The sequence below is a fragment of the Neopsephotus bourkii genome, unplaced genomic scaffold (assembly GCF_033783945.1).
Source record: "Neopsephotus bourkii isolate Nb327-2 ecotype Australia unplaced genomic scaffold, CSIRO-AGI_Nbou_v1 NB_1474, whole genome shotgun sequence".
Classification (NCBI taxonomy): domain Eukaryota; kingdom Metazoa; phylum Chordata; class Aves; order Psittaciformes; family Psittacidae; genus Neopsephotus; species Neopsephotus bourkii.
In genome coordinates this window covers 549,155-691,767 of record NW_026901950.1, presented here as the reverse complement: position 1 = coordinate 691,767, position 142,613 = coordinate 549,155, and the positions used below count along the sequence as shown (strand labels likewise).

Here is a 142,613-nt window from a genome sequence, read left to right as displayed (position 1 = left end):
ACTTAAAAAAATAATGCATAGTGACAGTCAGATAACTAAACTGTGCATCCCACAAGTCCACAGAAATGTGTATCAGGGAGAAAAGCTGAGAACTTCTTAAGAAGGTGCCATTCTTAGATGGTAACTTACCTATCTATATGTGTTTGTAAAGCACATAGAACTGCTTCCAGGAAAGTTGATATCTTTTCTTGTGCACCAAACTTGAGTAAGAGTGAACAATAAGAAATGTCCAGGTAGGATTTTTCTTTGGGTGTTAAAGAAAAGTTTAAGACTGGACTTATCAGAAAACTGATTACTTTGTCTTAGGAAACTGCCTGTCCACAAATGAAGGTGTCAATGAAAAAGACCTTATATTGTGGTTTACCTGCAGTAGGACCTTGGGAAGGGCATGTAAGATTATTGCCATTTGAGGTAAAGGGTAAAGGTGGTGAGCTGTTTATGACAAGCTGGTCCTTCTAGGTAAAAGCACAACAGCAGACTTGGGCTGCAGACATGTTTTCTTCAGTTATAGAATGGCAGTGCTAGGTTTTACTGCTGTATGAGTAAGAATGAAGTCAACAGAAGGCAATTAATTTTATAGGAAACAAAAAGAAGCCCAATTGAAAACTGCCTGAAAGGACTACCAATTTATACTTATTGCTCAGGAGTATGCAGTAGTGTACAACAGAAGAAAGTTGAAAACTAGAATTAAGTTTGAGTTTGATTTCACTGTAGTCAATGATTATAAACATGGAACAAAAAAAGCTTGTTCTCATAGGTGAGGTTTTCACAATTAATAGGGGTCAGAGAAGATGATCATATTTTTATGTATCATACTGAAATTAGATTGTAAATCATTTAGTAAATACTTAGCTATGTAGTTTTTAAAATACCAACATATTTGCACTGTGGCAGCATTTTTAAGAGAACGTCAATGTAAAACTTGCAGAGTGCACTTACTAGGATTTCTTCAATAGTTTTTTGTCTCCTTAGATTAAGATTTTAAAAAGCTTAGATTGTATTTTGGATATTAAATCCTCACTAGGTATTGAAGTGGGATTACTAGTTGTCTTACTTTTGTTCTATGGCTTCTCAGCTGTAAATACAAAATTCCCCTATGAGGAAAATGTCTTTCTTAGGTTTTATTTGAAAAAGGAAGCTTGCTCATGATCAGGAGTTGCACTAAAGGGGTGCACAGGGAACAAGCAATAGTGTATCTGGTAGAGTGAAGTGCCTACTTGTTTCCTCATGGGCAGTGCCCCGGCCCTCTCACGGTCCCCCACCTCCCACTCTCCAGCCACCCTGCTACACCCTCTCCATTGAAGCGCCCCCGTCTCTCCCCGGACGGATTTTGTGGGAGCGACGGGGAGGCGGGGAAGGGGAGGGACCGCCAAGGGGGAGGGGGATTGCCCCGATCAGTGAGGAGGCAGCCGACCCGTGACCCCCAGTGCTCCCGCCTGCGTGGAAGTAGCGGTCGTTGTTGTGGCTCTCTTCGCCCCACGAAGGGGATCCCCCTCGTTAATGTGGCCGTGGCGCGGGGGCAGCACTTGGGGATCGCAACAAGGTCCTGGGGTAGCTCAGCGGACCGTCAGTGACAGGCCGGCACCGCCAGGGCCTGATGCGGGGTCGGTCTGGTGGCGGGAGGAGGTCCCGGTGTGAGGACCTGGCTATGGCAGAGGCAGCCCCGTGTTGGAACCGGCTGTGGAGCCTGGGAACGGGAACGGCCCCTGGCTGGGAGGCCCGAGGAGACGGTGGGGCCCGTGTGGAGCTGGACAGGGGCAGCATCCCAGGGCTGTACGGTACCTCTGACCTTCCTGGTACAGAGAAGTCGGTCCTGGAAGCTCCCAGGCACCACTGGTTCAGCCCTGGGCAGGAGGACTTGCTCCTCCTCACTGACAAATCATGCGCTCGCTGTCAGGTTGCTGACTTTGTATATGGCCGGGTCTCAAGGGAGAAAGACCTCGATGGGGGCCTGCAGACTCACAAGGAGTTTGTCAATGTTTCCAAGGGCCAGGTGGTGAAGGGAGATCTTACTTGAGCATTTGAAATGGATGAACAAGCTGAATACTGTAAGGTAGTACGTGTCATACTCTTGGCTTTGCAAAAGCTTGGAGACTTCCCAAAGGTTTTACACAAGGGTCACACAGACATGGTGGGCTGGTCTGGGACTGGGAGGTTTTTGTAGAATGCAGTGCTGCTGTCAGCAAAAAGGTTGTTTCTTCATTAGGAAATTGGTAGAACAGAGTAGTAACTCTGTGGTACAATCTGAAAGCTTAGCCATGCAGCTGGCTGAAGAGAGTTCTGAGTGTTCCGTGCAACACACATCTTCTCTGTGGCAGTATCTGCAGGCACAGAACGAAGGTTAGCCAGCACACAAGAGTTTCCCATCTCAGCTCTGTTCTTAAGGAACATTTTACACACTTCATAATTAACCAAACCATACAAGCAATTGCTAAATTTAACAAAGTTACATGAGTTTTTGCTCTTCAGCCAAATCTGGGATGTTTATCAACTGGTTTCTTTCTTTTTACTTTACAGATATACCAAAAGGAGAGCAGTAGGTTTCAGACAAAGGATGATAGACACAGCTATTCAGATACATCGGATGTTCAGCAGATACTCAGAGCAGATGTTCAGAGACATCATGACTGTTGTGGCTGACAGTTGTGTGAATCCTGACATAAAGAGGCTGTACACAGTGACCCTTGCAGAAGCAGCCATGAAGGATATTTACTACTTTGTCAAACCATACAAGAGCACAAAGCAGCAGGATCGTTTTCTGGCAAAATCAGAAGTGTTCTGCTCAGAGGTGTTGTCCTGAGGTGTAATTTTTCCTTGAGCAGGCACGGAGGGATCAACAGGGTCCCATCTTCTAAAGCCTGCAGAAGGAGTACTGAGCCAGTAGCAGTTGAATGCCAGGTACGAGCAGTTTCTGAAAATCTTGTCGTTTGTTTCCTGAGAATTCAGGAATGAGGAAAGAAGGAAAGAAAAGGAAGGAAAGAAAATGAGACATTGGCTGAGCCCGCAGCTATCTCTGCATGTGGGGATGTTCACTCCTTCTGTCTTACCCTCTGAACTCCATACAGGGCTCAAGATAGGCTCATAGACACTCTCTATGCACAGGAGACAGCAACCATCCACCAGGCCGGGACACAGTGTACCCACTTCCCCTGGCCAGCCCTCCCAAAAGCGCACTCGCTGTGTGCCCCCAGCCTGCTGGGGACCCCTCGGGGCTTCACCTGGGCCGCCCTACTTTGATGTACACCCAGTTCCCTCTGGATGCAATATCAACTGCCCCCTTCCTGCAGGATACCGGGAGTCCCAACACCCTCCCCACTCTTTCTGGGGGGTGTCTTACCTGCACAGGGTACCCCCTAACTACCTCAAGGCCTCCAGGCTGGGTTGGGGTTGGGGGATGATATGAGCGGGTGGGAGCTCTGGGATGGCAGCACCATTCTCTAAACTAATCTCCTGTGATTAACAACACAAATAGTCTGTTTCAGCAAAAGCTTGCTTTATCTTTGTGTTTGCATTGTATCCTGCTTAAGCACAATCCCATAGGTGGATGGGAAGAACGTTAAGTTTCTGAAACTGTGTCGTGGTTTAAACCAAGTGGTTTAAACAGCTTTTCACTCACTCGCCCCACTTCTTGCCCTCCCCCTACTCCTGGAGGGATGGAGAGGAGAACCGAAAAGAATGCAGCTCCCACGGGTTGAGATAAGAACAGTTTAGTAACTAAGGTATAACACAAATCACTACTGCTACCACCAATAATAGTAATGATAAAGGAAATAACAAGGGAAGAGAATACAACACCTCATCACCAGGCGACTGATAACTCGCCCCCCCCAGCCCGACCAAGCACCGACCGATACCTCCTCCAACCCTGCAGTCCCCTCGCCCTTCCGGGTCACTCTCCCAGTTACATCCTGGGCATGACGTGCTGTGGTATGGAATACCTCTTTGGTCAGTTTGGGTCAGGTGTCCTGTCCCTGCTTCCTCCCAGCTCCCCTCCTCCCTGGCAGAGCATGAGGCTCACAAAGTCCTTGGCCAAACCAAAACATCACTGTTTTCAGCTCTGTTCCCAGCCCAAAAGTCAAAACACAGCACTGCACCAGCTACCAAGAAAGAGAAAAATGACTGCTACTGCTGAACCCAGGACAAACTGAAACAAACAGGAGCAAGGGACTTTTACAGCCTGACATAGGACATATGGCAGCACGCCTGATTGAACCAACATCTAATCTGGAAGTGACAGAACAAGTTATATGATAAGGGCTTAAGGCACATGCACAGGGTTAAGTAGGTCAAAAGTCCATATCAAAGACTACTGGCCCTTATCAATTTGCTCTTAAAATACCCTCCTGGATATGTGCAGAAGAAAGAATGAAGATTGCATTAGCCATCAGGAGGTGGGATTCATCTTCCTGAAAGTCCTATGAATATGTAAAAGGCTTGACTATAAGAAACTTTGACTGTACTCACAAATGTGCATGCAGGACACGAAGGCATGCACCCAGCGCTGTAAATAAACCTTTGTTCCACTGACTTTGTCTGCAGTTAAATTTTTATAAAGGTGAGCTTGTTTCTCACATCTCTTTTTTGTATCTCAGCTGGGTGCTGGCAGAGGGAGGGTGTCCCCCTTGTCGTCCCTGGTTCTGGGGGCTGGTGATGGAGATGGTGGTGGTGCCCCTGCTCTGCAGGTTGGGTTGATTTTTATTTTTTATTATGTAATAATTACTACCTTGCGTGTTTTTGATTTTTCAATAAAGCCCTTAGTCCAGCCCTGTGGCTCTGGGGTGGGCGACAGGAGACCTGTGTCACCATGGGGGTCCTAGGGCCCATGGGCATCTGCCCAAAAATGATTTGGGGAGATGCTGTCAAGGTGACCTGGGTGAGACCCTGGTGATAATGTTGCCATCCCAGCACTGTGCCCAGAGCCACCCTGCACATCATTTCTGTTGTGTCTTGTGTGGGAGACCAGGACATGGTTCCTGCTCAGCATCAAGAAGCAGTGGCAGCTTTGGCTTTCCCACCACCCTGGTTGTTCTCTAGGGAGATGATGCTGCAGGAAAGCCTTGCAGACCACCCTGCCCTTCTCAGCTGGGCCACAGGGCCATGGCATGGGGCTCCTGCTGCTGAGTGTCCAGTGGCCATAGAGATTCGCGGGGGAGCTCCTACTGTTCCTGCTGCGGTCCCCACCTGGCGGGACACAACGGGGCTGTGGAAGCTGCAGGCAGTGTGCGGGCAGCAACCCATGGGTGGTACAGGGGTATGGGTGGGGTAAGGACACGGGTGGCACAGGGACACTGGTTGTCAGGGATGCTGGAGGAAAAGGGATACGGGTGGAACAGGGGCACGGGCTCCAGCACGCGGCAGGTTCTGTCCGCCCCCGCTCCCCGCTCGTAGCATCTGCACTGCATCCCGGACCGGTGGCCGTCGCCCCAGAGCCCGCCGGCGATGGCGGTGTCGGGCCCCCGTGCGGTCCCACGGCGCTGCCCATGCCGTTCCGCGTGACGCTGACCTGCCTGGTGCTGCAGGGAACGCTGCCGGCACCTAGTGTGCAATGCGGCCCCGCTCTCCAGTGCGGCTCCCGTACGGCGAAACGGCCCCTAACGGCAACTGGGCCGCAGACGCCGTCCGTGCTGACACCGCCTCATCGCGCCGCTACTGCCTGGGGCGAGCGCGGGAGAGGACGGGGTGGGATCCGCTTACAAAGTCCAGAGTGGATGGGGCTCTTTCCCCTCCCCAGATCCACACTGTTTTTCACTTGTAGCTCATCCCCACCCGGTCGGGGTTTACCAGCTCTGAGGAGCTGGGGTGCTGTCTTCCCGGGTCCTGCTCCGTGGGAGCGGAGCAGAGGCTGCTGGAGCCAGGGGTCACCTGAGAGCCGCCCTGTCAGCCCACGAGGTCCCTACTACTCCCAGGAGGGCTTTGCTTATGGGTTTTCTTACTCCCTGAGTTTTTTACTCCTGAGCCATGTGAGTGTGTGTGTCTGGTGGAGTCCAAGTTAAAGAAAAAACCATAAATATTTAAATGCTTTCTAACGAAATAGAACTTTATATTTAAGCTAAATTGCTGTTGAATTCCTTCAAGTTTGGTTCAGTGAGGTCACAGACCCCAGAGCACTGTTGGTAGTGGTCAGCTTTGCTGGCCTATGCCTGGTGCTGCCCATGGGACCTGGCTGTGCTGCAGAAAGACAGCTCCATCCCGTGGGTTCCAGCGTGTTCCCTAGCCTGTTCTAGCATCTCCTTATTTCAAAAATGTGATGTACACGGATGTGACTAAACCTGCTTTGTTGTTTGGTTGGTTTTGGTTTGCTTTGGGCTGCTACAATGGCAAGTGGCTTTTGGGGCTACCAGCAGCAAAACGTCATCAGTTCTGATGTTTGTTGAGGATTTTTACCATTCTAGTGTTCTACTGTTGTTCTACTATTGTTTTACTGTTGTTGTACTATCATTTTACTGTGAATATGCTTTTTTCCCTCCTTGCTTTTTATGTCCCCAGTGAAACTGATGTGGCCTATGGTGTACAAGGGGGTTGTACAAGGGGGTTAGACAAAATGTACAGAGGCGGGTTGTACAAGGGGGTACTGCTTAAGTTATAGCTGGCTTGACAAGCTTAGCAGATGCCTTATCGGGCAATACCAGGATAGAACCTCCTAATGAGGAGAATAGAGGGGGGTTGTACAAGGGGATACTGCCTAAGTTACAGCTTGTTTGACAAGCTCAGCAGATGCCTTATCAGGCAGTACCAGGATAGAACCTCCTAATGAAGAGAATAGCTCATTAAACCAGTTGGACATAGACCAGACCCATCCAGCTCCTAAAGAGCAGGCGTGAGGACCAGAGGTAAAAAGTTCAAGCCTGAGGCAGACTCGTTTACTTCATCTTGAAGACCCCTACCCACAAGAGGAAGACTACTTACTTCATCTGAAGACCCCTGCCCAAGGCCACCAGGAGGCACTGCGCATGCGTGGAGCGCCTTTTAGCTCATTATAATACGAAGCGGGGATAGAATACGAATATGTATAGGCATATTGTGCAGCCTAACACATATGTACAACTTTACAGGATAAATGTAGAAGGGAAACGGCACTGAGGTGTGCATGCCTTTTGGAGGACCAATCCCCTGTGCATCTTCAGTTGAATAAAGCATACCTACTTTACAACTTTAACCAAGTTGTGGAGTCTATTCTGCTATCACCCAGTTAAAAATAAAAAAAATGTGTCCACATCTGCCTTGCCTGTGCTTGATTTCTGGGCCAGAGAGCAGGGTGCTGCTTCCCAGTACCTTCTGCTTGGGGGGTACTTGCTCCCTTTTGTTCAACCAAAGCTATGTGGTTAAACAATGGTTATTATTATTTCACCTTTTTTTCCCCTTCAATTTTCCTCAGCTACAAGCAGTGACAATTTCAGGACAAGACTGCACAAACATATTGGAAAAGACAGCAGAGAGAGAGGAACTGTGCTCAGGTTCATTCCTTCAATAATACTGAAGAAATGGTACCTCCAGTCCTGTTTGGATTCTGCTCTGTTAATGGCGATTGCTCCTTCTTACACGGAACCACCAAAAGCTTTGTCTTGGAAGCTAATTTTATTATTACAATTGTACTAAATTAAAAACTGCTTTACAGACAGTGCATTGCTGGAAACCACTTAATACACGTGTTTCTTCCTGTTTCCCCATTCGTCACCTTCTGATGTGAGAAATGAAATGGAGCTTGTAGATCACACTGCCAGCAATGGGTTAAATCAGTGAGATCAACCTGTAACTCAGTACAACACACTACTAGGTATTTCCACCAGCTGCACTATAGTTACTAGGTATCAAGAAGCTTCATTTCAGAGGAAAAATTGTGGAGGAGTAATGACCCATCTCATAATCAAGTTTATGAGCTGATTCATGTTTTGGCATCTGAATGCAGGACCTGATTTTGGAGAGCTTCAATGAACAAGCGAGATAGGTTTTTATACCTCCACAGGATGAAGTGCTTCCGATAACAATTCAAACGTTTTTCTTCATTACATCTTTTTCCTGCCTTATTCATTTTTCTGACAAATATTTCCAAAGCTGACTTCACCACTTTATTAGGAAGACCAGCGCTGTACTTACAGAGCACAGACAGCTGGTGTGCTGTTATGGCAGCCTCTGTCAGTTTCTACCGAGTAATTTGTGGATTTGTCTTTTCAGTTCCTCATCCCTTATGCTGCATGGATGGAGGACCATGGCCAAGGCTGTCCTTGTCTCAAAAACTGCATGGTACAAAGAGTGAAACCTGCAGGCTCCAGCTCCCCCAGCTACTGCCTCATGCAAGGGGCAAACCCCATTATCTCTCTCAACTGCTCAGGCTGGCAGAAAGGGGAAACCAAAGCTTGGTCTTGCAGGCGGCCTCTCTGTGCCCTCAGAACTGGAACAGTACACGGTCATTCTCTTCTCTGAGATGAATACCACGTTTTTTCCTTACTAAAGCTAGACAGGTTGCAGATCAAGTATACTAAACAAATACATCAACTTTGTATCAATCACATCAAATTGCTGAATTATCAGATGCTACATAATGAGGAAAATATTTGGATTGGAACATTATAAAAAACCTGAAATAGGAAAAAGTATGACAGAGCCGTGATAGCTTAACATTGCCATTTCCTCTGAATGAATTTAGACTCACAACTGTGAGTCAGCCTTTTTACATTCAGTAATGTGCTAGCATCACTATCACTGTCCTCCACCTCCACAAAACCTTTTTAGGAATCAGCAAAGTTAAAAATAGTGTAAGGGAAAGATTTGGGTATTTCTGCATTGTAAATCAAACTAAGCTTTTCGTAAAAGTTAGCAGGAAAGAAAAAAACCCCAGCTTTTAAAGGATGTTGGTTTGTTATCACAGCCAACAGCTTTACCAAGTGTCCCAAGCTTAGACAATATTGCAGCCATAGTGAGGACTTCCCTTTCCTGCTCAGTTACAATTCGGAAATACATAGCCTTTACGAAGAATAACAGTGGTCTTTCACAAAACTGTGTCAGAGCTCTTCCTAAACACTGTTTCTCTAACCCTTCATTTATTCTGCCTCTAAGGTATGTAATTATCATCACGCATTTTTATTTACAGGACACATTTTCCATTTGTGAGGACTGCCTGTCTCACAAATCTGAGCACAGTGTGCTTTACATTGCATGTAGATAAGGTGCATCCTTAAAAACATCATTTTACAGTTGAAAACTGAGACAAATTAAGTAATCCACAAGTAAAAGACTGGCACCTTCTGGCATTCAGTCCTGTATCTCAGCCCTCTTCTGACATCCAAAATTACAAAAAATAGTATACCTTAACAGGTGTTGACTTCAAAAACCACTAAATTCTTTTATCCAATATTGATGAGTTCTACCACATTGGATCTGGTTCTTGATTTATTTGAGAATTTTCTTCTCTTTCTGTAATATTTATTGGAAAAACAGCAATGAATGAAAAAAAAAAAAAAAGGAAACCCTACCAATTCTGTTGTTATTGTTGTACTTCAGTAAAAACTTATTAAAATATGAAAAGCATTAACTTATCCTTTAAAAAAAAGGATGCAAATTTGTTCAAAATTACTTAAAAATATTTATCAATAATTACTGAAGACAAACACTTGCCTCTTACAGATAATTCTATTTGGCTTGGGTCAGCTGGTTCTTAAATGAAAAAAATATATAGTCAAATGAATACAAATATAGTTTAAAGAACATGAATAAAATATCTTAATAAAATCAGGGAAATTAAGTTTTTTTTCTAAAAAAACCCACCACACCTCATTTTTTGTCTTATGATCAGACTCAAATATTTTTGTCTGACATAAATGTGTGTAACTTTCTATAGAGTCTCAGCAAAATATAAAAAGATATCCGAACATTTATGACATTATTTACTACATAAACCTAACACTTTCTGAGTATGGTTCACTGCAGCAGTCACATCACCAAGTTCCAGCAGAACATAATCTGCACTTGCACAGAATATACCAGGTTTGGAACAGCCCTATTCAAACAGCTTAAATATAAAATGTATTTTTTTTTTTAAACAATGAAGTTATCATTTCTGGTTAGTATGCTTTCAATGTACATGGTATTCTGGGAGAGAGTGGGAAGATGCAGAACAGAGACCAAAAAGGATGTTTTAATTCCATAATGACTTTTCTGTTGTTTATGTTGATAGATTATAAATGGACAAGTGCTGGGAAAGCCATTTAACCTTTTCATCACTGTGTATGAATTCAGGACAGACAGACTACAGCAAGTTTACTGACCATCAGCAGCTGTTTTCCTCCCTCCCATCACCTCCAAATGTGAAGAGGGGAGCTAGTAATTTCCTTTATAATTCTTTTCATCATACAAGTGTCCCTTACTCTTAAAATGTTTACTGAATGTTTTCTCTCAGTTTCCCAGCTTCTTTGAGTAACCCTTTGTTCAGTCAATTGCAATAGTCTTATAGCTACACAGAATTGCACTACACCAGGTTGCAATACACATTCTTAAAAGGTCTGTGAACATCTAGAAACTACTGAGTCAAAAGGAAGTTGCTCAACCACACTTACTCTAGCCATTCATAGCATAAAGCTAAGTTCTCCATCAAGGATAGGATAGGTGATGTGCATGCAGTTTAGACACAGTCTAGCAGGGGTTACAGAGCTGGACAGTGGGCAGAAATTCCAACAAGACCCCATTTGAGGTTCTTACATGTTACACAGGAAAACTTCACTTGGCTGGACATGTGTCTGGCACAGACACACATACACTTTGAGTTAAGCAGACATCAATACATGGATACTGAATTTGCTTTATAAATTGCCCCTGCTAATCTTTCTTTTCAGCCAACACATCACCTGCAACAATCAAATCAAGGATCACACCAATGATACAGCTTGAAGGAAGCAATGGCTCTTTCTAGTAAGTAATTAATATTTAATAGCTATAAAAGTCACTGTTGCACACAATCTGTCAAAATTACATGGCTCATCATGAATACCACATAGCCAAGACTAATGTCATCTGCCAGTAAGATCAAGAACTCCATACCCTACCCCTCTTGCAAGGACATGCATCATGCCCTGCATCACCTGGTAGTACTGGCACTGATGGTGCTGTTGGTGCTTCTGCTGTAGCTTTTTCTGTCAGGCCTAAGATTAGCCATGATCACTGTTTAACTTCACAATGAAAATGGTCCACATGCACTAACATGGCATTACCCAAAAACCAGACCCTGGGAGGTACTGGTTGGGTATCGGCACCCTACTGGGAGTGACTGGAACCATGCTGGGAGCAACTGGTATCATGCTGGGAGCCAACCTGGAGCTATTGGGAACAACTGGGTTCACACTGGGAGTGGCTGGGACTGTCTAGGAGCACACTGGGGAGAACTGGGATGTACTGGGAGCAACTGGAACTATTCTGAGAGTACCTGGGTCCATGCTGGCAGCAACTGGGAATGACCAGGAGGAACTCAGAGTGACTGGAGGTGACTCCACAGGCCACACTGGGGGTAACTGGGATCATACTGGGGGTAACTGGGATTAACTGGGACCACACTGGGGTCAATTGGGAGTGACTGGGACAATGCAGGGGACAACTGGGACCATGCTGGGATCTTGATGGACATTACTGGGATCATACAATCGGGACCACCCTTGCTTTGTGTGAGACACTGAACTGAAATCAGACTTCACCATCCATTGTCACAAAGATTTTTATGAGAAGCTGAGATGGAAGTCCACCATCCATTGTCTGAGAGGTACGTGGGAAGAGGTGAGATAAGACTCCTCTGTCCATTATCTCAGTATCTCAAGGATTGGTGTGAGCAGTTGCTGCCCATTACCTCAAGAATTGCTACAGACAGTAACAGCAGAAGAGCTGGCTGCAAGGCCAGTGAAACTGGTCTATCAGGAATGTGCAGCATGTGACATTAAGAACAGAGGTACCCCTCCTTCCCCCCCTCCCCCCAATGCATTATAAAAGGGGGAAAAGGTAATCGCTGGATGGGACACTCCTCCAATGCAGACTATGGACCCTGAAGGACTCTAACCACTGAGGACAACGACTACAGACCCCTAGGACACTGCTGGATCCATGGTGGTGACTATCTCTCTCTGCACTCTGAATGCTTGCTTCATTTCTATATTTTTTCTAATCTGCCCTATCACTATTTTTTTTTTAATAATAATTGCCTTTTTATAATAAACAAACAGATTGATTATGGTATTTGACCTTGCTTGTGTCTTAATATCACTTTGGGAATCATGAACAAAATAGGTTCACACTGGGTTTTCTTCAGTTGGACCCTGACACTTTGCCACATAAAACTCCATCTGTGTACTGTCTCCCTGTGCAGTGCTCCTGGTGTCCTTGAAACCACCTCCCAAAGCGCATGTGCCCAGCCCCTTACTCCCACACCTAAGGTGCCATACAGAAAACTGGTGCTGGGTATCACCTACAAATGTTGAGCTACATAACAGTGTCACAATCATGGTAATCCACCATTGTTTTGCAAATGGAAAACGCCATCTGCATACAGCTGCTCTGGGGAGTGCTCTCAGACACCCCAGAAACCAGCTCCCAATGTGCAAACGTCCAGACGCTGCTCCTAAGCCTAACATGTCCAGATAAAAAGCTGGTGCTGGGCACCACTTACATATGGCTTGCTCTGGAACAGTCTTACGAACATGGCAATCCACCCTTGCTTAGCCAACAAAACCAGCACCTGTGTACTTCCCCTCCGGGGACTGCTCTCAGAAAGCAGATCCCAAAATGCGAAAGTTCAGCCTGCTCTCCTAATCTAAGGTGCCTGAAGAGAAAGCTGGTGCTGGGCATCACCTGCAAATGGTTAGATCTAGCACAGTACCACCAGCATGGCGATCCACCATTGCTTACCCTAAAACTAAAAACCTAAAACTCCATCTCAGTCCTCCTGGAAACCAACTCACAAATTGCAGATCTCCAGTCCCTGCTGCCACATTTCAGATGCCCAGCAGAAAGCTGGTGCTGGTCATGACCATTGTGACCTCTGGAACTGTACCAACAACATGGATATCCATCCTTACTTACCCAACTAAAACTCCATCTGCACACTGCCTCTCTGGGCAACGATCTCAGGTGCCCCTGAAACCAGCTCCCGAAGTGCAAGTTTCCAGGCCCTGATCCCACACCTAATGTGTCCAGGCAGAAATCTGGTGCTGGGCATCACCTACACATGGTTAGCTCCAGAACAGTGCTATCAACATGGCAAGCCACCATTTAGCCACTCAAAACTCCATCTGTGTACTGCTTCTTTGGGCAGGTCTCTCAGGCGTCCTGCAGCACAGCTCCCAAAGTGCAAATGTCCAGTCCCTGCTCCCTCATCTAAGGTGCCTGGACAGAAAGCTGATGCTGGGCATCACCTATGCATGGTGACCTCAGGAACAGTGACACCAATATAGATGTCCACCCTTGCTTGTTGGGAGCACCAAGTCTCATGTGAAACGGTTGTGGGACCTGGAAGGGTTTAGTCTGGAACAGAAGGCTCAAGGGGGACCTTATCACTCTACAACTACCTGGCAGGAGGATGGAGCCAGGAGGTGGATGGTCTCTGCTCCCAAGGAACAAGTGATAGGACAAGAGGTAACAGCCTCAAGCTGCACCAGGGGAGGTTTAGATTGGAGATTAGGAACAATTTCTTGCCCAGAGAGTGTTCAGGCATTGGAACAGGCTGCCCAGGGCAGTGGTGGAGTCACCGTCCCTGAAGTGTTCAGAAAAAGTGTAGACGAGCCCCTCAGTGCCATGGTTCAGTGGTGGCCTTGGCAGTGCTGGGGAACGGTTGGACTTGAAGATCTTAAAGGTCTTTTCCAGTCTAGTTGATGCTATGATTTGCAGCCACCCTTTTTATACTGGAAAATGGTGGTAAGGTCTCTGCTAAGCCTTCTTTTCTCAAGGCTGAAACAGACCAGCTCTCTCAGCCTTTCCTCGTACAGCTTCCCAGTTCTTGGATCACCTTTGAGGCTCTTCTCTGAGCTGTCTCCAGCGTGTCCACATCATTTCTTTATAGCTGGGGCCAAAACACACCAAAATATTTCAAGTATGGACTGACAAGCACAGAGCAGAGTGGAATAACAATAACTTTATCTCTGCAGTGATGGCCCTGTTGATGTAACCCAGGATCCTGTTGGCTATCTTTGCTGAAGAAGCACACAGGGTTCTACAATAGATGGGAACATAGCTGAGAGTTGATTCCCTCTCATCACTGAGAGACATAACAAAGTATGTTTTTGTAACATACAACATAGTGTATTCGGTAGAGTATATGTTTATGTTCATTGTGACTGTCAGAAGGAGGAGGAAAACATAGGTGTGCAGCTGTTCTATGACCTTCAGACTTGGCTGCACTGGCGCACCTGGCTAATGCTCTGTGTGGACAACAGAGAGATCATGAGAAGCTGCACGGCGTCACAAGTAAACAATGACAGATCTGTCATAAAGCCAGTTATTTTTCTAAGGGTATAAAAGTAGGACCCTCTTGTGGCTGAATCTGAAGCATCACCTGTGGGTAGGAATGCTTCCAATTACCTGAGATTCCCAGCATCAGCTGCAATGGGTCTTCCCAGTTTCAAGTGTGGGCCTGGATGATGGTTCAGTGGTAACTGGTCATGTATTTCTTCTTGATCTCTGTTCTGTCTATGCAGTAATGATTTGATGCATTACTAATTTTCCTCTATACTTTACTTATATGTGTATATATACATATATATGATTTACTTTATTGTACTTATTTACTATATACATAGATATATACCTGATTCACTTTAGTGTGCTTGTTTGCTTTAGTGTGCTTGTTTATTAAACTGTGCATATTATACAGCTAGCATGTGGTCATTTTGTGGCATACCTTGCCTGTCAGCAAAACAGGGTCCATGGTGACCAGAAAAACCCCTGGGCATCCTGGAAGGCAGGTGAATGTGTGGGTTCTAAGAACCCCCACGAAAGCCCGCTAGGAATTAAGGAAGCTGGCAAAGCTCTGCTGGGCTCCAGCAATGCTGGTGGAAGACTGTCAGGAGTTCTGGAAGGCAGCAAGGTCCTTGGTGGCCGTTGGAAGCCCCCACAAAGCCCACTGGGAATTCTGGAAGTAGCAACCACCTGGTGGTCTCCGGCAATACCTGTAGAAGCCTGGCAGCTATTCTGGAAAGCAGAAGGACCCTAGCAGTTTCCAGACATTCCCCCAGAAGCCAGACATCTGTGCCAGAAGGTGCCAGAGACCCTGGCAGTCCCTTGTAAAGCCTGCAGAATCCTGCCATGCATGCTGGGAAGAGGCAGGACCCATGGTGGGTTCTGCAGAGCCCCGTGAAACCACTGATAATTCCAGAAGGCAGCAAAGGTCCTGGCAGGCTCTGGCAACAGCAGTGGAAACCCACCAGGTATTCCACAATGCTGAGCTGTTGTTAGAGCTTCCAGACTAATGATGTCACTGTTGCCTGTGCAGACATAAGGGCAGAAGGGCCCTGGCTTATACTGGTCGTTGTGGTGTTATGGGTAGCTGCTTAGGTGACAGCCCAGGAGCAGGCACCTGGAATCTGGAGCTGCCTGGAGACCATGGTGGTACTCCAGGGACAGAATGCTCCTGGGATTGCATGGGGGAAGAAGAAGTCAGTGAAGATGAGGTTTGGGGCCTAAAGCATACAGTATGTGCAGATACCCTCTGGGCACCTTCCAGTTCCTCACCACCTTTCCAGAGCAGAAATTCCCACAGAGGGACCCATTGGTCCAGATGTGACCACACCAATGTTTGAATGGAGGCAGATGAAAACTCAAGATGTCTGGGTTAGCCACACTCCTCCTAATGCAGCCCCACATGAAGGTGACCTTGTTCACTGTGAGCTTGCATCACTGTGTTAATGATAACTTTCTTCTCCAAGTGATGATAAAGTAATGAGGAGAGGTGCTATGCTGGACCTTGTTCTCATTAACAGGGAGGTGCTGATGGGGAATGGGAAGCTTGAGGGCAGCCATACAGGTTTAGACTGAACTTTGATCTAGACTGTTGCTGTGCTTGGAGGATTCTGTCCTTGAACACTAGCTCTGCCATCACACCTTGGCAATTGATTCCATCACTTTCACAGCTCTGTTTCCAACAGTGACAGCTCCAGCTCATCCTGGCTGATGGGATTCCTGCACATTTGGACTGAAACACTCCAGCTGTGGAATCAGGCAAGTCTGGCATATGAAAACCTGGTACCAAGCATACATGACCCCTTGTGTGAAAATGCTTTGCTTCACAGAAGAGACCTCTCATAGCAATAAACTACTTTTCATTCTTTGCACATTTCCCAGAGTTTATCTTAGGGCAAGAGTCTTTTTTTCTCTTGTGATAATCCTGCTTATATATAATTTTCTCATCTTACACTATTTCTCTTGAGGCTTGGTCCTATTGCATCTGACCCTTGTGCAACACTGGGTCAAATGTTGCCTGTCCAATAGCAGCTTTTCAGTAAAAGTTCATATGTGCAGGTGTGGTGCCCAGAGGCTAGGCCTTCCCTCCAAGGGTGATGCCAATAAAATGTCCAAGGAGTTGGTCTTTTAAAGAGTCTTTTCTCCTTGTATTCTCCCTGTGTTTTGAGCTAAGCTTACTGTTCTATAGGGTTGCTTTGCACCAAATATTCTGGTGTTAAAGGCTCTCGGTGTCCACTAACACTGGAGATGGTTGTTTCACATATGGCAGGATTTATGGCATACAGTGGACTTCCCGGAAATTAATTTGGAGGGATCAGGAGAGGATGGGGACTCACCACATTTTATGGGGTGGGAGTTAACTGAGACACACAAGGTGAAATACCCTTAAGTGGTGAAGTCCCCCTAAACCAAAACACTAAATTGAGGTATGCGTAAACAAGAACTCTGCAGTGCAAGGGGAGTCAGTGGGGACCCAGCAGGCACAGGGAAGGAAGACTGAGATGTGGGAGCTGCCTAACAAGCCTCACCAGCGCCAACTACAGGGGGACAATCAATTCCCTGGTCCTGCTGACCACACTATTGCTGGTACAGGCCAGTATGCTCTTGGCTTTCTTGGCTGCCTTAGGTAGAATATTAAGGGAGACCATGCCAGGAGTTTGCTGACACTGAGGGAAATGACATATAGCATCTGCTTTTAATTTCCTCATACACAACTGCAAGCTATCAGGCTGGTCAGGCACGATTTACCCTTGGTAGCCTATGATCTTCCTTTTTAGTTGACTAGTGATCACTCAAGAAGACTCTAACTGGTGGCACACTCCTCATCAAAGTGATCTTATACAGCTAGTTGCACTTTTGGACTCTTTCAAAGGTAGGTGCAATATTTGCTTGTTCTCTCTCCCAGGAGACCTCTGCCAATCTGGTCACTTTTCAAAAGGAATATCCCAAAGAAATATTGATCTTCCCCTGTAACTTCATTACCACTACTCTGCCAGTTGTATGATGTATTTAACTTCTCTAATTTTTATGTATTTCCACCATTCCTGATACCATGACCATTTCTAATGTCCTCTTTTCAGATGCAGCATGCCAGGCAAAGACTCTTTTATTTTCCAATTTTCTTCTTCCCTTACTGTTTATTCATTCAGATTACTCTCACCTTTCCAGTTGCTGCTTTCAATTTTAGGGTGTAAAAGCTTGCCTGTCTTTCAGTAGTCTAATTATCTCTTCTAGACAACTCTTTAATTATGTCTATATCCACCTTTTTGTATTTACCCACCTTTCTTGTAGAAAGGCAACTTCTTTAGAGGGAGCTTGCACTGAGCATAAGGTTAGAGTGTGTTCAAAACTTTCATTGTTTATGAAACTTTATCATGCTTTAAGTTTTTTTCTTACAAATTGGAACAATCCTTCTGGGCCTGAGTGCAGGCAGTTCTCTAAGGAGAGCAGCTGGGAGATGGTGCAATGGAGCTGTAACGTCCACCCGCAGACTGCAGTGAAGAAGTCTGATGTAAGGAAAAGTCATGAAAGTCCAATGTGGACAATGAGAAAAATGGCGGGGATGGGGAGGTAAGGAGCAAGGTGGTCCATACAGTGTCAGACCTCAAGGGACTGCTTTTCTACGGTTCCAGACCTCTGGAGGAGACACTGCATCATTATTACTTGGACAATGCTCCTATTGCCTTTTCTCTAAACTAAACAGTAATTCCTTGAAAATAAAAATATTTTTTATTAGGTGCACTTTGAATTCTTCCTCCTAAACTAGACTGTGGAACAGCTCCAGCTACCTGTACAAATCTTGAAGTTTGGAAGAAAATTACAAAACGATAAATAGCTTGTAAGGGCATCTGGGGCTCATTACATCAACTTCAGATACTGAGAGAAGACTGAATAAACCACTCAAGAAGTCAAAGTCAGAAGCAAAGCTAAAAGCACCTTGAAGCATTAATGGGCCCCACTGAGCCCATTACTTACAAAGTGTTCCAGGGACTTGTTAAAGAAGATAATTGGAGGCTGTGATTGCAAGTGGGCAAAGGCACTGGGCAGGTCACTGTAATGCTGCAAAATCCCTTTGGTTTGTTTATGAAGGAGAAAGGCCAAGCCCTCCCACCCAGGTCCTGGGGACGCAGAGCCTGAGACCTTGAAAATAAAATGTTACGTCACCATCCTTGGTAGCAGATGTAACTGCTATAGCCAAGAGGACAAAGACTTGACAGAGCCCTTGGCCATCTCTACTACATTTCTCCTACACTGCTCCATGCCTGCATTTCTGTCCTTTCAGGTTGGTGACATTCTTCTTCCTTTCCCACCTAGCTATCACTGTGGTATTTCTGTACCCTCACTGATGTCTCTTTACTCTCACTGGCTGTTCCCTTGAAGCACAAAGTCATGGGCTGATTCATAGTCCCTCAGAGTTGATAGTGGAATAGACTCCACAACTTGGTTAAAGCTGTAAAGTAGGTATGCTTTATTCAGCTGAAGATGCACGGGGGATTGGTCCTCCAAAAGGCATGCGTGCCTCAGTGTCGTTTCCCTTCTACATTTATCCTGTAAAGTCATACATATGTATTAGGCTGCACAATATGCCTATACATATTCATATTCTATCCCCGCTTCGTATTATAATGAGCTAAAAGGCGCTCCACGCATGTGCAGTGCCTCCTGGTGGTCTTGGGCAGGGGTCTTCAGATGAAGTAAGTAGTCTTCCTCTTGTGGGTAGGGGTCTTCAAGATGAAGTAAATGAGTCTTCCTCAGGTTTGAACTTTTTACCTCTGGTCCTCACGCATGCTCTTTAGGAGCTGGATGGGTCTGGTCTATGTCCAATTGATTTATTGTGCTATTCTCTCCATTAGGAGGTTCTGTCCTGGTACTGCCTGATAAGGCATCTGCTAAGCTTGTCAAGCAAGCTATAACTTAAGCAGTACCCCCTTGTACAACACCCCTCTGTACATTTTGTCTAACCCCCTTGTATAACCCCCCTGTACACAATAGGCCACATTAGTTTCAAGAGTGAGCTATTGTAGCACAAGGGTATGCTCTGAATGATATTTTCTTTCTCACCTACAGTTTGAACCTTCTAAGATTTTTCTTGTGGAGGTTTTCTTCTTTTCCCACTACCAAAAAAGGTCCACCCTTCAAGTAGGTGCACACTCCTGTTCTAGTGCCCTAAGCCACTACTTCAACAGCCTAAAGAAGCCCAACCTTTCAACCTTTCAAGGTCAGGAGCACAATCTCATCAACCACGTTCTTCATGGCCTGCAGGTGGCTCTGGAGCTTGGACATGACAAAGTGGAAGCGGAAGCGTGCCAGAGCCACCAGGGCATTACTGTCAGCCATTGTCATGTCATCTGTCACACCCTGCAAAAGCATCACAGGATTAACAATCCCAAGAAACAGGGTGAGGCACTCAGACCGGCTGAATGACCCCATCTCCTCTGCAAGACCCCTCAGGGTAGCTGTGCTATATGCTTGGGTGGGCAGCAGCTCTGTGGCCAGATGAGGGAGGCTTTTCCCAGTGCCTCTCCCCACTCTCCAGGGAGATGCCAGGAAAAACCTGTCCCAAACTCAAGACCCTACTGCGGCCTCTCCATGGGGCTGGTGAGATCACATAGCTTTTCCTTAAGGCAGAATAAATAAGCCTTGAACTTGAACCCAGCTCGTGCTCAGTCAGGAAGATCCCCAAGTCACCTTCTCTGCACAGCTCATCCCCACTTGAAACTCCCTGTAGTGCTGAGTCAGAAAGAGCCTCTCTTTTGGGACCTCTGCTGGGTCTGAACAATGAAGAACATCTCTGTGCCACTCTGTATCTCCCAAAAGACAGGGACCAAGGCAGTTTGCTTTGGTGGCCTTGAAAGAAAGCAAGGTCACCTGAGCTGTTTGCATGTCTCTGGACGCCTCTGCCATCAGGTGGTTCACGACACGACTTTGCAGGCAGCCACTGTCTCCCTTAAAGATGTTCTCCAGCTCCCAGTATGTCTCCACTTGCTTTGCCCTTATTCACAGGGAGCCATGAGAGAGACCTACTGCCCCTCAAATCATCTGAGTGACATGGGCACAAGGTACGAGCTGCAGGCATCAGTCAGGAAAGCCATGTTGAACAGCAGGATCTTCCATGGAGCATCCAAGACTACCAGGGAGCCAGACAGTGAGATTGCCTCCACTGTGATGGAGGAGAGAGGAGGAGCACTCTCATTGCCAGCTAGGCAATTGATTTAATTTTTCTCATAGGTGCGTGACACTAAAAGTTATAGATTATAAGATCATGAAATAAAGTTTAAATCCCAGAGTATATTGTCCTATATATTTGAGAGATCCAAATGGACCATGACAAAGGGGAAGCTGTAGGAATGAGACCATGCCCTGAGGTGAGGAAGTCATGAGTACCCTGCACCTTGGGGTACAGTGCTGGTTCTTGCACAGGCAGCAGCTACAAGGCTGCGCCAGTTCCCAAACCAAAGCTAAGGAGGGCCCTTGGGCCCTTGGGCAAAGGCACTGGAGAGATGCTGGAGTTTATGGCAGAGGCTTTATATTGCCCAGGAGAGTGCTGCCAGCACCTCCATAAAGGAGCAGGGAGCAGTGGCATTAGTCCAACTTGAGCAGCAGATTGGTGCTTGGTGACAAAGTGATTGTAGGAGGGCAGAGGTGTCGTCAGGTGAGATGTCCTGCTGTAGAGAAGCCAGGGAATAGTTGAGTCGGAGCCCTCAACTACCACACATCCCCTCATGTCCCCTCTCACATCATAGTGTTGCAGCCATTTTAGCAGAGAAGTCCCAATGGCCATAAAGGTAGTGATGGCTTCAGTGACAGTCCGCCTCCAACCTCCTGCACTACCACCATGGCCTGGAAACCCAGGCATGAGCAGAGAGCTGGAAGGAAAGAAACTGGTCTGTTGGCTGCACGGCTTTCCACCAGGGAGTGGTGATGACTTTTCCCATCCTCTCCTAGCATTTCCAGCCTGTACTGGGCTGTACAGGCAAGAGGGCAATCAGTGGGATGAGAGGAGGGAATCTTCCCCTCACTGTGACACTAGGAAGACCATTTTGGGGGACTAGGTCCATTCTGGGCTCCCCAGTGCCAGAATGGCAGCAAAGCACTGAAGTGAGTCTAGCACAGGGGCAAGTGGGCTTGGCAGTGGATGGACATGGGCTCTGTGAGGTGAGACCAGGAGGCTTCGGGGTAGGCAGCCCCAACCAGAGCCAGCCGGGTCCCGTTGTCTCTGAGCTGCCCCCAGCGGCCCCACAGAAGGCAGGCAGGGGATGGAGCCAGAGCCCTTTCCAAGGCAGCAGGATAAGAGGTGACAGGGACACAGTCCCCACCACCCTGCTGGGGCCTTCAGAAGGCATCAGCTCCCAACCTCCTACAAGCCCCTCACCTCTGAGTGCTTTCATCCTTCTCATGGCAGCAGGAATCCCTGTGTTATAAACTCTTTTTTTATTATTATTTTATTTTCTTGTAAAGGCTAATGTTAGACTCAGCAATGAAGCAGCTATTTATTTAAAGTTGCTGCAAAAACGGGTGTCCTGGTAAGTAGGCACATGCTGGTTCCAAGGCTTCTCCCTTTTATTACCTACATCCCACCACAAAGTCCCTCCCTTGTTTCCCTGTGGCGAGGTACTCCATGGTTTACAGCCTACCCGAAGCGCCTCAGTTACCAGCGCGAAGTCCGACCTGATTACAGATAGCATTACTCAATACTTGGGAGCTCACTGCCCCGCCTGCCAGCCTCCTTTGGGGGTACGGCTCCTGGACATTGTAACCCCTAACCCAGCGCCTGACGACGTTTTCCCATCTTAACCGCCATCTTGTGGCCCACTGCAAAACCAGGTTTTTTTTGCACCCGAATGGATGCCACTAAACTGATGGCTCTAAACTGAAAGAGAGGAGATTTACATTAGGTGTTAAGATGAAGTTCTTCCGTGTGAAGGTGGTGAGGTGCTGGCACAGGTTGCCCAGAGAAGCTGTGGCTGCCCCATCACTGGCAGTGTTCAAACAAGGTTGAACGGGGCTTGCAGGAACCTGGTCTGGTGGAGGGTGTCTCTGTCCATGGCAGGGGTTGGAAATGGATGAGTCTTAAGGTCCCTTCCAACCCAAACCATTCTACCGTTCTATGATAGAAGGTTGGTGACTCCTGTGGTGCAGGCACCTCCTGCAAGGGAGCATTGCTGACTATGGCTGTGGGTGAATTACAAGTTCTTCTAATTCCACACAGGGCAAACCAAAGAAGCAACACTTCTGATGTGGTTTTCTACCTAAGCCCTCCTGGGAAGCCCCAGCAGCTTTGGTGGTGGATGCTCTAATGGAGTGTTTATCCTTTCAGGAGCTGACATGTCCTGGGTTTAGCTTAAACTACGACACATGGGTGTCTGCAGCAGAACTGAAGATGTTGAGGTGAGATATGTTCCCTCAACTGGAATTGGGTCTGTGCATAAGTGTCAGCTGATCTCGTGCAATCTGTGCCCTTTTTCCTGACAGCTGGAGCTCCTGTACTTCCATCTGGCCTTTGCCTTTCTCTCGGTCTGGGAAAGAAGGGACTAGAACCTCTAATAGAAAATTTTATCAAATACTTTGGGATAAAATGGACTGTATTTGTACTTCACATGGTATCCTGGAACAGAAAAACAGTCATTCGCTTTCCCCAAGCATGCTGTTAAAATATAGGGCTGTGCTTTTAGAACAAGAGGATGTAGAGTTGAAAGTAACTATCCTTCTGAAGCCAGCAGTGTTTTTGACAACTGATACAGAAGCAGAAGCACTCATTCCCAACTGTTTATAGACTATTGAGTAGGAGTATTCCAGTCATACTGACCTGCAAGATACATCCCTGAAGGATGTGGACTGTGAACTGTTTGTGGTTGGTAGCAGTTTATGAAAAATGGAAACTGGAAAGCAGGATACACTATGGTAACCAAACATGAGATAATAGAGGCTAAAGTCCTGCCCCCTTCACCCTCACCCCCAACACATCAGCAGAGGAAGCTGATCTGATCAAGCTACTGAGAGTTCTGGAATTGTCAGAATGTCAAAATCTGCTTTTGAAATTATTCATGCCCATGGGGACATATGGAAAGAAAGGGTATTTTTAACCTCTCATGGGTCCCCTATAAAATATACCTGTTAAAAGAAGTCCAGTTACCTTGAAAGGTAGCAATAATACATTGCAAGGCATCTCAATTTGATAACACTCTAGTGAATATTGGTAATTGCATTGCTAATAAAGCAGCCAAAGAAGCTGTGGGTGGGGACCCTTTATTAATAAGTATTGCCTCATAAGTATCAGTGCGTGGAAAATGAAATTCCAAATTATCAGAGGATGAGAAATTATCTAGTCTATCAGGTGCCAAGAAAAATGTTGAAGGATGATGGGTTACACCAAACACACAAGTAATAATGCGCTAGCCTCTTATGAGAACCAGGCAACTCATGGGAAAATAGAATGAATGATTGAGGCGTTAAAGCTCCCAGTTCTGGGTATGCAAGTATCTGGAATTATAAAAGTGCTATACGGAAGTGTGAACCTTGTTTACGAAATAAGTCTTACCATGCTAAGAAAATCCCACCTGGAACAACAAAAGCAATTGTCCAGGAGACTATTGGCAAGTGGACTTTACAGAATTGCCATGACATAATAGGCTCAGGTATATATATATATTGGTTCTAATACGTTTTCTGGTGGGCTGGGGGCTTTCCCTTCTTGCACCAATATGACTTGTGAAGTAGTGCTGCAAAATGGGATGACCCTTGATTTATTATTCACCTCTCAGGGCAGTGTTTGCAGAGTTATCAATACAAGTTGTTGCACATACATAGACCAGAGCGGCAGTATATTCACAGGCCGCTGAACATGATACTTCCTGGGGATTTGAAGAATTATGGCATGGACTGACTTCTTGGCTACCAAGCTGGATATGGTTAAAAAGCTTGTTTGTGATAATTATAGCAATAATTTGTGTACGTATCCTAGCACGTATCATGATTCAAATTTGTAGCTGCTGGTCACAATGGTGTATTAGAATCAAACATGGGTAAAGAGTATAGAATGAGACTTACAGGATATATGTGTATTCTAAAAGTCTCCAAGAGGGGAAATGTAGGCTTAAATTATACGTTTAAATTAATGATAGTGTGTGTGACTTTAAACTAGCATAGTAAAATAGAGAAAACTGTTCTAACTTGCTAGCATGTAGGGAGAATGTCCGGCTGATGAGGGACAGCCTGATCACAGGTCTAATAACAACTAAGGATACAATAAATAAGACCAAGGATGCTAGCCTTCAATATAACAGAGACTGGAACAGAACAGAAGCAAGGACGTATCAACTGCTAACTCAGCACTAAGGCCTTGCAAGCATGTGCAAGCACTGATGTCTCTCACTGCGAGGAAGATTGTTGGCAACCACCAGAGACCCCCACTCACAAAGAAAGCTCATGTGTAGTTAAAATGCAAATATTATAATTAGTTCCTGGAATTCTGAGGAATATGTAAATAATTTCTAGAAAAGCTGTGAATGTGCATGAGTATGCATGGCTCCTCACTGCTGGCAAGTAACGGATGTGTTCACCTTTGTGAAATGATTTTTGTGTGTGCCCAGCACTGCAGTAAAGAATGCCTGCTTTCTGAAACTCCAAGTTGAGCCTTAGAGAGTTTCTCTGACCAATTTTGTGTGGTAACTGGACTGTCATCATTGCCCCAAGAGATACCGCTGTCTTTGTAAGTCTGCTGGCTCCTTGTGGCTGCCATGTGGCCCTGGAGGAAAGCTATGACTGAGACTTGCTTTTTTCATGCATTCTCAGAGATTCATGTCCTGGTCTGTCCTGAGCAGTGTAGAAGACCTGTCTCCAAAGTAGAATGTGCAGGAAGATCCATCAGGGGGAGGGTGGAAGCACCTGCTGACATGGCTACAGGGCAACCTGCAGGCAGGGAATGGTGGGGGGCAACCAGCAATCCTTGGGACAACTCTTGGGGCTCCCAGAGCCAGGGTTTTGTGAGGTCCCCCTTTTAATTTCCCAATAGTGAGGCAGGAGGAGTGGATGGAACAATTTGGTCTAGTACCTTCCCAGCAAGCAGCCTGTCCATTTGTTGATTAACCAGTAATTTCCATAGAAAGGGTGCAGGGAGGCTGGCTGCGTGGCCTGTCTGAAACCGCATTCCTCACCCCATGAATGTCCCCATTCTAGATGTTGCAACTCTCTGTTGAGGGTCCTTTTTTTGTCAGAGTGATCAGTGTCGATGTGGAATTTTGGAGCATTTTGCCCCTTGTAATTCTGACCTCCCCTTGACATTTGGAGCACCCTCACCTGTCCTTCTTTTTGACAGACCCAGGAAGTCTGTCCAGTTCTGCAGCTGTTGGGGTATTCCTGTTATGGGCTCCATCATCCAACACTAAGGTTAGGCTCTTTTGTCCCCCAGGCACTGCATTTTGCAACACTCTGTTTTTCCCTCCTCACTTTTTTTTTTTTTGTTGCTACCATGGATATATGGAAGTAGTCCTTCTTTAAAGGAAATAAATGTTAAAAACACCAGAAGAAAAGGGATGAAGATGAAGGATTACCCAATGCTGAGTTGTTAGAAGGTGAACGAAGACCAAAAGAAGCAGTTACAGCAGAAGACATTGAAATGGACTCTGCTCATTCTCCCAAGCAGAGCTGATGCCACCCACCACTGTGAGAGAAGAATTTATGGAAGCAGATTCTCTTACTTTCAAACTGATGTCTGAAAAGGAAAAAAAAAAAAAAAAAGGATAAGCCAAAATGAAAAATTGATGAGACAAAGTGAAAAGGAAGAATGGCTATTCCTCCCAAGAAAGACAGTATAATAAAACCAGCTAGAGCATAAAAAGGGAAGAAGGAGTTGACAAAGACAACGTGTTAAAACATCTTTCTCTTAAAGGGATGAGAATATTTTTATACTCTCCTGCAAAGAGTATTTGCCAGTTTGGGAAGCTCAGAAGTGGAGGACCTTCTGAGCCTCAATGTAATGTTGCAGTGTTACTCAATTTCACGACAGGAAGAAGGAGCACTTCAGAAGTACTTTACTCTTTTCCATATGTTTTCTTAATTTTGCATTGGAGACTAACACTATTTTTATAGGAGAATTTAACTGTTTGTAATTTATGGACATTTTGGGGTTGGGGTGCAACTGCTGAAATAGAATCGTTTCTGGAACATGGACAATGGCGTGGCCATTTGTGAATTTCTAGTCATTAGGGCTACAGATCCATTCTTTGAATGCTGCACACTTTTGTAAGTTGTAGTATACCTATAGAGAATGAACAACAAAATTGAATTTGCTTGAATGCAGGCTGTGTAAATGTGTGGCTTAAAGCACGACAGTGAACACATACATTTTTCACTCTCAGCAACTACTTGCAGTGCAAATCATGTTTGTTGCAGCAAGGTGCAAAAAGAGCAAGTCTTAATGCCTACAGTGCAGTATCAAACATCAAGAAAACATGATTTAGCCTTAAGACAGTAAAGCTCAATTTTAAATACCAGTTTAATCTACTAAAATTCACTACTTATTTGGTAACTGGTACAGGATGCAAAACACTTGTACTGCTATCCTCCATACAGGACTATTTAATCAATACTCCTAGCAGATGTTCCAAAAAAATTCTTTACGTATCTCTAGTTCTAAACAAGGACAGTGACAGAATGTCAAGAAAAGTTGTGTCAGCCTCTACTAATACAGCTCAAAGCCATTACTCTAGGAAAGGTGCTGGCAGCATTACTAATGGAGAGCTCTTCAAACTCCTGCCCAAGACATTTTTTGGCATAGAAAACATCAGCTACCCTGAGTTTTTTCTTCACATGTTTATTACCTTTTAAAGAAAGCTGTCCTGGTGTCAGCTAAGGTGGAGTTACTTTTCTTCTAGTTCACATTATTCCGCATATGCTTATTATCATCATTTCTCCTCTCAAAGATCTTCACCAGTTTAAGATTTCCTTACAAACAAGTCTGATCCTAGCCCCGTGACGCATCTTGGAACCCCTCCCATCATCTTCAGGCACCATAGATAAGTAATTCTGGAAAGACTGACTCCAGGGATCAGTAGACAAGCAGCAAGAATGCTAGAAACCTGGAGTTACTTTGCAAAGTTTGACAGTGATTAGTAGTTGATAGTGTAGGCACTGGTGATTAGGCAAATCATCTTGTACCTGAGAGACTGCAGGGCATAAGGGCCCTTTGTGAAGGCACACTGGAATGACCCAACTGGCATGTGCATGAAAAATATTTGTCCCTGTAAGTCTGCACACTGCATCCCAGCCTCACCTCAATCAGCACAGGCAGGTTGCAGTAGTGGAGGTCTCTGTCCTCCCAGCACTGATGCCAGCAATGTGATGGCAGTGTGGTTTCTCCCACCGGTGCACACCACCTGGAGCAATGTCCTATCTACCCGTCCTCTTGGTGGCCATCTCCATCCCAGCTCAGCCACCCACGGGGTGGGAAGGGGCTGCTTTAACCCCCTACCTGCTTCCTGCTGTGCAAATGACCGCAGGCAGAGAGGCACTGTGAGGAGAATACCTTGTAATGAAGGAAGCAAGAAACAGGGATGTGGGAGAGGGCTGGGGCTGGAGCTGATGGGTGCAGGACCTTGACTGTCAGTGGTGTCTTCTGTATGCAGGTGACCTTGACCTTGAATGATGATAACCATGTGACCTTGACCTGGAATGACAGTCATGACTGTTCCCTCTTCTGCTTCTTGGATACTGCAGTGATGGTGAGTTGGAATGGGAGTTGGAACAAGTACATGATCCAGAACAGGGGGCAGTGCAGGAAGAACCCGATGTTGACTTGGAATAGGCATATAAACTCCTAGAATAATATGAAATACTACAGGGAAACTTGGACCTTAAAAAAATACACAACACACAAAAAACAGAAGTTCATTCAGAACAGTTGTTCTCCCAGAACAGTTGTTCTCCCTAATTTTTTTCCTCCCAAACTTGGTTTGGTTTTTTGGTTGTTTGTGTTTTTTTTTTTTTTCTGTGGTTGTGGTTGTTGTTTTTTTTGTTGTTGTTTTGAGGTGGTTCTTTTTTTTGGGGGGGGGGGAATAGGGTTTTTGTTTTTTTTTTGGGGGGGGGCCCGCGGGTTTTTCCCTGTCCATGTGATTATGTCAAAGCTTCATTCAGCTGCTGACATAATGTAACTGCAAGTGGCAGAACTAAACACAGCCTCTAGTAATATTACCCAAGCCATTAATCTAGGAAGATAGCGGCAACATTACTAATAGAGAGCTATTCAGACTCCTGCCCAAGTCAGTTTTGGGGACAGAAAATATCAGCTACACTGAGTGTTTTCTTCACAAGTTTTTCTTTTATTATTTTTCAGAGAACCATTTCACATTATTCCACATGTGTTTCTTAGCATTATTCATCCTATCAAAGTCTTTCACCAACTCTCTGTGCATACTTATTTGATTGTCAGTCTGCTGTTGTATAAGTCATATGTTACGGCCTAGATTACAAGTAGCAATATACTGAATTTCTATAGTATAGCAGTCTGCCACCTAAGTTAATGGAACTGCCTCTCCTCAGATGAACTTTTGCAGAGGGGAGAAGATAAAGAAAAAAAGCCCATAACCCAAAGATAATTTTTTAACAGAAATTCTAAAGTGTCATTATTTATCTGTTATTGGTAAATAGGTATTGATTGTCACTGTGGGCCAAGAACACTTGGTAGTGCTGGTTGTCTTCATCCAGGAACGTGACAGCCCTTGTGAATAAATGCCAACAGCTGGGAAATCAGATCTACTAAAATTCCGGAGTTAACTGCATATGGGGAAATAAAACTTTACTTCTCTTCCAACAAACTGCCCACTGACAGAGAGGAAGACTGAGGCAGTTTGGCAGCAGTCACCAGAGCAGCAGAAGGGAAAACAGTTATGAGTGGCTGTGGAGGTGGTGATGGCTGCTGCTGCACCTGCCTACAGAGCCTTTTTGTTTAGCCAGCTCCATTTTTGAAGTTCTTCACTGTCTAGAGACAGAATAACGTTTACAAAAGGTAACCTGAAATTTCAGCAGATACATCAATAAGAGCCTCCGCAGGATAAAATTACTTATGTATTTCTGTAAATGCTATCAGTCCTAACAGAAATTAAACTATAGCTGTGATGTGATGGCTTGACTTCACAAATGAAGATTTGGGAAGGGCTTTACCCATGCTTACTACAAGCACACTGATGACTAAAGTGACCGATGTCCTGAACCACCTGCATGCAGGGCTGGGTCTGTGGCTTCCAGCGCACTTTATCACCTGCCGTTTCATCACTTGCGTGTTGCTACAGGGCTTTGCAGGTGTGAGTAAACCCTTTGGGCCTGTGCAGTGGATTTTTTAGGTGAGGTGCAGTGTGTGCAGAACTGGCCCCACCCTTTACACCTGAGGTTTATCTGCCAGGGCCTAGAGAGCTTGGACAGTGACAGCAAAGTCCTCAGGTCGCAGGTTTGGTTAGAGTGTCCTTCTTTTAGGTGGACGGCCTTACAAGGCTAAACGAGCTCCTTCTGCCTGGGTGTGAAGTTAGAGTGTTCCTTCTCCTAGGATGGTTACCCAAAGGCTAGTGAGCCCATCCTGCCCATGGACACACTTTGTCTGACCCTTCAGTTGAGACCTGTCTGGCATGGAAGACCCTACTGGAGGCATATGCTACCACCAGCATAGCTCTCAACCTCACAAGGGCACACAAGCTCTTTCCCCATGACATGGGGGTGTCTGTGAAAGAGTAAACTACAGCTACATTATATATATTAATATATTGTATGTATTATATAGAACAGCTATATTATATACATTAAAAACTGATGTTAATGATTGGTAGCTCAGGGTATCTGTATTTAAAGTACTTCAGTGTTAACGCCAAATTGAAAGTGATTGTTAAACAAAGGTGTGACTCTAATTTGCCAGATTGTCTCTAAACAGCTATCAGAGATTTAGCCTGATTCAGTTTAGCCTTGCTTAAGGAGACGTAAATTATTATTTTCTTCCCTGACAGCTCTTACAGGCTCTTTGTACAAAAAAAAATTGCATGAAATTCATTGTGCTCTGGTTAGCAGGTAAAGCATCAGGAAAAACATCTGTATGATGACATGATGGGTATGTATGTTCCTCAGACTGCACTAATGCTGTTCGAATACATGTGCATAATTAGAATCATCATATACAATAGGTTTTAGCCTATACACTCCACTCTTTTCGGATATCAATTAGCCAAGGATTTGGAACAATGGGAGTGGCTGCAAGGAATCAGATTGATATTGCAGTATGTAGATGACCTGTTGATAGCCACTGAAACAAAAGAACTGTGTATAGTATGGACAATCAGCCTGTTACATTTTCTTGGACTTAACAGTTATTGAGTTTCTCTGCAGAAAGCCCAAGTGGCCCAACAGCAAGTCACATACCTCAGATATGAGATCACTGCGGGCCAGCAGACCCTGTGGACAGCAAGAAAGGAAGCTATATGCCAGACTCCCCAACCGCAAACTGCCAGACAGCTCTGTATGTTCTTCAGGATGACCGGATGGTGTCGCCTGTGGATATATAACTACAGGCTTCTGGTAAAACCACTTTATGAATTATTAAAATCAAGTTCAAAGAACCTTGTATGGAACAGGGAGGTAGATAGAGCGTTCCATCAGCTGAAGAAAAGATTAGTGGATGCCCCTGCTTTGGGGCTACCAGATATTACCAAACCTGTCTGTCTGTTCTCACATGAAAAACAGGGAATAGCTCTGGGGTTCCTAGCGCAAAACTTGGGACTCTATCAAAGGGCAGTTGCATAATTCTCCAAACAACTGGATGAAGTAAGTAAAGGATGGACCAGTTGCCTGAAAGCAGTAGCAGCAGTTGTGTTGAATATCCAGGAAGCCTGTAAGTTTACACTGGGCAAGATATAACAGTGTTGGTATCTTACACTGTGTCAGCAGTACTAGAAATAAAAAGGGGACATTGGCGTTAACCACAAAGATTCCTTAAATATCAAGCTGTCTTGGTAGAACAGGATGACATGGAAATAGTGGTTACTAACATTATCAATCCAGCATCTTTCCTCACTGGCAACACAGGAGAGTCGGTATCACACGATTGCTTGAAAACGACTGAAGCAGTCTACTCCAGCTGACCACACCTAAAGGAGGAACTGCTGGAAGATGCTGAAGATTCCTAGTACACTGACAGAAGCAGCTTTGTCCAACAACGCATCTGTAAGGCAGGGTACGCAGTAACCACTACAGACCACGTAATAGAATCAAAAGCCCTTGCCCCAAACACCTTGGCACAAAAAGCAGAAATAACTAACTCGAGCATTAGAATTGGCCAAACCCAAGAAGATTAATATTTGGGCAGACTCCAAATATGCCACTGGGGTAGTCCACGCTCATGGAGCTGTGTGGAAAAAAAGAGAACTTTTATCCACCCAAGGAAAATATATAAAACATGCTGAAGAGAACTCAAGCTCTTAGTGGCAGTACAACTGCCTGAAAAGGTGGCTATCATGCACTGTAAATCCCATCAAAGAGGAAGCACTGCTCAGGAATTGGGTAACGCCATGGCAGGTCATGAGGCCAAAAGGGTGGCTGAGGAAGGCAATTTAGAAGTGCAGTCTTTGGTCCCAGATGGTAAAATGCAAATTGATTGTGAGCCCAAATACTCCAAGGACAATCAAAAGTTAATTGAGGATTTAGAAGGAAAAGTGGAAGAAAGTGGGTGGGCAAAGACTTCACAAGGTAAGATGATAACACCATTTGTATTACTGTGGGCAATAGTCATGGCAGAACATAGCAATTCCCACTGGAGAGTAGAGGCCCTGTACAAATACTTGAGCAAACTTATGATTGTCTGAAATTTATATGCCACCATTAAGTACGTAACACAGCAGTGCAAAATTTGTTTGCAGAATAATTCCAAGACAAGTCCTAAGGTTCAGCTCAGTCAAATAGTGAAAGGGAATTATCTGGGACAACAGTGGCAAATTGATTTCTCAGAACTGCCAAGAAAAGGAGGGTATCAATATCTGTTGGTCATGACAGATACCTTTTCAGGGTGGCCAGAAGCATTCTCTTGCCAAACCAACAAAGCCAAGAGAAGTAACCGAAATACTATTACAAGAAATAATACCGAGATTTGGGGTCCCAGCAGTAATCTCCTTGGATCAAGGATCACATTTCATTGCAAAAGTTGTTCAGCAAGCTAGTAAAATTTTAGGAATAGATTGGCAGTTACATACCCCATATAATCCACAAACAAGTGGTCAAGTGGAAAAGATAAACCATCTAATTAAATTACAAACTAAAACTGGGACAAGAAGCTAGTTTGTCCTGGCCTCTATCTCTACCTCTGGATTTGTTGAGAATTAGGACTAAGCCTCGAGTAAAAATTGGCCTGAGTCCTTTTGAAATATTATGTGGAAGACCATATATTGTTCAAGCTGGAACTTCAGCACAAGTAGGGGAAGAGGTCCTCTACAACTATGTAATGAGCATGCAAAAACAACTCTGAGATATAGTAAGACTAGTCCTGGAGACTAGAGCTCAAGGTCTTGATGGACCTGTGCATAGTATTAAACCTGGAGATTATGTATACATCAGATCTCTTTCAGATTTACCTCTGGAACCCAAGTGGGAAGGTCCATTACAAGTGTTGCTGACTTCTCGTACAGCAATTAAGATTAAGGAACAAGCATCATGGATACACTACACCAGAATAAAGAAAGCTCCTAGATCAGAGTGGGAGTCAACACCTATTGAACCCCTGAAACTCAGGATCAAGCAATGAAATCATTTAGACTTATCTTTTATATCTTTGTTACAAGAGGATTGACCTTACCATGGCTTCCTACTCAGCCAAAAGAAAATACGTGGGTGACACTGGCTAATGCAACTGGACAAAATGTGTTTTGTCTATCGGTTGCCACTCCTATGAATCCTTTTAGCACATGTTTAGTGGGACTGCCTTTAGATAACTGGACATTAACTGTAGTCCCTTCCTTGATGGCCGTGGTGACACTACCCCACTCCATGGATACATGAGATGGGTGGGTGGTACATCAAAAAATGACTTTCCTAGAAACTTGTGAAATTGATCTGTTAAGATCTGTAAAAATGGACATGTGTCTGTATTTTATTTATATTTATATTAGTACAAAATGTGAACTCTCCTTTGGCTGTTTATCGAAAAGCTTCTTTATGGTGTAATTATACTTCTGTTAACTTTTCTCATTCCTTAAATGCACCAATATCGCTCCCTCGAGGTATCTTTTTGATCTGTGGAGACCGAGCATGGCCTTGTATACCTTCCCATCTACGAGGAGGTCATTGTAACCTAGAGAGATTAACAATGTTAACCCCAAATATTTCCATGATATTTGCTCATACCAGATTCGATCATCTCCACTGGATAAAAAGATCGGTTCACACTTTTACTCGCGATTGTAAGGATGAGGTAATGTTTTGGAATCCTGTAGAAATAGTTTCGGCCTCTTTTCTCGCACCAGGAGTAGCCACTGTGCAAGCTCTTGCAATTCTAAATAAATTAGGGTGCTGGCTTGCAAAGCAAATAAATGCTACATCTGGTGCTCTTTCCAGGCTCCTTCTGGGTGTAGATTCAGTAAGACATGTGACCTTACAAAATTCTTCTTGCCCATGGCCATGGATGTAAGGACTTCGAAGGTTTATGTTACATGAACCTTTCAGATCACTCCAAATCGGTTTCAAAGAGTATACAAACTCTAACAGATCTTACAGGAAAACTTCAGATTGAAGATGCCTGGAACCCTTTTTCAGGCTGATTTCCAAGGCTTAGTGCGTAAAGGGTAAAGAAATTAATTGTTTTAGGAGCCTTTATTTTAATAGCATGTATTAGTTTAATAGTTTGTATTCCCTGTTTATTAACATTAATACAGTCTCTTATTAATAAAGCTCACACCAGCAATGGATGTGAGACTGGAAAAGACACAAGATTAGACAAGTTGAAAGTGGCAAATACTTTGCCAGAACTCTTGAGCAAAAGAATTTGCAAAGGTGAAAGGGGGCACTTGATATGAGGAAAGCTAGCGCCTGGAAAACATAGGGTTAAAGTACTTTCAGTTTAACTTAGGTCGAAGTTAGAAAACAATGTCTGTGCTGTAAGTCTGAGGTAAGATAACAGGGACTGAATATACATAACAAGGGACTGCTCTTCAGAAAGTTACAGATCTCTTGAGAAATCCCTGGTATGGCTGGTTTCAGATAGTTTTGCAGTTACTGAGGCATCCAACTGTGCCAAAGGTGAAAAGCACATCGTGAGGATGAGGAAGACTGCTTACTTCATCCTCAAGACCCCTGCTCACGACCACCGGAGGGCAGTGCGCAACCGCCAAGAGGAGGATAATGGAACGATAATGGAACTAGTTGTAATATTCCCTGCCTATTCCCGGAAATCTAATGAATATATATGTTTGTGTGTAATAAATGCCTGTTCACTTTACCCCTTGGTGTGCAAGTTAGGAGGAACGATCCCCCTTGCACCCGGCGAATATAAACATACCTGCTTTATAACTCTCCTTGAGTTGTAGAGTCTGATTCCGTGCATCACACTTGAGCCCAGAACCCCCCTGCCCCGTGATGGGCTGCACCCCCACAGGATGACCAGCAGGTCAGGGAGGGGATTCTCCCCCTCTGCCGTGCTCTGGGGAGACCCCCCCCTTCAGTCCTGCATCCAGCTCTCATGCAACAACCCAAGGGATGTGGAGCTGTTGCAGCAAGTTCAGAGGAGGCCAGGGACATGCTGCAAGGTATGACATACTCTGTTACACCAGCTGGGGGCTGGAACTGGATGAGCTTTAAGGCCCCTTCCAACCAAAGCCGTTCCAGGATTCTGATTCTATGAATTAAACCCATTGCTTAGAAAGGTAGTTACCACAATGCATGTGCCCCTTGAAGCAAGGGGCATGCTTTTGTGCTTGGATTGCTTTTGCAGCTCCCAGTTCAGTTAAACCTATCTGTGGGGCAGCACTTGAATTTCTTTGGAAGTGACTTTGTACTGGACAACAACAGCTACACCAAGTCTCCTTGTATCTTGGTGTGCATGGGAATAAGTATTTAGTGCAGTAACTCTGCTTGGCTTGATATTCAAACCTGTTGATCAAACATTCAATTTATTTTTAACATTGGAGGTCTCCTTGCTCTCCTTCAAAGCCTGTCATGCTTCCCACCCCGGGTGAGAGCTCTAGTCATCTCACAACTCCAACAGTCAGTCTCTCAAGGACAGTTTCCACAGGCACAACTTTTTGGGCTGGCTCATCTGTTCGGACCTGATAAGCCAGGCCGATGTAGGTATCCAGCGTCTGATCATCAATACCAGGATCGATTGTGCAGAAGGCAGTTTTCAGATCATCTGCCATCACCTCCCTGTTTAAAAACAAGTCAGTTACTGCTGTGCTGTGGTAGGTGAAAGGAGTATTTACTTACTGGTGCCACCGTAAGAATCCATGTTGCTTGAAATGCAGAGCAAAGACAACTTTTGGTATTGTTATCTCTGCTTCTACTTATCCTTTTGTTTTCTAAACACACATGTAATAAGGACTGCTAAGTATGAAATTTCAAACTGAAGGGAAATCAGGAAATGTTACATTTCTGATAACGTGGGAAGACCTTAATTACACTCTCTTGTGCATTGTGATATCCTTTGCTGCACAACTATATATTCTCTTGCTAACTCAGTGCCCATATTGGACAGTACATAACTTCATGGGCATGATCTTCACAGACACTGCACAGAGACAAAACATGAGCTGTTTCAGGAACGACCTTCTGAGAGAAAGAGGCAGCTATGTAAATCTCGTAAACAGAAGCCTCTCATCGGGGACAGCACATATAGTATTACTCAGTGTGGAAGAAATGGGGTCTTCTAGAAGCTTTGTTAGGAGCAGTGAGAGCCTGATGTGTCTTGCATGCACAGGATTCCCTTCTCTAGTGTGTGTCAGCTTTTACCATCATGAGAGGGTGCAGCTTCCCAGGGGGAGGAATGGGAGGTGAAACTGCTTTGCAGTGAACACTGCCCTTGCCTGCTGCCAGTGCCACCAGGGCTGTCTGGGCAGAGCAGCACTGGGCTGTGGGTTGCCTACGTGCCCGATGAGTACAGCGGAGGTTGAGCTCAGAATGTGGTTTGATTGACAGAGCCGCATATTCTCAAAGGGGGTATAAGACCATTCCATGGTGGCAGCATCTCCACACTGCTTCTGGAGGTAGCTGAGAAAGAACTCGGGCAGACCGGATTGTTTCCCTGTCTGCAGGTAACAAGTAAGTCCCATAAGCAGCAGAACCAGATCAAGTACGCCCATGTGACTCCAGCTGTTTGCATACAGTGGCTTTTGGGAATGGGGATCCCACACAGTGCTAACACAGCAGTAGTGCTGGCTGGAGCCCTTCCCCCTTGTTAGATCATTTGAAATGTTTCTCCCAGGTACATGAAACTCTCCATTTCCGAGGCCATTCACAAAATCTCTCTTCTACTTATGTTTATAAAATATGTAGAAACTTGCTACCTGTGAGGTGCTACTGCTCCCTCAGATTTAGCTGAGCTTGGCTCATGGGTTGGGAAATGGGAGCAGTTCTTGGAAAAAAGGAGAGCCAGACAGTGACTACAGCAACCCTATTTCCCCAGGAAACCAAGCTGGAAGTAAAAGGACAGCTGCTGTAGAAAACATAAGCCATTTAAGGCTTATCCCAGTGATGTTTCTAGGCTTCTAGCTCAAGGGAAGAAATCTGTAAAGGGGCTCTGCCTCTCTCAAGGTTGCTCTCATATGACTGAGAGACAGTGACAGGGCTTGGCCAGTAGCTGGAGATGTGGTCTCATGCTTGTCCCTAATATGGGAAGAATTAAATAGCTACTTTTATTCTCTTTTGAGTATTGTATCACCCAAGACAGGCCCCTTTGGCCTCCAGTTGTTAATCCTAACCCACCCTTCTTGGCCCACAAAGAAGGGCAAATGCTTTGGGGTTTGTGTAACAAAACCAAAGCACATTTGTACTGGTAAATTAATAAATTAAAATTATTTTTTGCCCCTACTCCTTGTTTTTTGTTAAGTGCCATCTGTTCCTCTCTCACACAAACACTATGAAGCTTAAAAACGGATTGGCATAGATTCAGATTAACCCAGCAAAAGACTCTGGCAATGCCCTGGCTGTGCAGATGTTGCCAAGGTTTCTACTACCTAGGAGCAGATGTTGCATACTGGTGATGGCACAGTGGTCCATAGTGCACCGTCGCACCCCAGAGTAGCAGCAGCTGAGCTAGCTGAGGTCTTGGACTCATGAGTGTGGCTGATTTGGCTTGGGGTGACTGCAGCACTTCCTCCCCTGGGCATGCTGTCTTGTGCAGGAGTTCTCACTGACTCCTGTTGCTGCTCTTGCAACAGCTGCTGGACTGCTGCAGTTTATGGCCCTGAACCATGTGGCACCGAGTTCTGGTTTCCTGAATGCCTCTGAATTTGCAGTGGTGGCTGGGCATCACCTGTGTCGTGAGCAACTCAGCTGTCCTGGGAGCAGGAGCTGCAGAGTAGACCTCTGGCCTGGGACAGAGCTGTGCCAGGTTGTCCAGGTGATACTGTCCTAATCCATGAGTCACATTCCTGGCAAGCCTCACCAGGCACAGAGTTACTGCCAGCTGAGGCCATTTGGTCTTAAAATGTTTTCTGCAACTCAATTCAGGCGGAATACTAGGTAGGACATGGGGAGACCCTACTTCCCAAACTGGATGGACTGTCATAGCAAATGCTGTTTGTGGAGGACACTGGGACAAACCTGCTGTTCTCGTGCAATTTTCTCCTTCCAGACATCCTTTAGGATGTTCATCACATCCTTCTTAGTCAGCTTTCTGTTCCTGACTTCACCTTCATGCCTCAGGTACACAGGAATGTTGTCACCTTTTCCCTAAGGAATGGAAAAGAAACATACATGGGTAAGGCATTCACCTCACTGACAGTGATGCAGCACCAAAGCCACATCCTCAGCATCTAAAGCCATTAAAATGAGTCATTTGTGTGGGTTTCATACCCAGTACTATAAAACACACTTGTTAGCACCTCTGCAGTGTGTCTCAAGTGCTCCAAGGTGGACAAAATGGGACTGTGTGAGAGGTTCTACCCAGCAAATACAGAACAGGAAAGATCTTCCTTGGAAACTTCTTTCAGGAATGGCTGGGCAAACAGTTCAGGGTTCTGGAAAGGCTGAGGAAGAGATGTTGAAGGACCAAGAAATACTGCTGTGTCCCTGAGAAGACATTTGGGCACAGTTACACCTGCTATGATGTCCTGAGTTGGAGCAATCCCAGGCACAGCCTCAGGTTGGGCAGAGAAGAGATTCAGAGTAGCCCTGCGGGGAAGGACTTGATGGTGTTGGTTGATGAGAAAATGAACATGAGCCAGCTTCAGTGAGCGCTCGCAGCCCTGAGAGCCAACAGCATCCTGGGCTGCATCAAAAGGATCATGACCAGCAGGTCGAGGGAGGTGATCCTGCCCCTCTGCTCTCGTGAGGACTTCACTTAGAGTATTGTGTGCAGTTCTGGTGTAGGTGATAGTTTTCCTTGATGAGCTGGAGATTCTAGATGTTCCTTCCAACCAACACTTTGATGGTTCCTGAATTAACTATAGTAGCTGTCAGGGCCCCAAGAACCTTAATTATCCTGATCAGCCTCAGCTAGATTCTCCATCCACCCACCTGCCCACAGCCAAAGAGCTCTGTTAAACAGGTTGAGGCTGTTGAGCTGTGCTGTAGGTGTATCTGCTTCTAGTCTTCTCTCTGTATACTAACTATACCTTGGACTGATGTCACAAGTAAAGCTTCTCCTGAATGGATCCTTTTGGACATCTGTTGCAGTTTTCTCTCCAGTCCTGACTCTGTTCCTGTCTTCTACTACTAACTTCCCCCACCAACCATAGAATCATAGAATAGTTAGCGTTGGAAACGACCTCGCTCTAAACCATATCACCCAAGGCCTCGTCCAACCTGGCCTTGAACACTGCCAGGCATGGAGCATTCACAGCCTCCCTGGGCAACCCATTCCAGTGCCTCACCACCCTAACAGGAAAAAACTTCCTCCTTATATCCAATCTAAACTTCCCCTGTTTCAGTTTTAACCCATTATCCCCTGTCCTATCACTACAGTCCCTAATGAAGAGTCCATCCCCAGCATCCCCATAGGCCCCTTCAGATACTGGAAGGCTGCTATGAGGTCTCCACGTAGCCTTCTCTTCTCCAGGCTGAACAGCCCCAACTTTCTCAGCCTGTCTTCATACAGGAGGTGCTCCAGTCCCTGATCATTCTCGTGGCCTCCTCTGGACTTGTTCTAACAGATCCATGTCCTTTTTATGTTGAGGACACCAGAACTGCACACAATACTCCAAGTGAGGTCTGATGAGAGCAGAGTAGAGGGGCAGGATCACCTCCTTTGACCTGCTGGTCACACTCGTTTTGATGGAGCCCAGGATACAGTTGGCTTTCTGGGCTGCAAGGGCACACAGCCGGCTCATGTTCATTTTCTCATCGACCAGCAACCCCAAGTCCTTCTCCTCAGGGCTGCTCTGAGTCTCTTCTCTGCCCAGCCTGTAGCTGTGCCTGGGATTGCTCTGACCCAGGTGTAGGACCTTGCACTTGGCATGGTTGAAACTTCATGAGGTTGGCATCAGCACACCTGACAAGCGTGTCAGGGTCCGTCTGGATGGCATTCCTTCCCTCCAGCGTATCAACCAAACCACATTTGTCCTGATTTGGAAAGCAAAGAATGAGCAGTATTTTGTGTTCTTGAGAATTTAAGGTTTTTGATAAGACATAATAAGCACTGATGGTTTTGTCATGTTTCACTAGGTGGGTAGGTCCCCATCTAAGCACAGGCAGCATGTGATGCTAAATATTAACTGGTAATCAGCAACATATCCCCTTCTCTGAAAGAACATCCTTTGTGAACTTTGACCTGCTTTCTTGTCTCCAAATGCATGATCTCATGCAACCTTTTGTATACAAACTTCTTGTCTACCCACTCTCCCCTCCTTTTAGGTATACCTCTCTTATCTTGCCTTTTTCTTCAGAACATCTAATAGAGAACTCCTGTGCTGCTCTTGGTTTTCTCTGCTGTAACCTGTGCTTTTCACTCTCAGCTATTTCCCCTTTGTCTTGAAAATCTGTCTTTAGGATATTTACTGAGGAACCCAGTAACAGTACAGCACTTGGGTCCCACATCCTAGTTACAGGTATGTGGTAGAATTTCATTTGATGTTACCTCCCTGGTGTGGAGGCTTCTTTTTATGACTAGCCGGAATTCCACCAGGAGATTAAAATAATCAAAGATGGGTTATGGTGTGATTGAAAGGAGCCTGTGAGCAAGCCTTGTTTTGTTTGTGAATAACTGCATTATTCAGCAATCAAACCTCTTCATTCCCTTTCCTGAACAGAAGGATAGAAATGGTGGATGCTGAATTATCTGCCTTGGAGGGTTTTGCCTCCTCAGTAAAACCTGGTGTATTTTTGTACAAATACTATGCAACAGAGTTTGCATTTTAAAAGTTAAAACTCATACCTGAATCTAAGAACAGGAACTGATTTTTTTATTGTACTTGGGTGTGAATTTCCTTCCCATGCTGTAACTGTACCAAAGGTTTTGCAAAACTCTTTCGTTGTGATACTTTTGTCAGGGTAAGTGATAAAAGTTGGAGCATTAGCACAGGGATTCTGACATTGTGATGTTTACTTGCTCAGTGTGAGCTAAGAACTCTGTGTTAAAGCTTCAGCAAATGTGTTTCAAGGCATAGTCTGAGTGTTTCACAACTGACTCGTGACCACAAGGAGTTTACCTAAGCCCCTTTAGTTAAGTGCAGCAATATTTATAATCATACCTGCGTAGTAGAAATAGAGCACAACTTGTTGGCTGCCAAAGTGATTATTTGGTAGTGTGGGCACTAGCCAGTGCCATTTGAGAACGTCAGCTCTCTGACCTCTCATAACTCTCCCCATGCCAAGAATAGACAGACATTCTCCCACTTAGAAAGAATTCAGGCTGCAGTGCAGCTCACTGCAAATACAGAATTGCTGGATGGACCCAGAAGTCTTAGCACCATGGAGTGAATGTGAAGGCCCTATGGACATAGCAACCTGAATATTATTTTAATCCAGAAACAGATTAAGCTGTGGATAACATCACCATGAAAACCTATCTATCACTTAGCTTTGTCTTGGAGGAGCTCTTATTGACACAAACTTTATCTCAACTCAGGCTTACAGCTGTAGGGATTTGAGGGCTCTCTCTTCCATCATAATCTTTTCCAAATATTAGGAAATATATATGGATAATATTTCCCAAGTTCTGTTTAGTACCTTCACATTAATGTGAATTTACACCAGAAACAATGCCATAAAGCCTTAGTGCTGGCTCAGCACAACCTTAACACCCAAAGGAGCTACAGCTCTATGTACAATTCTAGTAGAAGGGAAATAGTGACTGGAAGCAGCCAGGACAGGCTATACATCCCTGTACCTATCGGAGGCAGCCATGTTCTGGCTGCCCGTGTGCTCAGCTATGCATGAGCTGGCTACCTCAAATGTCTTGCCAAAAGGATGCAGCTAAATATACAGCATAAGCAGTACGTTTTTGGAACAGCATTTAATAATACATTTTTTGGTTGTTTTGTGGGGTTTGTTGTTGTTTTAGCTTTTTCTTGGGGGGGAGGGGGGTGTTGGTGTTTTTTTTATCTAGACCTGAAAAAAACTGATTGAAGTGGGCTTACGTTATAATGCTAGCAGATGTAAGGGCAGAACCCACACCAGCAGTGGGTGTAGTGGTGAGTACCTTAGATGTCATCTAGGCTAAGGTGGTAGATGGGACATATGCCTAGGGCAATAAAAACAGAGTAAGACAAAGCTGCTAAATCAGACCACAAAGATAACAGCTGATTGGCTGAGAAATTCGATGCTGTGGTGTAAAGCAGGTTTAGTCTCAGTTTCAAAGACAGCTGAAATGCTACAGATAGGTGGAGTGATGAGACTGCTCTCTAAGCTAAACTGGCCCATTTATCACCTCCAAAGCTGCACCTAAAGACTGTGAGCACTGTAGTGACTATGAGCAGAATGTGAAATGCTGATGTTAGGAGCCCTCACAATGGCCACCTCTCACAGATTTTAAAGAAGTTGTTTTTGTTAAGCACAGTCAGAGATAATTCAAGAATAAAGATAAATATTTAGGAGGTCAGTTCTATAAATCAGTAAATTTCCTTCCTTTTGTACACTTTCTGCTTTCAGACACTTGCTTTTGTTTCTTCCCTAGCTTGGACACCTCTGTGAGCAAGTCAGCTCACTAAACCAACAAGAAACTTTGCGGCTCTTGGTCTCCGATTTTCCTGCTGCGTGAATTGGCTCAGTGAGTATCTAGTGAGTGCCAGAGCTGGTGTAGTCCTAAGCAGAGGGAGGGCACCATCAGGACTGGGAAGTGAGCCCTTGTTTCCGTGGCCAAGAGCTGTTGGATTAGATCTCTGCTTCCTTGGCCAGGCAGGTGAGCTGTTATCTGTACTGGGCAGAGAGGAGGAGGCCAGAAATTACTGATAACCCTGATTACATTCAATACCCTTAGCTAGAAGCAGATAGATGTCGTGTAGGCCTCATTAGCAGGGTAGTATCTGTAATTAGGGAAATGAGTACTCAATATTCAGAAAGATGGGAGGATTCCAATTAAAAAAAAAAAAAAGAAAAAAGAAGATCCACTTATTTTCTTCTTAGACCTTCAAGTATGTTTGCTACCATGGCATACTGGTTCACTGGCATTAAGCTGATTTCCAAAAACCATAAAAGATATGTTTTGCTGGGTCTACAGAGACTTCAAAGAAAAAAAGGACCTATCAATCCAAGCAAAATGCATAAAAAAGATGACCAACCCCCCCCCCCCCCCAAATAACCAAATAAAAAACAAACCAAAAAACCTTCAGAAAGCAGTATGATATCATCTACAGCATGGGTAACAGTAATCCCTCTGGGAGCTGAAGCAAAGAAATGTCTAATAAAGAATTCTGGAAGGAAACTGATATAAGTGATTTGAAAAAAAAAGAATTTAGAGAGTGATTAAAATGGGCTTATTCAGCTGGTTGAAGGTGCAAACAACAGTTGTCTGTAATGAGGGCCTGTGATTTGGATAGTTCAGGTAACAAGTACTGTGATAAACAATATATATCCTTTAAGAGTTTTTCCCAGTAGAAGGCTGCTGATATTTGATAGCTTCTCAGTGCCCTGTGTGACATGAGCTGCTGGTTACAGTCTATTTCTAGCCCTCTGTGATAGTTTACAAAGTCTTGGTATCACTGTGGCATCTGAATGCCAATAAAACGCCTAAGAATGGCCTGTTAAGTTCTCTGCCCTGCCTTCAGGAGTAATTCAAGCTTCGAGTTATGACTGCAAGTGCCTCCAAATATATTAGTATGATACACCCCACCAGAACTGTGATTGTCCCAGAAAATCCTGATACACAGTTCAGACAACAGTGTACATGATGAAGATTGAAAATATCTAAAAACCTTAAATCTAATCGTCTAAAGTATTATAGGAGAAGAAGGCTTCCAACAACATCTTATGTATGAAAGAAATTGACCTAATGGACCAGAAAGAAGCTTTTATCAGTTGGCATCTGTTTAGGCTGCTCATCCTATGTACATATCTAACACAACTAAGCTCTGTAAGAACATCTCCATTAGTGTTTGTGCCCCACAGGTCCAAGTCCAAACGCTTATAGAATCATAGAATAGTTAGGGTTGGAAAAGACCTTAAGATCATCCAGTTACAACCCCTCTGCCATGGGCAGGGACACCTCGCACTAAACCATGTCACTCAAAGCTCCGTCCAACCTGGACTTGAACACTGCCAGGGATGGAGCATTCACAACTTCCTTGGGCAACCCATTCCAGTGCCTCACCACCCTCACAGTAAAGAACTTCCTCCTTATATCCAATCTAAACTTCCCCTGTTTAAGTTTTAACCCATTACCCCTTCTCCTATCACTACAGTCCCTAATGAAGAGTCCCTCCCCAGCATCCCTATAGGCCCCTTCAGATACTGGAAGGCTGCTCTGAGGTCTCCACGCAGCCTTCTCTTCTCCAGGCTGAACAGCCCCAACTTTCTCAGCCTGTCTTCAGAGGGGAGGTGCTCCAGCCCCTAGTTGTCCTTGTGGCCCTCCTCTGGACTTGTTCCAAGAGTTCTATGTCCTTTCTATGTTTAGGAAGCTTACCCAAAGTAACTTCATATTCATTCCTTATAGCGGACAGCAAGGGCTTATAGGTCTTGAAGCTGTCTATGAAGAATTCAAAGACTCTCTGTAGGGCTAAGAAAAGAAAAGCTTGAGAAAGCATTCAGTAGCCCATTTGTCAAAATTTAGAGATAACTGTTTTGTCTGATGTAAATGGCATCTAATGACCAGTAAAGATAATTAAAAAAACACTGCTAACACAATGCACTTTGTCTCTCCATCTCTGGTCTGCCATCCCAAATCCTCCCATGAAGGTGGAGCTCTCTCTGCTGTTGATGGGCAAGGCAGTATGATAGAAAGCAAAGAAAGAGAAGTTTTGAGCAAGTCTGTCAGGGCACAGCTCCAAAATGAAAATGATAAGCATAAGATGGCGCTGACTGGAATTCAGGTTACAATATGGATGTAACAATATATTCATAAAGGTAAGAAACAAGATCCTATTTCTGCTTTTGTTGCCTATTTTGTGCAGCTCAGTGGCAGAGTGGAGGAGGTCTCTCTGCAGACTAAAACTTGTTCACAGAGGATAGTCGAACTCCCAGGTTGTATCTGGCCCATGCAAAGACTTCACTAGCAGTAAGTAACGTTCTCATTATTAAAAACAACAAAATGAGAACATATTATGTAAGACAGTAAAAAAAATAATAATTCCAAAGCATATACACACTTAGGAAACCTCTACTTTCTCTTGCCACTAGATTCTTCGTTTCCTTCCGTCTACCACTTTTCCCATCACTACAGGATTCCTTTGGAAGGAGAATTTGAATGAATTAATTCAGACAAAATCAAATGCAAACTTCCCATGGTCTGCATAAATGCTCTAAGGTCAGGATATAACAAAAGCAGGAGTACCCACTCCTATTCTATCAGTGTTTTACATTAAAGTGGTGATTCTCAATGCCTCCATGAGGTGTGTCCTCAAAACACAACCTCCCAGCATCAGGCCCATTAGAACTAAGAGTGTTGGGGATCCTTATTAGGTTCAGGCAACAGAAAGCATCTTTTTGTCACATGCAGAAACTGAACTTCAGAAAGGAGAGGTTTTGCGGTGAAAATTCGGGAACCTGCACCCTTGCTGCTTGATGGATTTAGGTAGGAATCTCCAGTAGTTTAGTATGTAAATTCTGTTTCACATCGACTTTAGATTATCATGTCTTTTGAAGGCTTGGGCTTTGATTTGAAAATGGAAACGGTTATAGAAGATGTGGAAGACAAGAGAAGATGTAAACAATCCAATGACATGCAATCAGCAGCAGCCCAATATATAGACAAACTGAATCCTGTGTGAGTTCTCTAGTCTGAGAAACAAATCCACTTATTTAATACTACCCGTAGGTGCCTACTTCTCCTTTTTCCTTTGGATAGCAAATTTAAGTACCCATCTCAGCGCTTCCTTTCAAGTGAAGAGAACCTTGTATCAGACCTGTAACTTCAGTTCCTGAACGTTCTCTTTAGTCCAGTCAAGAGCCTGCAGCTCCTTCTTTAAGTAGGACTCCATTTGCTCCAAGTATGGTGGCTTTGGAATGCTAAGAAGGGCCTATTTATTGCTGCAGAGACACAGGGAAAGAAAGAACACATGCCTGCCCTATACATAAGAATGAATTCATGATAAATCAGCTCAAGGATCTTGATTTTCTTCCTACTGCCCCCCCCCCTTTTTTTTTTTAACCTATAGGGGTTTTTTTGTTTGTTTTTACTCTTGGGTAAGGAAAATAATACAGCATACAATGGAAAATTTAAAATTTCTTGATAGAGCAGGAAGCTATTCAAGATGTCCTGCTAGTACTACCTCTTGGTTTAAGAACTTCATAATGGGTTTTGGTATTTGGTGAGTGGGATCTCTGTATCAGAAGAGCATAAATAGTAATTGTGTATGTATTGGATCAAGGAAAACAGCTGTTTGAAGAGATAACTGAAAATATACTAAGTCTCAGGTGGTTGTATATTCCTCGGGAACCTCAGAAGGTTCTAGGCTAAGTGTCCTTTTGCTGGATTTTATTATCATATGATTATCATATAATATTTATGAGCTAAAGCTCATCTAGTTCTAAGTCCCTGCCACACTCAGGGACACCTTCCACTAGACTAGGTTTCTCCAAGCCCCATCCAACGTGGCCTTGAACACTTTCAGGAATGCGGCAGCCTTCGCTGCATATTTCATATTACAACCAGCTAGAATTAAAACTGAAAAGCCCAACTACCCTTATTATATCATCCACAGAGGTGTCCTGGTTTCTGTCAGAGCCCTGAGTGCACCAACAGGCTCTACAACTTTTCCCCTTGCTCCTCAGTTTGGATGCCTTTGCTAAAGGGGAGCTGGGACCCTAGAGAGCGACAGCAAGGAAATGAGGGAGGGAGCAGGGCACAGTGCCACAGCACTTGAACAAGAGCCGAGCAGGTTACTTGATGGTAGCCTGGGTCACCTGTAGTTCAGTGATTGTCAGGCAAGTCTGCAATGATGAGTAAGTTGTGATGTCACCTGGGATGTCAAATCAGCAGGCTTGGGTCAGTGAGATATGAGACACACGGCTACACCATAGCTCCAGCAAGAACCGATGATGAGTACACTTGAATGAAGGCTTCTCAAATCTCTTTCTCATCCAGCTTTTTCCACAGCACCTGATCCCAGGTTATCCAGATGTGCTGCATCAAATTCAGTCTTGAGCCCAGGCACCCAAGAGCCTAGGATTGGAGAAGAGCTCACAAAGCCTGTTGGTGCACTCAGGGCCCTGACAGAATCCTGTATGATGTCGGTCAATGAATCACTAAATGATAGCATGGTATGGTGATGTTTATATTAAGCATGACTCACTATTATGTTAATACTTTACATCTCCTACAGAGCTACTAGTCAGAACCAACAATCTGTTCTCTATTATGCTGAATGCTTGTGGGGTAACCCAACATCATTGTTCCCTCTAACACTGGAGGAGGCTCTGCTTTGTAAGGTCTTAGTTTTCAGAAACCTTCAGCAATTCTGGTGACTTAACCAGTAGTACAGGCTGAGCTTACCTAGACTGTCTCTCCTTTGGGGTGCATCAGGGTTTGTGATTCCTTAGCACTCTCTGTCCAGCTGCAAATGCAGGCCATATGGATCAAGGGCCTTTAGTTGAAAGCTGAATGATTGAAAGGAATCTTTTTGCTGTAGCTGGCACTAAAAGCTCACCACAAAGAGCGGAAATCAGTGCAACTGCCTTTGAAAGACAAGGGCTGAACCCTGAAACTCTTCTCAGACAGGACTGACCACACCTAAAAACCACATACACGTTTTTGTTCCTTGAAGAAATCATCTCCCCGGACTAGAAACCATTTGCTACACACCTGTGAATAATCCCCTGGTAGCTGTTGTTCATACTGCCTGGATTATGTTATTGTGGGAAAGTGTTCACATCTTTGGGTGTAAAATAATTCTTGGTCTACACTGGGACTAGTGGAAAATAAAGCATCACAAAACCAACCAGAATTTTGCAATAATCCTGATGAAACCCAAACTAGCAGGTTTCATGCTGCTCTTGTTTGCAGTGGGGAGCTTTGCACTAAAGTGTGTCCCCCCCCCCCCAGGAAGGACACACTGAGCTAGGTTAACGCATACAGACTACAAGTTTTTTAAAGGCAGGTTGGTGACCCTACACGAAACAGCTGATTTGCATCAGTGTAAGAATGTAGTGAAGGTAAGGTCTGAGGAACCATAAAAAGATCACAGTGAATCAATTTTACTTCAGAAACGGCAAGCTCTTCTGAAAGCAAAATTTTTTTGTTAATTTGAAGAGTCTGTTCATTTCTACTGTGGAACTTTGTCAGTGTTTCTTTGCGGGTGGGGGGATGTGTGGGGTATGTATGGGGGTGGGGGAAAGCCAGGTATGCAGGATTGCTCTGTTGTCTACTTTATTCATTCATAGAATGCCAGACTAGTTTGAGTTGGAAGGGACCTTAAAGCTCATCCCGTTCCAACCCCCTGCCACAGTCAGGGACACCTTCCACTAGACAAGGTTGCTCCAAGCCCCATTCGACCTGGCCTCGAACACTGCCAGGGATGGGGCAGCCACAGCTTCTCTGGGCAACCTGTGCCAGGGCCTTAGCACCCTCACAGGGAAGAACTTCTGCCTAAGAGCTCATCTCAATCTCCCCTCTGTCACTTTAAAGCCATTCCCCCTTGTCCTGACTCTTTTTGCTTTTATAAAAAAGTCCTTTTCCCATTATTAAAACCAAATAATTAGTAGGTGATTATCCAGTACAAATCCCTCCTTGTTCTGTCTGTAAAATTTACAAAAAGTTAACCATGGGCAGAGAGGAGGGTTTGACTTTCAAACCCTAAACTTCAGGCTGACCTAGCCTTCAAATGGTTAAATGTAAAGCCGCAGAATTTTAAATTTCCTAATTCCAGTTGAAGAAGCAGGAAGATTACACCACAGAAACAGTAAGATTCCAATTTACAGTAAGCTAAAAATCTTTTGTACAATGAGGAGCGTGCTTACAGAATGTCCCAACTCCAGTAACAAAGTAATACTTAAAGTGCTTGTGCTAATGTAGCACAGCTTGCCATAGAAGTGGCACATTCTTGAAATACAACCAAAACACTAATGAAAAAAACCCACCTAAACCCAACATAAATAATATGTTACTTTTATAGACCTTAACATCCCATTTTTTGTTGGTCTGTATATTCCCAGAATTAATTTTCTCATAATTTGGATATATATTTTTCTCATGCTAGTTTATTTTATTTAGTAAGACTGATAAATACCAGGGAACAGATGTTCCTGCAGGATGCTCTTAGCCTATGATTAAACAGCATGGGATTTCTCTTTATTTTTCCTTTTTTAAAACTACATGGGTTGAATTCTGGCTTCAGTGTTATACATGTATGTCCCCTCAAAGTCGCAGCTAAGAACATTTATATTCTTCTCCTCTTTCCTCCACCCTTAAACGTGCAGTAGTTAATTCACAAAGATGACATGTGACTGAAATTCAAGAGTTAGGTGGCATGTAAATATTTATATATAGATGAAGAATTTAAGTGATAGAATCTGCTCAGGGTTTGCCATCTGGTGACCGGCACACCAACTGGTACTTTCCTCACTGTCTCAGTGAGAACATCCATGAATTGCATCTCTTCTGAAGAGGAGAGATGCAAAACAGCACTAGAGAACCTGTCACCCATGAGTCAAGAACCAGGATCTGGGGTCCCAGAAGTGCTTGCAAAGCCATTTCCCTGGGGTGGCACTCATGCCATGGCACAGATGGCCTGACAGCCAGTAGGAACTACGGGACAGATACAACCAAGAACTCTTTCCTCGACTAGAAACTGGATTCTATAGGTGAAAAGCTTTGAGAATTAAACATACACTTGCATGCGTATTGTAGGGAAAATGAGTGTGGCTGTGGTACAGAAAAGCAGCCCTGAGATTCCAGTGAATTTTCAGGTGCTGCACTGACCAAGATGACCACAGACTCAGCTTGATCTCTGAGCACTGGCTTCAGCTGCCAGCCTGGCTCCACCCTCAGGGGGAAGCAGCTGTTGTACCTTTAGCAGTTCTCACCTGCAGGTCCCCAGTTTAGTCTGCCTAAAAACCTAAGACACAAGATCACTTGTGCAATTCTGCAGCTGGCAGTGAGGATGGAGGCAGAAACCTCAAGCACTGGGTCAGCTTACCTAAGGAATCCCACCTTTGGGTGAGATTCCCTGAGACACTGTGAGCTGATCTAGCAGCTCAGTGCTCTTGAAAATCCAGAGCACCTCCTCCTCCCAGCCATATCCTCCCGCTGTTTACCTTGTACTGCTGCCACGGCTTATCAGACCTCTTTATAAGCTGCTTTCAGTCATCACCTCAGCAGAACGCTAACACAGTGTAATCGCTGAAACTTGCTTAGTGGCCAGCACAACGACACAGAGAAGATTGTACCCGGCACAACTTTCACGGCACAGTTACACCCGAACGAGGAGCTGTGGAAGCTTGTACTGTGCGCCTGACTACACGGAGCACAGCAAAGAAGCAGCAACTGGAAGAACAGTTACCGGGGCGCAGGGCCAGAGCTGCACCACAGCACCGTACGAAGGAACGGAACGGCTCCACTCGGCTCTCCCTACGGCGCTCAGGCCCCGTCCCTCTCTTCCTTCGTCCCTCTCTTCCTTCATCCCTCCCTTTCTTCTTCCCTTCTTCCTTTCCTCTCTCTTCTTCCTTCTCTCCTTCAGGCCCAGCCCGAACCTGCCCGACGGAGAGCGGCCCGCCGCCTTGGCTGTGCATCTGCTGTTTACACGCGTCCCCATGGAGACGACTCCCCTACCAGGACCCCGTCGCACCGTCATAGCTGCCCAGGCACCGCCTGAAGCGCTGCTGCCGCTCTCCAGGGCACGGCTCAGCACCACCCTGGAAGGCAGCGGGCTCTGCGGAACTGTCGGCCCCGGGCCGAGGCCGCCGGCACGGCGCCGCCGGCTCCTCTCCAGGTGCAGTCCACACCAGCCCTTGCGCGCAGGCATCGGGAGGCCAGAGGCAGGCGCGAAGAGGTCCCTCGGCACCCCACTTCCTCGGGGCACGATGGGAGCAGAAGTCCCAGGCCCAGAGGCGCTCTCCGGCCCGTTTTCCAGCGCGAAGCGCGCAGATCGGGGCGGGGTTTCACGCGCCTAGCCTTTCGGGAGCTGTAGTCCCAGAGAGCAAAGGAGGTGCGCAGGCGGGGGCGGAGCAGACTCCGCTTCCCATCGGGCAGCGCGGCGCCATTGTGGCTGCTTTCACAGCTCATTGGCCGGCGGTTGGAGCTGGGCTTCGCTCCCCGCCCGGTGACACAAAGCAAATTCAAGATGGCTGAGGGGGTGGCGGGCATCCCGCACGGCGGGGATGCAGCTCTGCCGTGCCCTCCCGAAGAACAGGAACTGACTCGGCGCCTCCGCAGGCTTTACCCCGCCGTCAACCAGGAGGAGACGCCGCTGCCGCGGTCCTGGAGCCCTAAGGACAAGTACAATTACATCGGCCTCTCGCAGGGCAACCTGCGCGTCCACTACAAAGGTGCTGGGCTGGGGCGGCGGCGCCGGTTTCGTCTTCGGCCTGTGCCTGGAGCAGGGCGGCCCCGCGCGGCCCTTGCTCGGCCGGCACCCAGGTCTGCGCTGGGACCGCAGCGGGTCTGGTAGCCCGGGGGAAGGGGCGACTCGGCTGGGGAGTAGTGTGGTGAGCGGGGTATGCCAAGCTCCGGCCCCGGGACGGGCTGCTGGTCCGGGGTGCCATGTGTTTCTATGGGCTCGGGCAGTGGAAGCGGTCGGGAGCCAAGGGCACTTACTCTGGGGGAGTGTGCTGCCTTCTAGAACGCTTCTCCATTTCATCAGCCCGGGCCCGAGCGTCTCAGTGTAGCCAGGTCGGGTGTTTACTCCGTCATCCTGCCTAAAGCCTGGCCAAGGAGCCGCATGGCGTCGATGCGGAGCTGGGGCTTTGGCTCCCCGAGTTTACACACAAGGATGCCTGCGGACTTGTAGGACTAGGGGAATCACACCGGTGTTTTCCTTCCTCGACAGTGGAGGCTGTTCTCCCTACCCACCCAGCAGAGAGGTGATTATTCCTTTTCCTGCTTGGTTAGTAAACACTAATGTCATTCCCCTCTTGTGTAATCATTTTTGTCTTACGTTGGTGTACATTGGTCTTCAAATTCTGTATGTGGGGAGAGAAGTGCTACTGTGAGTCTTTCTCAGTTACTTCACAGTGTAAATGAAGGAAAATATACAGCGCTCATACTGAGGGGATGGTTCACGGTGGCAGCACAGGGTTGTATATTTCAGTCCTTTGAAAAGAGGGCTTCAAATTGTTGGATGTATGTACAAACAGCTCCCTGCTGTGTTCTGGTAGTGGTGTTTCAGACCAAAATGTGGCAGGGTTCAGCTCCCATCGGGACTTACATTTCTGTTCTTTCCTAGGTCATGGTAAGAATCACAAAGATGCTGCCTCAGTCAGGGCTACACACCCTATACCTGCAGCTTGTGGCATTTATTATTTTGAAGTGAAGATCGTCAGTAAAGGTAGAGATGGGTAAGTGCTTCATTCCAGTTCAGTGGTTGGTGATGTGTATTTAACAGTTCTGCTGCACTCTGACCTCCTTTCTGGAAGGGCTAGAGGTCCTGTGATTGTAGAGTGGAACAGGCAGGTGTATCACGGGGAGGTTGGATTCTTTTGGCTAATAGATGTAAAGATGGCAGAATGTGCTGGAGGCAGAGGCACTTACACAGCTGCTTTTCTGTACTGTTTGATATGGGCAGTTTTAACAATTTAGGAAACCTTGGGTCTCTGGTGCAGTTTGAATTGGTATTGTTTTTCCTCTTGCTAGCTAGATCTGGTCACTTGGATTTCTGGAATTATGCTTCAAAAGTTGAATGAAATAGGGAGGAACTTTGACCTTAAGTTTGGACTGTTGGAGAGATTTTGGTGGGGTGAAGAGTACCATCACAGTACTTGAGCTCTGGAAGGAGAACTTCTAGGACTGGTTTTTATAAACCCTATATGCATGATCAAGGAAGATATTCAAAGAAGGGAAATGGGGTGATTGTAAATGTAAGCTGGAATCTGTGCTAATTCTGTCATCTCTGATCTAGGACCTGAATTTGACCTCAAGTCAAAGGGCCTTAGCTCAGGATAGATTGCACCACAGAGCTGCATGACAGATGACAATGTGGAAGCTTGGAGGACTGTGCTGGAACCAGAATGCTAAATCTGAGAACATTTTTCCTGCCCCAGTCCTGCTTTTTGTGGTGCTATTTAATATTGTAGGCTGTTGTTGGGGCCGCGTTTGCCCTGTCAGTGTCTACTACTTGACCAGGATCAAGTGGAAGAACTGCCACAGCAGCAGATCCTCTTGGTAACATTAGAAGCAGCCATCCCCTGTGAGGTGGCACCTCAGGGAGCTGAGCTGGCAGTGGGGTTTTGGATCACATCCAGTCTTGTGGTCACTCTGTTGGGCAGTATTTTGATCCAGTATGTAACTGAATGAGGATGTATATAGAGTTCCTTCAAAGCAACATTAAGGAAGTTGGGAAAGCAATAAAGGGGCATTTCTGACAAGGGCAGAGTTTCTACCATTACTGCAGGTCGAATTTTTAGTCATTATAAAGGTATCAGCCTGGTGTGTATGTGTTTGCCATTTTTTGTTGCTAAAGGATGAACATCACAGAGCTAACTATCCTGGAAAGGTAGAGCCCCACAGGAGAAGATATGAAGTGCACTTAATTAATCCAGTCCCTCAAGAATAATGTTTGAACTCTAGCTGTTTTAAGGGTCTGTCCTGGGTTCATCTCTAACAGTTATTTTTCTCCTTCCTAGTAGCTGGTGCAGTGCTCTGTTTTAGCTTTAGTCTGGGAACAATGCTGATAACAAATGTTTTAGTTGTTGCTCAGAAATGTTTACTGTGATCAATGACTTTTCAGTCCCTCACACTCTGCCAGTGAGGAGGGGTTGGGAGAGTCACGCGAAAGGGACTGATCGCTGCTTGGGTCAGCCTGGGTATCTGTTGGGGGGTGGTGAGCAATTGTATTGTGCATCACTGCTGCTTATTGTGGTTTTGGGTTTTTTTTTATCTCTTCCCTTTTTACTTTTATGTTCTCTCCTCTTGTTATTTCCCTTATTATTAGTAGTAGTGGTAGTAGTAGTTTTGTATTGTTCTTTAGTTATTGGACTGTTCATATCTCAACCCATGGGGTTTACATTCTTTTGATTCTCCTCCCCATTCCAATAGAGGGGGAATTGGCGGGGGAAGAGCAGTGAGTGAACAAGCAGCTGTATGGTTCTGAGTTACTGGGTAGGCTTAAACTATGACAGGGTTGTAGGGAAGGGCAGCAAACATCCTAACTAAAAGCTGAATTAATGTCATAAGTTCTTACTGTTGAAATGTTTTGCTGTTGAATTGAGAAGTGGCCTATTTGTAAAGGGACTTGAAAAGGATCTTGAACTGTGCTGCATTTGGGTCTGTAATGATTATTAGGTTGTCTATGCAGAGGTGGATGCTGGGCTGAATGCTTTACAGATGCAGGGAAAAGACCATCTGTATTGTTTCACTTCACTGACTTGGTGATTAACTGCTTGCCTGTTTTGAAATCCTACAGTTGATTAGTTTATGTGATTGCTGAAATTGAAATAATTTACAGGGACAATTTTACAAAGAAACCTCATTATGACAGGTCACTGACCTAGAATCATTCTAGATCAGTCTTACAGAGGGATAATGGAATTTTCTACTTGTTTCCCAATATCCGAGTTGACTATATTATTAGTCCATTGTTGTTTTTGCTGTATTTTGTAGTTACAATTACTTTCCCAGAATACTTTCAAAGATAGGGAACTGTGTGTCCATTGTTGTTTTTGCTGTATTTTGTAGTTACAATTACTTTCCCAGAATACTTTCAAAGATAGGGAACTGTGTGTACTAACACTACAGCAATATGAATGTGAACCGTGGTCTGAAGGCAGGCAGTGGGGAGCCTGCGAGAGCTTGGCTGATGTCTCAGCCCTTCCTGTGCTTTGTTTCTCTTTTGCTGGTAGAGTGTGCTCCAATTTCTAATCCCACTGTGGCACTGGGATTTGGAATTGTTGATTGATATGGTAGCTGCTTTCTGTCTGCCACTCAAGAAGCTGCTCTTAAGTGGCTCATCTTTAATAGTTAAAAGTGTGCTTGTTGGAGGCTTTGTGTATTGTCTCTGCTGCAGTTCACTATTACATCTCTTCTTAAGAAGCTCTCCAGTGTTTATTATGTTTAGTTTAAAGGAATAAAAGTCCAGAAATCTAAAGATGGGATTGGAGGAAACGAAGTTTTAAAGTGGCCCAGGTGGCAAAGCATGCCCCTGGGAACTCAACTGGAAGCCTGCTAGTAAGGGGAGAGGAAGAAGAGCTCTTTTCCAGAAGAGAAGGTGTGAAGTCTCTGTTCTATAGCTTGTTATTTTGTTTCTGCTGTGCAGAGTAGTGAGGTGTTACTCAGGTCCCTCTTGCTGGAGTTTGTGACAGCTTTTCACATTTTGGTTTAAAATGTGAGCGATTGGGATTTGAAACAAGGATCTCAAAAAATTCATAGGTGTAGTGGATTTCAGGAAGTGTGCTTTGAGGAGTTCTGGTTGAATTTGCTCAAAGCTGTCCACTTTCTGTACTAATAATTGTTAGTGTAGCACTCTGTGCTCTGTTTGAATGCTGACAGTTTATTCTGTTAATAAACAACTGAAACTAAGGCTGCAGGTAAGAGATGGGATAGAAGCTCCCAGTGGCTTTTACTGAAGATGTGAGAATCCTGAAGCTGGCATGATAGGTTTTTGCAGCCTGAGAAGAGATGTTAGAATCATAGAACTTGGGATCACTTAGGTTTTAAAGGACCTTTAAGATCAACACATCCCTAACCCTAACCCTGCTGGTCACGCTGGTGCTGATACAGGCCAGGATGCTGCCTGGGCACAAATTGGCTCATGTTCAGCCCTGTCATTCAGCACCCCTCAGGTCCTTTTCCATGAGCAGTTTTCCAGCCACTCTTCCCCAAGCTTGGAGCATTGCATTTGATGGTTGTGGCTCAAATGTAGGACCTTGCACTTTGCCTTTTTGAAACTCATACCCTTGGCCACAGCCTATTGATCCAGGTTGTCCAAATCACTCTAAAGAGCCTTCCTATCCTCCAGCAGATCAATACTCCCACCCATCTTGGTGGTGTCCACTAATTTACTGAGGGTGCACTCAATTCCCTCATCCAGATCATCAGTGAAGATATTAAACAACAGTGGTCTTAACACTGAATTAGGAATTTTCCCTGTGAAAATGGTTAAGCACCAAAACCGGATGCCTAGAGAAGCTGTGGCATCTCCCATCTTCAAATGTGCTTGGGCAAAGCCCCGGACTGGCTGACATAACTTTCATAGTTACTTATGCCTTGGTCAGAAGGATGAAGAAGGAAGCATAGAATCGTAGAACAGTTTGGGTTGGAAGGGACCTTCAAAGCTCCCTGCAATGAGGAGGACTAGGCTGCAACTAGACTAGGTTGCTTAGAGCCCTGCCCAGCCTAGCCTTAAATATCTCCAGGGATGGGGCATCCACCATCTCTCTGGTCATCCTGGGCCAGGATTTTGCCACCCTCATTGTAAAGAATTTCTTCGTCACATCCAGCCTAAATCCCTCCCTCTTTTAGTTTTAAATGCTCACCCCTTATCACAACAGGCCATGTTAAAAAAAAATCTCTCTCCATCTCTTTTATAGGCTCATTTTAAGAACTGGAAGGCTACAATAAGGTTTCCCCAGAGTCTTCTCTTCCACAGGCTAAACAACCCCAACTCAGCCGTTCCTAGTAGCAGAGGTGCTCCATCCATGCGATCATTTTGTGGCCTTTCTCTGGAACCTCTCCAACAGGTCCATGTCTTTCTTGTACTGAGGACTCCAGAGCTGGACACAGTACTCCAGGTGGGGTCTCACTAGAGCAGAGTAGAGGGGAAGAATCACTTCCCTTGACCACACATGTGGTCACATGCCCACTCATGTCCAATCTTTCATCTACCAGTACCGCAAGTCCTTCTCCTCAGGGCTACTCTAAATCCCTCCATCCTTCAGCCTGTATTGATACCGACCCACATGCGGAACCCTGCTCTTGGCCCCTTCAACTTCATGAGGTTGAAGGTTGGAAAGCCTCTAGTTCCAGACTTCTCTGGGCCTGGAGGTCTAGTCCAGACCTCTCCCTGGTTCTGTGGGTGGCTTGGTTCCAGCATTCCTAGGGTGAGCACTCACAGAAAGGTACATGACTTGTTCGTAAGCTGCCACAAATAACTCATGCTTGTGTAAATCGTGGTATTTATAAGTTCAGCCTTAACTGTATTTTAAGCACTGAACTTGTCCTCTCTCCAGTATGTGTTTGTGGTCACTTGATTTGTCAGCGCATCTCTCAGCTTCTGTTTTCCTGTGAGGCAATCTCTGCTTGGTAAACAGGAGCAGTGTAAGACTCATCAGGGTAGTGCAGTCAACCTACAACTTACAAGCTGTTGTGACTCTGGAGTGCAATTCGTCTTTATTGTCTTCTTCATGCTGAGACGTGAATTGTCTCATGAGTGGCAGTGCTTGTTCCTGGCCACCGTTTTTGTTTCTTGATCTGTTTTACCTCCCTCAGCCATGTGGTGGTTTGTGATGGAGTGTGACTGGGGGGATCATCCCGCTGGCCAACCCTGAGTGTGTACAGATTCCTGATTCTAACAGTGCTTTCTGTGGGGAAGAGGAGACCCAGAAGGGCAGAAGGGGGAGGTTGGGAAGACATGGGCAACAAGGTGAGTTGGTATCCTTCTTCAGTACTGTTTCACAGTTGCTCTGGGATGTGCAGCCTGTTGCCCACAGACACTGGTCAGTGCTCCCTTAGGTGATGGGCATTCTTCTAGGAGAGGGAGGAAAGAGTACTTTGAGATGAGTGGTCAGAGAGCTAATCTGGCTTTGTCCATACCATAGTTTATTTTAAATCTTCTTTTAGGTTTAATACAGAAGTGCACTGTATCCCAAACTTAAAAATAGCTTTGTTTCTCTCTGAAGAGAAAAATGAAGGTCAGAGGTATTGGTTGTTTAGCAGTCTTTACATAAGTAACAGTTAATCTGCCCTTCTCTCTCCTGCGTGTTTCTCCTTGCCAACTTTCTGCTTCTCTTCAGTGTATGGTGAGTGTGGTTGCTCTTTGAAAAGCCTTTCACTCATGTGCTTTGATGGTTTCCAGATACTGATAGAAGGCCTGTTTGCGAAGCACTCTGCTTTAATGGCATGGTTGTCTGTGTGCCCTCATCTGTGCTGTGGCCATCCTGTAATGTCAGGTGTGTCTGGATGTAGCTGAAGGGAAGGCTAAGGGATATTCTGTGGGAACTGAGGATTTCCAGTGCTTGCACATGCTGTGTGATACCTAATTGGTATCTGACAAGCTTGTAAATAATTGATTACATTCCCCTTTTCATTTTTTTTCCCATTCTGGTTTCCAAGAGTCCAGAACCACTGCAAAAAGGGGGTTGCTCTGTTTGGAGATGTGTCTGCTTACTTGAATTTATGTTGTTCATAGACATTCACTTAGACAAGCACATAAATCCCACAGGTAGCCAATAAGCAGTTTTCACCTTGTTCCAATTTGCAAACAATCTTGCCCGAGCAAGTCCTGCTTGCTCAACTACCTATTGATGAGCTGTGGTGCTCTGAGGTGGAGAGACACGCATTTTTTTTGGAGTTTTCATGTCAATTGATGACACCTCATGTGAGGAGTTATTTTCTGTCGCTGTTCTGCTAACTCCTGCAAAAGGGAGTAATACTGAGAGCAGCTTTTTCAGTGTGAAGCAGGTTGTGAGACTGGAATATCTGATTTGAGGTTGATAACATTTTTTTTATCACCTTATTTTTTTAATCAGTGAACTGGGAAGTGAACCTCGGGGCTTTGTGGCAGTATCATCGGCCCATGCACTGTAAAGGTAGAATACCAACTTCTCATTAAAAGAATTTATGAAATTAGGAAACAAAATGGAAGTAGTGATAGTGATGTGTGACTTCCTTACTTTTGATGTGTGCATTTAGGTATGTCTGAAGTCTGAAATCTAGTTTTCAGGCTGTGATAATAACCTTTTTCTTTTTAATTTTTCTGGTTTTTTTTTTTTTTTGTGGGCTTTTTTTTTTTCTTTTTTTTAATGTTTTGGGTTGTTTGGTTTTTTTTTTTTCAGTTAGAGTTGTGAGATTTGCAGAGTAAAGAAGAAAAATTTGAGAAATATGTGGTTTTGGTTTTTATTTTGTTTTCTGTCCTCTTGCTTTTTCTGAATATCTGTTATAGAAAGGGTGGTAAAATGGCAGAAGTCAACTATATCAAGGTCAATTGAGCATCTTTAGAATATGTGTAAAAACATGATTCAGTTCTTCAGAATATGGTTACAGTTAATAAATCATAAAATAATGGGAACTAATTATTTAAATATTCTAGCCTTATGGATCTAAGAAATTCTCTGTTTAATAATGAAATTGTACAAGTGGCATAACTTTTTTAGAAGGGAAACTTTTTTCCTTCACTTATGGAAGTCTGGAGTGATGAATTGCTAAAGAATTTGTAATCTTAAAGGCTTTTTCCAACCTAAATGGTTGTGATCTATTGTGAAGCTTGCTTCTCGTCAGCTCTGCCACTGTTGCTGTAAAGCTGAATTGTGTTAGCTGTGCACTATCTGCATTGTAAGTGGGGCCCCCAACACAAGAGGGATGTGGAGCTGTTGGAGCGAGTCCAGAGGAGGCTACAGAGATGCTGCGAGGGCTGGAGCAGCTCTGCTCTGGAGACAGGCTGAGAGAGCTGGGCTGGTTCAGCCTGGAGAAGCCTCCTGGGAGACCTTTCAGCAGGCCCCAATGCCTAAAGGGGCTACAAGAAACCTGGAGAGGGGCTTTGGACAGGGACCTGTAGGGACAGGACAATGGGGAATGGCTTTAACCTGACAGAGGGGAGACCGAGATGAGATCTTAGGCAGAAGTTCTCCTCTGTGAGGGTGGTGAGGCCCTTGCACAGGTTGTCCATAGAAGCTGTGGCTGCCTCATCCCTAGGCAATGTTCAAGGCCAGGTTGCATGGGGCTTGGAGCAGCGTGATCTAGTGGAAGGTGTCCCTGCCCGTGGCGGGGGTTTGGAACTGGATGAGCTTTAAGGTCCCTTCCACCCAAACCGTTCTATGATTCTATGAAGATTAAGTTCAAAGAGATAGAGCTTTTTGGTTCTCTCCCCCAGTTCCAGGTTATTCAGCAGTAAAAATCAGCATGCTTAATGCTTCAGCCCAGTGACCTTTAAACAGGACAGCATCACCTCTGACTCCTAAAAGAACTTGTGAGGTGGATTCTGCATTGCAGAGATATAGAATACACAAATTTAAGTTACATCTTTGGAAAAAAATATGTATTTTTTTTTTGATTCTGCCAATATAAGGCTTTCCTTGGAAAAGAGATGGAAAGAGCCAAAATGGTGACTGTTCTTTGAAATTTTAATTAACTCTTACAAATATAAAAGGTCTCAGATACACTGACTCAGACAGGAACCATTATATATTGTCACTGGGCAGAAATTACCCAAAAAGTTAGAAGTAAAATTATTTCACAGGAGTGGCAATATTTGACTAACCTAAATTGAAACACAGGGATGTCTCAAAGAGGCTGTTATGAGCTGTCATACAAGGAGAGGAATACTGACCTCTGCATTTAGTTTATCCCCAAAGGGAAATCCACCCAGGTGAGAAGCAGTTCTTCAAGTCAAAAGTTGTTTCTTCAGAACAGTCTTGATGCCCAGAAAGCCTGCCAAAAAGTCAGTGTAAGAAAAGTTTTTTGGCTAGTCTAAAGCTACTTTTGTGAGCAACCCACAAAAATCCTCATGAATCCAGCAGAAAATCTTCAGAACAAACCTGCCCTTTGACAGCAAGTAGCTAATGTTGGAATTCCAGTGCTTCATCTGTTTGCCTTTTCAAGAGTAGGAGTGAAGAATCTGTTGGGTAGAACAGCTCAGCAAAAGAACTCCAAGTATACCTGTACTTTTCATTCTCCAGTTTTAAGAATCCCAGAAGCAACAAACATTTCCCCTGAAACACCTGGAAAACTCAGCCCTTGGGAAGCATCGCTATATGCAAAATAAATGTGGTGCAGAAGGAGGGAGCAAGCAATTAGTCCGTGGTCCTAGCTGGACCAAAGCACTATCCTTTAAACAAAGGAGGTATTTCTTTACCCAAAAACCTACAAGACTTTCTCCAAGAAACATAAAAAGAGTGCTTATCTCAAATGCTAGTTTTGACAAGCAGCAGAGCACATTTAAAAAGGCTCTGCTATGAAAACAAAGAGATTACAGTTCCCCTTTATTTCATAACCTGCTGAAAGGTACCAAGTCAAAATGGTGAAACATTTTATGCCACTCCTCTTCCAAGTGCCTTTACCTGGAAGGCAGACAAAATTCACACCATCTGAAAGGTGGAGAGATGGAGGTGAAAAATACACTTTGGTTGCCTAATAGTCACAATCCTAGAACTCTTCTTTGCTGCTCCAGTAACACTGTGCCAGGGTAAAACATGCTGTAAAGAAAGACAACTGTGTATGCCAAGATACACCAAGGCCCCAACTTAAAAACATAGATGTTAAATAAGTTAGTAGGTCATGACTTCGAACAAAGCACTTGTACCCTACTTAGTCAGTGAAGTAGGAACATTACTAACATGTGGTAGAAATTCCTGGGGTTAGAATTTTATTACGCAGCTCAGGCACGACCAAGCAGCCCTGCTGAGCCACGAGTTAACCAGGGGACATTCCTTTCCTCCAGAAGTGGGCCTGTGATTCAAAGGCTTACTGCATCCTGCATTTTTTTCTAATAACCACACCTATCTGGTAGGAATCCTGTCCTCCCAGCTATCATGCATCCCACTCCTTCAACACCCACAGCCAAGTCTAAAATAATCATACTGAATTATGGAGTTAGAGACTAATAATACACCCCATAACACTGGTGGCATTTCAGACACTTCCACAGTCTCTTGTGCAAAGCTCTGAACTACCACTCTTGTCTGAGGTGGGCCCTGACTTCATGCCAGGTTTAAAGAGTGGTGAGAAAAGATAACCCTTATCAACTTACCACCTGAAACCACATTGTTGCAGTTATGATAGGGGAAGGGGCATGTTCTTTTAAGGGAGTGAAAAAACAAGTTGCATCTGTTTAAAGAAAAAAAATAAATATACCTGTGATACATAAAATACTGGATTCCAACTATCTCTGACTCCTAACAATAAATATTTTGGAACTACTACATAATGGAGTATAATGGATGTCTGAAGTGGAAGCAGTTCTGGTTTTACTCGTGGATGCTGTGCTGTTCTGTAATGGTGCTTCAGAAATAGCACTTACAGAAAGAATCCCAGTTCCTCAAGCAGAGGTCAATAAAGAAATAATGCAAGGGTGAAAAGAAGGAAGTAAAGGCAAGAAAATAAAATTCTTAAAAACTCAATTTAAAACAACTACAAGTGTCCTGAGGGATGGAGGACATGCTGCTCAGCAGCCCTTAGAAAGGGAGAGAAGCTCTAAAAGCCAAAGAAAATGGAAGAGGAGGTGAGTGAACGGAACAAAACGAGGAGGCAGCAATGTGGTAACATAACACTTTTCAGTCTGTTTATGAGTACATACTGACAAAACTACAGAGGAAGAATAAAAATCTGTTTTTGCTGGACCAAGGTATTAGATTCCCATCTCCCTTCCACTTTTAGGATCATGTTCAACTGGTATCTGTCAGCTGTAGGAAGGGTCAGATCATCCTTTTTCTGAGTTAACTTCAGGAAGGGAAAAACACTGATGATGTAGATTAGGAATATATGTAGGAATACTAAAAAAAAGATACAGATCAGAGACGAAGACTTGACTTGAGCACCATTTAAGAAAGAAAAAGCATAATACAAGCCTCACCAGCCTAAAATTACCACTGGGATCTAGAATAATAACCAACTTTTCCACCTGCCACCCCAAGCACTATTACATCTGACATGACCCCAAACCCTGCAAAATACTGTGGCTGAAACCAGCTGTACCTGAAACTGAGGTGTTCCATCAGGTTAGTTTTCAAACTTCAGATCTTTCGCTCGTAACAGCTGACTTTGTTCTCTTAAGTCAGCTGGTATTCAACAAAGGTCACATGAACCGTGCCAGTGACAAATGATGTATTCAGCCTGGGAACAGCATAAAGCATTACTGACACGAATTCTTTGATTATCCTGGTGACACCCAACAGAATAGGTGTAAGTTCTGTTTTGCTTGTGCTGGTGATGAACAAACCTCACTTCCAAATGAGCTGCTGAAAATTGAACGAAGAGTTGCTGAAAAAATTTATCCTCCTTGTGTAGTTACCTATTTTATGCATGGTGAGAGATGAAGGACCTCGGGTGACCTTTCTTGCATGTAGCTGGCCATTACACTGGCAGAGCCCTGTTTGTCAGTGTTCATCCCAAGAAACTTTGAGCTCTCAGGGCCCTCATCTTGTGGCAGGAAAATGCTGAGCTGTGTGAAGTTATGGGTCCAGGAATACATTCTCCATATCATGATCACAGCTACAGGTTGGGCAGAGATGAGATTCAGAGTAGCCCTGTGGAGAAGGACTTGGGGGTCTTGATCGATGAGAAAATGAACATGAGCCGGCTTCAGTGAGCGCTTGCAGCCCAGAAAGCAACCGTATCCTGGGCTGCATCAAAGGGAGCGTGAGCAGCAGGTGGAAGGAGGAGGTGATCCTGCCCTCTACTCTGCTCTCGTGGGACCTCACCCGGAGTATTGTGTGCAGTTCTGGTGTCCTTAGCATAAAAAGGACATGGAACTGTTGGAACAAGTCTAGAGGAGTGCCACAAGAATGATCAGGGGACTGGAGCACCTCCTGTATGAAGATAGGCTGAGAAAGTTGGGACTGTTCAGCCTGGAGAAGAGAAGGCTGCATGGAGACCTCATAGCAGCCTTCCAGTATCTGAAGCGAGCCTACAGAGATGCTGGGGATGGACTCTTCATTAGGGACTGTAGTGATAGGACAAGGGGTAATGGGTTAAAACTTAAACAGGGGAAGTTTAGATTGGATATAAGGAAGAAGTTCTTTACTGTTAGGGTGGTGAGGCACGGGAATAGGTTGCCCAGGGAAGTTGTGAATGCTCCATCCCTGGCAGTGTTCAAGGCCAGGTTGGGCGAGGCCTTGGGTGACATGGTTTAGCGTGAGGTGTCCCTGCTTATGGTAGGTTGGGTTGGAACTTGATGATCTTAAGGTCCTTTCCAACTCTAACTATTTTATGATTCTATGATCATGTGTCATGTCACTCTGAAGACAGCCCTCTGAGGCCAAGGGCCAGCTAAAAGGAAATGGTGGACCATACAATGACTGGCAGTTCAGTTATCAGATGTATAGATAACTGGGTTTCTGAATCCAGGGACAACAAATGGCATCCTAAGTGGGCTGGTAGACATAAGCACCCAACTCTCCTGAGGTATCCAAGTATTGTGCCAGCTGCTGAGTGTGAAGTGATAGTTGTGATGCCTTTGGAGCTGAAGCCATAGAGAAGAGCAGCAAAGGTTATCAGAGAATCCTAGAATGGTTTGGGTTGGAAGGGTCCTTAAACCTCATACAGTTCCTACCCCCTGCCACAGGCAGGGACACCTTCCACTAGACCAGGTTGCTTCAAGCCCCGTCCAACCTGGCCTTGAACACTGCCATGAATGGGGCAGCCACACTTCCTGTGGTTCTGTATGTAAAACTTTGACTATTATGTAGGAAGCTGAAAACCAGAGTATCTGCTGTAGCTGTTTCCAGTTACACAGTACTGATATTAGCGCAGTACCAGAGAGGTGAGGAGAACTTTGGGTATTTTTACTGAGGAATTGGTGTGGGGAGGATCTTACGGAAACTGGGGCTCTTCTGAAATAGGGCATGTTTTCTAAAGAAGGGACTGACTTAATTTAAAGCCCTGAAAACCTGGGGTTTGCATGATTAAAATCTGGAAGTTCATGCTACAAGGATGTGAAGTGCACAAGAAAGACTAAATTGGCCGTGTTTGTGATGATGTAGTTCCATTTATTAAAGAGATTGTAGATAAAGATCTGATAAGCTTTTGTATCTCTAAGGATTAACATTTCTGTGTAAACAAAAAAATCAGTTATTACCTTTTCCATGCTGTTAGATTGGGGTATTGACAATGATTGAGTTGGAGAATTGAAGGGCAGGGAGCAGTTGCTGCAGGAGACTTAACCCACATAGCTTGAAGAAATCAACTTTGGGTCAAATTCTGAAGTAAATTTTTTGTCATGAATAATGTTTTGTGGAGCAGGTGGTCGAGGAGGCCACAAGAAGAAAACTGCTACTGTGAAAAAACAGGGGGATGCTGGCTGCAACCTGTTGGATTCATACATTTAGATGAGCAAGAGCACAACAGCAACCTGAAAATACGGAAACTTGTTAAAAACCAAGTGAGCAGGGAAGCTGTTTCTGTGGTTCCAGGGGGTTAAAAGATTTACAGACCATACAAATTAACAGAAATAGAACAAACAAAATGGGTATGTGCATAAATATTGCAATGAGGAAGATGAACCTTTGTGGCTTGCTGTTCTGGTGGCTTGCTGTTCTGGTTTCCCATGGCTTCTTGAAGAGAATACAGAACTGAAAGTGTAGCAAGAGTATTAAGATGTATAGAGGAGCGTCCATAAGAGGAACAACTAAGTAGACTGTGAGTAGTTGAACTTGAGACCACTGGGGAGTGGGTTATGAATGAGGACTGTCAAATGCTTGAGTAAACAGAGAAACACTCTTCCCCTCTCTTCTAATTCTTAAAATACAAGTGTGAAGCAAAACTAGCTTGGACAGTAACTAAGTGGTGGAGCTGCAGGTTGTTGTCTTCTCAAAGAGCTTGCAAAGGTTCAGAAAGCGATCAGATTAATGGAGGAAATCTATTGGGGCGTGAAGTACAGAAAGGACACTTTAGAAATGCGTAAAATGCATGTTGCACAGTGAAAGAATGTTCTTGGAAAGTACAGCTGTTTGCTCTGTCCTGTGCATCCTTTGCCATCTGTTCCTTAGGGAATACCTTAGGCTTGATAGACATTTGTCCCCATATACTATGTATTTTTTACTCTGTTAACGACCTATATAATTTTTTTTTTAATGATATATGAAAAAAACCCACCTCAACAACAAACCTCCAAACCTCCAGAAGTTTAGTTGCTGATTGCTTTCCAGTCTTCTTCCTGCACATGAAGAGCTAAAGAATAGATGTAGTTGTATACTGGAAAGCTGTCAGTCACTAAAGCAGACTGACATTTTATCTTGGATTCAATAAAAGAGTGACAACGTAATGGAAAAGTGATTCTTACCTTAAATGATTGTGTGTTGGGGTTTTTTTACTACTGTTTCTGCTGTGGGAGATCAGGTGGCTTGGCAATTCTGTGCTTGACTGATGCTTTGTTTTTTTGAAGGTACATGGGAATAGGACTGTCTGCTCAAGGGGTCAACTTGAACAGGCTTCCTGGTAAGTCACTGTTAAGGTTTGTTTTGGGTTACAGTCTGTGCTCAGTGTTCATTTGAAAGTAAAGATTTTAATTTATATATATGTGTGTTAGTGAATGTGTTTCTATTAAAAATGTCATCACTATGAGTATCTTGGGTCTGGAAGTTTTGAATTGTTGAGCGCTACCCTAATCTGAGTTACTAGTATCGTTAATGTAGCCATGATGATTTTAGCAGATAATGGAAATTAATATTAAACTAATTAGTAATGGGTAAAGTAATGAGCTTGCAGACAAGCAAGCTTTTCTCTGTGACCTATCAGAATAATTTGACGTTTTGTGTGTGCATCCCACTTGACAAATTTACATGAAGGAACCTGAAAATGACGGGAAAATTGGCCTGTCATTGCCTTTCCTCTTCTCTTTCCCTCTTCCCACTGAAAAAAAACAGAAGAATGTGACAGAGGCCTATTTTCAGTTAATATTTTTGCTTCCCTTGTTTGAAATGTTTATAGGTTATCCACCAAGTTGGTTAAGTAGCTTCTTTTTGAAAATAAAGAATTGGTAATCTTTCTCTTAACAGTATCCAATTTATTAAGTAAATTTGCAATTTTTAGATTAGGATCAAGATAGTGACTTCTGCAGCAGGAATTCTTTCAGCTGGGTTGGAAACTAGAAGTGGTCTGTGTTTGGTAGAAGGTAAATATTCTTCAAGTACCAGCATGAATGACAGCTGGTCCCAGTGGTCATATTCTTTAATTTTGGGTGTGATATACTGCTGATGGAGTCGTTTTACACCTGAAATACCTTGTTACGCATCTTGGTATCTCCAAAGGAGAATGTTTTGTGAATGTCCTAGCAAAAGGAAGAGCTTCCATAGGGTTTGCATTAAGACCCTTGTGAATTTACGTCCCAGTGAGGATTTTGCTTTCATCTTTGCTTATAACTTGCATATTGAGAGAGTAGAACATGGTTTTGTTTTTTTTTTCCTTATAATTGAAAACGTTGCAGCATTGGAGCAAAACCGCTGACTATTCTCTTGGCAAAATACACGATTCTGTAGCTCTGTGATAGATTTCTGAATGTATATTTCTATAGCTGTGTCCCTGAAGTTCTGCTAAGACTGCAGGTGGAGTGTCAGCAAGAAAATGAAAAGGAGGCTAAGCCAGCCAGGGTCCTTGGGGATTTCAGAAAATAGCCAAATTGCTGGTGCCCATTCTTTTAATTGTAAATCTGCTGCTGAACTTTGCATTGGAGCAGCTGCCTTGTCTCATCGCTGAAGAGAAGCATGGGGAACTTGGAATGCATAAGGGAGCATTTGGGACCTTTTGCATTGATAGAGAAGAAATTTGAAATTGTAGCCCAATTGGATTAGTTAATTAGTTCAACTGAGATTTCACCAGTGAAGCAAGAAGCATTGTTAGTGTCAGTGCAGTATGGGGGCCATTGATAAACTGCAGCCACAGTTACCAGTTGCAGGCAGACTGTTCTTTCCCAGGTACAGCTTTGGTTACATTTGATTGACCTCAAGAGTTGTCTTTTGGCCACTGTCAGAGGCAAATCCTGGGTCCTGTTGCGTCTTCCTTGCATCTGTTTCTCTCCAGCAATTTTGGAGCTTGTGGAACTTCTGTCTTTGGTGGTATTTAGGACTCAGGTGCACGTGGCCTTGACTAACCTGATCCGATTAGACCTCCTTTTAGTAAGGGTTGGACTAAGTGACTTATGGATGTCCCTTTTTTATTCTTAATTATTCTACACTTATGTGGTAGCTCAGGTTTTGGGGAGAATGCTTTCAGTGACACCCGTGTTTTAAAGTACATCTTACTGTAGACTATATTTGTTAATAATTGGTATGAAAACTGCAGCATATGCACATTGGAGGGAGAATTCAGGTCATGGGTCTGTATGCGCTTGGAACTAGAAAGAAAGGAGGAAGGCAGGACACTGCCAGTTTTCTCAAGTACTACTTGGTTGGAGAAAGGTAGGGAATGTCTAGATCAGGATAATCTGGTGTACAGAAGGTATAGAAGTCTGTTTTCAGACTTCTCTGCACTCCTCTCCTGCCAGACCTCCTGACCCAAACAGGTTGTGCATGTAGGAGATGAAGGACGAGTCTCTTCCCAGGATTGTAGTGCTTGGCTGTATGGTAGAGGAGTTACTTGGCCATTGACGTAGCATGATCTGTTCAAGAAATGTCTTTCTGGCTTGTGCAGTGGAAAGATGGGTGGGTTTGTGTTGTAAACTTGGCCAGTAGACTGCTTATGGTTATCCTAGGATTATGATTAACTAGGATTCTCCTGGGATTATAACATACACATATGTACATATATGAAACACTACTGAATATTAACCTGAGATAGTGTATGTACTGAATGTCATCAGTGTGCTGTCCTGAAATTGAGCAGCCAACTTATTTTTCCTTATCTATAGACTAAAAATGAGCCAAACCACTTCTGATAAATGGCTTTAAAACTCAAGAGCTACATGAGCAGTATTTTGTGGCCAGTTTGAATCAAAAGTGCATGTATAGTGTTATTTCTAGAGTGTAGGTGGCAAACGTGAAACTGTTCTCTGTGTTAAGTAAAACATAAAGTGAACTTGAGACTTAGTGCTTGTTTAGCAATGAACTGTACAAATTTGATCCTATGAACCTGTTGTTTGTTTGGTTGCATGTGGATTACGCTGCCAAGAGTGATTCAGTGAGCATAGTTAGGGCAATCTCCCATCATCTGTGTAAAATGAACTGTGTAACTCTGTATTACAGCTCAGTAATTATATTCCTGGCTTTTGGAGAATGAGTTTGGTTTATTCTGTTATATTGCTCAAGCAACTAAAGTAAGAGTCAGCCTTAACTGTTATCAGGTCCTTCACAGTACAGAGCAAGAGCTCATAAAGAAGTGACAGACTTTGGAGTCTTGACTTGGCTTCCTGTCAAAGTGTAATTTTAATTTTTTGTGACCTGAAACCCTGCCAGGGTTGTCTCCTTAGATCCTTTCTAAGTCACTTGTGCTTTAACAGACCAACTTTGGCTCGGTGTTCTGACAGGGCAGTATGTAACCTACCACAAGCAGTGGTTTAGGAGCCCAAAGCCTGGTATGGGAGCCAAAGCTGGTCCCTTTCTTGTTCTCACTTTCAGTAGGGATCCTCTGCACCCTATCAGCCCTAATTCAAAGAATGATCTTGCTGCTGGGTTCTACCTCTAGCTTCCCTCCCCCTGCCCCTGAGAACAAATGCTTTGTCCATATCGTTCCAGGTCAGGGCATTTGTACTTTATGCCAAGTTTATTTTGGCTTCAGCCCAGCTCAGCGCCAGTAGGGATAGTGCTGAGGTTTCTCTGAAGACTGGAAGTGTGGCTGGAGCAACTGTGCTGTGAGCAGGACTGCTTTTGAAACTAGAATGCCCCGTCCCTCTTCCATTCAAGGTTTTGGTGGGCTGTGCTTTGGAAGTCAATTGCCTGGTCTGAAATTATTGCGGGGTTGTATTGAAGTGCCAACTTTTGTGACCCTGACATGTCTTGGCATATGTTCACATTTTTAAAAGACAGCTACAACACTTACCAATAAACAGTTTGCTTCAAGCTGATGGCTTTTAATAAAATGTCTGCTCACTTCTTGCTCCAACTTACTTTTCATGTGTGCCCAGCAGGTGTTTTTTTTTTTGCATTGGAGGATGAAATTACATGTTACAGCTGAACTGATATATCACTTACTGTCATCAAAACCTGACCATTCCTCCTGCCACCTACAGCTGCACAGTCCCTCTTCTTCCTTTGCGCAAGCTCCAGGCTCTAGCACTTGTAACCTCCTTTCCCAGGCCTTTGCTGTTTTTCTGCTGTTCTGCTGTGTTGGGGTTTTGGCAGGCTGGTTTCTTGAGAAGGTATGGAGCAACACTGTTACCTTTGTTTTACCTACTGTTACCATCCTGAATGTAACATCTGAAACGTCCTTTTATGATGGTGATGATGACAATGGTGATGATTATTTAACCCTCAATCCACTAAGTTTTTCTGAGCTCAGCTGAAAACGGTGATTTCACTAAAGTTTCATAAAATGGAACAGATGTGTTCCTGTCTTTATTATGGATGAGAAGCGCACACTGGAGGCAGTTCTCCCTTTCATCGGTTCAAGTTCTTCCTGCTGTTGGGAGAGAACTTTTCTTTTGTTACAGGTCTTTGAGGGTAACCAAGAGGAACATACAGCCAGGCAGAGAGGAAAGGAAGGATGCTCCTCTAGCATCAAGGTCTTAGTTCAGCCTGTAATGTTGTGAAACCATACCCTTAGGCATACCCTGCTTCAGTTTAAGAAACAGCATAGATAGGATCTGACCAATCTCTTTTACAGACTTTAAACACCCTCTGGTTAATAAATGACTTACCCTGCTGTGCAACATTACACAAGGGGAGTGCACTCACCATCCTTTTGTTTTATGAAACTTTGATTATTTTTTCACCTTTTCAAGTGAAAGGGTACTGCTTGGGTTAGTTACTCTCTGCCTGCTTCAAACTCTGTATCAAAAGAGCAACCTTTCAAGATCAATGAATTTTTATAGACTTGGAGTGCAAAATAACCAGCAAAAGTTGTTGTACAGAGACCTGCTCTGTGTTGGGGTTTGGCTTCAGGGACTGTAATGCCTTGAGTGAGGTCAGGCAAATCAGAAACAGTTTGTCCAGTTGTCCTGTGTCTCTGTTCAGCAAAGGGTCCTTGTGAGTGATCTGTTCCTGTAGACATGTAGATAAAATAAAAACGAGCACCGGGAATTAAGATTTCCCTGTACTCCCCTCCACTCTGAAAGCCATCCATCCTCTTCTGTAAGTCACCAGCACGATGAATGGGCTTTCCCTTTTAGCTTTGCTTGCAGATCCCTTCCTTTGCTTTGCATTCCCCTCTTTCTCATAGGTTTCTTTTGACATTTGTAGATAGGACTTTATTTCTTCTCAGCTTACCTTGTATGTTATCAGAGGAGGTGCAGGAGGGAAGCAAGCCTATTGAGGACTCTGTCTTCTTGTTCCTTCCTTTCAGAGGAAAAAGCCACTGGTTTCTCCAGTAAGGGCATTCATGAGGGTTTTTCAGGCAGGTGTGCTCCTTCCCAGTGATGACCAGAGAAGGGGGGCTGTATAGATGTTGTATTGTAGGAACCAGTGAGAAACTAAAGGAACTGAACTTGTTCACCCTGGAGAAGAAGAGGCAGAAAAGGGATCTAGTAACAGCCTTTTATTATCTAAAGGAGTTTGTAGAGAACATGGACCCTGACTCTTCTCAGAGGTGCACAGTACAGGGAAGAGAGGCAATGGACACTAGTTGCAACAAATAAAATTCTGATTGGAAATAAGATGCTATTCCTTATCAGGGCTGGGGGTGAGTTACTATGGAGGCTGTATCGTCAGAGATTTGAAAATCTCGATTGGACAAGGCTCTAGGCAACCTCATCTAATTCTTAAGTTAACACTGTAAGGAGTAGGAAATTTGGCAGGAGACCTCCAGATGTTCCTTCTAGCCTTCCTTCTAGTTTTGTCTGGGTTTTGGTTTGGTTTGGTTTGGTTTGGTTTTTTTTCTCCCTGTAATCTTTCACAGAACCTGGGAGATCGTTCTACTTCAAATGTATCTAAATAAGTTAATTTCTGTGTATCAGTTTATGCTTTCTGTTGTCACTTTCTGTTACTCCAATGATAAATGAAAGACTTGTGCTGAAGGGTTTAGTCCCAATGGTAAATATAATAATTACAGAAGATGAGACCTCATCAAATATTCTGATCTGAAGCTAATTCAGTTATGCATCAGTCCTGCCTGAGAGGTGTGCATCTAAACCAGTCTTCCATTAACTTTCTGGCAACTTCTTTCAACACTTTTTTTGTGCTGGAAACTTCCTGATGGCTAAGCTGAATCTCCTATGTAGTCTTAAGTCTGTTACTCTTGGATCATGTGGAGGTGAAGAATAATTAATTTATTTCATCTTTATATACATGGAGACCTCTATCACTTGTTTTTGCTCTTCTCTCTGATGAAACAGCCCTGGCTCTTCATGCACCCTTATCCCTATTTGCCATGTTTTCTTGATTTGTGGCAATGTCGGTTGACCTTTTCTGAAATCTAACCATCACAAACACCAGTGTCTTACTCCCTGTGGTAAAATAAAACATTATAGTTCAGGCAAGTCCAGGAAACAGAGCAAATCAAAGTTTTGCTTTTAGTTTATATGTAATTTTGATGATGTAGTCTATCCTTCTTGCAACTTGTTAACAAATTAGGAAAGCAGATGGGTGATTCTGCCCCTCTACTCTGCTCTGCTGAGACATGCTCCCTGTCCCTCCCCCCACCCTCCAGAGTATTGCATCCAGCTCTGGATACCTCAGTACAGGAAAGACATGGACCTGTTGGAGCGGGTCTAGAGGACAGACACAAAAGTGATCAGAGGGGTGGAGCACCTGTGCTATGAGGAAATGCTGAGATTTGTTCAGCCTGCTGGAAGTCCTGGGTTCAGCTGTAACAGTTATTTTTCTCCTTTCTAGTAGCTGGTGCAGTGCTCTGTTTTAGCTTTAGTCTGGGAACAATGCTAATAACACACCCATGTTTTAATTGTTGCTCAGCAGCGCTTACCCTGATCAAGGACTTTTCAGTCTCTCATGCTCTGCCAGTGAGGAGGGACACAGGAAGCCTGGAGGGAGCAGAGACAGTACACTGACCCCAAAGTGATAATCAATACCACAGAGCATCATGCTTGGGAGATAAACTAGGGGGAGTCACCTGGAAGGCCCAGATTGCTGCTTGCATCGGGCTGGGTGTCAGTCAGCAGGTGCTGAGCAATTGTACTGGGCATCACTTGTGTTTATTGTTTATTGGTGGGGTTTTTTTCCTTTTTTCTCTCCCTTGTTGCTTCCCTATCATTATTATTATTAGTAGTAGTAGCAGTGTTATGTTGTACTTTAGTTATTGGACTGTTCTTATCTCTGATAGTGGGATTTACATTCTTTCAATTCTCTTTCCCATCCTGCTGGGAGCAGGAGGGAGAAGGAGGAGCGTGAGTGGCTGCATGGTTCTGAGTTACTGTCTGGGCTTAAACTGCAACAAGAAGAGAAGAATCTGGGGAGACTTTATTGTGTCCTTTCAGTTCTTAAAAGAGGCCTGTAAGAAACATGGGGAGATACTTTTTTGCAGAACCTGTTGCAACAGGAAGAAGGGAGAAGGTTTTAAGCTAAAAGAGGGGAGATTCAGGCTGGATGTGAGGAAGAAATTCTTTACAATGAGGGTGGTAAAATTATGGCCTAGGATGCTCAGAGAGATGGTGGATGCCCCATCCCTGGAGACATTCAGGGCCAGGCTGGATGAGGTTCTGGGTAGCCTGATCTGGATGAAGATGTCCCTGCTCATTTCAGGGAGTTGAACTAGATGACCTTTGGGGGTTCCTTCTAACCCAAACTATTCTGTGATTTAAAAAAAAAAAAAAAAAAAAGGATCAGGAAGCAGTGGCAGTCCAAGCTGCTGACAGTGTAGACTCCCTGTGTGAAGGCTGGGCAAGTAAACCTCAGGCTATGGGCATGCTGCCTGTTGTGCTCTCTGCACATCAGGCTGAAGTAAAGCTACTTATATGTGCTGCCTGTGGAGTATGTAGAGAACCTTGGAGCACCACAGAGAAACCCACGTTCTGTTCCTCCCCTCTGTTATTATCCATAAGGAGGGTTTAATGCTAAAAGAAGCATGGAGACATTCAACTTACCTATCCCTCAACCCACTGCTTTGTTCTTAGTGTTGCTGTAGCTCTTCTTGGAGAACTTGAGGCCATTGAGGTTTCTAGTCAGACCACTTAAATTATTCAAGAATGGCTGAAGGAAGTCTTGTGATTTCTTAGGAGGGGTTTGAGTACTTGCTTTTACATGACCATTGCTTGGTCCTCTTTGCTTGCTTGTTTTCTTTGTATTTTCTAATTGCACTTTGTTGTGTCCTCTGCAGGACTAAGCACCACAGAGACCTTTGAGTACTGTTTGATAAAGTTTTGGGATAGAAGTGGCTCTTGAGTAACTTAAGGTGATACCAAAATGTATACTTGGTTCAAGATTTAATACTTTTTATGGCAGTTTGGATCTGTTAATATTACTTCTTCTAGACTGGTAATGGCAAGACTGTCCCTGCACAGTCCTGCTGGAGTTATTCGATGAAGAAGTAGTATATAACCAAACTCCACATTTAAATCTTTCCCCTTACTAGCCAGGAGGAGATACAACTTGTCAGGGAATTATTTAATTTGTGCAGTAAGTATAACCCAAATTGAATAGTCGCCAAATCTTTGGTTTGGTGTCTGATTTGCATATAGATAACTAGTACACATAAGGAATTTCATAAAGAAAGACACACATTACTTAATTAGTACCTGCGTAAATTGCAGAGTATGGCAATTAGTTTCTGTATTTCAGTTAAAATAGGGCTGATACTGATTTTTTAAAATAAACAATATAAAAGTGCACTCCCCCAAAGCTGCTTTGGAATTGCCCCCAGGATGTAGATACACATGCAGTACTCCAGCTGGCTGTGCCAGTTCCTATGCACAAACTTGCTTAGGCTTCTGGTACCCTCTAATTTATCCCAACAGACTAGTTTGTAGGGCTGCATGTGAAGTGGGTCATGTAATTTGGTTAATAATGGTGGGCAGGGAGACTGGTTGGTCTTAGGGTTGTTATTAACTTGGATTGTTTGTTGCCCAGTTCATCACACAGGTAGGGCAGGTTGAAGCAGCTCCTCTGTGAAACAGAAATGCACAGGTAGCAGTGGTCTGAGATTATTTTTGATAGAAACAGATTTTACTCACCTATGATATGTGCTGAAAACCTTAATTAAAGACTGAGTGTTCCCTCCAATTAATAGTTATCCAGCTGATCGTGGAGACTTCTCATAAAGGAGTGTCTTGCTAGGGCGTACTGGGCTGGCTGCGTCTCTCTGGCTGGATACCTTTTATTTTGGTGATTAGTCAGATGACACTTGATTGGATTTTTTTTTTTTTTTTGCACTGAACTTTGTTTCATTCATTCACATAATAAAGCATTGAAAACAGATGTTAATGGCAGCATATGCTTGTTCTGCTGTTACCTATGTGATACATTATAGGCCAAATGATCAAGGGACTGAAGGTTTGTGAAGCTACGGAGCTGAGAAGGGCTATTAGCTGTTTTTAAAAGGGCTGAATGCTAGTAGGGGCAATGCCTGTGCTATGGAAGGGCTTCACGAGGAAAACTCAAATGTGAGTGATGGAGAAGAATCTTATTTTGCGAAATTTCTGAGCTAAATGCCTTCTAGTTGTGTCTGGTTTCTTGCTGCTGATAAATTAAAGAGGCTGTGATGTGCATGCCATGGTTATTAATGCTGTAGAGTACGATGGGATGAGAGCATCTACAGAAATTGTCTGGGTGGTAGTGGAAGAACTTACCTGAAATCATACAATTGTGAAATTCCATGGTTGGAAAGCACCTCAAGGATCATCTGGTCAAACACAGAATCATAGAATAGTTAGGGTTGGAAAGGACCTTAAGATCGTCTAGTTCCAACCCACCCTGCCATGGGCAGGGACACCTCACGCTAAACCATGTCACAAGCCTCTGTCCAACCTGGCCTTGAACACCACTAGGGATGGAGCATTCACAGCCTCCCTGGGCAACCCATTCCAGTGCCTCACTACCCTTACAGTAAAGAACTTCTTCCTTATATCCAATCTAAACTTTCCCTGTTTAACCCATTACCCCTTGTCCCATCACTATAAAGACCCTAGTGAAGGGTCCCTCTCCAGCATCCTTGTAGGCCCCCTTCAGATACCGGAAAGCTGCTATGAGGTCTCCATGCAGCCTTCTCTTTTCCAGGCTGAACAGACCCAACTCTTTCAGCCCATCTTCATATGGGAGTTGCTCCAGTCCCCTGATCATCCTTGTGGCACTCCTCTGGACTTGTTCCAAGAGTTCCATGTCCTTTTTATGTTGAGGACACCAGAACTACACACAATACTCCGGGTGAGGTCTCACGAGAGCAGAGTAGAGGGGCAGGATCACCTCCCTCAACCTGCTGGTCACGCTCCTTTTGATGCAGCCCAGGATGCGGTTGGCCTTCCGGCCTGCAAGCGCACACTGAAGCCGGCTCATGTTCATTTTCTCATCTACCAACACCCCGAAGTCCTTCTCCACAGGGCTGCTCTGATTCTCTTCTTTACCCAACCTGTAGCTGTGCCTGGGATTGCTCTGACGTTTCTGTCCAGTCCTTGGATCATCTTTGTGGCTCTTGTCTGGAAGCTCTTTAGCCTTTTTTGTACAGTGGGGACCAGAACTGAGCACAGCACTCCCAAGTTTGGCTTGACAAATGCTGAGAAGAGTGGGACAATGACATCTTTATCTCTGCTAGTGATGCCCTTGTTGATGTTCCCCAGCACCCTATTCCCTTTCTCTACCATAGCTGGCCACTGTTCACTCTTATGGAGCTTGTGTCCCCCAGACTCCCATGTCCCTTTACCCTGTGCTACTTCTAGCTGGGGAGATCCCAGCCTGGGCTGCACTCCGGGATTGTGCAAGTCAAAGGACAGTGGTTTCTTGCAAAGAAACCAACTTTGACTATGAAGATGCTGTGCAGGAATTGCAAGAAATGCACAAATTTGTACGTTAGTTTATTGTACCCTTCCCTCTTTTTTCCCAATAGGTCTTGGGTTTTGGAGTCATGGTGCTGAAGTGTACTGTGTAGGAGTTGTGGTTTACAGTGGATGGACTCACACAGTTTTTATAAGCAGTTGAGAATACCAAAACCTGGAAATGCTGAACTGGCAGTTGTTCGTGCAGTTTCCTTCTTGACCCTCATGGCTGCCACAGCCCCCAGCACTCCTATGCTCTGCTCGTTAGGTGTGCCTCCTCATCAGGTTATCTTGCACTAGCTGGATGCAAGTTGTTTAGGTGGGGCATGTTTTAAAACATGAGCCTTCTGCTGAGAGTTGATACCGGGTGAGTTGGCATGGCAGGAGGAGTTGGGCATATACCTTAGTTCACTGCTTGATACTTGCTGAATAGTGATGATCAAGTTCTCAAACAAGGTCAGGCCTGACTCTCTCTGTCAGATGTGTTCAGAGGTGGAGAGTATCAAAACCAGCTCCTGAACCACAGAATAGGGATGAATAAGCTTCTGAGTTAAGTGGAAATTTAATCTCATGTTTTATTTATGGCTATTTATGTGAAAATTGGGACTGTATAAAGTAAAAGTGACTGCCTTGTTCCCCTTCAGATCCACTTCAGTTCATGTGTTTGCTCGCATTGCTCATATTGACTGCTTTGTCTATAGCCAGCAAAACTGGCAGCCATTTGGGCAGGTTTTTAGGGAAGTGTTGTTTTCTGGTTTTTTTCCCTGTTTCTGTTGGTCTTTTCAGTTAGACCTGCTTTGGGGTATGCAGACTGCAGGGTTGAATGGAGGAGAAGACAAAACGCTGAGCTTTCAGTAATCACACTTCACCCTGGAATATTTGGGAATGTGCTTAGCCACACAAAGCCATCAGTCAGTATTTCAAGGCAGTAACCATAGCCTTGGAAGGTTAATCAAAGAAAGTGTTTCCACTGTTAAGTGCTCAGCGAGTAAGGCTGTGGGCAGCCTCTCAGGGGCAACCCATGTCAGGGCCTTGCCACCCTCACAGGGAAGAACTTCTGCCTAAGATCTCATATCAGTCTCCCCTCTGTCAGGTTAAAGCCATTCCCTGTTGTTCTGTCCCTACAGGCCCTTGTCCAAAGCCCCTCTTTGAGGTTTCTTATAGCTCCCTTTAGGTACTGGTGCTGCTCTAAGGTCTCCCAGAGCCTTCTCTTCTCCAGGCTGAACCAGCCCAGCTCTCAGCCTGTCTCCAGAGGAGAGCTGCTCCAGCCCTCAGAAGCATCTCCATGTCTTCCTCTGGACTCACTCCAACAGCTCCATGTCCCTCTTGTGGTGTTGTCCCAGAGCTGGATACAGGACTGCAGGGGAGATCTCCCCAGAGAGCAGTAGAGAGGCAGAATCCACTCCTCAACCTGTTGCTTACGCTCTGGGGATCCAGCGTAGGACACAAGGGATTTCCGGGCTACAAGTGTAGCTCAGAATAGATAAATGGCAAAACTCCTTATCTGACTTCTTTTTCATCCCAGTCCTACACTGGTTTGCACCCCTGCTCTTCTCCCAACCCTCTCCAGTTCGTGTGTCAGGGAATATAATAGTTACAATAGTGCAGTGGTGACCTGACCGTGTTAGACAGCTTTTTGAGCCTTGCCTTGTAGATAAGGCCAACCTATTTTGTAGTTGTGCTTTAAACATGTTGTCTTCTTTACTGGCTATAAATGATTTGCTGTGCATCTTGATCTTTCTGGTATAGGGAAGACCAGATCATATTCTGATGCCAGGAGAAAATAACCCATCAAGTTTGTACTTTAGGAGGGTTTGTCATCTATATTCATTCAAGGAAGTAGGATCTTTATATTGATGACTGTATTGTGTGGTGAGGTGCATGCCAGTTTATAGTGGAATTAATTAATAGACAAATCTTGGGGCAGGTAGAACAGACCATTCCTGTTGACAGGGGTCAACAATAGCCTGTGTTGCAGCCATCCAGAGCGTTCTGTTTTGTTGTTTTCTCTTTATGAGTCAATGGGTAGTGTCATTTTATATAATTAGGTATAGACTGTTGTTTGGTGGTGTTTTGAAGGCTAGTTAGGGTGCAGTAGCTGTCAGATGGTAGGAGCTGCTGACCTGGTCTGAAGACCATCATGCCACATCAATATTTTTAAACAGGAAATTTCAGTATTACTTTCTGCTTGTAGTCTATGGTGGATCAAGAAATTCTGCTTAGCACCCACATTCTGCTGGGTCTCCCAAATGCTTGCAGGTCTTTTTAGCTGTCCTGGGAGACTTTTTGATCTTTGGGTTGCTGTGTCCCTTTTGGTCTTGCTCTCTTAATAAGAAAGTCATGCTAGGATTGCCTTTTTCTTTTTTTCTTCCCCCTCTCTCTTTTGGATGGTTGACGCATTTTTGGTCTTGGATGAGCCAGCTTGATCTGCTGGAAGCCAGGATGAAAGGGAAGTCCGTGGTTGGGATGTGTGCTGTGGTGCGGTGCACTGCACCATTACCCTGGACATGTTCACTGTGATAATACAAAAGCCATGGGACCTGAGCATGTCCAGCCCTACTTTAGGAAGCTTGTTCTCCATGGGATAAAGTTTTATTTTCTGCATATGCATTGGTCCCGTAGAGCAGTGTTTAGGCTTCTGTTGCATTCAAAGTCATTTTGCCACCTTGCAGAAGAAGTAGAAGCTGTTACGAGAAAGAAAATGTTGGGGTATTACCAGCCAGGGCTTCTTCGTTTCCTGGTGTCCCTAGGTAAGTGGGTTTTAGGGACACTTCCTTTTCTTTGACATGTTCTGGGCAGATGTACAGACCCTTGGAGTTCTGCCAGGAAGATGCTATGATAGCTGAGCATGCTGTTCCCTCATCCTGTTCCTGTCCTGCAGCTGGTGGTGTGACTGTGCCTGGAAAATTGTTCCATATCAGGACCATGCTTCCTCTATTCCCACCACCCCATATCTATAGCATAGGTTACTGTGGCCGCTGAGCAGCTATTTCTGTAGGATGGTTATTTAAACAGGAAGATGCATTGCAACATTAAGAGTTGATCTGATTCTGAAGCATGGTTGAAACCTGAAAAAAAACAAAGCTACCTCTTTGCCCTCACTCAAGCACCATATATTTATGCAACTTCATACGGTTTGGCATAAATGCCATCGAACAGCACAGTACAGCTGAGAGGCTGCAGCACCCCAGATGCTTCTTAGGGCAACAGGCTTTTCCTGACCAGGCAATTAGCTTCTAAAGCTGTAGGAGCGCAGGCACTTGTTTGGCCTTCCCTTTGCTAGGGGCAAAGGCATGCTTTGACTGGCCTGAGCTGATGTCTGCCAAAGGCATATCCACTGACAGAGCCAAGAGTACTGGAAGATGGTAGAGCAGTCAGTTAGAGGGTGGTTCTGCTTCTAATGTGGTAATAGCTTCTTCCTCATGTTTATTTCTGTCCTGTCCCTGCCTGGGGACTGCTGTGGCCAGGGCACTGTAGAAGCAACTCTCAACAGCAACATCCTACTTCTCTCTGCACCATATTCGTCTTTTCAGCCTCTTTTTAATGTATCTTCCCCTCCACTGCCACCATGCTTTGCTGCTGCCAAAGGCTGTGGCTGGCTGGGAGATACACATAGATACAGCCCTACCTCCAGCTGGAACATGCTTCAGCAGCGGCCCTGGGCCCTGCACCTGGCTCCACCCTCCATATCCCATTCCCCAAGAACTGCACAAGCAAAGTTTGTACATCTGTTTCTGCTGGACTTTGGATTCAATAAATGTCATTAAAATTACTTTGTTTGGTTTATTTCAGTGTGCTGACGTAAGTTCCTGTCCCTCTGCAGCTAGTGTTTGCATGCTACTTGCCCAGGCATGGGCAGCCTTGGAAAGCTAGGATTGCTAGTCAGAGGGGTGGGAAGAGAAATGCCATAGGCAAAATAATGGACAAGAACAGGGAGGGAGGGAGATGAAAAGTGTGTCAAAAGACAGAAGAGAGAAAGTAGGTACAGTTAAGATCTGGAAAGATGCAGACCCTGCATAGTGTGTAGAGCAGACACTGGGATCTGTCCTGAAGAATAAGCTTCCAAACTCTCTCATTACTCAGGGTAGAACAGCCACAAACGCTGTTTGCAAATCTTAGTCTTTCTGAGGAACTTCCATCTGCTTTTCCTGTGGCCAGATGCATACTTCCACACCATTGCTTCCTGCTTCAGCTATTTCAGGTTTTCCAGGTTGCAGGTCAGGTCACCATGGCGCTTGTTAGAAACAAAGCCCTGTCTTTGGCAGGAGCTTCTGCACCAGGTACCAGTGACCTTGAACAAACAGACTGAGCTGCAGTGGGACAGGTTTCTCCCCTAGAATGTGCATGGGTAGGGAGTGGTCCATGTGTCAATGGTAATGTCCATCTGTCTGCCATCATTTCAAGCCTGGCAGGTGCCAGAGCAGGAAGAGTCTGAGGTGTCAGGCTGTATCTTACTTGAACAACCATATTTTCTGTGATCACCGGGCCTTACACGTCTGTCCTTGGCATACAATCAGACAAGAGCTCAGCACAGATCTTGGTTTATGTTGCCTTCCCCATTCTCCTGTGCCCACTGGCAAGTCTGGCATGTTTGAACCTTGAGGCACAGGGAGATGTCAGAAGCACAGAAGCACAGAATCAGACTTGTTTGTGAGTGAAGGGACCTTAAAGCTCATTCAGTTACAACCGTCTGTCATGGGCAGGGACCCCTTCCACTAGACCAGGTTGCTCCAAGCCCCGTCCAGCCTGGCCTTGAACACTGCCAGGGATGGAGCAGCCACAGCTTCTCTGGGCACCCTGTGCCAGGGCCTCAGCACCCTCACAGGGAAGAACTTCTGCCTAAGATCTCACCTCAGTCTCCCTCTGCCAGTTTAAAGCCATTCCCCTTTGTCCAGTTCCCTACAGGTCCTTGTCAGAAGCCCCTCTCTAGCTTTCTTGTAGCCCCTTTAGGCACTGGGAGCTGCTCTAAGGTCTCCCCTTAAGGAGCCTTCTCTTCTCCAGGCTGAACAAGCCCAGCTCTCTCAGCCTGTCTCCAGAGCAGAGGTGCTATGGATGCCTCAGAGCATCTCCATGGCGTCCTCTGGACTGGCTCCAGCAAGTTGTCAGTTCACTTTCTTCTCTGCACTCTGTCAAAAGAGCGGCAGGCTAGCAAAGGCATAATGAAAATACTGCTTTTCATAATTTCCATCAGGGCACCTTGCATCGTCTCTGTGCTGTACATGGGCTGATGCTACACACTTCCAAGGCTGAGCATCTTATTTGTGTCCTGGTATTCTTAGATGTGTGATGCCAGTTTTATGCACTGCCTGACAGACATTCTGTATACATTGCTGGCACTCTTGGGATGGAAAGCTAAAATGCCGTGTTATTTCCACAGTGCACAGCAGTAAATGGTGTCTTTGCCCTATAGTGCCACTTCCCTGTTGCAGCTTTCCAAGGCAGAGCCTCATCTTAGATACAAAAGGTAGGTCCATCACAGGATCTGTCCAAAATGTCAAGAGTAGAGCAGAGTTGCTACTGAATGGGCAAGGCAGGGTTGAGCAGGAGTGGGTGGAAGATAGTTGGGGGTACTAGTACACACTTCATCCGTCTCCAGTGCTTAACAGCGAGCATGCATGAGCTGATCCTGCAACCATGTCCTGAAGTAACTCGAGTCTTTCATGCCATGTGCTCTGGTATGGTGTAATTCCGCCCTGTTCAGCAAGCAGCAGCAATGGAACTTGCTGTTCATTTTTTTTCACTGTGTGTTAGGACCAAGATAGCCTGCCAAGAAGGTAGGTGTTTCTGCTTTTTCTTGTTAGCAGGCCAAACAGAACTTTGGTTTGGTGCTGAACATACAAAAATATCCTCCCAAGCCCCCCTCATGGTTTCTGTTTTTCTTTCTTCACATTCTCTGGTTGATTGCACAGTCTGAGCTATTCTGAATCTGGCTGGTTGCAAATACATGTATCTTGGGTTTGGGGGTTGAAGAGTTCAATTCAAAGGACATCATTTGAACCTCTTTCTGTTCACTAGCTTCTGAGGTCCTGCCTGCAGGGTGGTTCTACCTGTGTATTTGCATGTGCACTTACCTTCAAAATGAGCTGTAGTGAAAACAGAAGCCTTAGGAGTTGGGAAGTTTAGGTTCTGCTTTGACTATTGCTATGGGCCAGGTGGCCAAGTCCATTCTGTTCTCTGCCTTTCTCTCCTCTTTATATGATTTTGCGCTTTCGAAGAGGGATGGGGAAGGAAAAGGAAGGAATGAACTATCTGTGCTAACTAGACCCTTCAGCCACTCTAGCTCACTACAGTCTATCAAGTATCGTTCTTTGGGGGACTGTGATCTACTTTTTATAAGAAAAAGAAAACTGCATTCTCCCATCCCATCCAGATGTCTGACATTTTGCAAGGAATCTGCACTTGGCATTGAGAATTTTTAGACTTGGTCAGCTGCACATATGTGTGATGTAGCCATGGCTCTAGACATCAGCTATCACCCAGAGACTGAAATGGGGTGTTACTTATACCACATAGCCTTGTTGGACTTAGTTACTGGTCAGAAACTGTTCGTTCGTGGGTGGTTCTAGCGTTTTTCTAGAAGCAGCTGCCCAGGATGGACGGCACCAGCCCACTGGGGGTGGGAAGGTGAGAGGACCTGGAAAGGAGCTGCGGCGGTGAGATGGCAGGTGGGAACCTGTGTGGAGAGAGCGTTGTCACAAGACTGACAATGCGTTTTGGAGTGATGACAGGAGCTTCATGGAAACATCAGGGGTAAAAAGGACAATAAAGGGAAAATGCTGGGATTAACTCAAAGAGAGCTAGGGAACAGTATAGAGAACAGCTACAGCCTGCTGCCCTCCATGGTGCACCTTAATCACCATTCTCAGAAGAACACTGTAGATCCAGAAAAGGTTCAGCTGATGATGGTCAGAAATGCAGGAATTAGCTAAATAGGCTAGGAGTCATCAGTCTGAGAAAGGGATGATTATGGGGGATTTTGCAGAGGTCTGTATAATGATGTATGTTCCGGAGAGACTGAACATGCAGTTTGCCATCTTCTCGAATGCAAGAACTACAGGATATCAGATACAAGTAGTAGGAGGCATGTTCTCATGCTCTTTGAAGTTACACTGTAAAACTGCTTATTGCAGTATACAGTGGATGGTATGAATGTTTCCATCTACTTAAAGGAGGATTGTACAATTTAATGGAAAGAAAATCCTTTGAGTACTAAGGGAGCAGAATCTCCACCTGGCTCAGTGTGTCTCTGCTGAAAGTGGTCACAGTGGTTAGTGAGAGCATGTTACACATGTGTTCTATGCTTATGCTGTCTCACTCTTGAATAGGACCCTTATCTGGGTTTACCCCATCTTCTGTATGACTGACCTTTATAAGAACTTGTCTTCCAGGTCTCAACAGTGGCTTCTGGAAGTACTTGAGTACAAGTGGTGCAGAAGTTAAAATGTCCAGGCAATTTTGTCAGTGTAAGTGTGGAGAAGGCATAAAGAAGTTTGAGGCAGCCCTTATAAAAGCAGTGTTAGGTTTTTTAAAGGAAGAAGCTATTAAGTAACTGGAGGCATGTGCAGTGCCATAGGAGTCAAAGGTTGTAATATCATAAACCTATTACTAGATGGCGATAGTAAATTGTTAATAAGGCAGGAAAGTCCCAAGTTTTCAGCAAGTGTTTTTGTATTTGGAGAGAAGTTGGAGGATGTATTTGCAAAATATGTGTGATGAGTTGCTCCCCACTCTGCTGGTAACTCAGGATAATGCCAAACACTTTTGATAGGGTACTCTATTTAAATCAATAGGCCCACATGACTTTGACCTAGAAGTATTAGAAGTGCTGATTGTTATTTTTAATTCAGATTATTAGGAAATTCCAGGAGACTGGCTGAAGTTGGCCAATGCTGGAATGCCCTGGATGCCATTGCCCTCATGTTTATTCTGGGCAGAATTTTAGAAATAATGAGACATTAGTTGATTAATAAATAACTGAAGGTTAGGTATATAATTAATACCGCACAACTTATGTTTACGGTGAATACGGTAACTTCTCCCCAACAAATATGGTTTGGTGTTTTAAGGTGACCATGGTGATTTGATAAGGCTGACAGTCTAGATTTAAAGCACTTAGTATTATGTCAGGTCCAAATTCAGCGTTATGCAACTTCTAAGCTGAAAAAGTTAACTCTGTATGTCATTAGCAAAGTGCTGGGTGAGCGAAATCTCCTGAACTGGTGGTATTAGTGATTCTCTGTGGAGAGTACCATTCAAATAAGACTTTGTCCAGGCACTGTTGCAATGCATACCAAATCTGACACTATCCTCAGGGTGCCTGCTTGAGTGAGTCCAGAGGAGGCCATGGAGATGTTCTGAGCATCCATAGCACCTCTGCTCTGGAGACAGGCTGAGAGTTGGGCTTGGTCAGCCTGGAGAAGAGAAGGCTCCTTAAGGGGAGACCTTAGAGCAGCTCCCAGTGCCTAAAGGGGCTACAAGAAAGCTAGAGAGGGGCTTCTGACAAGGACCTGTAGGGACAGGACAAAGGGGAATGGCTTTAAACTGGCAGAGGGAGACTGAGCTGAGCTCTTAGGCAGAAGCTCTCCCCTGTGACGGTGCTGAGGCGCTGGCAAAGGGTGCCCAGAGAAGCTGTGGCTGCCCCATCCCTGGCAGTGTTCAAGGCCAGGCTGGACGGGGCTTGGAGCAACCTGGTCTAGTGGAAGGTGTTCCTGTCTGTTGCTAGTGGGTTGGAACTGGATGAGCTTTAAGGTCCTTTACAACACAAACTGCTCTCTGATTCTATGAAGCCTTTCTTCAGTTGCTTCTGGCTGGAGTTCATCTCATCAGTGTGTTCATCAGCACCTTTGGGAGTACAGCAAGTGCTAGTACCATGAAGCACAAATCTTATAGGAGCAGGAGGAGTTGGTTTTTTTTTATTAGGATCTGTCGAGATCTGTAGGTGATGAAACCTTTTTTTTTTCTTTTCCTTATATTGCAGAACCTATAATGTCAGCGTTAGTGCAAGTTTTGTTTTAAATTGTCCTCACAGTTGGGCACACTGTTGCATTTCTTCTGGTAGCCTTACCCGGTGTGTAAGGTGATGTGTAAGCATCTGACTACGTAGTTGTATCCGATGACAAGCTCTTTTCAAATTCTTTTTAAGGCCAGAAATGTTGGGGTTTTTTTTAGAATAGCTAGAAATTTACATTTAGATTGTATTATATTAAGTAGCTTAGTAGATAAATTGATTAGAGTTATCATCTGAAGTTACCAACAGCTTCATGAGAGAAGTTCTGAACTGATGCACATGTCACAGATCTGGTTCTGGGGAGACTAAACTAATGGATCAGCGATGGCAGCCTTCCACAGGCCAGCAGCAGGGAAAATAAAATGGATAATGGAAAAGGGCCACAGTGTTAAAACCTTGGTATTTCAGTGATACTTTTACTAGATGGAGTCTTGACAGTGGAAGTTTGACAGTAGACTCTAGAGCCCCTATCACTACCTTCTTTGTTTTTGGCAACCCGATTTGGCATCAGTTTTGAGCTTGCTGAGGATGCTGTCTGTTCTGCTGTCCCTGTCCTTCCTGGAGGTGTTAGGCAGGACTGGTGCTACTGTTGACAGCTTGTTTGGAGCTGGTCCAAGGGAAGATGGAGCTGACTCTCGGACATCTCAGTCTGTTCCTGTGGATCTGTGGGACTTAACAGAGGGAATTATTCATTTCTGGTGTAGGATTTTCTAGGAGTCCTTCACACTTTCCACTGGCAAACTCTGACTGGAGGCACAAAATCTTGGGCCATGGCATATTTCAGTCTTGCTGCATTCCCTGAGTCTCCCATTGACATTCCTGTGGTGTGGTGCAATAAATGGAGGGCCTTGGCTATGCGCTCAGCGTTTCATGCTTTTCTGAGAACCCCTGAGTCTGTAAGTCAGCTGATGAAGACATCTGAATGCATGTAACTGAGCACCATTTTACGGGATTAAATTTCTGGTGCCTTCAGGTGGCTTTTGTTCTCTTTGTAGGAAAGTCAGGGCTTGCAGGAGTGTTCCAGCCCACCTTCACAGGGCTGCTTTCTGGGCTTTGCAGTGCTCAGTCTTTATTTGCCTTACACTTTACTTTCTACTTTTTTATCCCTCTCCTTGCCTGGTCTTTGCATTTTTTGTCTAGTCCTTTTGCCAAGACCATTGCTCCAGATTAACAGATTCTGTACTACCCTCAGGTTGTACACAGTCAGTGCACTCTCAAAGCACCTTCTTTTGCTTCCACTTCAGTTGGCACGGTCTGCCTAAGGACCCAGACCTATCTGTTTAAAACACAGGTGGTTGTTATTAATGTTGTGTCTATCTTAGGCTTTTTGATAGAAGCCCATCTCTCTGTGCCATGTGGTTTTGATTGTGTAGTTCATAGGAACACTATAAGGGGCTGGAAGGGTCCTGATTCTTTTTGGAAATCTTTTAATACAGTGTGTTGTGCTTTCTTTAAACTCTCTGATAAGACAATTCCTCAGAACTCTATGGTGTCCGTGCTCATGGCAAAGGGGTTGGAGCTATGTGAGCTTCAAGGTCCTGTCCAACCCAAACCATTCTATGGTTTTATGACTCCTCACCTGCCATAGTCTCCTGCTACATAGGAGTCTCTACCTATATGGTCTCCTAAAAGAGTCAGGGATAATCCATCTTGAGCAGTAGTGGCACCTGAAGTTGGCACAGGCATGGTTAGTAAATTCAGTTGGCATTCACTGAATCACTCTCTGGCCACAGCTGCAGGATCACTCTCCTCTGCTAGAGGGAGATGAGAGTACTGAAAAGAGAAGACCAGCGTGTTGCCTGAAGAACACTTCCACGTTTAAAAGATGGATTAATCTCTTTGTAGTTGCTAGTTATATCTGGCATTTCTACATGTAGGAAATTCATTAAAGAATCTACAAGAGAACTGGGGTACATCAGAACAAAACCAGGAGCTCGGCATGGTGGAATTACTGTGAGGTGTGGAAAAGGGCATGTGGGTAGAACGGTGTTCCTGACCCCAGCTGTAACCATGGCACAGTGTTACTGGCAGAAGAAATAAAATATATCTGTGTTAAAATTGGCCACTTTTAAAATTGCCAGCTGAAGGTTGTGCTGTACAATGTCCACAGAATGGGTAATGTCACCACCCAAGGGGAACACAGAAATCCTTATCAGCTGTTGGAAGGGTAATGTAAATGTGAGAGTGCAAAAGGTACCTCTGGCCATTGGGTTATTCCTGTGAGCAGACAATGCTGCACTTGGCCGAGAATTATTTTGTTAAATGCTTCTGCTGGAAGATGGTGTTAGGGGGAAACACAAGTGTTTTACAATGAGAAGCTTGTTTCACTGCAGGCAAGATAAAACAGAAATAGTATTTTAAAACAAAAAAAACTTTGTCAAAATGACTTTTTGCAGTGTCCCTTTAATTATTTGTCATAAGGGACAAATGAGGATGAAACCTATTGATGTATTATGATTTATGATTTTTCAGGTACTGGTATGTGAAAGTTAATATTGGGAAGAATCAGGAATAGGATTAAAAATTTTGAATTTCCTCCCAGAAAATTGTGTCCTGAGGCTATCACTGCTGTGTTGCTCAGCTGAGATGGCTTCACTGCTGACTGTCTCTTTTGTCTTTTCTTGTGCAGGATGGGATAAACATTCCTATGGGTACCACGGGGACGATGGGCACTCCTTCTGCTCTTCGGGGACAGGGCAGCCCTATGGCCCTACGTTCACCACTGGAGATGTGATTGGCTGCTGTGTCAACCTCATCAACAACACCTGCTTCTACACAAAAAATGGCCACAGCTTAGGTAAATAAAGGTGTTCTCAGGAGAGGGATGCTTCTACTCTGCTCTTGCTGATGGTTATTCTAATACTTGGCTTGTGTTATAACACTTGTCCCACATTTATAGAATAGGAGAGAAAAACAGCTCTGGACAGCAGTCAGGAGTTGTAAATTGGCTGCAAGACAGAAATTTCAGCATGTGAAAGGGTTTTTGTGCTGCTCCATCTGTTGAAGTAGGTTAGAATTGCATCCCCAGCTTCTGCTCCTTTCCTTTGCTACTGCACAGCTAGGGGAGGTTGGATCAGATGACAGATGGCTGGGCAACAGAGAAATAAAGAAGTGGTAAGTTTAGTTAGTGTATTATTCAAATACCTACAAAGCCACTGTATCACTGTCTTCTCATTTTTAAAAGGGACTTGTCCATCTGCGAGCCTTAACACATGGGTCCCAGCATTCCCAAAGTTAGACATTAATTCAGCTTAAGAAGTCTTACTTTAAGCACTGACCTATGATTTGCTTCATTCCACAGCTGTTTCAGGATTTCCCCTAAAGTTAAGGACTTCAGAACTTTGCCCAAAGGAATCTCTTACAGATGTTTTCCAGGCATCTGTCATACCTGATTTGCCTGAAATAAGAACTAGTGGCCATTTTCACTTAAAATATCTTTCACTTGGATGACATATTGTCCACCCCAGGCAAATTCTTGTCTTTCTTTTTTTTTTTTTTAAAATCACATAAGGCATGCAGTGTATTTTGATAAGTTCATATTGCTTTTTGTGCTGGAATTCATTTGGTTGGGCAGGGACAAGCACTCCTTTCCTTTGCTTCTCGTTGCTGTGTCAGTTCTACTTTGTTGAATTCAAGATGAAGTACCTGGTTGAATTCAAGATGTTGAATTCAAGATGAAGTACCTGTTGAGTTAAAGCATTCAACAGAACAAAAGTAGTTTTGAGTTACTGGCTGGGCTGAAGGAAGGAGTGGGATTGAGGTTTGGTGGAGAGTGTGTCATTTCTGGTAAGCTCTTGGGAAAAGTACTGGGCATCCTGGTATTGGAGAGAGATGGACATGCTGGAGAGTCCAGCAAAGGCCTGCCAAGATGATGAAAGGACTGGAGCATCTGGGATGGGGAGGGGATTCTGCCCCTCTACTGAGACTCTCCCCTGCAACAACAGGCAACAACACAAAAGGGATGTGAAGCTGTTGGAGTGAGTTCAGACGAGGCCATGGAGATGCTGCAAGGGCTGGAGCAGCTCTGCTCTGGAGACAGGCTGAGAGAGCTGGGCTGGGGCAGCCTGGAGAAGAGAAGTCTTCAGAGAGACTTTAGACCAGTTCCCACTGCCTAAAAGGGCTACAAGAAAGCTGGAGAGGGGCTTTGGACAAGGGTCTGTAGGGACAGGACAATGGGGAATGACTTTAACCTGACCGCGGGGAGACCGAGATGAGATCTTAGGCACAAGTTCTCCTCTGTGAGGGTGGTGAGGCGCTGGCACAGGATGCCCAGAGAAGCTGTGGCTGCCCCATCCCAGGCAGTGTTCAAGGCTAGGTTTGATGGGGCTTGGAGCAACCTGGTCTAGTGGAAGGTGTCCCTGCCTGTGGACGTGAATTGGAACTGGATGAGCCTTAATGCCCCTTCCAGCTCAAATCACTCTGTTATTCTATGATCTGTCCAAGGAGGGGAAAGGCTGAGAGAGCTGTGGCTGTTCAGCTGAGAAGGCTCAGGGGGATCTCAGCAGTATGTGTAGATACCTGAAGGAAGGGTGCGAAGCAGACAGAGCCAGGCTCTACTCAGTGGTGCCCAGCGCCAGGATGAGTGGCCATGGGCAAAAACTGAAACACAGGAGGCTTCCTCTGAACATCAGGAGACACTTTAACTGTGAGGGTGACTGAGCATTGGCATACGTTGCCCAGAGGAGTCATGAAGTCTCCTTGAAGGTTTTCAGAAGCCATCTGACATGGTCCTGGGCAACCAGCTATATGTGGCCTTGCTTGGGCAGAGGACTTGGACTAGATCATGATACTTCCAACCTCAGCCAGTGTGTGATTCTTTGAAGACAGCACACTATGCTACAGGTGTATCAGAGATACGGATCTGAGATGTGGGCTTTGCACCCTCAAATATCAAGGTGAATCCTTCCTCTGAGGCAGATGCAGAGAGGTCTGGTGCTCCTGCAGAACATTTTGCAGAGAGTTGTTTTCAGTTTTCCTCTAATTTTGTACCTCCCATTTGTTTGGTGCTTGGCTGGAAATGAGTCACATGCCTTCCGAGAAGCGTTCTCTAGTTTGTGACTCTGCATTCAGCAACTCGTCCTGATGCTTTGTAACAGGTTAGGAGGTTTCCATTCTTTGAGCATCCTTTGAGACTTGTTTTTAACATTTTAATTCTATAAATGGAGCCTCAATCAGGATCCCAGTGGGGAGTTTCTGAGAGTTAAGTGTTTGATCTGGCTTCTTTTTTAAAATTATAACTGTTTATCAGTCAGACCATGTATGATGCTGGGGTGTCCTGGTGAAGACTTGGGGTTTACTGTCTGGTGCCGTCAGTCACTGGTGAAGACACTAGGAGTAATTTCTGGTCTGTAAGTATTAGTTAATTGCTCAGATTTATATTATGTGGATTGTTCTAAATTTAATTTATAATCTATGGATGTTGCCCTTGCCAGTCAAAAATTGGGAGGACAAGCAGAGGTGTGAAAGCAGCTGCTGATGGTGTTGAGCAGGAGCTCTTGCTTAGGAATGAGAAAAGTTCCCCCATACAACAGTGACTAAGACACTGAAATAGTTAAAAAGATTTCACAAAATCTCTCCTTTTAGTTGCTGTCCTTGATGTTTAGTGTGTGCTTACACGAAAGTAGTGCAGTGGCTCGTGCTTGCTGTTTTTCTTTGTTGGAGGGGGTGGTTTTCCAGCTTCACTATTTTTCAACCTGACAGTGCTGTTGCTTTTGACTTCAATGAAAGCATAACAGTCAGGAAGAGGGGAGGTCTTCTGTTTAATGAATACAGATTTGTTTGTTTGAAATTTAATTTCTTTTTAGTGACCAGGAGTGTGCAGAGTAGTAGAAAGGGTGCTCTAGAAATTGTCCCTTGCTTCATCCTCTGTTCTGTTCCCAAGGCTGTCCTGTACCTGGGTCTCTGGGCATAGGAAGCCAAGCACAGAGCATGGTTCAGTGTCATTACCATACTCGTATTCTTTGCCTGATGTCCTGTTTTTTTCTTAATTTTTTTTTTGTCCCGAACAAAACAATGATCTATAAACATTTGGAGATCTTTATGGAAGTGGAGTTACCTGGTCTTTCTCCATTTTTAGTGCTACTTTTTCTTTAAAGGTGGGCTTTTGGGGTGAAAAGCTGTGTTTTCTAATGTGCCATTGAATGATCCCTTGGTGAGCAGCCTACCCCAGCAGTGAGCAATGTCAGTGGGAAGAAACAGGAGAGGAAGGGAATTAAGTTACACTATGCTTAGAGAACAAGCACAAGGAGGCTTCCTTCTCTTTGGCTTTCAGATGTATGGTACAAGACTTGAGATGTATGAGAAGACTATAGGTAGGAGACTCTCCTAAGAGTTCACAACTGGCTCATTCATGTACCAACTTCTCTTTGAGCTGTAGTGTAGTGGCATAATGGTTGTACTCAGAGAGGAGAGATGATGTAGTTAGAGGAGACAGAGTGATGGAATTACAAGGAAGTACAAGGGAGTAGCAGACTCATTGCTGGGCAGACCCAACAAAAGCTGCTGCAACATTTTACTGTCTTTTTACAAAAAAAGAAAACCTCAGCCAGGAAGACTGTTGTTAAGTGCCAGTGGTGCCACTGATAAACACAGCATTCAAGATAAGTGTTCCCCAGTGAATGCTGAGGAGAAGAGTCCCATGGGCCACAAATCAGTCTCTTACACAGCTTCTTACCGGCACAGAACAGATAGACTTAAGAGAGGAGGTGAGGCAGGTGTCAGCAGACGAACCAAGAGCAGATGGAGGCAGAAACAATGATTTATTTGAAAGTCTAAATGCTTTCTGCCCTGGTGGAAGCATATCCTTGAAGATCTTGAACATTTCATGATACTTAATGCTAACCTGAGAATCTCATTTCTGGGTTGTGTAACCCAAGGTTTACTTGGAAAGGGATAAATGTGCTTTTTTCTTGATGTTCCCTGACATAAAGCCCCTGAAGCTGTATATGTCTCCTCTTAAGGAATGAGATCATTGTGTAATACTGCTGCATCGTAAGACAGCCCCTTTGTGGTGCCGGTTAGCTTGACAGCATGGTTCCAGTGCCCTGCTTCTGGGCATTTGAATTTGTCACTTTTAGCAGAATTACAGCAACTTTGTCTTTCCCTAAAGATGTTATTCTCTCTTCACCATTTCTCTCTTCACCTTTTCAATCCTCTCTTTTTCATATGTTAATTAGATATCCCCCCTTTTGTTTTCCTTACAGTTTCTTCCATTGCTTAACCATGATCTTCCATTGTCTCCGTATTTTTCTATTTAATCAGATCCATCAGGAGCATGGTATAAGAACTGTTTTCTTGGCTACCAAATTCTGGATGTTCTTGTTGAAGCTAAGTATTGAACTCTGGAGACATCCCACAAAAACTGTTTGACATCATGCATAGTCTTAATTCCCTGTTCTGGAGTATGCCCTGAATGTCTTCTGGCTGCTGATAAAAGGCCTTTGACAAGTTCTGAACAGAGTCGTGGCAGTAAAAAACATGATGTGATGTGGCTAGAAGTGGGAAGGGAAAGAGAAAGAAATAGATGAGAGGAGGGAGACCAGTAACTAAAGGGAGCTGACAAGAAGACTGGAGAGGCAGTTTTTGCAAGGATAGGTAGTGCTAGCACTGCCTACTAAAAGTCATGGGAATGGCTTTAAACTTTCATTTGACTTAGTTATGTAACAGAGTTCAAAACATACAAATGCCTTAATTTAAAGGCAATGTAATAACTTTATAGAATCACAGAGTAGGTTTCACTGGGACAAGGTCCAAGCTGCCATCATGTTAATGAAACCATGTTGGCTATTTAGTAAAATATTCATGGTTTTTTTTATTTTGATTTTTCATTCTGTGCTGTATAAAACAGTAAATATTTTGTGGAATCACAGAGTAGTTTGGGTTAGAAGGGATCTTAAAGCTCATCCGGTTCCAGCCCCCTGCCATGGGCAGGGGCATCTTCCACTAGACCAGGTTGCTCCAAGCCCCATCCAACCTGACCTTGAACACTGCCAGAGATGGAGCAGCCACAGCTTCTCTGGGCATCCTGTGCCAGGGCCTCAGCACCCTCACAGGGAAGAACTTCTGCCTAAAATCTCATCTCAGTCTCCCCTCTGTCAGGTTAAAGCCATTCACCATTGTTCTGTCCCTACAGGCCTTTGCTCAAAACCCCTCCCCAGATTTCTTTTAGCCCCTTTAGGCACTGGAGCTGCTCTGAGGTCTCCATGGAGTTTTCTCTTCTTCAGGCTTGTTCAGCCCAGCTCTCTCAGCCTGTCTCCAGAGCAGAGCTGCGCCAGCGCTGGCAGCATCAATGTGTCCTCCTCTGGACATGCTCCAGCAGCTCCGCATCCCTCTTGTGTTGTTGCCCCAGAGATGGACACAGGACTGCAGGGGGTTCTTCCCAGAGCACAGCAGAGGGTCACAATCTCCTCCCTTGACCTCCTGGCCTTGCAGATGCAGAACGTTGTGGAGCTGTGTCCAGGGATAGCCTGATACTAGCTGGGCGTTGTCTTTGGCCACAACTGTCAGCCATCCTAGGCAGTGCCTGCCTTTGTCTCAGCATCTCTTTTCTGGCATGCTAAATGTAAATGAAAAGGGAAACTATACACTTCATTTCCATTTCTTCTATTTGGAACTGTAGCAGTGTAGTTTAGAATGGAACTGTTCTTGATACACTATTTCTCAGGTGCTCTTGGGTCCTGTTGCAAGGCTGTTCCCCAGCAGTAACGCAAAGTTTTGAATATTCATATCTGTCTCTCTGGCTAGTAAGAACTAGTTATAGCCTAAATCAAATCAGTATTATAGTAAAATCTGTAAAGCCAAAGTGAGTCTTGAAAACAGTTCCTTTGTAGTAACAAGGGAGTGAAGAGGGACAAGCAAAGGAAAGAGGAGCTGCCTTTTAGAAAACCAAATTTTTGGGGCGGATGCCGGAAACATTTGGGCTTTTCCCTGAACCTTTCTCCAGATGCAAAACCTTGCAGAGGAGGAGTCCGGGGAGGGAAGTTACTTCTAGATACAGCAGCTCGTGAAGAGCAGGGTTAGAGCTGAGAGTTACTGAAACACAGAAATGTTTTGTAGCATATTAAGGATGTAGCCTAGCAGGGAGAAAATCCTTTGTCTTTTTAATTTTAATATTTTTCCCCCTACAGGTATAGCCTTTACAGACCTCCCTGTAAGTACACCTCTTTTCAGTATTTTAACTACAGATGGAAACAGAAGGGAGGGGGACGAGCGTGTGTGTGTGTGTGTGATGTGTTTGATGCCTTGTTAAAGAAATGGTAAAGCATTACTGAATGATGTGGATGCTTCTTTTTCTGTGACTTTGTAATCCTGTGCCTGGGTTTGTGGACTATTCGCATGCCTTCTCTCATCCCTCATCACCTTTAGAGGGTGAGGAATCCTCTAGATGTGGTGAGGGATCCTTCTGGAATTAAAGCTAGGATTCAAACTTCATTACAGGTCAACATCTTCCCAATGTAGATTCAGCTGTGGGGAGTGTATGTGCAAAGCCATCGAGTAGCCTTCATATGTCCCATCAGCAGGCTGGCTGTATCATGCGTGCTCGTCACACAGGTTTTTGACAGGCCTTCTCCCACACTGAGTAACCAACTCATGGAATCACTGGAGCAATGGCCCCACTATCATGTGGGGCTGATAGTTACTCCTCTGACTCACCAACTAGTATCAAGCTACTCTTGAGTGCAGTGACAACAGCTGAGTTACACCAGGCAATAGCATCTAGTCAGAATGCAGAAAAGCACGATTTTCGCCGTGGGTCATGAGCAAAACCGTGGTTGCTCGTTTTTGGGCTCAGGTGTTCCTGAACAAGGAGCAGATGTTTAGGAAGACAAGATAAAATGAGATCAGGCATACACTAATGCATCCACTGCACCCACTTCCCTCACACAGAGAACTTTCTGTCTCTGAGGTTACACTCCTGTCTTTGTAATTCATAACTCTAAGTGAATTTCCTCTGAAGAATTCCTTAATTTCCATAACTTAGGCCTCAAAAGTGCTTATTTGCTTGGCTGACTTCTGTACTGTTTGGAAGAAAGCTTGTTCTTCTCTGCTTGGCGCCTCCTGCCAAAAAACCTTATTTTGTTCCTCTAAGTTTTGTGTTGTGAGAAATAATGCCTAGCATTCCCTGTTCACCTTCGCAATGGGATTTCCCACTTTACCCATCTCTCCCACTGTCTATGCTGAAAGATGTTCCAGTTATTTAATTTGCCTTTCCACATCAGCTGTTAATACAGCTTGGTGCCCAGGCTTACTGAGCCCAGGGCATCCCCCAGACTGTTGTTGCTTGATCTCACCAGATCATCCTTACAGGGTCTCATGCTTCTCTGTGTGTCCTGTGCAGAGGAGATGCTGGTTTAGTGGTAAACTGGAAGAAGACCTGATCAGACTGTTTTGGAGATAAGCTATTCAAATGCCTTGTGACAGGGTCTCTAATGGTTGAAGAGTATCTCTCTGCCTTTTACCAGCCCATATGCTGAGCTGTTTTCCATGGAAATCTCCTTCTGACTTTTACAGCAGCAGCTCATCCATAACTGTTACTCTTGTCCAAGAAGGAGAATAGTGGCCCTATTGGCGTCCTGCTATTGAGAATTATCCTATCTGAGATAATTTCTCTTTAAAAAGAAGTTTAGAGACACTTGAGTGGGTTATTTCACCTCCTGACTGTGGGTGCGAGCAAGAGCAGCAGACTTCTGCCCCAGTGTGGGTTTTGGACATTCCTCTTCATGTGCTAAATGACCCAGCTGCTGTGTTGGCTGCGCGTGACTTCTTTCAGTCCTGTTACCCTTTTCCAATATCATTCCCTTGAATTCCTGCCTTCTTGCCTCACCCTTGCAGGCACCTCTCTATTCCATGTCCTTTTCTGGCCCTTTTTGCTCCCTTGGTGCTTCATGGCTTCTTTGTTGTTCTTCCAACCAGTTCTGGTTGCTGCCCTTTCCTGAAGAAGGGAATACCTAACCCAAGACAGTCTTTTGGTTTAAATATAATTACTATTGTCAGAGACTGTAGAAATCTTGAGGTAGTAGGGAATTGGAAGCTTGTCTAACTTGCAAGTGGTATTTTTCACCCAGACTCGAACGCAATGTACATGTGTAAAGAAGAGAGAACATCCATTTTATGAAAGTTATGCAGTGTAATTTGGTTCTTCCCGTGCTAAAGCCACAGTCTAAAAATTGAACTGGAAGCAGGAACGGAAGCAGCAGCCCCACCTGAGTGACCTTGAGTTTCTCTGCTTTGAGCAGCTTGACATACAGTTTTGGCTCTGGCTCTGTTCCATAGCTAATTCCTGAAGTCCCCCAGGAAGGAGCTGAAGGAGGAAGGTTTTTTCTTATATTCCAGCCAGTGTGATGAAGCTGACTGGTAGCACACGTCTGTGAGAAGCTTGGCTAGTAGACCCAATCAATTTTACACCTTTTAAGCTTAAACAACTTCTAGGGTTGACATGTCCATAAGGTTACACAATTAATTTGACCCTTCGAAACATTATACCAGTGTAGAAATTGTTTCCTTGAAGTGCTTATTGCAAAATTCCTCTTTTCGAGGCAAATGATGAAGACAATATTTTGCAGTATTCACAATATTAGGAAGTTGGAATGAGTACTTTCTGCTGAAAGCCACATTTTGTTGTGATAAGTCACACATGGTGAAATTTATTTGCTTCAGCTTTTTTGAATTCCCTCTAAAGAGGCATTGTATTTCTATGAAAATACTGTGTGGCATTAGCATAAGCTGAAATTAATGGAAAAATAACTGCTTTCAAATAGAAGGGAATATCCCACAGAGGGATTTTTCCCCTCTTATACCAGTTTAAGTCAATCCTGGGGCCCAACTGTCTTATTTATGCAAGCCCATGTAAGGTTCATCCTGCTTGGCTGTTTGCGGAAATGTGGAAAAGCAGGATGTGGAAGAGCTCAGGGTGGGATTGCAGGGGTGCAAAGAGACAAGGGGGTTAAAAACCAAGTAAAAATGAACTAGGAAGCTGTGAGCAGCTAACCAACGTCAGAGGCAAGAGGTGCTCCAGATGATACAGGGAAGGTCTGAAGATCTTGGCAGAAGTATCTGCCTGATCAGTGGGCTCTGGGGGTGAGGTCTCCTTGCATCTGGCAGGGTGGTGAAGATATGTGTAGTTTCCAACATCTGCTAACCACAGAGGACATGTCTCACATGTGAAAAATGGAATTTTGAGAGTACTTTGGGGTGGGCAGCTTCCCCTCAAAGATGAACACACCTCAAAGTGGCTGAAAAATATGTGGTATGTTGTAACTTGAGGATTTTTACTTCTAACTTCCAGGTATTATGGGTGTTTGATTCCTGGCTTTTGGATGTCCTTGGTTTCATAATACTAAACAGCTAAGTTAATAAACAAGTTGACATTATGGACTGTGGAAAAGATCTGATCCCTCATTACAGATATTTCCTTGTCAGCAAGGTTTGAAAGAGGAGAGACTGACTTTAAGCATGGCGTTTTCCTCTGGTAGCTCTTCTTGTGCCATGCTGTTATTTTCTTCACACACCTCTAACCCAGCCACTTCCTTGGTGTAAGAATAGGAAAGGAAGAGGTGTGCTGAGTCAGCAGTGATGTGGTCATTTCACAGCTTCATGTTTTTTCCTTTTTTTTTTTTGAGATTCAGTCATTTCAAAGGTAGAGGAGGTTCGTCAGGACCTTATCCAGTTGAGTTTTGAAAATCTCAGAGGTCAGGAGTGCTTCAGTCTCTTTGGAAACCTGTTCCGATCCTTAATCATCCTTACAAGGAAAAATTTCTTTCATACGTCCCACCAAAATTTCCCTGGCTGCAGCTTGTACCCATTGTCCTTTCACTGAACACCCTTGAGAAGAATCTGTCTCCATCTTTCTTATCACATCCCTTTTGGAGTGGGAGTTTTGCAGTTAGATTTTCCCTTTTGGAATGGAAGACTTGCAGTTAGATTTTCCCTTTTGTCTTCTCCAGGGTCATTCCCTCAGCCTCTTCGTATGTGCTGTGCACTCCAACCCTCTTACCCACATAGCAGAACCCTGCTGGGCCCCATTTGTGCATTTTTCTTGTCCTGGGGATGTGGATATGGAGGTGGAGAACCAGGTATGATACTGCAGAAGTAACCATGCCAGCAAAAGCAGAGAGAAGTAATTGCTTCCCAAAACATGCTGGCTACATTTTTGCCAGTGGGATTAAGATTCTTCTGAGTTCTGCTTCATTAATACATTAGTATAAAGTAAAATACCCAGCAAGGTTTCAAGGGACAGTCATTGACATTGCCAATGTCTCAGGTCTCTGCAATAGTGAAAAACGAGTTGAATAGATGTTCCAGATAACTGCAGGGAAACCCATGCCCTTACTATAGAGGAGGAGAGAACTTAGGCTTTCTTTAGGATGACTGCTTATCCCGTAGTAGTAGATCTCGCTGATTTGACCTAGAGGGAGAGGTCTGCCTTTCTGCTGATCTGGTGTCTGACATGGGTTTCACCATAAGCAAGAACCAGGCACCTTCCAGACTCTTAATTCCACTGCGGACATCCATGTGCCTTGCCCAGTGTCTGTTTTCTGGCTGGGTTGACATCCAGCGTGTCAGAGCAAAGTGAGAAAACCCAAGTGAGTGAGCAGCATGGGAGAAATTTTTCCGTGAACCCTGCAAGCTATAGCAGATGCTCTGAAGCAGAGGATTGGTGAAGTTTGTGTTGCAAACAAAAAAGTAATTTGTGCTGCAGAAAAGTAACATGACAGTGAATGTAACATGTTCTTAAAAAATGTGGTCCAGAGTATGAGAACCAGGCACTCCTCTCTACACCTCTTCTGATGCCATTTCTCTTTTTGCTACGTTTAAGTGGCTCAGGGATTCAATTTGTATCCAGAAACTTATTCTTAAAAGAGCCTGAATTCAGGGAACTTCTGGATAGATTTTGACTACCTGTTCTCAATTAGATCATCTTTGGAAGCAAAATTACTGACTGAATTTTAGAGGTCTATTCACAGCGGTAATTTTTTCTTTTCTCCATATTCTGGTGGTGAGTGAAAGCTTACATTTGGATCCATAGGCTTCTTCTTAAAATGAAATTCATCTATCAGCAGTGGAATTTCTTGTGTGTAGGACTTACTGTCTTGGGGCCATCAAAGACTTAACCTCAGAGCTCCATTACCAGCCATTCCCTTGTCATCAGAGATGTAAAATATTCGGAGAACAGCTGCCAAGAAATAAGAGAAATCTGTCAAAAAAAATGAAGAACACATAGATCTGTTGATTGACATAATGCACCTTCCATTTTTATTCTTCTTGTTGTTGATCTTCTTCTTCTTACTATTATTATTAGCTGCTGGCTCATGAATTTTGGTAGAAATCGCATGGAAAACTAAGCCAGGAAGTGGACAGGCCATGGGCAGCAGCCATGGTGTCAATCACTGACTGCTGGGAGATTGAACCCATGGCTCTATAATTTTATGCAATAGTTTTCAATAACTGCACAGTAAGTTGTGGGGCTCCCTGAGAGCTTCCCGAAGGGCTGTTGCCCTCCCCACTCCAGTACATTGTTCAATGTAAAGAGCAGCATTTCTGTCTTACCAAACCGTATAACTGGCTGGAACAGAAGGCTGGGTTTGATAGAGGGTTTTTTTTTCTTCCTTCCCAGTCAAATCTCTACCCTACAGTGGGTCTCCAGACTCCAGGAGAGATAGTCGATGCCAACTTTGGGCAGCAGCCATTTGTGTTCGACATTGAGGACTACATGAAGGAATGGCAAGCGAAGATTCAGAGCACCATTAAGCGGTTTCCCATAGGAGACAGACTAGGCGAGTGGCAAGCCATGCTGCAAAAGTAAGTCACTGTTTTGGTGTTCAGCTTCCTCCGTTCTGTTAGGCTGTAAATACTTTGTAATGCTAATTTATACATTCTTATGGCAAAAATTGACAGGCAGTGAGTTTTGCTCAAGTTGTTTTACCCTGTGTTTTGTTGTTTGATAGTCTTTCCTTTGTAGATTGCTGCTGTTTCTAATGTAAAAGATATGGGAGAAGTTTTCAGCCAAAGACTGCATGAAAGCTTGTAGGAATGGGAGAAGATACACTTTGAGGTGATCACAGGGGGAAAGGGGTGGAAAGGACACCTTAAAAACTCTTTAACATAGGAGAAAAGTCAGTATGTAAGCTGAATTGAGAAATGAAAGAGCAAAAAATAGCCTAACCAGAGGCTTCCAAACCCAACTTAACTGAAGACACAGTTACGGCACTTTGTAAATGTACAAATATTGAATGGCAAAAAGGACTGAGTGGAACTTGGTGAGAACAATTAACAAGATTTGTCAGGGATCAAGAATATCATCTATCTGAAGAAAGACCCAACTGACTAAAGCTCCACAGCTTGGAAGCAGGTAATTGAGGAAGGTGGACTGTAGTTGTCTATTGTCAGTCATTCACACCATGAAGGGCATGACTAGAAAGTGATTATTCACTATTTCACAAACCACAAGAATTAGAGAAAAAACATCTTCTCACTTAAAAATATTTTTTTATATTATTTGAAACTGTGGGACTTGCTGCTGCAAGAAATAGTGGGAGTTTAGGTATAAGCAGATTTTCAGATACACAGTATCTTAAGTATTCACAGTAATTCATGGAGACAAATTCCATGGTGGTATTTTAAACCCACAAGTTTGTGGCTGTCGATTCTGTCTCTGATCACAGAGAGCTCTATGTTTCACCTTTTTATTATATTCTTTCCCTAAACAGCTGATACTGGTCACTGTCACCCAGGAGACTTAGATGCTGTGATGATTGCATCCATGTGATTATGCTTGTTTTCTGTTAATCTTGTATTTAGTTACTTGCAGATAATTCAGGGCAGCCAGCAAAACCTTTGAAAAACAACTAGCAGAAGCTATTGAAAATAATAATAATATCTTTCTTTACGAAAATAATGAGCAGAAGGCCTGCCAGAGATTTTGTAGGGCCTATAGGAAGACTGCATTATAAAAAGAGACCTTGTGGAGGGTAAGACCATATGCAGTTGAATTCTTTGCCTGTGTGTCTAGAACTCAGGTAGGTTGTACTAGAATGCTTGTTTGTGAGGGACTTGTCAGAGCCTGTGTCTGGGATTGAAGTGTCTGTCAAAGAAGCAGTGGAAGAAATAGGTGAGTGAAGAAAGTCTGTGGGATCAGATACTTGCCTAGAATCCTAAAGAGACCCAAGGAGAAAACAGGTGTACTTGTGGCGGTGGAGCAGAGATTCTCTCCAAACTGCCTAGGGTCAAGAGAAGGGGAGGATGGTGTGTATGATATTGTGTTTCATGTAGGGTTTCAGAAGAGTTCAGAAGAGATGCCATGTTTCTTGGCTGAGAGAACCTTGGTTCATGGGCTGAGAGAACCTTGATGTCTAGGTTGGACAGACGTGTAAAAGCACTACTGAAATGTGTATGTGTTGGGCACATGGAGAAATAGGATGTGGATTTTGCAAAGAGGAGCCTGCACACATTGATATGGTTGTTGGGCTGCTGTCTTCATCTTGGAAGTCCAAAAGGCTTTTGAGAAGTTCCCTTGCTGTAAACTAAGGGGGGACTATGCAGCCAGAGGCTAATGTCCAGTGTTGATTATGAGTTGTTTTAAGAGACAAAAGAGGGAATTATTGGGCAAGGGACTGTTACTTTGGGATAACGAGACTGTAAAGAGACTTGGATCCATGCGGTAGTGTCTGTGGTGTTGAGGATGTTAAGAGATGGATGGAAAGAAGGGGCTCTCCAGGAAATAATGAGATCTTTGGGATATGATGAATCATTACACAGAAATGTCAGCTCCCTTTCTTTTTCTTTTTTTTTTCCTTTTTTTTTTTTTTGTAAAAAGCAGGGAAACATGGGTAATGCAAGGATTTGTCAGGGAAAATACAGAGGCCAAAAGATAATTCTGTCACTGCGTGAATATGTAGTGTACCATTAATGTGATGTTTTGGTTCTCTCTCTCCAAAAGTATGTAATAGAAGTGAGAAAAGCATGAAAAAAATACCCAAAGTAGGATCTGCCTTTGCACATGGGGTGGGTGTAAGGCAGGGAACAAATATACAACATCAAGGGATATGATTGTGAGGGGTAAGGCAGATGTATGAAATAAATGTGTTGAATACCCTTTAGAAGGTGATGAAGGAACAATTGTACTGCAAGAATTAAAGGACATCATGTGACCTTCTATAGAAAGGTGACCTGCTTAGTGGATGGGGGAAAGGCTGTATATGTTGTCTACCTAGACTTTACTAAAACCTTTGACACTGTTTCCAGCAGCATTCTCCCGGAGAAACTGGCTGCTCGTGGCTTGGATGGTATACTCTTCACTGGATAAAAAACTGGCTGGACAGCTGAGCCGAAAGATTGTTGATGACAAGTCACAAGTGGTGTTCCCTAAGGCTTAGTAGTGTGGCCAGTTCTGTTTAATATCTTTATCTTTTTAACCTGGTGTCATCTGCAAACTTACTGAGGAAGCACAAAGGGATCAAGTGCCCCCTCAGTAAGTTTGCGAATGACACCAGGTTGGGTGGGAGTGTTGATCTGCTGCAGGGTAGGAAGGCTCTGCAGAGAGATCTGGACAGGCTGGGTGAATGGGCTGTGGCCAGTGGTATGAGGTTCAACAAGGCAAAGTGCCAGTTCCTTCACTTGGGCCACAACAACCCCATGCAACGCTCCAGGTTTGGGGAAGAGTGGCTGAAAGCTGCTTGGTGGAGAAGGGCCTGAGGATGCTGAGTGACAGAGCTGAACATGAGCCAACTTGAGCCCAGGCAGCCAAGAATGCCAACAATATCCTGGCCTCCATCAGCACCAGTGTGGCAGCAGGGACAGGGCAGTGATCATCCCCCTGTACTGAGCACTGGTGAGGCCACACCTTGAATCCTGTGTTTAGTTCTGGGCCCTTCACTACAGGAGAGACATTGAGGTTCTGGAGTGGGTCCAGAGAAGGGCAGAGGATCTGGGGAAGAGCCTGGAGCACAGGTGTGATGGGGAATGGTTGAAGGACCTGGGGGGTTTAGTCTGGAGAAGAGAAGGCCCAGGGGGGGACCTTATCACTTTCTGCAACTACCTGGCAGGAGGATGTAACCAGCATATGGCTGGTGTCTTCTCCCAAGGAACAAGGGATAGGGCAAGAGGAAATCACAGTATCACAGTAGGTTAGAGATTGGAAGGGACCTCAAAAGATCATCTAGTCCAGTCCCCCTGCCGGAGCAGGAACACCTAGATAAGGTTACACAGGAACGTGTCCAGGCGGGTTTTGAATGTCTCCAAAGAAGGAGATTCCACAACCTCCCTGGGCAGCCTGTTCCAGTGTTCCGTCTCACCAAGGGAGGTTTAGACTGGATAAAGGAACAGTTTCTTCTCCAGAGGGTGGTGAGGCATTGGAACAGGCTGCCCAGGGCAGTGGTGGAGTCACTGTCCCCAGAAGTGTTCACAGACCATTCAGAGGAGGCCCTCAGTGGCATGGTTTAGTGGTGGCCTTGTCATTGCTGGGGTAAAGGTTGGACTCGATCTTAAAGGTCTTTTCCAGCCTATTTCATTCTATGATTTTAAGTGAAGATAACCAGATAGCACATTGAGAAAGAATAAAGGAGGGTTTAATCTATCAGAGCTACAATAGAGTGAGATTCTGCCACTAGGATAGGAGGTATCTGACTGATCATTGAGAGCTGGAAGGGAAAAGTATATGTCTTTATTTTTTCATAGGCATTTGCTTTTGCCAGTTAGGAAGTCCCAGTGTTGGGCCACAGGGTGTTTGGTCTGACCCAGCATGGATGGGATGTAACAACTGGCATTGACTTTAACATTCATTTTCATTCTGATGTACTGAACTGTTGACACAGTAGGGTCATTTTGTTCTTTGCAACATATCTTGTCAGGCTTTGGAAGGACAAGATCTGCTTTTGGAAAGCAGCCAAAGAGAAGGAAGAGTTTAATTGTTATTTAAATTATAATTCATAGTTCCTAATGCTCAGAAGGTGACTAGTTCAGAAAAAAAGTGTGTCCTGCATCTCTGAACACAAACGGATCTGCAGTGGGTGAGAGCACTGGTTTGTCAAGCTTAGTTTTAGATGTTTTACTATGTTAGCACAGGTTCCTGCAGCACTTGAGTGTTTTTTCTTTTTCCTGGTAAAAATGACTGTTTTTTTGCAGCTTTGTAGAGCATTCAAATCTTTGCAGCCTCTGACTCTGGCTACTGAATTAACACTGGGGCAAGAGTTGCCTTTTCCCCTATGCGCCAGCCAGCCTGGATCATGGTGTTCAGTGTTTCAGCCTGGCTGAGCCGGGATGACCTGACTGTTGTGCTTGACAGCAAGAGGGATGCAGTTAGGTCTGCCTGTCTGTGGTATGCCAAGGGCAAAGGGCATGTCTTGGCCCAACCCTGGTCAGAAGCACTTGCTTTTAAAGCCAATTTTTAGAATGTTTACAATGTTATGCCTGTCATGATTTCTGACTGTCATGGTTTAAACTCAGCCAGACAGCTTTTCACTCACTCCCCCCCCCTTCTTGCCCTCCCCCTACTCCTGGAGGGACGTAGAGGAGAATCGAAAAGAGTGCAACTCCCACGGGTTGCGATAAGAACAGTTTAGTAACTAAGGTATAACACAAATCACTGCTGCTACCACCAATAATAGTAATGATAAAGGAAGTAACAAGGGAAGAGAATACAACACCTCATCACCAGGCGACCGATAACTTGCCCCCCCAGCCCGACCAAGCACCAACTGATACCTCCTCCAACCCTGCAGTCTACTAGCCCTTCTGGGTCACTCTCCCAGTTACATCCTGGGCATGACGTGCTGTGGTATGGAATACCTCTTTGGTCAGTTTGGGTCAGGTGTCCTGTCTCTGCTTCCTCCCAGCTTCCCTCCTCCCTGGCAGAGCATGAGGCTCACAAGGCCCTTGGCCAAACCAAAACATCACTGTTTTCAGCTCTGTTCCCAGCCCAAAAGTCAAAACACAGCACTGCACCAGCTACCAAGAAAGAGAAAAATGACTGCTACTGCTAAACCCAGGACACTGACTCATAAAATACTCCTTTCTTGTACTGAGAGTAGCCAAGTTGGATATGAGTTTTGAGCTGTGACTTAGATCAATAACAGCTTCATCATGAGAAACCTATTTTGATATTTATCACTGGAAGCTTTGACAGGCTGTGCTGTCTTCTTAGGTTTTGTTAAAATCTGGTGAGCATTAACATTCAGCCACCATATCTTGGGAAGCAGAAGTGCCTTAGAAACAGTCTGTTCAGAAAGATGGTTTCTTGTGTTTGTTTTCTACAGTGATTCTGCCTCCTCCTTACCCCCCCCCCCCAATTTTTTTTAAAATACAACTTGAAAATGTGAAAATATTTGTAAAATCAGTGCTGATGGTCTACTTGTTGGAAGTCAGCAGATAAAGGATCTGTGAATGTGTAGAATTCATAAGGAGATTTAACTATCAGAGATATGATTGCTGGCAAAATAAGTGGTGGAAGAAATTCAGGACCAGAATCCTTTATTTTTGAGATCTACTTCAAAGCCATGAGCCTCTCTGAGATTCAGATGTGATGTCTCTATAGTATGTCACTGGATGCAGTAATAAGCCCTTATTAAGTGACCCTGGACAACAGGCATGAAATAAATAAATAGCGTGTATGAACTGGAAGTTGCAATTTTTTGTTATTCTTCCCCACTCACTGTAAGATGAATATAGAGCCTCCCTCCTGTTCACTGAGGAACAGGTGCCTGTCTTGTAAATTTATACTTGTCTGAACCCTGAGTAAGTCCTAAGCAAGCTGAGTTTGATCACTGCATTTGCAATTTCTGTTGTGTTGATTTTTTTTTTTCTCCAGTGGATTACCCTGGAAAACCACTCCAGTGTTTTACCAATGTCTCTTCATCTGTTTGTATTTTTCTGTTTTCTAGTATGGTTTCATCGTATCTGGTTCATCATGGGTACTGTTCAACAGCAACTGCCTTTGCCAGAATCACAGACACCACAATCCAGGAAGAACAGACCTCAATAAAGAATAGACAAAGTAAGTCTCTTGGGTAGTTGTTCCCAAAGTGTGGCATGCTGGCCATGTGTTACCTTGAGGACCCTGCAGAGGAGTGGAGTGCTGTGGAAGCAGAAAAGTTACTCGATGCCAATACAGAGCTGTCCTGAGCACACTGCTGATTCAGCGTTGCTGCCTGTGAGTCAGCACAGCTTGGGGACCATTGCTGGGAGCACTTTGCCCATCACTGTGTCATTTCCACCCTCTGCCCTCTTTGCCTGAAGAGCTGCCCTATTCTTTCTTTTGCCTGTCTGCTGTGAGGGCTGACTTCCGTGCCTGGCAGTGTTGAATGTGCAAAATTTCTGATCAACTTGGTTAATTTTCCTCAGTGTTGTTGAAAATGAATAGCTGAATCCTGAAAGTTATGACTCTCAGCTTTGAGTCCAGCAGTTTCACACATCCTGCTAAAGGTAGTATCTAAGGTGCTTTCTTGGACATAGTGACAAATCAGTGGAGAATAGAACAATTACCTTGCACTTTACATGAACTGAGGTAACTGTGCAGCAAAGATCCTTTAGGGTTTGGATTATTAAGCTTTTTGGGTTATTAGTTTCATTAGCCTGCTCATAGGCATCCAGACACATCGATCTACTTTGACTGCAGCTTCCAAAGGTAATGAGCTTTCCAGCCCCTTCTCACGTCTTGTTTTCGTGTAAATTCTTTGCATATTGAAGATTTTGCAGACCTGTAGCCAGTGTGTTTAGCTTGAACTAGGTGAAGGATTTGCATTCACTGTCTGGTTTGGTTACTGCTGTTTCCTCCAGAGTGATTTATATCTCAGCAGGGGAGGCTGTAAGGGATTTGGTTCCTGCAGAGTAAGGCTTTTGGCTTTCTCCTGCTGTCTGTTTGGTTTGGTTTTTTTGTTTGTTTGTTTGGGTTTTTTTTTCCATTTCTTTTGGCTTTTCTATTCCCAGGCTCAGCTTGCAGAGTTGCAGAACATTGGTGTGTTTTCTGCATTCTCCTGGCTGTTGACTACAGGCTACATCCCACTCTGTAGTTTCCCTTCCCTTTGTGAACCATTCCTCATGTGACTGCTACACATGGGGAGCATCATGTCCCTTTGCAGCTCACTCTCCATACATTACATGCGCTTAGCCAGCATTTAGGTTCATCTGGGAACTCTGATTAGTACCCAGAATAACTTGTAGCTGCTGGCCAGTAGTGCTCACGGGCTTTACGCTTTCCAGGTCATGTACTGTGTGACTCTGATTTCAGTGTTCTGCTGGTGTAGGTTGGTGGTAAAGCCTTCCGGAGGCATGCGAGACTGTAGTCTTGTTTGTCTGAAGACAGGTGATGAGGCAGATGGAGAAGTTCTGAAGCTGGGGCTCAAAGTTGTAAGGAATACAGACATGTGAAAACAAGGAGAGGGGGAAATAAAAAGGCAATGACATCTGTGAGAATTGCCAAACAAGGCAGAGAAGAGAGCTGTTAAAAGCAGTGAGACATACAACAGAGTGAAGGAGTGCAATACACTTTGGCGTGAGAGCTACCTCTTTGGTTTTAGCTTTCAGCTATGATGGCAAGCAGATAAACACTGAGACATGGGAGCCAAGACCAGTCATTGCACATTATTACTTGAGGATTGCTAGTATGGATTTCCAGGCTGGGCTTTCAGCTGCTCATGCCTTGGAAAAGTTGTGGCTTGCTGTAATTAGAGCACCTCACAGGTGATCCAAAACCTTCTCTCTGTTGTTTGTAAGGAGTCCTGGAAAAACCAAGAGGGAAGTGCAATGAATTTGTAGTTTAAGGACACTTAGAAGAAAACAAAATGTGAACCTCTGTAGATCAGCAGCTTTGCTGAATGTTCAGGGGTGGGATCTCAAGTTAAGTCTTGCACTTGTGTCTTCTGACCCACTGAAGGAATATATATGAGCCATGAACACCCAGGATCATAGATGGCTTCTGCCTTGTATCTTTGCACCTCCTAGAAGCATACTTGTTGAGCTGTTTCTAGCCTAGTCAGCTGATTCTTGGAGCTAGCTTATGGATGCCACATCCTTATTGCAGGCCAAGCTCAGGTGTTACTTCAGTGCTTTGAGGTGGGACTTGCAGGAACCCAGTTTTGGTGGTATAACTACTTCTACTTAGAGGTAGGGATATGGGGGAAACGGCACTGGGCTGTGGCTTAAGCCCACAGGCCCTCTAAGAATACTCTGCTGGTCTGACGCTCAGCCATACAAACACTTCAAGTGTGAACCAGCCAGAGGATGTAACATGAGTGTGATCTGGGTCCTTCACAGAATCACAGAATCATTAGGGTTGAAAGGGACCTCTGGTTATCATCCAGTCGAACCCTCTGCCAAGGCAGCGCCACCTAGAGCAGGTCACACAGAAACCAGGAGGGTTTTGAATGTCTCCAGAGAAGGAGACTCCACAACCCCCCTGGGCAGCCTGTTCTAGGGCTCTGCCACTCTCAAAGGAAGTTGTTCTTCCTCATGTTGAGGTGACACTTCTGTATTAGTTTATTCTCTTTGTCCTCTTGGTGGGCACCACTGAAAAAGAGTCAGGCACCATCCTTCTATCACCCACCTTTGAGGTATTGATTTGCATGGATGATGATGATACAGTTAATGATCCCCTCTCAGTCTCCTCTTCTCTAGAGTAAACAGACCCATCTCCTGCAGTCTCTCCTCATGAGAGAGATGCTTCAGACCCCTGATGATCCTTGTGACCCTCCCCTGGACCCTCTCCAGTAGCTCCTTGTCTTTCTTATACCGAGGAGCCCAGGACTGGACACAGTTCTCCACATGTGCCCTCTCCAGAGCAGAGTCGAAGGGGAAGATCACCTCCCTTGACTTCTAGCCACACTCCTCCCAGTGCACCCCAGCGTACTTCTGTCCCTTCTGGCTCAAGGGCACACTGCCAGCTTGTAGTCAACTTACCATCTACGAACACTCGCAGGTCCTTGTCAGCTGAACTACTCTCTAGTAAGTCAGGCCCCAGCCTATGCTGGTACTTGGAGTTCTTCCTACCCAGATGCAGGACCCTGCACTCATTAGGTTTCTCTCCAGTCTGTCAAGGTCCCACTGAATGGCAGTGCAGACTTCAGGTTTGTCAGCCACTGCCCCCAGCTTCGTGTCATCAGCAAACTTGCTGAAGCGACACTAGCCCTTGAGCCAGGTCATTGATAAACAAGTTGAATGAGACTGGACGCAGTATTGATCCCTGGGGAATACCACTGACTACAGGCCTCCAACTGGATTCTGCTCTGCTGATCATGACCCTCTGAGTTCTGCCATTCAGCCAGTTTTTGATACACCTCACTATCCATTCATCTAACCCGTATTTCCTAACCTTACCTACCAGGATGTTATGTGAGACAGTGTTACTAAAAGCCTCACTGAAGTCGACGTAGATAACATCCACTGCTCTCCCTTCATCAGCCCATCCTGGCATGTCATCATAGAAGGCTATCAGATTGGTCAGGCAAGACCTGATGAATCCATGCTGACTACTCCTCATGACCTTCTCTTCTATGTGCTTGGTGATGACCTCTGAAATTGTCGTGTCTTGCTTTCTTTTCCATGGCTACATAGCTCTGGGTCTAAAGGGCAAAAGTCCCAGAGCACCCACCCCAGCACATGCCTACTTCTTCAGATGCTTCTACTCTTGGTGTTTCTGAGCTACTAACAGAGCCTTCCTCATTTTCACAGGCTTTTTCTCACCCTGATCCATAATAAATAAGATGTGGTCCCCAGTTTTCCCTAGACTTTATGCAAGGTGGTAGTGGGGAGCCATGTGGCATATGTGAGACAATTCCTCTGGCCATTCTTGTTGGCCAGTCCTGTGTGTGAATGGGTCTCCTTTTGCTTTCAGGAATACAGAAGCTAGTGTTAGCAGGCAGAGTGGGAGAGGCTATAGAAGCCACCCAGCAGCTCTATCCTGGCCTCCTAGAACATAACCCCAACCTGCTCTTCATGTTAAAGTAAGTATGAATAGCTTTATACTCCCTAATGCTGAAATGCGTAGGTGAAGGAGAGAAGAAAGAGGCTGTCCCACCATCCAGTCTGGCTGTACACCTTGGTCTGAATTCAAATTGTTTGAGATCCCTTTGGGAGCAGGTGGGAGAGGACAGAGGTTCAGCCCTTTGCACAGTGCTTGTAGCAATGTAGACCTAGCCCTGTTGTTGCTGCTCAGACCTGGTATGACTTTGCCTCGTGAGGCAGAGGTAAGTGAAATTTTTTGCTCTGTGAAGGAGTTTCTGCTCCTTCATAGATGGTGTTTACTTGTCTTGTGGAGATCTTGCAACAGTGAAGCATGTGGCAGTCACTGTGAAGGTTCCTAGAAAGGCAGAGGTATAGAAAAGGCTGTCTGGGGAAGAGTTTAGAGGGAAAAAGAGGTTTTGTGTCCCAGTTCTTCCAGCTGTACAGAGTGGTTCTCCCCAGCCTTCTGAGACGTATGAGGACAATTCCCAGTAAAGCTAAATGAGGAGTTGTCCTCACTGTCTCTGGGAGTATTGCAGTTTTTTACCCTTACTTCTCTGTTTTCTATTGGCTGCCAGTATTTCCAGGCTGATGGGATAGTGGGGGAACTATGATGTTTGGAAGATTTAGTATCTTTTATCTGAAAAAAATACAACCCACAACAGAATTTTGGAGTACCTGCAGAGGTGGTGGAGATGAAAGCATGCTGTAAAGGAGCAGTTTATTCTTATTACAATGGAAATAAGCTTGCTTTTTGGGAATGTCTCAACATTCATTAACTTCAAAGTTGAAGTTTCTGAACTCCTTCTTCCTATAGCAGTATCAGAGCACTTGCAATACATGGGTACCAGGAGTCTGAAATGTGTTTTTGAAAGCCAAGTTTAACTTGTATGCAGTTTCCAGAAGTTCTCCGTTTGGTAACTGAGGAAGCTTCGGTGCAGAGCATCCTGGCTGTCATGCAGCTTCTCCTTCTTCCCTCCTGTGAAACCAGGTGTCGGCAGTTTGTGGAGATGGTGAATGGGACAGACAGTGAGGTCCGTTGTTTCAGTGCCCGCAGCCCCAGATCCCAGGACAGTTACCCCGGGTCCCCCAGCTTAAGTCCTAGACATGGATCAAACAACTCACACATTCATAGTACCGGTAAGTATGTTCTCTGTGTCTCGTAGTAAGAAAAGCAAATGTCAAAGGTGGACGTGTTTATGTGTCCACCTTACCTGCTATTTTCTGTGTATTATTCAATGAATGCTCCTTTCCTTTCTGATAACCAGTGGAGAGGACATATGTGATTATAGGTGTCTCTACACAGTTGAGGAATTAGTTTTTCATTAGTTATTTTCCACTGACAACTGTCTGCACAGCAGGGGTTTATTTTCACAATGAAGAAGCTTTTGAAGGTGGCCTTCTCATGCAGCCACTAGTGACTCAGTGTTCCACTGACAGAGCTGTACGAGGAGGTCTGAAAACAAGGGCCTGCTCCTGGACCTTGGAGCTTGCAAACGAATTGCTTTTCAGTAAGAACTGAGCTGCTCAGTTTTGGCCAACTGAGGGAAAGGTTAGGGGGGTTGCCTTGCATGAGAGGATCTCCCTGCCCCATGGACTTCGGTTTGCAAGCTCTAAGCATGTGAGAAGGGAAAGTTCTGTTCCTTCAAAGCCCATTTCTGGGGCATCAGCTCTTTGCAGTCAGGGAAATTAAACTTCATGATTTGAAGTGGAAAGAACAAGATAAACCAGGACACCCGAGATATGTTCCTTAGGTAATTATTGACTAAGGCTTTGAAGGTGGAGTGGAACAGGGAGTATGACCTGCAGAGCCCCTGAAAACACTCAGAGCTGCTTCGCTGAGCCTTGAGCTGCTCACAGCCGTGTAAGTGTATTTTGTTTCAGTATTCCCACTGCTGTGCACAGGCAAACACTGAAGGGAAAGGAAGACAGGTACTTGAATGCCTCCAAGCTGTCACTCACCTTCCTAAGCCAGTATCTTTGTTTTCCTGTATTGTGTTGTGAGGAACTCTGGGTATATTTCTCTGACTAGGTAGTCAGAATCATCCCATCAGTCCATAAAAGCTCTTGGTAATACCTGTCTTCAGCCAGAAAATGCCTACATCTGCCACACAAGGCAGCACTCATATGTACGTGTCTCCATCCATGGGACATCACCTTCACAGTTCTCTCTGTCAGACCTTGTGCTTTGAAAATAGTGATCATTTCATCAGTGCATATTTTCAAAGGTTAGGCAGAACTGTTGTGCACAGTCTGCTGTGTCTTTGTCATTAAAATGCACGAAATTGCTCCTTGTTTGAATCTCTGTGTTGTCATGATAAAAGCAGAAATAAATACCCAGCTATAACTGTGTTATCAGCTGGTGAATTTGGATGTATCACCATTTCTGGAAAGACAGCCATGCCAGGTTCCATCATCTGGCCAAGATCCTGTGGTCAGTAGTGGTTTGCCTAGGGAAGAATATATGAAGGCAGAAAAAACATAATGAGGTTTTTCCAAATTATTATTTGAGACCCTAATGATTTGCAGTTGTCTTGGTATTAAATAGCCCCTGTAAGATTATCCAGTCCTATCTGAATCCATATAAAACTTGCAGTAATGACTAAGGGGTTTTGTCTTGTGTCTGAGTTCCACACCTTGTTAGACACCTGTTGCGGAGGTTGAGATTTCAAGCCTGACTCTCAGTGGTGTCTGTTCTGAAGCTTGTGATTTTTAAGATGGTTGTTCTTACGTGCTGAGTGTTGTGTGAAACAAATATACCCCTAATGTAAGATAGGTTGTGGAAAGCCTGGCAAGTTGTTACTGCCAAGAGTTCTCCTTGTTGCCTAGTTTTCACCTGTGTTTGCTTAGTTTTTCTGGATAGTTGGTTTATGAGGAATACCTGGTTTTGTGAGAAGAGAGTTTGTAAACTTCTGTACAAACCATCCATGCCTCATATTTAAAAACTAATTCCTATACCTGTGTGAGCTGTTTGCTCATCTTTTATTTACAGCCTGTTTTTAGAACTTCCTTCAGCTCAGATGTTGCTGGTGAGCAATGGGATTCCTTCCATATACATCTGTGTTTTCTCAAGCACCACTGAATTTAAGAACAATGAACCGTAATTGAAGCTCTGAAGTCTTATTTTGCTTTCTTCCTTTGGGGTCTGCTCTCTTGATAAATTGCTGGCTTCACAGTATAGTGATATTGCCATTCTGGTCTCATTTTTCCTTCCTCTTGACTTACAGGAGCAGATAGTCCAACCTGTAGCAATGGAGTTGTATCCATGAAAAGCAAACAGAGTCACAGTAAATACCCAACACTGAGTTCGTCATCTTCATCTTCCTCTTCCTCCTCCCCCTCATCTGTGAACTATTCTGAGTCCAATTCTACAGATTCTACCAAATCTCAGCAGCACAGTAGCATGAGTAATCAAGAAACCAGGTATTTTATTTTTTTTCTTTGTAGATGCCTGAGAAGGGTGAGATGGTGGGAGAGGGCTCCTTCTGAGTCTACTCTGTGGGGATGCGTAAGTGTGTTTGTGATGTGTAGGGTGTAGGTGTAGGCTTCGGGAGGAGCCAGAAAGGCATCTGTCTTGCTCTTCTGAGCAGCAGAATTAGCTACAAGATCACTATTATTCCCAGCAGAAACGAGCGTGTTCCAGTTCGCCTGCTTTGGCTTAGGCTTGGAGGCTCATAGAATCACACTGGTTTATGTGGGAAGGGACTTTAAAACTGATCCAGTTCCCACTCCTTCCACAGGCAGGGGCATCTTCCATTAGACCAGGTTGCTCCAAGCCCTGTCCAACCTGGCCTTGACCACTGCCAGGGATGGGGCAGCCACAGCTTCTCTGGGCACCCTGGGCCAGGGCCTCACCAACCCTCACAGGGAAGAACTTCTGCTTAAGATCTCATCTCAATCTCCCTCTGTCAGTTTAAAGCTAGTCCCCTTTGTCCTGCCCTACAGACCCTTGTCCAAAGCCCCTCTCCAGCTTTCTTGGCAGCCCCTTCAGGCACTGGGAGCTGCTGAAAGGTCTCCCTGGAGCCTTCTCCAGGCTGAGCAAGCCCAGCTCTCTCAGCCTGTCTCCAGGCAGAGCTCCAGCCCTTGCAGCATCTCCATGGCCTCGTCTGAACTCACTCCAACAGCTTCGCATCCCTCTTGTGTTGTTGCCCCAGAGCTGGGCACAGGACTGCAGGGGGGTTCTCCAAAGAGCACAGTAGAGGGAGAGAATCCCCTCCCTTGACCTGCTGCTCATACTCTGGGGATGCAGCCCAGCACATGTGGGGGGATCTGGGCTCAAGTGCACACTGAAGCTGGATCGTAGGGAGCTTCTCGTTACCCAACACCTCAAAGTCCTCCTCAGAGCTCTCCATCCAGCCTGTATTTGTGTTTGGGATTGCTCTGACCCAAATGCAGGAACTTGCCTTTGTCCTTGTTGAGCTTTGTGAGGTGTGGATGGACCCACCTCTGACTTCTCTTTGTTTCTTCCACCTCAGTGACAGTGAGATGGAAATGGAGGCTGAGCATTACCCTAATGGAGTCCTGGAAAATTCATCTACCAGGATAATGAATGGCACATACAAACATGAAGAGATCCTGCAAACAGATGAATCCAGCATGGGTAGGGCCTCAGAGGCAGGAAGGGTAAAGGGAAATAGAAAGAGTTGGTATTGAGAGTTGAATTGTAATTGGATTGGGGGGAAAAAATTACACATACCCACCACAGTGAATGAAGTTCTTAAGATGCCTGTTTCACAGGGAAGATGAATCTGTCCTAGAACTAAACTAGGTCTGGTTTTTCATAGTCTCTTGCCAGTGCTTGTGATGTGGAGAAGGGAAAGCAGTAGGAGTCAAAGGGTTGTTCAGCTTAGAGCACTCCTGGCACTTCTGCCAGCTGAGGAACTGAACTGAGCTGTGAAAAGGTGGCTGATGCCCAGTCACAGAGTTCAGCTTTGAACTTCAGGGTGGGAGGGAGAGGATGAAACTGGGAATTCCTCCAGTTAGAATGGGTCTTTTGGGCAACCCGTTCTGAGAAGTTGGTGGTGTTAGCATCTCTGACAAAGTTTTTGGAGTCTCGGATTGGTTAGACCAGAAGTTTCCATGTTGTGTGTGCTATACTACACACACAAACAAAGAGGAAACACAGCTGGATCTGCAAGCTCCCATGGTTTTATCAGAAGACTTGATATGTAGCTAATCCTCAGGCATTAAACAAACTGAGCTTACGTTTTCCCTGTACCTAAAAAGTGCTATGAAAAAATGCCACTGGCTCTTGCCGTTCAGGGATCACAGAAAGCTTCGAGTGGGATAAACTCAGAATGGAGAGCAGCTACCTGCTCCAGAAGGGGAAGGAGTATATGGGTGTCATGTCACAGAGTCGGCAATGGTGGGGAATGAAGGACAATTGTTACTATTCCTCTGCCTTTTCTCTAGAAGACAGCTGCCCCCAGAGGCAGCTGTGTGGAGGGAACCATGCTGCCACAGAACGAATGATCCAGTTTGGACGTGAGCTGCAGATTCTGAGTGAGCAGCTTTGCAGGGAATATGGAAAGAACACAGTGCACAAAAAGATGCTTCAGGTAAGCCTGGGCCTCATGCTGCCTTGCAGCAGTTCTGTGGGCCAGGAATGGGGTTGTGGACTCCTTTGCAGAGCTGTGGGTATCCCCCACTTCCGCTATTGGTGAGGAAGAGGGGGCCTGCATTGGGATCAGAGGTGAAAGCTTGGTGAGTGCAGATCATCTAGACCAAATTCTCAGCACAGTACAGAAGAAACACAGTTCCCGCCTGCCTTCCTGGAGCAACTCCATGAATGCTCTTCTCCCCAGGTGACTACCTGCCTTCCTGTGCTGGCTCCCCTGCCACGTGGAAGGGGCACCCTTTTTAATCCACTATCTTGACAGCCCAGTGTGGTCCCTTGCTGCCAAGAAGAAAAGGTCCCTTTCTTTTCAGGAGGTAGGCACCTATCACCTTGGTGATGGCAGGAGGTGCCCCAGCTGATGGACCTGGTTTTCCTGTGTCTTTCCAGCCATGCATGACCTTACTGTGCCTTTCTGTTCTCTCATACAGGATGCATTTAGCTTGTTAGCTTACTCAGACCCTTGGAACTGCCCTGTTGGTCAACAGCTGGACCCGATCCAGAGGGAACCCGTGTGTGCTGCTCTTAATAGTGCTATATTGGGTAAGCCTGGTTCCTGTGTCTGTCACCCACTGGACATACCTCTCAAGGGCTGTCCTGTGTCAGGCAAGCCTGTGAGTGTCAGGAAAAGCTCGGAAATACTTGTACTTATCTTCTGCCTCTCTTCCTGTTGCTCAGGACTGACAGGGCAGAGATGCAGAAAGGAAAGCCTACAGAGAATGAATCCTTCTGATGTAATCTTCTTTTCACTCCCTTCCTTGGGTCTTCCTCAGTGCTGCTTCCAAGGATGTTCCTTAGGATTTTCCTCCCCTGCTTATTAAAGAAGCCAAGATCTTCTTGATGCATTTCCTGCCTCTTCTTCTTGCTCTGAACTCACCTGAATCATTTTGCTGGCATTACCATAGCTCTTTCCCATGCTGTTTGGGTTGGCAGAGATTTGTCCTACCATCATCCTACTTTCTGGCAGGGAATGCAGTTGCTGTGTTGCAGTATCATAAGTGAAGCAGGTTTCCATAGTGCTGGATGTAAAGCAGAGAGGAGCTGTAATTCCACTTACCTTTGAGCTCATGCAGAATGTGCAGAGTTAAATGTGGGCAGAGTTTGTATTCCCTTCAGGCATTGCCTCTGTGTGTTTCCGTCATGTGCTATGCTTGTTATAGCCCAGAAGGCCTGGCTGCCTGCAGTCCAGTGTCAGAATTGAGGCTGTGGTAATGATCTAGCCCTCAGAAAACACCTTGTCTAGGTCAGCTGAGGATTCCTTCTTGCATACATAGCAAACGTGATGTTGGAAAGTAGCAGTGACCAGTGAGTGAGTTTGTCTAGTGCTTGGACTGTTGTGTAGATTTGCATAGGTGGGAGAGATGGAGAGTTTGCCTCTCATTTGGTCCAAGTTTCTCCTGCTTTTCCTTATTCTTCTGCACTTTGATTTCTCATGTTTTGGTGGTTTTGCAGCAGGAGCTCCATTGCCTTTTTCTTGCCCTGGCCACCACAATAGCACTTTCTCAAAGGCTGTGGTGAGCTGTGGCTCCATGTGGGATATGTCATGGGTGGTGGGGTGTGCAGAGGAGCAGTGGTGCAGAGCCACTGGTGCTCAGGAATAGCTTCCTTCCAGAGCCAGCACTTTCTGCCACGGGTGCTGGGCGTGATGACTGGGTGGGACTGAGTGGGACTGAGCACAGGCAGCCAGTGCGCAGCTGGACACCTCTTCTAAACAAATTTCTGTTTTTTGCCCCACAGAATCTCAGAACGTGCCAAAGCAGCCCCCACTGATGCTTGCCCTGGGTCAGGCCTCGGAATGTTTGCGGCTTATGGCTCGCGTGGGCTTGGGCTCCTGCTCCTTTGCCAGAGTAGACGACTATTTGCACTAGCCACCAGTGCAAGATGGAGTTGACATCGTTGAGTGCTGCCCTTCACCTTCCGTTGCTGCCACTCTACACCACCACCTCGTTCAGTAGCCTGACCCTCCTGCCATCAACACCCCTCTAGCACACACACACACTGCCTGTGAACTGGTTGAGTGAGTCCCTCACTGTGTGGCTATTCCCAACCTCAGGAATGGCTGGGAGATCTTACCTGTCTCTGTGCCATTGCTGTGGCTCTAGCGGCACTCAATATTTTGATGGTTTCTCTAATGTAGCACCTTTCAATGTAGGGATTTCTCTTTTGATTTGAGCTGTTTCTCATGGATCCACCAATATTGTATCTGGAGAGTTTTGCTGAGCTGGTGTCTGCTGATTTACTGAGGAAGCTCATCAAGTTGCTGACAGCTTGTTCTTGTCTTTCCTTCTTCCTCCATCGTGTCCGTACAGCGTCATCTTGTGTGCTAGTTATCTGAGCTCCTCGCACAATGGCAGCTCAGAGGGATTTTTTTTTCTTGAATCCTGTTTATTAAAAAGGTCTCTTATACCTCCACAAAGTCACTGATGTTATTTATTGCCCACAGACTCAGTCCCAGACATACACATCATACAACCCTTCAGGAGATCTAGTGAGGTATGTCCTGTCATGCACTAATGATGAAAAGTGGAACAGCTTGGTCCTTTGTGGTGCATGTCTCTCTTAAGGGCACAAGGCTCTCAAATCCTTGTCTTTGTGAGTGGAAAGATTAGAAGACTTGACATTGCCTCTGTTAGTGGCTGAATTGTAGCAGCATCTTACAGCCCTCAGAAATGAGTAGAGCAAGCTCTCACAGCAATAGAAGGACAAGATTGTTGAATATTAAGCTGTCTGTTGTTGTGTTGGTAGAAGAGGTTGTTGGCCTTCAGGAAATATCCATGGATGCTGCCAGTTGGGCTGTTAGTTTTGGTGTTAAATCACAACCCCCCGTTTTTCTCCATATAGGGCAGCTCTGTCACTAAAATTCAGTAATAATAGTACTGCTTCTCCCCAGGTAGCACTGATCTAAATGAGTACTTTTAAATTTGGAAGTGTCTTGGGAACAGTAAGCTGACCTGTGCTCACCCTTGCAGGTGGCACATGGCTGAGATCAGGCTGTGGTTTACATCAGTACCAACTTTGTGAGGTCTGAGCCATTCAGAAGGAAGCAGCAACATTTCTTTATGGAATGCTAAGAAAAATTTTCTAGTTTCAGACCAAAGCAAGGATTTGTGCGTGAGTAACCTCCAAGTAAGGTGGATTAATGTGTCCCTCTGCAGTATGTGTCAGGCCTAGGGACTTGAGTGCTACTAAGCTTCTGGCATACAAATCATCTGCCTGTGTTTCTGAGCATGTACTTTTAAGTGGTGAGGTTGTATAGCAGGACCATGTGCTTTGCATCCACTGGTAATAGCCTTGAGAGACTTCAGGTTTGGTCTGGCTGCACAGGAGGAAGTGTAGTTCTGCACCAAATGAGTTCTAGGTCAGTAGCTCCGAGGAGGTGCTGAGACCCAACATGTATTTTACTGCTGTTTATGAATTGTTTTTTGAGAGGTCAATGAAAGATGAAGAGATTGTGTTGAAGTTTGCCCTGAAAATGGAGGTTAGCCAGTGCCAGGGCTTCACAGCCAGAGAGCTTGTTTGCTGCTGAAGAAGGGATGGTGCTGTGTGACCTCTGCAGAGTGTTAATGATTTTCTGCATTTGCATGCTTGGTTTGCAGCTGGAACATGAGGTCTGAAACCAATGTCAAGCAGGGACCAGGTGTCCCCTACACTGCAGAAGGCAACTGAGGCAGTGAATGTGCAGATGGTGTTGGAGGTGGTTGGGAATGCGTATTTAGTGCATAAGGAATACCATTTAGTGAAGGTATACGATGTGTAAAGGCAGTGTTTGAGCAATGATGACCTAAGAAACCAGGCAACATGAGGTTTAGAAATGGAGGATTTTTATTAGATCAACTCAGCTGAAAAAAACGAAGGCGTTCTGTGTACTACAGCTTTTCTTCTAGACACACAGGAGCAGAGAACTGTACCATGCAGAATTTGACTTAATTTGAGGCGCCTGGGAGCAGCTCATGTGGCTGGAAGCTCCACTACTGATTCTCAGCTCTGCTGGTTGTCCCAGTGAGGGCTGTTACCCAGACCTCAGTCCTTTCCTGCCTGCAGCTGCAGAGACACTTAACTCCTTTCTGAAGCCCTTGTGTGTCTGTGCTGAACCAAAGGCAGCATGGGAACTTGTCCTGGTGAGAAATTCTTCTGCAGGCTCTCCATTTCTTAAACCCAGGCTTAAGGCGTGCTGAGAGGCTGATTGTGGGTACTTAGGCTGGAAATACCATAGTACCGGGCTTTGCCTTTCACATTTGGCGACTTCCTCTGTTGTTGGTCACCATTCAGCTTGCTGCTATCTGGCTGCAGTTAGACCTCTCTCTCATCTTTGTAACAACACAATCTTTATCTCTTCCTGAGCTTTTTTGTTCCTTCTTTTGGTGGTTTCTTTAAGCCAAGTCTCCGTCATGTGTCGTATTAATGCCTCAGTCTCTCAGCAAAGCTGTACTGACTACCCTAGAGCATTTTATTTTGCATTGTTTTCCTTTCACTACAAAACCCCCAAGAGATGCTTCTAGATACAGGGTTATTCTGGTGCCAAGAAATTCTGGTGTGATGAGATGGTCTCTCTGGCTTCTCATGGAGAGCATCCCTGTGGTAGAAACCATCTTGCTCTTGTGTCAGGGTTAGTGTTGAGGGGTCATACTCTTACTGGTGACTAATTGTCAGTGTCCCTCACTGCCACAAATGATGTGCAGCACTGATAATGGCAGCAGATCCCTGTAGACGATCTACAGGGAAAGAGCTAGAGAAAGATCTACAGGAAGAGCAGTGATGCTTTCCACTTACTGCAGTCAAAGGAGTAATGGCAGCTTGAGTTCTTCTTCCTTTTCTACTTGACCCAGTTCCTGACCAGCCTCACTGCTGTAACCAACACCCATCACTGCTTCCAGCTTCTCTTCCCTGCTCTTGTACCTGCTGTCCCAATTCTGGTTTTTGAGGAGTGCAGAGGCTTTTCTGCTGTGACATACCTGTCACCTGTTACTTGTTCTGTTTTTTTTTATTTCAAGTGTTCTTGTGGTTTCACTAGTGTTTTCTCATTGTTGTGCTCAGATTCTAACTAACGCAGCCATGACTCCATGTGGGGATGTGTGTGTTTGTGGTGTGTGGGGTGTAGGTGTAGGCTTCACCCTACCGTTGATTTCTAGACAATATGTCTGACCTGGCTTTCCCAGACTATTTTTCAAAGCCTTTTGGTCTTTCAATGTCGCTGGCTGCTCCTTGATGGCTCATGTCAGCTGAAACTTGGTTTGAATTCTTGCAGTCATTTTAAAAAAACAGAATTGAACTGAATTGGGGTTTTTAACTTTAATTGTGGTTGTGCATTTAACCAAAAGCTATGTGCAGTTTAAAAAATTACTTTTTTTAAAGTGATCTGGGATTTGTTATTCCAGATGCTTCATTCTTTGCTCAGAAACAGATTTTAGAATCATAGAATAATAGGACAGGTTTCAGTGGGGCCTTGAGCAACCTAGTCTAGTGGAATATCACCCAGTTCCAACCTTCCTGCCACAGGCAGAGACACCTTTCACTAGACCAGGTTGCTCAAGGCCCATCCAACCTGGCCTAAGAAGACCCCATCTGAGACTCTGCTTCATCTGGCAATCCTTCACAGTGTGACTTCTCCAAAGAGCCCTTCAGTAAAGCCATACAAATGATTGAGTAGCCCCTCATAGAAACTGCTGGCTTCCCATTTCTAGGTGAGGAGGACAAGGTCTCAGCTATGCCTTGTTTTATCATATAATGAATCACAGATTGGTTTGGGTTGGAAGGGACCCTAAGGATCTAGTTTCAACCACCCTGCCAAGGGCAGGGATACATTATAATGTTGACACCTATGTTGCTCTCTGCTGGGCTGGACTTCAGATTCTGGAAAAAGGTTTTTCCAAACCACAGGCAGACACTGCTCATATTTCTCATCATGCAGTCCCAAGTGGGGCTTTATAGCTATGGCGTACTTCCCAGGACATGAAATGCTGCAGCTATAAACAACTAAACCTATTCTAGCTCTTCTGTGTCTGCGCATTAAGGGGGTCTGTGCTCTCCACTGATCAGTCCAGAGTCAGCACCAAATAGCTGTAGTCTACACAGTGGTAAGCATGCTCCAGCTATGTGTAGTGGACTTGTCAGTCCTGAGGTAACTGTTTGACTTGATCTTAAAGGTCTTTTCTAACCTAGTTGGTTCTATGATTCTACATACTCTGGACACCAGCCACTCTAGCCATCTTCCTCCAGTGCTGCATTGCAGCAAGGGCCTCTCAGAAAGATAATGTTTCAGAGGGACTTAGTGAAAACCTGCTTTTAAAGGTGTTAAACTGCAGCCCTGCACATCATGGGCTTTGGTTTTGAGCCTGATGCCCTGCCTTGTTAAGTGACCCTTTGAAAACAACATTTTGGGAACTCCAGACTTAGAGCCTTGATTAAAGTGTTCTTTGGGACTTCTGTGTAGAGAGCTTCAGGGAGCTGAATTACATCACCAGGCTTTTCTCCTCACAGACAAGGGTCCGTGCTGTCCCCATAAGCCGTGAGTGCAGTCATATCAACAGTAACATGGGAGAACTTCAGGGTGACTGATTCAGGAGGTGGATGCAATGGAGTAACTGGGAAAAATGCTTCTGGGAGGTGTATCCACCTCATATACAGTTCTATGTTATTCCAGTTATGACCATCTTAGAGGCCTCTGCTGGATGCATTCCAGGGCCATTTCTCCTGTACCAAGGGAGCCAATCTTGTTCCTCTTGTTTCTCTTAGAACCATCTTGTTCTGAATGACTCCTCCTGTGGCTCCATGATCCTATCCTAGCAGGTATTTAACAAAAGCTGATACAAGACCTACAGGGTTGAGTGAACTCTCAGTCAGGCTATCCTGTGAGCAGGCAGGGCAGCAGTATGTTTCCCATCCAACCTTAGGTGTACTCTCAGAGCCAGCTTGTTTAGGGAAAGCTTCTTGCTGCTCTTATGTCTCCTTTCTTGCTCCTTTGCCTTGCACAGTCCCAGTGTTCTCTCATCTGTGTGACTACCAGAGGTGGTATCTGTGGTGTCCGGTGCTGCAGAAGCTACTTTGAGACCAGGGTCAACGCTGCAGCTCATGCCTACAGCATGTTCGTTAGGCATGGACATGGCAACTGCAACTACTCTTCCTGGGCTCCTTTCTGCTGCACTGGCCTGAATAGCAGATCTGTGTGTGACCATCCCTTTTTGTAACAGTACAGGGACCTGTTGGCCTGCAGCTCATCTGCGTGTAGCACTTCTGTTATTTTGGAGTTAGTTAGGAATTGAGCTTTTCTGTGTGGCCAGCAGCATGGAGAGAAACCTCCAAAGTAAGCACCAAGTATGTGATGTCCAGCTGTTTGGGAGAGGTTGTCCAGTAGCTGCTCTCCCTTCCTTGCAGCCCCCCACGTACCAGAACCACATCTCATTGCCGTGGGACACAGCAGAAGGTGTGTGGTTACCAGTCCTATAGAATCATAAAATAGTTAGAGTTAGAAGGATCCTTAAGATCATCTAGTTCCAACCCCTCTGCCATGGGCATGGACACCTTGCACTAAACCATGTCACCCAAGACTCAATCCAACCTGGTCTGGAACACTGCCAGGGATGGAACATTCACAACTTCCCTGGGCAACCCATTCCAGTGTCTCACTACACTCACAGTAAAAAACTTCCTCCTTATAGCCAATCTAAACTTCCCCTGTTTAAGTTTTAACCCGTTACCCCTTGTCCTATGACTATGGTCCTTAATGAAGAGTCCCTCCCCAGCATCCTTGTAGGCCCCCTTCAGATACTCGAAGGCCGCTGTGAGGTCTCCATGCAGCTTCTGTTCTCCAGCCCCAGATTTCTTAGCCTGTCTTCATACAGGAGGTGCTCCAGTCCCCTGATCATCCTCGTGGCCTCCTCTGGACTTGTTCCAACAGTTCCATGTCCTTTTTATGTTGAGGACACCACAACTGCACACAATACTCCAAGTAAGGTCTCACGAGAGCAGAGTAGAGGGGCAGGATCACCTCCTTCAACCGTCTGGTCACCACATCCCAGGATGCAGTTGGCTTTCTGGGCTGTGAGCCCACACTGAAGCAGGCTCATGTTAAGTTTCTCATCAAGCAACACCCCCAGGTCTTCTGTTTGTATTTCCAACATCCTTGTGGTGCTCACTGTGTTGCTGCCCAACCGATGTGGACACTGGGAGATGCAGCTGTGACTGGTGTGGAGAATGGGCCCCTTTAGAGCATCGTTCCTTTTGGCTGTGTATACCAGGCATTTTGCCATTTGCTTCCTTGTTCTGGTTTTTCAGTGACATCTCAACCTGTCCTTGAGCTGTGTTTTTATTTTTCACTCTTATCAAGGTGTCTTTACCATTCTTTAAATAGCTTTGTTCTTGAGGCTTCTCTGAACAACTGGAACAACCAGAGCTACTGTTACTAGCTCTGGGTATTGAATTTATCATTTTCTCCTTAGGAATCAGGGATGATGAACTGTCTCCTTCTCCAGGAAAGCAAACCTTATTGGATTGCTGTGATGCTGCTTTGGTTTGGTATTGGGAAGTGCCTTCCATGAAGAAGCAGTGTACAGAGTTCAGCTGCCCCTTGGGGCAACAGGCAGAGAGGTCCATCACACTTCGGTCCCTTGGAGCTGGTCAGCATGAGAGAAGGAACATGGTTATTGAAAAGGTGGTCCTGGTCCACCCAGAAAGAATAGCTTCCTTCAAACCCTGCCAGTGTTACAGCAGCCCAAGCTGTGCATACACAGTGGAGTAGGTCTCTTGTAGAGAGCTGATGTGGGGCTCTGCTGTACATTTCCATCCCTAGATGTTATTGCACAAGGGTTCAGGGGCCATGACAGATATGCTGTGTGCTGCTGGGACCCTTCTGCCTTCAAAAAACTGACTGATGGAGGGACCTCCGGGAGCTCCCAGACAGAAGCAAAATTTGTCTGTGAGTCATGTCCCATCTGCTGTGCAGGTCAGAGAGCTGGAGGTAGTGTTGGTGGGTTGTGTTTGTGTGTATGTTAGAGCAGATTTGGGAAGGAAGGGGAGTTGGTTGAGAGCCTAGCAGCCTCCTCCAGAGGAAGCACTAGCTGCTCTCCACCATCCTGCCCTGCAACAAGAAGTGGCAGGGGATGTATGAGTGAATGAGGCATGTTTGCCCCTCTCCCTGCATCCTACACCAGTGCTCAGAGTCTGGCAAGCCAAGGGTTCATCCTGGCTTGAGGAGCACATCCTGCCAGCTGGTTTTCTTCCAAGAGGGAGGCTTAACTATGTTGTGCTCACAGGAAACCAAATCTCGTGTGGGGTTTACACTCACATCGCTGCGGAAACATTCCAGGAGACCATGCAAACCTCTGCTCCTTGTTGATCTTCCTCTGGCCAGACAGACACTCCACTCAGGTCCAGGCATGTGCTCTGACTGCTTTGCCTGGGAGGGCTTTAGCTGCATTCTTCCTCCAGGTGGGAGCACAGGGTGGTTTTACAGGCTGGGCTCCTCACGGGCTCAAAACGTGGAGAAAGGAGAAGCAGCCACTCTGGGGATAATCAGGATTGTAAAGAAAACTTTAAAAAATGTATGTGTGGTGACTTCCGGACCAAGGATTCTGCACATGCCTTTGATGGGGATTGACTCTTGGTCCTACCTGTGCACGTTCCTCACAGCTCTCCAGCTGGGGCAGGCAGGAGGAGGCTGCCAGCACCATCATGGTCAAGCCCCAAGACCTACCCACAGTGCAGTTAAACTCTCTTCTGCTGGTTGCTCAAAACTCAGGTATGAAATGCTGAGCTGGGTCATGGGCCGTGAGGTCTTTGCAGGTTTCCAGCCAGCCCTCCTGGATGAGCGGCAACCATTGGGCTGTGATGGAGCAGATCCCCTCATTGCCTACAGAGGCAAGAGGGGGAGTCTTCTCTTTGGTACATCCTAAATGGACATTACACAAATTGTGCACATTAGTTCAGTTTAAGCGTAGTATTTGTGAATTAAGTTATCTGACGCTTTGCATGAAAACTTCAAAAAGGGGAGGGTGGAGGTTTAACTGGGAAAAAGCCTATGAAAATATACTGGAATTATGGTAAACTGACAGTCTGCTGTATATTGACAGAATTATTTTTATTAAAATACACATCCCTGTGCAAGAGCCAGTGTGGAGCCGTGTGCTTTGTCAGCCCCATGCATGGGGCTTCTCAACATTTTCACCTCTCAATGGGAACAGCATCTTGTAACACCTGCATTTCATCAACACAGCTCTTTCTGCAGGTCAGAAACTTCCAGATTAGCAGTGTGCCATGGCAAGAATTGCTTTTTCTCATTGAGCATTGTGTTCTCCACTTGTAATATTCTGGTTGGGGGTCTGTGTTGTTTTGATTTGCAGCAGTGTTCGAAACAAATGGAGGAAATACCTTTGCAACCCTCCAATGTGAATGATTGGGAAAGGCTGCTTAGTAAGGGAAATGATGAAAGAGTCTCTGAAATACAGGCTGGGGCTTTCTATCCATGAGCTTACTACCTTTGCATTACATATGGTGCAGGTCCATTTTTCCTTTCAGAAGACAACTTGGCCATCACAGCCATCAGTGTTATATGCTCTCAAGGTGTAACTTGGGAGCTTTATGTCTATAAACAGCCAAGCACCACCCACGAGATGTTTGTCCCCAAAAATCTGATTCTGCTTCAGCTTTCCTTTCCACTTCTGCATCATCCCATGGTGCTTAAGATCGATGGGTTTTTCCTGTCCCCTGCCTACATTCAGTACACTACAAAATAACAGCCCTGCTTGTTTTCTAGTTGTGAGCATGAAACACTGATGAGGCTTTAGGCTAAGGATCAGTCCATGACACTTGCCACTGAGGGGGTTGCATCCTCACCTTGTGGGCACTGCTGACATCGGTTTTCATCTGCCTCACCTTGCAGCAGCCACCAGCATATTTGGAAATTGATAAAGGATCTAGATCTTCTTCTCAAACCCTCCACTCCAACCACCTAATTTGGAGTGCCTGCAATGCCTGGGAGGGCAGAAAGTGTGCTGTAAGGACAAGCAGACTTACCTATGGGTGAGGGTAACCTCACCTGTGGGTCAAGACCTGGCCCCACTATGACATTCCCAAAGCAGCTTGCAGTGATCAGGCACAGTTTGCACCAAGCCTGAAGAAACATGAGCAAAAGGGGCTTTAAATCCCACCGTGCCCTGAGCTTGCAAAATGTGTGTCCTTGGGCTGAAGAATCAGGAAAAATTCAAAGAGCAACTTGTGGCAGTGAGTCTTTATTATTATATATTTATTATAAATATTTCCTCCACTGGGTACATCTTGGCAGGGCAGTGACAGTGGAACAACTTGGTGGCTACCATTACACTGGTCCTGGGGTGGTTGGGGCTGGCTCCACCTGTAGTGATGGTGGCCCCTGCCAGGGGACCCTTCAGAGAAGTGCCACGAGCACCATCAGCTTCCTCCCGAGACAGGACTGGATGGGCAAGTCAGATGATGAACAGCAGAAGGGGGATTTCATTTTTTCCTTTGAAGTTTTTCTATGGCTGTCTTCACCCAGCTCTTCATGGGGTTGGCGCAGATCTCCTCACCCTTGGCAGTCACAAGCCTGCATTGAGAAAGTGAGGAAAAAGGGTAAAAACATGAACTGTGAGCTGTTCCTTTCCCAGGCACTACTTTTCCCCTCCCTGTGTGCAGCCCCATCGTGGATGGAAGCTTGAAGCCATCTCCAGCAGCCTGTGCCCTCCTTGGGCTGATGGTCTATGTCTGAGTCTTCCCAGACCACGGGCATTAGCAGAAAGCACCAAAACCAAGTTTTTTTCCCCTTCTGTCCACCCTACAGAGCTGTTTTCCTACCACAGCCCTGCCCAGGTCTGTGCTACCAGCTGTAACCAAGCTGTTGGTAGGGATGGGAGAAGCTGCCCTAGCACTCAGCTGTGCAGCAGTGCAAACCCCTGGCGTACTCACACAACTGCAGGCAGGCGGCATCCTTTGGGGGTGTTGTAGAAGCTCTCCGCACGCTCGACACGTTTCCGCGCATACTTGTCACAGCATTCTCTGGGCAATTTGCGGGCTGTCAAGGGAAAGGAGACATGTGAATGCCGTAATTGCATCACAACTACACTGCAGGATATTGAGTATGTGATGGGGGCTGTGGAGCTTCTTGGCAGCTTCCACAGCACCCCACAGCAGGGATTATTTTCCGTTGGTGGCAGCAAGTACAGGAATGGGAAACGTGGACAATAGTAGGGAGGGGAACATGTGAGACCACAGCCCACACTGCTGCGGTGTATGGTGAGGTCAGGGTGCCCAGCCTGGAGAAGAGGTACTGGGGGTTTCCAAGCTGGGGGCACAGCTTGCAAGGTATTTTGAGAGTCTCCAAACCACTGCAACAGGCTCCCCCATGTCCAAGCACTTGCTCATCCAGCTGAGACCTGGGAAACGGCTGTCAGTCTCCTCCAAGCTCCTGCAGCATCTCTGCAGGGTCAGCTTTGCTGAGGCCACTCAGCACCCACTCCATCCTTCCCTGCACCCCAGGATGTGCTACCCTCCCCTGGCCAGGGGGGTGCACTTCCTACCAGCAGCACCATCCATGCTTCCCACCAGGGTTTCTTGCCCTGACCTCCCCAGTGGGGACAGGCTGACCCCAGCCTGCAACAGTGGCCCATGGGGTGCCTTACCTGCGATGTGGTGCAGGGAGAAAGTGAGGAGCAGGGTGAGCAGCAGGACTGTCCTTGCAGCGAACATGGTGGCAGTGCGAGGGCTCTTCCTCCGTCCTGCTTCGTGCTACCTTGCCCTGTGTCTATGCCTTTGGCTCTCACCACGCCGTAATTTAACCTCTGCATGCCACCCACTCTAACCGCTTTTCCCCAAATTTCAGACATGTTCTAAGAAGCTTCTTAGATAAGGGGAATTTCTGTCGTTTATTCTGGCAGCATGTCCAGAGCTGGGTCTAAGGGTGAGGAGCGGGGTGGCCACTTCTGCTTTCTGCGAAAGAGCCACAGGGCTGAGAGGGGCTTCCAGGAGGCTTCACGGGAAGCGAAATTTACTCAGGAAAGCAGACTATAAACAGCTTTCTGTGATGACAGAATGTCAAGTCTAATGCTTTCTTCTTCATTTCCATCAGGAGAGACAACACAAAATCTCTAAGCAGCTGCAGGTCAGTGACAGGTTTAGCTGGTTTGCCTGAGTCGTCAAAGGTGAGTGACTGATGAGTCCCCTCCAAACAAGCCTCCCCAACCACCCTGCCCATACCAGGGGCATTGCATTAGGCATTGAAGTACTCAGCATGGGATGGGATGGGATGAAAAAGCCACGCTGGACCGAACTAGGAGGGATCCCAGAGCAAGTGGTGACAGAGATGCTTTTGGTGGGTTCAGGAGACTTTATAGAAGAGGAAGAAATGAAGCAAAGGAAGTGGAGTGTCTGTGTCTGAGCCCAAGACTGAGCCCAAGCATTGCCTCCACCTCCCACGCCGGTGATGGGATTGACATGGGAGGGTCAGAGTGTCATCCCAGACCCCAGAGAGGACCCCGAGGGCAGCACCATGCAGCACTGGTGGACATTAGCCCAGCTTCCAAGCAAAGACCTGCTTCCTGGCAAGGTGAGATGTAGCTGCAAAGAGGGGGTGAGGACCTAGTAGGAACCCACAAAGGATGATGCTGAATGGAAGCATGGGAGAGGACCTGGCTGTGGCTTGGGAATGAGGCAAGGCAGGGCTTCTTGGAGGAGAGACAGGTGGAAATTGACTTCTTTGAAGATTATTTTATGCTTGCGTGACTTCACTAGAAGAAGAAAGGAGAAGGAAACAAATCAAATGTGCTGATGACTCTATTTTGGAAGGATGATCTGCAGGCCATTGGGTCTGGTGACCTAGCATGGTAGCAGGTGGGCATGCAGAGAACTGAGGACAGCACTGCTGGTTTCTCATTACACTTTCCTCAGGCAAGGGCTCTGCAGGGAGAAGACACCTGATACACAGTCCCTGAGCCCCCTTCCACAGCTTCTGTATCCCCCAGCCTGCACTTTCGCAGCTCCTCCCCAATGTACAAAGCCTCAAGCCCAATGAGCCACCAGGGTCACACCACCTCCCAGACATCAGTTAAAATCAAAGGGCTGTAATTAAGGGGGAACTGATCTGATGGCTTTCTCCAGCCAACATCTCACATAGGGAACTTCATATGCCAAGCTCTGAGCTCACTTTTTCAGGCCCATCTGAGGCACACAGCCACTGCTCCTTTCCCTAGCTAACTAACCCTGTCCCATCAGAAGCATTAGTAAATGCCTCCACTATCTGTTCCTCATAAAGCAAATGAGTGCATGTGGGGTATTTGAAAGCCTGGAGGGGTCCCAAGAGGCTCTCTGGAGGACTGGACTTTCCCCTGGTATCAGTGCCCCAGCTGTGGACCCTTGGGCTTGGCTTCAGTCTTCTCCAGCCCCTTCCAAACTGTCACATTTGGGTGCTCCCAGCAAAATCCCAGGCCATCCCCACCAATGTCAGAGTCTCATCCCCACGTTGGGAGCTCAAGGGCCTCCCTCAGGTTTGCCTGGTTAGGCAAGTGCAAAGGCAGGAGCCATCTGTGTAGAGAGAAGAGGAGGGACAGGCTGTGCACATGATTTTATTGATGTCTACAACACCTGCAACCTCACTATTGTTGAATGCAGCCCTCTCTAGATGAAACCTTCATCACCACCAACCATGGCCAAAAAGGCAAAGGCAAAACTGTAACAATAACCAACTTTCAGAAATTCACCAGAGCCTTCTTCCAGTGCCATGGCTAGGAATAAGAGAATTGGAAAAGGCAATATGTCAAGGGAAATAGTATGGTAGAGGCCATACAGCAGAAAGACCTTACAAACAGAGGTCAAATCTAGATCTCAAGCAGCGATACAAAGCCAGTTAGTACTAGATGATCTATTAGAGGCCAATGGAGCAGTTTGTGCTCTCATTGACACCTGTAGAACAAGATAGAATAGAAACAGATATAATGACAATCCAAAGCCACCTAAAAGCTTTTCATGAAATTCAGAACCCACCCCTTTTTCTGGGTGAGATTGACACCAGGCATGGTTTGCAAATGTACTTAAAATGTTGTTCAAATCTGTATGTATAGGGCTAATGGCTATAGTATTAACCCTCATGTCTGTTAAACTCTTCACTGGTTGTGCTGAGATTGTATGTCTAAGCAGTGGGCAATTCGACAACAAAGAGAAAGCTGATGGCAATGGAAATGAATGTGAGAAAAAAAGAAATTAAAGCCAAAGGAAACCAACTCTTCAATAACAGAATCCCAGACTAGTTTGGGTTGGAAGGGACCATAAAGCTCATCCAGCTCCAACCCCCTGCTATGGGCAGGGACACCTTCCACTAGACCAGGTTGCTCCAAGCCCCTGTGTCCAACCTGGCCTTGAACACTGCCAGGGATGGGGCAGCCACAGCTTCTCTGGGCACCCTGTGCCAGGGCACCACCACCCTCACAGGGAAGAACTTCTTCCCAAGAGCTCCTCTCAGTCTCCCCTCTGCCAGGTTAAAGCCACTGCCCCTTGTCCTGTCCCTACAGGCCCTTATCCAAAGCCTCTCTCCAGGTTTCTTGTAGCCCCTTTAGGCACTGGAGCTGCTCTAAGGTCTCCCCTTAAGGAGCCTTCTCTTCTCCAGGCTGAACCAGCCCAGCTCTCTCAGCCTGGCTCCAGAGTCTGTGTTGGTCTCCAGTCTGTCTTGTTGCCCTCCCCTGCCAGCTGTGCTGGGGTCTTCTAGGACAGCTGGTCCTGGGTTACCCTGATCTTCCCATAGAACCTACCACCACTGTCCCAGACAGGTGCACTTCTCCAGTCCTGGGTATGGACCCTCTGTTGGAGGCTTCTAATGCACGTCATAGCCTCACAGCCCCATTCCTGTTCTATCCACAGGTGACAGCAGCTGCGGAGGTCTGTGATGGTTGGAGAAGTCAGCTCTGAAGGATGGCCCAAGCCCCACTGTACTGGATACCATGGAGCTGGCAGGGACCCACATAAACCATGGGATGGGGCAAGAGACCTCTGAATAGGCTAAGCTAGGTTATGGTGAAGCTGAAGTTACGGTGATGCTGGTTCTGTGCTGGCACATCTCTGCCAGGAGTCAATGCTGGGGAAGGCGAACTGAAAAACAGGCTGGAGGTGAGGCGCTGGGATCCCGGGCACGCTGCGCTCACCCGCTGCACAGAGCCCTGGGGTAGGTGCTGCATCCATGCCATAGCTGCCAGGAGAGGGCACCAAGACCAAGAAAACAGGGTCCCTCTATGGCCCTGGAGAGTAAAGGCAATGGTCTCAAAGGTTTCCTCAAACTGAATTACGAGCATGGCGAGCAGCAGGACCATCCTTGCACTGAGCATGGTGGCAGCGTGAGTGCTCTTCCTCAAGGGTGCTGCTCTGCCTCCTCCCTGGAGCTCAGCTCTGAGCTCAGGCAAGGCGGTGCTGCAGTAAGTCTTTTCCAACGAATTTTGACCAACTTCAAGTGAAAGCCCTGTGGGTTTCCTTTGACCCAGAGGATTTCCGCATCACGTGGAATCTTCAGGGTTACTGACTGCGGTGATATCTAGAAAGAACGTTGTACATCAAGGGAAAGCCACAGTGTCTGCAAGGGAAGTGAAATCCTCCTCTGCAGAGGCGTAAACCTAAACACATGTGGGCTCGCAAACCCACATAGAGGGGATTTGTGACAGCAGGAAAGGCAAAGCCTGACTTTCCCTGCAAAGTCACTTGTTAACCCCAGAGCAAACACAGACGTGCTGGAGATGGCTGGGTGGCTTCTGAACTCGACAGGAAGTTGATAGGCAGATAGACTCCACAACTTGTTAAAGTTGTAAAGTAGATATGCTTTTTATTCAGCGCTAAGACCCATGGGGAATAGCTCCTCCAAAGTCATGCATGCCTCAGGGTTGTTTCCCTCTACATTTATTCTCTAAAGTTATATATATTCATAAAGTTGCACAATATGCCTATACATATTCATGTTCTATCCCCGCTTCGTATTATAATGAGATAGAAGGTCTTTTGTGCCTGAGCAGTCCCCCCCGGTCATGGGCAAGGGTCTCAAGGTGAAGTAAATGAGTCTTCCTCTTGTGAGTAGGGGTCTTCAAGAGGAAGTAAAAGAGTCTTCCTCAAGCCTGAACTTTTCACCTCTAGCCATCATGCATGCTCTTTAGGAGTCTGGTCAAAGTCCAAACCACAAAGCTGGTCTTCATTGGAACTAAGTAACTTCCTCCCGCTTATCAGACTCTTTCTCCCCCTTATCAATAGCCTATTTTCCTGGTACTGCATGGCAAGTTTGACAGTTTTTTGTAAACAATGCTTCCTGTTAAAGAAGGAACCTTGCACAACCCCCTTGTACATTGGTCAGCTCTCTGCATCAAAATGTAAGTAAAAACACAGTGACCACTGCTGCTATCAGCCCTCTGTAGCTCAAAAGCTGCAAGATGTCAAATGATGCCAGAAATTGCATCGCATTCCATGCTGTTCCTATGGAGAGGAACAAGCTTTCCACCAAACATCTCTGTTTATAGATGGGAAGCATGGGGTGAAGGGAGAAGGGGGTGCTGTCAAGCCCTCTCTTGCAGATGAGGCTGGCTTAGTCCATTGGCTTCAGGGCAGGAGGCTGAATCAGGCTGAGGGAAGTGGAAGGAAAAGCTGGTGTCCACAGTTCTAAGGTGTTTTTCCAACACCTTCCTCCCTTCACAGCCTTGAAGCCTGCAGGGACCTGCAGAAGGGGGGACAGCTTCCCCTCACTGTGCTCAACTTCCCTTCCTCACTCAGACACTCAGAGCACCAGACCCTTCTGCAGCTCCTTGCCAAGCATCCAGGCATGCACAGCCCCTTCTCTGAAGCTTGTCCCATTGCCTAGTTTTTTCCAGGCTGTAAGCGGATGCACGGAGCAGCAGCATCCCATGCAGATTCCTCAGCACCATAGTCCCCCTCATCCACTGTGAGCTACTCAAGGGGGCACCTCAAGCCCTTCTTCACATTGTCACCCCTCTGCCCCTTTGGAACAGGGACTTGGGATGCTTGGGACTGCATCCTCCCTGAACACCTTTTTAAAAGCTTGCGGAAAACCACCCAATGCTTGAAATGCCCTGGTCATTCCCAGGTCTCCTCAGCCCCAGCTGCAGTGGGAGACACATCTGCTGACTATGGCTCAAGGAGCTTAGGCAGGGTATGCCAGAGCTCTTCCCAACCTAGCAGACATGATTAAAATACACTCTCAGATGCCTGTAGCTGCTGTGCTTTTGCTCAAATCCTGTGGAGAGATGGAGTCTCTTCATCTCAGAAGCATAGCTTAGCCCAGGAGGAGCTGGCATGAGGCCACCTATGCTGTGTAGCAGCCAGAAGACTAAAACCTAAGCATTTCTGGACAGGTCCCACAACCTCTAAGGACAGTTCTGCTCTTTCCTGTGTGCATTCAGCCCAGTAACTCAGTGTCTCACTGGGCTGTAATGATCTCATGTCCTCCTGCTGATCCCAAAAAGCATCTTTCCTTTCTTCCACAACTTTGTGGTGCTCCCTTCCGTTCTCGGCCACCTCCCCACCTCTGCTTTGCCTGGGGCTCCCTTCCTGCAGACCTGTGTACCTCTGCAAGAGCCTCTCCCCAGACCTGGGCCATGGCTCCTGGGACCAGTGAAGCCTCTCATCCTACAAGACCATCCCAGCACCTAGCCTTTTGGAGACCACAGTGCTCTCAGCTGCAGCCAAACTGGCAACACTGAGCTGAGGACATGGGCCATATTGCTGCTCATGGTGTATTTTTGTCTTGCCTGTGGTGTGCACAGGATCAGGGCCACCAAGTGCAGGTGGCATGATGATGTCATACCCATGGCAAATGTCCTAAAGCTGGGAGAATACATGCTCCGTGGCAGTCACAGGCCAAGGGAGCTCCCAGCCTGCCTTAACCATGCCTGGGACAAAGCCACTACCCGAGGGCTGGACCCTGATCAACACAGAATGATTTTGGGGATGGACCTGCTGCAAGCCCATGGCATGTCTCCTGTCTCCCCATGGCCTGAGGCTTCACGCAACTGCTCCATTCACAGAGGATGCTTTGGGTGGACGACCCTGGTGGCTGAACAAGTACAGGGGCTCCCTGCAGCTAGAGTCAGGGAAGGGACTATTCTGTATGGAGAGGACCTTGAGAATTAAAACTAGTAGTGGGGACCTTCTTCTACAGGGTTGTTCCCACTTGTCTAGCAGAAGGTCTGGCCTGGGGTGTTCTGCTTCCCATTTCTCAGGTCTTCAAACCATCACTATTGCAGCCAGACAATTCACAATTCCCTGGAGACCCTTTGATGTTTATTCTTTTACTTTTTGGGAAGGGAAAGGCTAATGTGCTGTCATTAACTGATGAGTGCTGGAAAGCCCCAGTGCTGGCCCAAGTTCTGTTTTCATTTGGCTGGGCTCTTGAGAATTTGCTTGTTTACATTTAAAAACAAACAAACCCAAAAAGAAGCCAAACAGAAAACATTGTCCTCTTGATCCTGCAAGAGGAGGAAGAGGAGGAAAGCTTGGGGACACCTCAGGTGCAGCCTTTGCCAGAAATGGTGCCAGTCGAGGGAGGAAAGAGCTGGGCAGAACATGCCCCATGTTTGGAAATAGGCTTTCAGCAAGTAACTGAGCACACCCAGCTGTGCTGAACAACAGCCACACTGGCACTGTGCTGCCCGGGAATGCACTGCAGAGGGACTTGGGCTGCCAAGGCAGGAGAGGTATTGGCTGAGCATCACCGAGTGTCTGAAACCTGTTCCCAGGGAAGCAGTGGGATGGTTAGGAGTAAGCTTTTCGCTATTATCTTCACTTCTACACAGTCACTTTGAGTCTTCTCCATTTAGAATATGAAACATTCTAGGTTTTCTGCTATTTAAACTTCAGCTTTCTGAGTGTAAAGCCCCTTCATAAGTCTTTATGGTGCTCACTCAAGGGTCTCCCCAGCTCCATTTTGAAGCTCTGGTTGACTCAGGATGCAATCACAAACCAAAAGCAATGCTCTCATTCCTTCCTGGAGTCAGTGCTCACCCTGTGACTCCAGGTAGGACTGTGCCAGGTCCTACATCCTGGAAAGACAATTTGAAAAGAGGAAAACAAGATTCTCTTCCAAAGCCTGCTCCTACAGCTGGACACTGGGGACAAGCAAGTACTGGAAGCTGATGATCCAAACCACATCCTGTGCGGTAAGTCCTCCCCAGTGCCACGAGACACAGAGGTTGCAGGAAGGACATGTCCAGAAGCCCTTTCCCAGGGGATTATCTGCACTAAATTACGGGGCAAGCTCACCCACCAGCACAGGGGACAGAGCAGAAACCCACCATGGCCAGGCAGGGAGCCCTCACCACAACAGCCAAGGAGAGAGGCAGGAGGGAGGATGCCTCTGAATGGAAAGGCTGAATGGAAAGCAGCCACTTCACTAAGGAAACAAAAGCAGTTTGTGGTGCTGGTTTATTATTTCTCAAATGCACTGGAAAAGGAGACTTCTTCCAGTTTTTCTCCAATGAGGCTGATAAACTGACTGGAGGTTAAGTAAAGGTTGGATCTGGGGTGTCAGGAGGAGCTGCTGCTCCTGAAGGAGACTGTGCTGGAGAGGATTCTGTGTCAGGTAGCACTCAAAGACAAGGATGTTTGATGAGGACTTCAGTCTCCTTTTTTCAAGCCTGACTTTTTTTGAGCTCCTAGAGGCAAAGGCAATGGTGTGAAGCCTTGTTGCTCACTTCTGTCACCTGAGATGGTCACTGAAGGGGTATGACCCTGGAGCCTCTGTGGTCACCCAAGGGGGAGCTCAGCTACAAGAGCAGCCCTTGCAGTGAGGTGAACAGGGGCACAATCCTCATAAAGGTGGAGATTAAGAAAACCTAAATCATGGAAGAACCACAGCTACACAGCAGGACTGCAGCTGTGCAACTGGAGAGCCAAAGCAGCTAAGAGGGCATCATGCATTCTGCCAAGCCAGCATCATGAAAGCAGTGGCAGTTAGCTTGATGGGAAGATGGCCTAAGCACCAGCATGCTGATGTAACATTTCACAGGAAAACCACCGTGCCAAGCAGGAACAGACATTTCAGACATCACAGTCCAAGTCTCAAAGCAGAGAGGATGGAGCCTGCTGCATCTCTGCTTCACAGGAATAACTGTGCCCCTCACACATCACCCTGGAGGCAAGTCAGGGCTTGGAGAAGGCAATGGCAGAGGTCCAGACTGCAGGGAGCAGTAAGAGGGGACAAGCCATGAGCCAAAAGTGACCAACACAAAAGGAATGTGGACCTACTCAAGTGAGTCCAGAGGAGGCCATGGAGATGCTGAGAGGGCTGGAGCAGCTCTGCTCTGGAGCCAGGCTGAGAGAGCTGGGCTGGGGCAGCCTGGAGAAGAGAAGGCTCCTGAAGGGGGGACCTTAGAGCAGCTCCAGTGCCTAAAGGGGCTGCAGGAAACCTGGAGAGGGGCTTGGGACAAGGGCCTGTAGGGACAGGACAAGGGGGAATGGCTTTAACCTGACAGAGGGGAGATTGAGATGAGCTCTTAGGCAGAAGTTCTTCCCTGTGAGGCTGCTCAGGCCCTGGCACAGGGTGCCCAGAGAAGCTGTGGCTGCCCCATCCCTGGCAGTGCTCAAGGCCAGGCTGGATGGGGCTTGGAGCAACCTGGTCTAGTGGAAGGTGTCCCTGCCTGTGGCAGGGGGCTTGAACTGGATGGGCTTTAAGGTCCCTTCCAACCCAAACCAGGCTGGGATTCTGTAATTCTCTAACCCCAGCACAGGCAGTGTCGTCACCAGTGAGGTCCCACAGGGTCTGAGCCCAGTGGAAGAGCAGGTGCAGGTAACAGGGTCTATCTATGGTCCCAGACACACCAAAGTGAGAAACTGGGTCCATGATCTACTTGGGAGGCTTAGGGGCATCCACTCACCAGCCACAGAAGGGGAGAGAGACAGGACCACAGCACCAAAGAGTCTAGCCGGCCAGGAGACACGTAACCTACAGCATAGGTCCAAGGTCTATCCAATTGCAGGACCAGGACATCAGATAAGCAGTTTACAACACATCCAAAGCAGGCATTAGAGGCTCAAGCCTGAGCGTGGCGTGGGGACTCCTGGAGTTTGGGCAGAGGGAGGAGGTGTTCATCCCCAGGTGAAGGTGGTCAGGGTGATTAAGGCCAATTAGTGCTCTCAAGGCCTGCCACTGTGCTATCTGATGTATCCTGTGGGGATGTGAAGGCATGGAGGTGAGCTTATGTGGAGCCCCAGTGATGCCTCGCTCTCATAAGGTCAACAGAAACAGCAAGCTAATGAAGTGGTGGAGAGGGTGCCACTGGTGTGGAGCTGTAAACCAACAAAGGTCAGGAAGGGACCAGAAGGGGCATGCCATGACCATGGCCCACCTCTCTCCCACGGGTTGTGGGGAAGCCTCAAGGCAGAAGCATGTGTCTGGCACAGTTGCTGCAGAAGACAAGCCTTGTCCCACCTGAGCATGACAGACTTGGCATTAGTTATGTCCTGGACCAAATTCTACATCTGTGGCAGCCCATGCACCTCCAAGATGAGCACGGGAAAGAGCATGGTTGGACATCCTGTGCACAGGGTTTTTCTCTGCACTTCCAGACATAGAGAAGCCAGGGAGCAACAGCAAAGCTGGCGAGCATGTGCCTTCAGGTGGACAAAGGACCGCCTACATATTCCAATGCTCCCCAGGAGCCACAGCCCATGACCCATGCTGGTGCCTGCTCCACATGTCAGAAGTGATTTGATGCGTGGATTGACTCCACAACTCGTTAAAGTTGTAAAGTAGGTATGCTTTTATTCAGCGCTGAGACACACGGGGATAATTCCTCGAAGTCATGTGTGCCCCAGTGTTGTTTCCCTCTACATTTATTCTCTAAAGTTATATATATTCATAAGGTTGCACAATACACCTCTACATATTCATGTCTTATCCCCACTTCGTATTACAATGAGCTAGAAGGTCCTTTGTGCCAACGCAGTGCCCGCTCTGGTCATGGGCAGGGGTCTCAAGATGAAGTAAATGAGTCTTGCTCCTGTGGCTAGAGGTCTTCAAGATGAAGTAAATGAGTCTTCCTCTTCTTGAACTTTTCACCTTTTAGTCTTAATGTATGGCCTTAGGGTTTGGTCCCAGCCATAAACCACCTGCTTCTCCCTCTTACCAGGCGTCTACTTTTCCTTATCAATAGGTGCTTATCAGTAGAATCAGGCATTTGCTTTTCCTTGTCAAGAGAACCAGGTGTCTGATTTTCCTTATCAATACTTAGTGCCTTTGTTCTGCTTAGTAGGCATGATAGGTACAGACAATACTTTAAGCAAGCGAATTCCTCTAACCCCCTTGTACATTTGTTAACCCTGTATCAAAGCAACCACATCATGTGGTGCTCATTCATCTCCCCAGCATTGCCTCCAGCTGAGAACATCATCTGTAGCCAGACAAGTGTCCATTCCATTTGCTGTAGTGCCTGTAGAGTGACCCAGTCCCCTTGGATATGCACAAGCCATCCAAGCCAAGCAAGAAAATAGACAGGGCACAACGTTTTCTAGTGTTCCCAGAAAGGCCTCGACTCTGCAACGCTCCGGTAGCAAGGACAGGACATTACATACACTCATGTAGCTAGAAAACTTCACTACAAAAGTAACATTTCTTCTGTATGTGCTTTATATAAAAATAATGCCACAGGACATGACCTCACGAGGTGCAAGGCTGAGAGCTCAGCTGTGCAGGAGTAGGGCGGCTGGGCAGGCACCACTGACTGCCCCGACTGACCCTCCAGGTAATTCAACCCCAGCCAATGTCACGCAGCTGGGCTGTCACCCCAAATGCCTGATTACAGTTAATTTGATTGTGTTCTGCACTTGCAAAGCCTGAGATCAACCCCTGCCTCCCCTTTCTCAAGTCAACACAATAAAGGACTGAATGATGGCAGAAAATAAATACCTTTGCAGTCTATCCTCCCCACCTTTAGGGCTGGAAGGATGCCCTGATGGTGCAATCTGATGGATCTAATAGGCCACCTTCCTCCAGCTCTACTTTACAGCTGGCCCATCCTTTTTGCTTTGATTATGTTCCTTATTATGTGGTTTTGCTTTCTTCTTTTTCTGCATGCATATTTATGCTTCTGATTCACTGAGGGTGGTTAGAGGAGGATCTGACCTTTGATAACTTATCTACAAAGCATCATATTGTGAAGATCTTTGCACACTCCAGCAAAATTCACAGTGGAAAAGACATTTTGTCCTTTCTTGTGGACAGCAAACATGCTTATTTTTAGAGAGAATATGGGACCAGAAGGATGATACATCTGCTGCGTAATTCCTAGGTGACTAGATCCAGAAGTGCATTTAGCTGCTCTGAGAGTGTACTTCCTGCCTTTTGTGCTTGCAGAGAAGAGCAAATCCCCTACAATGGTATCACAATAACAGCAAAATTATTGGGTGACTTCTTGTATTTTCCTCATTTGTAAAGGCTCATCCACATTATCCTGCCCTGGTGCTGCACAGATTTGGGCATGGCCCATCAGCAGGCAGAAAGGTTTTATTGCAGTTGACTTGCCAAGAACCACGTCTCAGATTCACGGAAATGCCCGTAGCTGTTAGCAAGAAAGGTGGCCTGATTCCAAGGAGATACACTGTGGGTTGGCAGCTCCTCTGAACATTAAATCTGAACATGAAGCGCAGACCTTCAATCCCCTAATCAGATGCAGTTTTCATCACCTCAGTCTGAAAAGCTAGGCCACCCTTCTTGTCTCCAGCAAGAGTAAAGGGACTATTTGATTAGCCAAAGGAGAGCCAGCACCCAGCTGACCACAGGCATCAATCTTGGTCTGACCAAGAAGTCAATGAAGTGCAAAGAAAGCAGCTGCAGAGGGTTTGTTAAGGGCAAGTTATGTGTGTTTGGTGTTAAAATTACCCAAGGTGGCTGAGCCTGAGCCCAGCAGCATGAGTGAGTCAATGTCTTCTCAGCTGGGCCATGGTGAAATGCAGGAAAATCCCCAACAGTGATTTGGAAAGTCACATCTGCCCACCACCTGGCAAAGAGCCACTATGCAGCTCTAGAACAGCAACAGTCTTTGTAGCAGTGCCAGAAGGAAAAAGGGTCTAATTTATTTCCAAAATTAGTCAAAGATTATTTTTTTTTTACATTCTGCTCTGGGGAAAAAAAATAAATCAGTTTTCTCTGGTATTTTTATTTCCTGCTTTCTTTCCTGCTGGTCACCAGCTCAATATAAACTTAACTTATCTGCAGCAACACACGGTTTGGACCAAAAATATCCATGCTGTAAAGCATTCAGATTACTTCCATTGGATAGATATTATTTTGATGTCTCTCCTGCACGTAAAGCAAGCCCTGCACCATTTCTCTTGACACTTCTTCTGTTACGACTCCAAATTTTAGATACAGCCATAAAGCAGCAACACTGCAAACCATCAGACTGCACACCACAGAAACTGGAATGACGAAATGCATTTGAGATGTTGACAAGAAGGTGGGAAGAGGCAGAGCATTCGTCCTTTCTGTAGTCATCTGCACTCTGGCTTGGCCTAAGAATGCTTGACTAGTGAAAATCAACATATCTGAAGGCTTTTGCTTTCCTACAGGCGATGAATAATCAAATGTTGTGGTACCAAAAGCACCTACAGAGGAACTGAAAATCCTGTTGGTATAGACGGAAGGACCTTTGTCTGTGGTAGTTATGGAGTTTAGAGTAGGAACTGAAGCAGTTTCCATGCTGTCCAGGATGGAGGGGGGATCTGAACCCCTATAATCAGCATCTGGTGTATTGGTTTTTGCAGTTGCAGGATCCAGGAATTCATCTGTAGGAAGTACAGGGTGGTCTGATCCTTTAGAAATGGCCATGGGATCTGAATTCGAGCTAGGAGAAATCACGTCTTGAACATCAGACATAGCATTTGCAGTATGTCC

At 45.5% G+C, this 142,613-nt stretch overlaps 4 protein-coding genes and 1 long non-coding RNA gene across 10 annotated transcripts in view; 1 reads left to right on the top strand and 4 right to left on the bottom strand.

Moving 5' to 3' along the window:
- Positions 1 to 35,582: 35,582 nt before the first annotated feature.
- TSNAXIP1 (translin associated factor X interacting protein 1) lies at positions 35,583 to 51,143 on the bottom strand. The gene is given in 8 exon segments (XM_061369119.1): positions 35,583 to 35,857; positions 36,401 to 36,680; positions 38,197 to 38,325; positions 42,803 to 42,948; positions 44,651 to 44,735; positions 46,077 to 46,212; positions 47,678 to 47,819; positions 50,951 to 51,143. Coding segments are annotated over 8 exon segments (1,344 nt in total). The 3' UTR covers positions 35,583 to 35,624.
- A 189-nt stretch (positions 51,144 to 51,332) lies between these two features.
- Positions 51,333 to 119,493, top strand: RANBP10 (RAN binding protein 10). Of its 6 annotated transcripts, none has more exons than XM_061369111.1 (14): positions 51,333 to 51,666; positions 52,563 to 52,674; positions 66,582 to 66,634; positions 88,838 to 89,005; positions 95,334 to 95,356; positions 100,820 to 101,004; positions 107,079 to 107,191; positions 111,026 to 111,134; positions 112,124 to 112,272; positions 114,360 to 114,555; positions 115,608 to 115,732; positions 116,548 to 116,690; positions 117,178 to 117,289; positions 118,484 to 119,493. In XM_061369111.1, exons 1-14 carry the CDS (start codon positions 51,462 to 51,464, stop codon positions 118,612 to 118,614), a joined length of 1,824 nt encoding a protein of 607 aa, XP_061225095.1. In that variant the 5' UTR covers positions 51,333 to 51,461; the 3' UTR covers positions 118,615 to 119,493. The 6 variants fall into 6 exon arrangements, with proteins under 6 accessions (XP_061225095.1, XP_061225096.1, XP_061225094.1 ...); XM_061369110.1 differs by having other exon boundaries at positions 51,335 to 51,666; positions 116,545 to 116,690; XM_061369112.1 differs by lacking the exons at positions 117,178 to 117,289; positions 118,484 to 119,493 and adding an exon at positions 116,937 to 117,163 and having other exon boundaries at positions 116,545 to 116,690.
- LOC133220774 (uncharacterized) lies at positions 58,718 to 62,213 on the bottom strand. Its single transcript, XR_009727782.1, has 3 exons — positions 61,981 to 62,213; positions 60,809 to 60,913; positions 58,718 to 58,898 (listed from the first exon to the last, which is right to left on the bottom strand). It is a non-coding gene; the product is annotated as an uncharacterized LOC133220774 (long non-coding RNA).
- Positions 119,494 to 127,974: 8,481 nt separating the features above from the next.
- LOC133220743 (C-C motif chemokine 3-like) lies at positions 127,975 to 129,601 on the bottom strand. The gene is made up of 3 exons (XM_061369048.1): positions 129,373 to 129,601; positions 128,660 to 128,765; positions 127,975 to 128,300 (listed from the first exon to the last, which is right to left on the bottom strand). Exons 1-3 carry the CDS (start codon positions 129,437 to 129,439, stop codon positions 128,210 to 128,212), a joined length of 264 nt encoding a protein of 87 aa, XP_061225032.1. The 5' UTR covers positions 129,440 to 129,601; the 3' UTR covers positions 127,975 to 128,209.
- Positions 129,602 to 141,282: 11,681 nt separating this feature from the next.
- LOC133220771 (uncharacterized) overlaps positions 141,283 to 142,613 on the bottom strand; it is an 11,972-nt gene continuing 10,641 nt past the window's right edge. The window contains exon 3 of the mRNA XM_061369109.1: positions 141,283 to 142,613. This exon is cut by the window's right edge and continues 361 nt beyond it. Coding sequence (XP_061225093.1) covers positions 141,978 to 142,613 — 636 coding nt within the window. The 3' untranslated portion in view covers positions 141,283 to 141,977.

Excerpts from the sequence above, each read along its gene's own strand:
- RANBP10 (XM_061369110.1), top strand. The coding sequence starts at position 51,462 with ATGGCTGAGGGGGTGGCGGGCATCCCGCACGGCGGGGATGCAGCTCTG. Across the intron at positions 101,005-107,078 it reads TGGCAAGCCATGCTGCAAAA|TATGGTTTCATCGTATCTGG; the intron begins GTAAGTCACTGT and ends TCTGTTTTCTAG. Across the intron at positions 114,556-115,607 it reads ATGAGTAATCAAGAAACCAG|TGACAGTGAGATGGAAATGG; the intron begins GTATTTTATTTT and ends CTTCCACCTCAG.
- LOC133220743 (XM_061369048.1), bottom strand. The coding sequence starts at position 129,439 with ATGTTCGCTGCAAGGACAGTCCTGCTGCTCACCCTGCTCCTCACTTTC. Across the intron at positions 128,766-129,372 it reads CTCCCTGCACCACATCGCAG|CCCGCAAATTGCCCAGAGAA; the intron begins GTAAGGCACCCC and ends TTCCCTTGACAG. Across the intron at positions 128,301-128,659 it reads TGCCGCCTGCCTGCAGTTGT|GCTTGTGACTGCCAAGGGTG; the intron begins GTGAGTACGCCA and ends TTCTCAATGCAG.